The sequence below is a fragment of the Periophthalmus magnuspinnatus genome, chromosome 22 (genome assembly GCF_009829125.3).
Source record: "Periophthalmus magnuspinnatus isolate fPerMag1 chromosome 22, fPerMag1.2.pri, whole genome shotgun sequence".
NCBI classification, from domain to species: domain Eukaryota; kingdom Metazoa; phylum Chordata; class Actinopteri; order Gobiiformes; family Gobiidae; genus Periophthalmus; species Periophthalmus magnuspinnatus.
The window spans coordinates 28,264,831-28,409,009 of NC_047147.1; the positions used below are offsets into that span (position 1 = coordinate 28,264,831).

At 41.0% G+C, this 144,179-nt stretch overlaps 1 protein-coding gene across 1 annotated transcript; it reads right to left on the reverse strand.

Annotated features, from left to right (window-relative positions):
- Positions 1-19,493: 19,493 nt before the first annotated feature.
- Positions 19,494-111,024, reverse strand: rragd (ras-related GTP binding D). Its single transcript, XM_033988206.2, has 7 exons — positions 110,685-111,024; positions 108,439-108,734; positions 107,020-107,219; positions 105,525-105,639; positions 83,447-83,589; positions 63,128-63,276; positions 19,494-19,648 (listed from the first exon to the last, which is right to left on the reverse strand). The coding sequence occupies exons 1-7, from the start codon at positions 110,806-110,808 to the stop codon at positions 19,494-19,496; spliced, it is 1,182 nt and encodes a 393-aa protein (XP_033844097.1). The 5' UTR covers positions 110,809-111,024.
- Between the last annotated feature and the right edge of the window lie 33,155 nt (positions 111,025-144,179).

Below are 144,179 nucleotides of genomic sequence, written 5' to 3' on the forward strand. Positions count from 1 at the left end.
ACAGGACAGAAAGTATAAAACACAGACACACAGGGACTAAACCAGAACTAAACCAGGACTAAACCAGGACTAAATCAGGACTGAACCAGGACTAAACCAGGACTAAACCAGGACTAAACCAGGACTAAACCAGGACTAAATCAGGACTAAACCAGGACTAAACCAGGACTAAATCAGAACTAAACCAGGACTAAACCAGGACTAAATCAGGACTGAACCAGGACTAAACCAGGACTAAACCAGGACTAAACCAGGACTAAACCAGGACTAAACCAGGATTAAACCAGACCAAGATGAGTTTATTTGTTCTCCTCATCTCGCTCTTCCTCACATTGGTCACATGATGTCGCTGGGGCGTGTCCTGTTGCTCATTTAAACTGGTCTTGGTTCTGTTTTGTTACATCTGGAGTCAGGACGACAGCGCCACCTGCAGTTCCAGTTCTTCAGGACAGTTTTCCTCACAATCGTCACATCCTCATGACTCACCGCACAGATCTGTCATCAGGGAAATGCTAAAAACAACTAGCATGCTAACACTTTCTCGGTCCCATGAGGCTAAAGTGGACACAGCTGCTTAAGTCGGCACAGATCTGCGTCGTTTGTCTCACATCTCGACTGAAGTGTCCCTGATAAAGTGTTCTGTTTGTAATCGTCTCGGCGTCGTTACGTTTTGGCTCAGACTTTATCACAAACTCCACCGCTGCTTCTGTACTTTCTAATGAACTATCGATCGGATGCAAACGTACATTCTGTTTTTTAACGCGTAAAGTAAATAAAAGTGCAACGTGAGCTCAAAAAGTTCAAATATCCAACTTTGAAATTATGATTTTATTTTTGTTTTTGACCGTGGCTCTGGTTTTTTGTGGAAAATGTGTTTTATATTGTTCAAACTTCAAGCTCCGTTTGGTCTCGGTGTTGAACCGGGAAGCTTCTGGCTGTGATGCTAAAGCACTAACCACTACGCCACAGAAAGAGGATGAGTCAAACTGGAGGGCTGTGGTTCCTCTGTCTAGTTGCGTCTTATAAAAGGTCAGTTAAAGGTCAAGGTCGTTTTGTTGTTAATTAGCGGCGCCATCTGGAGTCAAGTCATTTAAAGGATCACGCTCCGTTATAACCACAAGGGGGCGACGGGAAAACGCAGTAAACGCAGTAAGAGGATGAGGGATTAGCGGCTGTGAGAGGTCAAAGGTCAAAGCGAGTCCAAGTTAAAGCTTCAGGACCAACAGCGAACAAAAGACTCAACGCACTCAAATATCTGCGTGTTTTTAAAATCTTAAAAACTTTATAACTTAAACAAATAAAATTCTACATCAAGTTTTCAGTCACAAAACAAAACGCGACGTGACGGTGAAAAGTTCTCATCATTTATCAAAGTCAGAACCGACAAAACTCCAACAAACAACAAACAACAAACGCCACGTCTGATATGATCCTCTGTGTGTTTCTGTCGTCTGTCCCATGATGCACTGCTTTATAACGACGGCGTGCGGCGCCAACATCACAAACACCTGAGGAGTCGAGGGAGCTGCTTTCTCATTACTCCCTGGATGAAACTCGCCAAATGTTTCAGCCTCTGCGTGAGCTTCAGTCTCTTTCCTCTCATCACCTCAGGTCCATCAGAGCCACAAGACTGGAGCTGCACGAGGGCACGAGGGCACGAGGGCGCGAGGGCACGAGGGCACGAGGGCGCGAGGGCATGAGGGCATGAGGGCGCAAGGAGACTGGAGCTGCATGAGGGCACGAGGGCACGAGGGCACGAGGGCACGAGGGAGCGAGGGCACGAGGGCGCGAGGGCACGAGGGCGCGAGGGCACGAGGGCACGAGGGCGCGAGGGCATGAGGGCATGAGGGCGCAAGGAGACTGGAGCTGCATGAGGGCACGAGGGCACGAGGGCACGAGGGCACGAGGGCGCGAGGGCGCGAGGGCGCGAGGGCACAAGGAGACTGGAGCTGCACGAGGGCGCGAGGGGCAGGAGACCGTGAGTCGCCCGCTGCTCTTTGAGGGTGAAAAGTTTTTTATTGTTTTCAAAATGTGAAAAGCAGAAGTCATTTTTAAAGTGTTGAGTTTAAGTCATCTCTGATGCAGCTCGATGATTATTCACTGTGACGAGTTTAAACTTTCAGAGGCCACAGCAAAGTTTTCCGTAGCGTGTTAGCTAGCGTGCTAACAGTGCACTTCCTGTGCTCACAGTGGTCTAATTATAACCAAACAGCTGCATAAAATAAAACTTTATTGGGGCAAAATCTGTTGCTCATACATGAAAAAAATGTGTTTAACGACTTTAATATTATGGAACTTTACCTTTTCATAAAAACGATCAGAGAAAGTCTGACACGACTCAGTTTATTATTTGATGCAGACGATCTGTTTCAAAGGTTTTCGTTGATAAAAGGAGAGTTTTGGTCATTTTAAAATACTCACTTTAAAATCAAAAGTGAACATATAAAATTACAGGAGGTGGAGTCTCAGGTGGAGCAGGTCAAGTGTCTCAGCGTCTTGTATCGACTGAGGGAGGATGGAGCGAGAGACTGAGGTGGATGTGATGTCGTCTCTGTGTCGTCTGTTGTGATGAAGAAGGAGCTGAGTCCAAAGACAAAGCTCTGGTTTTACCTCAGTCTGTCCTCACCTGTCGTCATGATCTCCAGGGAATGACCCACAAAAATACAGTTGAGTTTCCTCTGCAGAGCGACTGGGCGAGGAGCTCGGTCACACTGGAGGAGGTGAGGAGGTGAGGAGGTGAGGAGGTGTTCCACTGAGAGGAGGCCCAAGCACAGGACGCTCTGGAAGGACAATGTCTCTGGGGAAAGACTTTATAGAATCAAAATGACAAAGTGTGTGTCCCTCAGTCGTCCAGGTCTGAACAAAACACAAAGTTGAAATGTGTCGTTGAAGTGAAGACGTTTGTCTGAGCTCGACTTCAGTCCTACAGTCGTCTGTCCAGTTTACAGATTTAAACTACGTCTTTTGCTATAAAAATTACAGAACTTTTTCTTTTAAAACTGACTGAAACTAATGGCAACAAACGACTTTCTCTTATCGTCGTGTGTTTCAGTTCTGGCGTCTGTCCCATGATGCACTGCTTTATAACGACATCGTGCGGCGCCAACGTCACAAACACCTGAGGAGTCGAGGGAGCTGCTGGACGCCTGAAACTCCCCAAATGAAGCTCCTCCTCAGCTTCAGGCCGGAGCTTCAGTCTCTGTCTCCGTCTCTGTCTCACTCTCATTCCTCTGTCTCTGTCTCACTCTCATTCCTCTGTCTCTGTCTCACTCTCATTCCTCTGTCTCAGTCTCTGTCTCACTCTCATTCCTCTCGCTCCGTCTCTGTCTCACTCTCATTCCTCTCGCTCCGTCTCTCTCTCACTCTCATTCCCCTCGCTCCGTCTCTGTCTCACTCTCATTCCTCTGTCTCTGTCTCACTCTCATTCCTCTGTCTCTGTCTCACTCTCATTCCCCTCGCTCCGTCTCTGTCTCACTCTCATTCCTCTGTCTCAGTCTCTGTCTCACTCTCATTCCTCTGTCTCTGTCTCACTCTCATTCCTCTGTCTCTGTCTGTCTCACTCTCATTCCTCTGTCTCCGTCTCTGTCTCACTCTCATTCCTCTCGCTCCGTCTCTGTCTCACTCTCATTCCTCTGTCTCTGTCTCACTCTCATTCCTCTGTCTCTGTCTCACTCTCATTCCTCTGTCTCTGTCTCTGTCTCACTCTCATTCCTCTGTCTCTGTCTCTGTCTCACTCTCTTTCCTGTCTCTGTCTCACCTCTGAGTCGTCGGCCTGTGCGTCTCATAATCATAATAACAGTAAATTCGTGGGTAAATCAGGGCCCAGGGGTAAACGTAGATTTGATTCGTGTTTTCGTGAGAACAAACAGAAAAAGCCTCTGGATCAGACGCTGAGCAGTGCATTATGGGTCACAGTGATGTCAGCCGCGCCGCTTCCTCTCGCCCAATCAAATGTAAAATTGGTCTGAAAATGGAAATGAAAAATACGTTTGTGAAATTTCAAACCAATTTAACATTTTTGTATCTAATATGAGACACAGAGATAAACAGATCCTGACAGAGACGAGTTTAAAGTTTGTATTTTATAAAGAGCCGTCGGGTGTGTGTGTGTGTGTGTGTGTGTGTGTGTGTCTTGTTGTTGTGTTGTGTGTGTCTTGTTGTTGTGTTGTGTGTTTTGTTGTTGTGTTTGTGTCGTGTGGTTTGAAAAGATCAAATTTATGGCAGAAAGTGTCATTAGACTGACGCTTTGTTTCAGTTTATATTGTCAGAATTAATGAAAAACTCTGAAATACTGAGTGAAACTAAAATAAATAAAGTCATTTTTTGTGTGTCAGTGTGTCCCCACCAGGCCACCGTAGTGTGTGTATTTGTGTGTGATAACGACACACCTGGATGGACGTCAGGGCTGGACACATCAGACGATTGTTACACTTTATTAGGTTTTACATTTATAAAATAAATAATAAATAAATCCATTTGAAAAATTAAACAAGTGAATCTTTTATTCAAAAGTTACATGTGTGTGTGTATATATATGTGTGTATATGTGTGTGTGTGTGTGTAGTGTCCTCAACAACAACAACAAGTGTCACAAATAACAACAAAAACAACCTCCATGGAAAGAGAAACTTTATCTTTATCTTCTGTATCACATTTTATCAACGCAACAAAACAAGAGATGACACTTTATCATCAACAAAAAAAAATACGACGACTACTACTTCAAAATACGACTACTACTACTTCAAAATACAACTACTAGTACTTCTACTACTTGACAAATCCATATCTGTTTGTTTCTGGCTCAGTATGAAATGATCAGCCCTGATGTGCAGCTGTACAAATGTGATGATGTGATGATGTGATGATGTGATGATGTGATGATGTGATGATGTGATGATGTGATATGAACTGGAGTAAAGAGAGAAACACAAACAGAGTCAGAGTAAAGTCTCTGTAGAAACACGGGGCTGAGTTCTGGGCCTCGGGGTTTTGTTTTCAGATCCAGGTTCGACTCTGAATCTGAGTTTTGCCCCGTGTGTGTGTGTGTGTGTGTGTGTTGGGGTGTGTGTGTGTGTGTGTGTGTTTGTGTGTTTGTGTGTTTGAGTTTGTCTGGTCCCGGTGCAGATTTGTTGCATAAACAGAACTCGAGGCCAGAATAAGTCCATGTGCTCTCATCTATTTAGAGTTTTTATCAGCTGTATCCAGTGTGTGTTAGCATGCTAGTTGTTGCTAGCTGCTCCACTCTGGTCAGTGAAAGTGAAACGTGCTTATAAACTCATCAGGGTGAGTAATTAGGACGCTCAGAATGCATGAGGTAAGTGAGGAAGAACTTTGAACCACTGCAAACTGTTTAAACAGTTAAAATAATTCAGTTTTTCACATTTTTAAGACACGTACAGCACTTTTAAACTGTTAGGCTAGAAATACAAAGCTAATATTGAACTGTGCTAAATAAAAACATACAGTAAAGTGAAGTGTCCGCAGGAGAAGCAGAGTGAATTGTTTGGTTTTGTGCTCTAAATGTTGTTAGAAATAAGAAAAGTCCAGGCTTACCCCTACGGCCCCTAGTGGCTCCCTGCCCTGAGGCTCTGCTCCTGGGGTCCAGTGATTGCGGGGCCCCTCTGGCTCCTCCACTCACTTTGAAAACCACAGCGTCGTTAACCACAGGAGTCTGGGTTTGATCGAGTTTGTTACCGACACCTGGATTTGTCCTTCAGGGGATGAGGTAAGTCGTTATGTTTATATTTATATATCGACATAAATATATCTATATATCGACATATTTATACATCTATATATCGATATCCTCTGTGCTCATGTTATATTCCGTTATCTCCAGTGAGACGATCGTGTTCAGGCTCAACATAATGTGACAAACGATGGACAGAAGCTTCACTTTACTCTCATGTTTTGTCCTTCTGTTCATTTACATCGTCCTAGTGTCTAAAGTAAAATAAGATTTACAAACTAAAAAATATATTATCTTGAAGGAACGAGATATTTTGTGGGATGAGACAGAAAGACATAATTATCTTGAGGGAACATAATCATTTCTATATATTCATGAGCGCACAAGATATTTTACTTAAAAAATCTAATAATATCTTGTTCCCTCGTGATAATTAATTATCTTGAGGGAACGAGATAATTATCTTGATTATCTTATTTGTTTGGAATGCGGCGGCTAGCATGTTAGCTATGTCCATTTATATATAGTCTATGCTAGCAACAGTCTATGCTAGCATGTTAGCTATGTCCATTTATATATACAGTCTATGCTAGCATGTTAGCTATGTCCATTTATATATACAGTCTATGCTAGCATGTTAGCTATGTCCATTTATATATACAGTCTATGCTAGCAACAGTCTATGCTAGCATGTTAGCTATGTCCATTTATATATAGTCTATGCTAGCAACAGTCTATGCTAGCATGTTAGCTATGTCCATTTATATATACAGTCTATGCTAGCATGTTAGCTATGTCCATTTATATATACAGTCTATGCTAGCATGTTAGCTATGTCCATTTATATATACAGTCTATGCTAGCAACAGTCTATGCTAGCATGTTAGCTATGTCCATTTATATATAGTCTATGCTAGCAACAGTCTATGCTAGCATGTTAGCTATGTCCATTTATATATACAGTCTATGCTAGCATGTTAGCTATGTCCATTTATATATACAGTCTATGCTAGCATGTTAGCTATGTCCATTTATATATACAGTCTATGCTAGCAACAGTCTATGCTAGCATGTTAGCTATGTCCATTTATATATAGTCTATGCTAGCAACAGTCTATGCTAGCATGTTAGCTATGTCCATTTATATATACAGTCTATGCTAGCATGTTAGCTATGTCCATTTATATATACAGTCTATGCTAGCATGTTAGCTATGTCCATTTATATATACAGTCTATGCTAGCAACAGTCTATGCTAGCATGTTAGCTATGTCCATTTATATATAGTCTATGCTAGCAACAGTCTATGCTAGCATGTTAGCTATGTCCATTTATATATACAGTCTATGCTAGCATGTTAGCTATGTCCATTTATATATACAGTCTATGCTAGCATGTTAGCTATGTCCATTTATATATACAGTCTATGCTAGCAACAGTCTATGCTAGCATGTTAGCTATGTCCATTTATATATACAGTCTATGCTAGCAACAGTCTATGCTAGCATGTTAGCTATGTCCATTTATATATACAGTCTATGCTAGCATGTTAGCTATGGCCATTTATATATACAGTCTATGCTAGCATGTTAGCTATGTCCATTTATATATACAGTCTATGCTAGCATGTTAGCTATGTCCATTTATATATACAGTCTATGCTAGCAACAGTCTATGCTAGCATGTTAGCTATGTCCATTTATATATACAGTCTATGCTAGCATGTTAGCTATGTCCATTTATATATACAGTCTATGCTAGCATGTTAGCTATGTCCATTTATATATACAGTCTATGCTAGCATGTTAGCTATGTCCATTTATATATACAGTCTATGCTAGCAACAGTCTATGCTAGCATGTTAGCTATGTCCATTTATATATACAGTCTATGCTAGCCTGTTAGCTATGTCCATTTATATATACAGTCTATGCTAGCAACAGTCTATGCTAGCATGTTAGCTATGTCCATTTATATATACAGTCTATGCTAGCCTGTTAGCTATGTCCATTTATATATACAGTCTATGCTAGCAACAGTCTATGCTAGCATGTTAGCTATGTCCATTTATATATACAGTCTATGCTAGCAACAGTCTATGCTAGCATGTTAGCTATGTCCATTTATATATACAGTCTATGCTAGCAACAGTCTATGCTAGCATGTTAGCTATGTCCATTTATATATACAGTCTATGCTAGCATGTTAGCTATGTCCATTTATATATACAGTCTATGCTAGCATGTTAGCTATGTCCATTTATATATACAGTCTATGCTAGCATGTTAGCTATGTCCATTTATATATACAGTCTATGCTAGCATGTTAGCTATGTCCATTTATATATACAGTCTATGCTAGCAACAGTCTATGCTAGCATGTTAGCTATGTCCATTTATATATACAGTCTATGCTAGCATGTTAGCTATGTCCATTTATATATACAGTCTATGCTAGCATGTTAGCTATGTCCATTTATATATACAGTCTATGCTAGCATGTTAGCTATGTCCATTTATATATACAGTCTATGCTAGCATGTTAGCTATGTCCATTTATATATACAGTCTATGCTAGCAACAGTCTATGCTAGCATGTTAGCTATGTCCATTTATATATACAGTCTATGCTAGCCTGTTAGCTATGTCCATTTATATATACAGTCTATGCTAGCAACAGTCTATGCTAGCATGTTAGCTATGTCCATTTATATATACAGTCTATGCTAGCAACAGTCTATGCTAGCATGTTAGCTATGTCCATTTATATATACAGTCTATGCTAGCATGTTAGCTATGTCCATTTATATATACAGTCTATGCTAGCATGTTAGCTATGTCCATTTATATATACAGTCTATGCTAGCAACAGTCTATGCTAGCATGTTAGCTATGTCCATTTATATATACAGTCTATGCTAGCCTGTTAGCTATGTCCATTTATATATACAGTCTATGCTAGCAACAGTCTATGCTAGCATGTTAGCTATGTCCATTTATATATACAGTCTATGCTAGCAACAGTCTATGCTAGCATGTTAGCTATGTCCATTTATATATACAGTCTATGCTAGCAACAGTCTATGCTAGCATGTTAGCTATGTCCATTTATATATACAGTCTATGCTAGCATGTTAGCTATGTCCATTTATATATACAGTCTATGCTAGCATGTTAGCTATGTCCATTTATATATACAGTCTATGCTAGCATGTTAGCTATGTCCATTTATATATACAGTCTATGCTAGCATGTTAGCTATGTCCATTTATATATACAGTCTATGCTAGCAACAGTCTATGCTAGCATGTTAGCTATGTCCATTTATATATACAGTCTATGCTAGCCTGTTAGCTATGTCCATTTATATATACAGTCTATGCTAGCAACAGTCTATGCTAGCATGTTAGCTATGTGCATTTATATATACAGTCTATGCTAGCAACAGTCTATGCTAGCATGTTAGCTATGTCCATTTATATATACAGTCTATGCTAGCAACAGTCTATGCTAGCATGTTAGCTATGTCCATTTATATATACAGGCTATGCTAGCATGTTAGCTATGTCCATTTAGAGTCTGGACTGTTGCTAAAATCAGTCCGAGGCCAAAGCACAAAATCGTCTTTATTCCACGCCGCACGTTATCGTCCTCACATGAATGATTCCAACGCACAGAGACGTTGCCACGGCGACCACAAAACGTAAAAAGATTGACCTTGAATATAAAGAAATTAGCAAACTATTGTCAGTACAAAAACAGAACGACCACCTGCCAAAAGTCGTCAAATCTGTGAATGAAGTTTAACGACGGGAGGATACGACAAATCCAGATTTTATTAAAACATAGTTCATCATATTCAGCCTTTTACTTTATATATTTTTGAGAAACGGGTCGGTGACGTTTACAGATGTAATTCTATAACTGTTAAATTTAAGTCTAAATTAACAACAGCTACGATTAAACTAATACAAATAAACGACATCATCTTTATTTTGTGAAATTAATGTTAAAAGCTCCTACATTATGCACAATTGAGCTGGAGTTGTGTTTTGTTTCATTCACACGTTTGAGTCACTTTATTATTAGTCTGTCACATCTACAAAGATCAAAATGCGACGTTCCACCTTGTGATGTCATCAAGTGGTAGTTTTCACGTTAACTCCTCCTTTTATCTTTAGTTCAGTCGAGATAAGAGACAACTCCAGGACTGAAATGAAACAAATGATTCTATAAATGAAGGTGTGTGGAGTTTAAAAACACAGTGGAGCACTTCCTGTATCACCACATGATGACATCACAAGGTGGAACAGAGTGTTTTCAGTTTGAGAGAAGAACTCAGCCTAAATCTGCAGAAACAAAACACAACTCCAGGTCTGTGTGTGACGAGGAAACGACATTAGAACATGGATACAAAAAAAACATAATATTTGCCCTTTAAAATGTCGTCTTTTTGTGTAAATTGAGTTTCTTCTTGTTTTTTCGTACTTTTCTTCTTCTTGTTTGTCGCTCGGCTCATGTGAGACTGTGATAAGTGTCGAGCTCAGGTTTTATCCACCGAAACGACAAATGAGGCAGAATTACAAAAGTTTGTCTGGATCATGTTGTTCCCTCGTGTGGAGAGACATGGACGACTGCCCAGTCCCTCTGTGTGTGTGTGTGTTTGTGTGTCGGGGTGTGTCTGTGTGTGTGTGTGTGTCTCTGTGTGCGTCAGTGTGTATGTCCCAGTGTGTGTCCCAGTGTACGTCTCTGTGTGTGTCCCCATGTCCCTGCCTGTGTGTCCCTGTGTATGACCCTGTGTTTGTTTGCGTGTCTGTCTCTGTGTGTGTCCCTGTCCCCCTGTACCTCCCCCTGTACCTCCCCCTGTACCTCCTCGTGTACCTCCCCCTGTACCTCCCCCTGTACCTCCCCCTGTACCTCCCCCTGTACCTCCCCCTGTACCTCCTCGTGTACCTCCCCCTGTACCTCCTCATGTACCTGAGAGGAGCAGACGCCTCCTGTGGTGAAAACTCATTTCAGGTCATGACCAAATGTGAGGGACAAACTTCTATCAGAGAGACGCCCCAGGGACACGGACGAGACACGAGACACGAGACACGAGCGTCTCTCACACTTCAGCCTGGGCACAAGAACATGGGACTTCTACTACAACTGTTAAAACTACTACTACTACTACTACTAATACTGCTACTACAACTACTGTTAAAACTACTACTACTTCTACTTCTACTTGACCCATTTGCTCACTGAGCTTGAACCTGACACTTTTTCATTTACAAACCAAAATGAAACTTTAATCAGAATTAAATAATTAAAGTCGGACTCTTCCGTCTCTGTCCGTGAGACGATGATCAAATAATCAAACACATTTCACGACTGAAACATCTGAAACTTTAAACTGACCGTAAAACGCGGCGTGTGCGTCTGTGGATCGATGCTGCTCTGAAAACCCCGTGGCCTGAAGGACTGAACATCACCTTTTATGAAATATAATCATGGCGGTGCGTTCAGGGTCCTGCCTCTGGGATTTACCGTGAAATGGATGTGTCTGTAAACGCCGCGTGAAGCGTTTTCCAGGAGGTCACATGTAAAACTGTCACATACACAATAACAGAGACGAGGAGGACGTGGACATTTGGTCTGATCACACACACAGGTCTGAGGTGAGGACAGAGACTCCAGCTCCAGTTTTGCTCCCGTGAGTGAAAAGAGGAAAAGAAAATGAGACATGAAGCCGTGGTCCTCGGAAAAAGAAACGTCCTCGTTCATCTGAGACGTTCATCTGATGATGATGATGATGATGATGATGATGATGATGATGATGAGCTCCAGGGACAAACCTCACTCCACTTTAACAAAATAAAACGTCATTTATTTTATTAGTTTAATCATAATTATTGTGCAGTTAAAGAGGAGCAGTCTGTTCAAGAAACACAATGTGGCTCAGTGGTTGAGTGTTGGTCCCAACCCGAAGGTCGGAGGATCGAGTCCCGCTCGGACCAAGTTCTGTCGTTGTGTCCTTAGGCAAGACACTTCACCCACATTGCCTAGTATGAAAGTGGTGTGTGTGTGAATGATGGAGGTGGTGGGAGGGGCCAATGGCGCAGATTGGCAGCCTCGCTTCTGTCAGTCTGCCCCAGGGCAGCTGTGGCTACAGTAGTATCTGACCATCACCAAGTGAAATGAATGAATAATGAGTCTAGTGTAGAGGCTTTGACACGACTGTGAAGAGCAGAACAAGTGTAAGGCATTATTATTATTATTATTATTATTATTATTATTATCATTATTATTATTATTATTATTATTATTATTATCATTATTATTATTATTATTATTATCATTATTATTATTATTATCATTATTATTATTATTATTATTATCATTATTATTATTATTATTATTATCATTATTATTATTATTATTATTATTATTATCATTATTATTATTATTATTATTATTATTATTATTATCCTTTAAACAGGACTGGGGCCTTAAACACCACCTGTCCTCCATCTATAACCCCACCCTCAGACCCAAAGCAAACAAAGGACACAAGAGAGAACAATAGTAAGGCCATTAAAGGTTGAATAGGGCCATTAAAGCTGAAACTGGAGACAAAGCTGTTTCAGTTTCAGTGTCGTTAGCGCCTCCTGCAGGCAGATCTAAGACAGTGTCCAGTGTGATCCACAGCTGAAGTATCTGGACCGACCCAAACGTAAAGTGAACTCTACACTGACCCAATGAACTTAAATACAAAAAAGTCTGTAAATGTAAAGAATTTTTAATGAATTTAACCTTTTCCTCAGACGTCAACAGAACAAAGTTAAAACAGGAAAAAGACAATTATTTGAATTTTTGAAAAGGACAAAAGAAAAATGTTTAAAAAAGTGTTTCCTGGGTCCCTTGTGAACCACCTGCTCGTCTCTATGGATACTATCACTTTGTCTTTTATGCTCGTCTGTGTGGCATTAAACTTACCTGTCTCCATGGAGACGAGTTTCAGGTTCAGTTTGTCGACCTTGAACTCGCTCATATTAAGAACGGACACTTTTGTACAGTAACAATAAGAACATGTGTAATGGATAAATGCAGAATAAGTTTAATGTCACACTGTGGAACATTCCAGATAAAACAAAAACATCTCCATGGAGACGGGCGACAGAAAAGGTACAAAGTGCAGCTTTAAAGATCATGCTGTTTTCTGATCTGTGTTTTGTTTCATTCTCACACATTTAACTCAAACCTGCAGATTTAGGCTGAGCTCTCGACTCAAAACACTCTGTTCCACCTTGTGATGTCATCAGGAAGTGCTCCACTCTGTTTTTAAACTCCACACACCTTCATTTTTTTCTAGAATCATTTGGATCATTTCAGTCCTGGAGTTGCCATTTATCTCGACTGAACTAAAGGTAAAAGGAGGAGTTCACCTGATGACATCACAAGGTGGAACAGAGCGTTTTGTGCTTTGTAGATGTAACAGACTAATAATAAAATGTGACTCAAACGTGTGTAAATGAAACAAAACACAACTCCAGCTCTGTTTTTGACAACCCCTTTAGAACACGACTTAAAACTCATAAGAATCTAAGTTACTGTCACTTTAAAGGTCCAATATCACATAAAATAGACGACCAAATGTAACTTTTACTGCAAATTATTTACTGAACTTGAGTAAAACTTTGTCTTTGCTCAGGCTCAACAATTAAAAAAAGACTTGGAGATGTAAAGTTCAGGGTTGGTGTTTTTTTTTTTTTTACACAATACGACAGGAAAATGTGTTGTTTGCAAATGAAATGATAAATAAATAAGAGATAATTGTGGTCCTGGTGATGCGTCTTTTTGATTCAAACACAGGGCAGATCCTTCAGTCGAGACAAAGACGACACAAACACAAACCCACATATGGCACACGCCGACGACACGACGCACAGCTGGACACGAGCTATAACAAAAGCTGCAGCGAGCGGCCAGCTGCTGCGAGTCAGACGGAGTAATGACACATTCAGATCCGGCGGGGGAAATTTAATTCTACAATTGTATGTGAATAACCGTCTGAAAGCTCCCGCCAGATCTGAGCCCCGCTGAGACTCGAGACAATCCCACTGATCAGCAGCATCCACAGTCTCAGCAAATCTGTTTATTTCAAATGTGCTGTTAACAAATACATAAATAAACCAGAGACCATTTGTAATTCTTTGATCACACCACAGCAAACGAACGCACACAAACGCACACAAACGCACACAAACACACACAGAGCAGAAGAGAAGACGTGTTAAACAGAGACGATCATATGGACACAAAACAGAACATTTTAACACAAAGGCGCCGTATCTGAGTTTACTCTTGAAAAAACATGACAAAACATGACAATTTGTTCATTTTAGCTCATTTCAAAGTGTTTGCAAAGGTCCAAAGTAGAAATGGGACGATATTAAAGTTTAGACTCATGATTATCGTGACCAAAATAATCACGATCAACGATAATATCACGATAATTATTAAACCGAGGCAGTTTAATGTCAAATATGGAGGTTATAGGTTCAGATTAAGTCATAATTGTTGTAAAACCCTGCGCCGCTGTTAGCAAACGGTGCTAACCTAGCGATAGCAAAGTCGACACAAACACAGATTCACACAAATCCAAACACAAACTACATTCAATAGTTTATTTCTCATGGTGTGTTTCTTAAGATGGAGATTTTTGGCTCAACTTTGTCAAACGATGCAGATGTTTGTGTCGTAAATGTGCGTGTGAGTTTGTATCAGTCGCTCGCGTTTGTCGCTGGCGTTTGTCGCTCGCGTTTCCCCTCTGAGCCGTATCTTTTCTCCTTCAGACTCTGCAGATCGGTGGCTCATCTTGTTGCTCTTGTTTTTCAAATCCATAATTCCACACATCAGACTTCACCTTCTTCAGTGGAGGATATAAATGTGTGGAGTCACTGGGATCAGGATCCACTGCCCACGAGCCACAGAAGAAACAAGTGTCACTGCTACGACAGAGCGCCCCCTTGTGGACAAACACCAGAACTAACATCTAAACACTGTATGAAACTGAAACATGAGTCTGTCTGGTGCTGTAAAGAAGAGTATAAACGTGTGCGACGATCACGATTATTAAAAAAATGCCACAAACGATTAATTTTTTATCGTGATTATTGATATTATCGTCCCAGCCCTAGTCCAAAGTTATTCCAAACCTACTCTTTATTCACCCTGACGAGTTTATAAACACTTTTCACAAGTATCACAGACCAGAGTTTTGCCGTCACAGTAAAGCAAACACCAGTGAGCATGCTAACAGTGCACTTCCTGATTATCCATAATAATTCCATAGCAGACGTCACACAGCAGACTGATTTGGACCTCCAGATCTGTTTATACAGTAAATCTGCTCTGGGGCAAGACACATTTTGCTCAAACACATTGTAAAAATCAAGATTAGTGCATTTAAGAAGAAATATCTCCTCTCTCTCTCACTTTTATTTCTCTGTTATGGCGTTCGCTCGACTCTGTGTGAGCTGTTGCACCTTATGACTCGCCATTTTGTGTAATTAAAACTTGAAAATCAATAATCTAAATTGTAAGTGTTCTCAGACGGCCTTTCTGTCGACTGGGATGTGCAGGTTTACAGTGTGAACGTTACCCGTCGATAAACTAATAAACTAATAAACATTTAAAGTTTCAAACGGCTGAGTCAGAGCTGAGTTTGTTCGCGAAGAAAAGTAAAGTTGCGTAACAAGTTTAATAACATAAACACTTTATTAACAAATGAAGTAAAGGTGCACTGTGGAACTCGGTTTGCCTCGTTGTTGCCATGGAGATGTTATTGCAACGCGGGATTTGCTTCGTAACACGGCGACAGACTGTGTAAAAAAGTGAACAGAGCAGTTACAGCGGCGAGTATCATAGCAACCGGAGAGCCAATCAGGAGCGAGGCTGTTGAAGGTAACGCCCCTTAGCAACACTGTCAATCAAACTTGTTGCTAACGCTAACAGGAGCGACCTCGGGGAAAGAAGACGCCTGATTTGTCTGTTATTAATGTTCAAATCTAGATGAAAGTGTGATTTTTGTTTTATTTTCAGATGTTTACGCTGATGTTTATGTTGAAACCTGCAGCTTCGGTTAAAAGGACTCAGCTCTTCATCTTCAGGTTGAACAGAGGTCGTGTAAAACGTCTTTTCAGTGACTGCAGCACGTGTTTCACCTTCAGTTAAAAGTATATCCATTCATGACCTTGTACAGTTTGTAAAATGAGTTAAATCCTTCTATAGATGGTTCTGTATTTTCACACTATAAGTCGCTCTGGAGTATAAAAACATGCATAATAATGAAGAAAAAAAGGCAGTTGTCAGTGTGACCGTAACAAAGATGTGAAATTATTAAGTCACACCCCCGGACAAACTGTGAAAAGAAAAAAAAGTGCAACTTATACTCCAGAAAATGCAGTACCTTTCTCAGGCTATAAGTACTGGAAAAACTCCCTTGAAACGTAACGTGTGCTGCTGTTTGTAACGACATTCATCTGAGCAGATAAACTTCTTCTTTACGATTGCACTTGATTTACAGACACAAAAGTGAAATAAAAACCCCAGGATCATGTAGAGGGTTAATACGAACATTTAAGACCAAAAAACAGAAATAAAACTCAAAATAACCAAAAAAATACAACACAAAAAAACTAAAAAATAAAGAAAATAAACAAAATTTGTTTTTTTTAAATAACAAAAAAAAAAAAGAAATTACCCCAAGCCTCAAAATAATAATAATAGATAAATAAAATAAAAACCCTCAAAATTACAAAAAAAAAAAACAAACAAAAAAACCCAAAAACAAAAAACAAACAAAAAATTTTTTTTTTAAATTTAAAAATAAACTCAAAATAACTCATAAAAATGAACCCCAGGATCATGTAGAGGGTTAATATGAACATTTAACACCAAAAACGAGAAATAAAACTCAAAATAACCAAAAAAATACAATGCAAAAAAACAAAAAAATAAAGAAAATAAACAACAACAAAAAATTAAAATAGCAAAAAAAAAAAAAAAAAAAAAAAAAAAAATAAATAAAATAAAATAAAAACCCTCAAAATTACTCACCCCCCCCCCCAAAAAAAAAAAACAAAAAACAAAACAAAAACACAACTAAATAATAAAAAAATAAACTCAAAATAACTCATAAAAATTAACCCCAGGATCATGTAGAGGGTTAATACGAACATTTAAGACCAGAATGAGTCTGAAGCAGCAGAGACACAGAGAGGACACCTGGAGCCAAAGTTGATGGAGCAGGAAGTGCGCCCGTGATCACTTCCTGTTTGGAACACAGGAAGTGCGCCCGTGATCACTTCCTGTTTGGAACACAGCGGCGGAGGAAGTTTATCCATTTATATAAACAGTCTGTTCAGCTCATGTGTCTGCACCGGGCCAAGACACACGTCAGATCTGTGGAGAGTAAATAAATGCAACAACATTTCCATGGGGACAAGCAGGTGGCGGACCCTCATTTGAAAAAGTTACACAGTGCACTTTACGGCTTTACACGTATCTATCTCCCTGGAGACGCCACAAAGGTATTTCAGAGCAATAAGAACAGGTAAAATATGTAAGTTTAATGTTGTACTGTGGCACATTCTCACACTTCCCTGGAGACGAGCAGCTGTAGAGAATCAGTAAGTGCAGCATTGTTAAGTTTAATGCTGTGAAACTGTGAAAAAGTTGCACAGTGCACCTTTAAACTGACAAATAAAGCTATACTCAGCCACATTTCAGCTTGAGCCAGCAGTTTTCAGTGAAATGTACAGTACACAGACATAACACGTCTAACTGTATAAAATAAGTGTAAATCAGTGCTTCATTCCCGCGGTAACGTGTGTTTTACTTTAAGGCGTCGCCGGAGTCCTGGGCATCTGTTCGTCCGTATAAAGAGACCGCGCCGCTCCCGTACGTCCCATACACTCAACGACAATAACAGATGCTTGATGCGTTATATCCTCGGCCGCACATACGTCGTCATAAAGGACTCGTCTCGTTCCAAAATGGCTGCCGTCGTTCTTCACGCAGATGGATCCTTCTCTATGTGAAACAAATCGCTCACGTAAACGAGTCGACTTTAAGCAGACGTGTGGACGGTGTGAGCGCGGGGCTTTGGGTGTTTTATGAATGTCTCTCCACTCTCTGCACTCTCTAGTCTTATAAAGCCAATACGAGAAAACTAAAATAAATAAAATAAATTAGAATATCTGTTTGTGATGTGATGAAACTCACTTTTTTCACTGGAGTAATCATCAACTTTGCATAAATCTAAACCATTAAAATTAAAAATTACGTCTTTAAACTCGTCCATAACGTCTTTACTTGTTTGTTTGCACTGGCTGTTTTAATCTTCAGTGAAATTGGTTCTGATTGGCTGTTTAAAAGTGAAACTAAATGCACATTTGTCAGAGCTAAACTGCACACGGTGTTTTAAAACATTATCTACTGCTCCTAGTTTTTGTCAACTTTAGGGCAAATTAAGTTAATTTGCAGCTTTCTGGTCAAAAAAGCCTAAATATAAGTTTGTGCTTCCTTCAGTGGCCTCTGCAGTCTCCAGTAGTTGGTGACATCACACAGAACTACCTTTCTGGAGGCGCAGAGTTTGACCAGAAACAGAAGAAGCAACTATTTTGTTTTTACTCTGGATCAGACCTGGACGACTGACTGTGTGCGAAACGCGGTTGTGGGCGGAGTTTAGGAGTTCGCCGGGGGTTAAGTGTCTTGCCCAAGGACACAAAGGCACCGCCAACCTGTGGGTCAGGGGCTCAGACTGATGTTTCTCTGTTTTAACATCAAAAGTGGGATTCAAACTGACAAAACAATCCACCAACTGAGCTACTACTGCTGACTTTAAAATAAAAATAATAATAATAATTAAAATAATAATAATAATAGGAATAATAATAATAATAAATAAAATAATAATAATAATAATAATAATCACAATAATAATCACAATAATAATAATAATAATAATAATAATAATAATAATAATAATAATAATAATAATAATTCCTGTGAGTTTGGCGGATCATGACACAGACACATTTGTTGAGACACAGATTTTAAAGTAAAGCAAAAATCAAAGCTGGAGGTTTAAGTTCTTGATCCTCGTTCAGTTTCTAAAGTGAGAACAGAATCATATGAAACACTGTGGTTAAAAGTGTCAGGTTGAGTTTGTAATAATCACATCTTTACTGATTCTATTTATAAATGCAGAGTTTGTGGTTAAAAAAAATCGATGCTTCTCTTTGGACGAAATGAAACAGAAAAAAAATCCTCAGTCCAGAAACGAGACAAAAGAAGAAAAAGACACTTCCCTTTAAATCAGGATCAGAGCGGGGTCCTTATCTGTGCGGTCAGTTTGGGTCAGAGGGGGTCACAGGGGGTTAGTGGGGGGTCAGAGGGGGTCAGTTTGGGTCAGAGGGGGTCAGTGGGGGTCACAGGGGGTTAGTGGGGGGTCAGAGGGGGTCAGTTTGGGTCAGTGGGGGGTCAGTTCTGGTCAGTGGGGGGTCAGAGGGGGTCAGTTTGGGTCAGTGGGGGGTCAGTTCTGGTCAGTGGGGGTCAGTGGGGGGTCAGTTCTGGTCAGTGGGGGGTCAGAGGGGGTCAGTGGGGGTCACAGGGGGTCAGTGGGGGGTCAGTTCTGGTCAGAGGGGGTCAGTGGGGGGTCACAGGGGTCAGTGGGGGTCAGTTCTGGTCAGTGGGGGGTCAGTGGGGGTCAGTGGGGGGGTCAGTGGGGGTCAGTTCTGGTCAGTGGGGGGTCAGTGGGGGTTGCTCGCTGCTCCGTTGCTCATTGAAGTCAGTTTGCTCCACCTCCTTTGGCTGAGCAGCTTTCGGTTCTGTTGAACTTTGAGGCGCACGTCAAACACTTCCTGAATGGCCCTTTTGAAACAGTGGAAGTTGTAGTCGATCAAACCTGCGACGAAAAACAGAAAAACAGAAAAACATATTAACTCCACATGATTAGTCTTAATAAACCATCAACACTTTGCTTATAATAAACACATAGTTACTTAAAAATAATTCAGATTTAACGACAAACTCAAGGCCCAGGGGCCAAATGTCGCCCGCCACGTCGTTTTATGTGGCCCGTGAGAAGCTAAATTAAAAGGTATAAGTGTCATTTTAAAATAAGTCTCTGATTTTACAACAAGTGGAACTGAGAAATATTTACAAATAATGACCCAAAATGTTCAGGAAGAGGAAAATTGTCATCAGTTTCAAGAAAAGGTGAAGGTGAAAACAAGTCTGTGTTTTTGTGTTATGAGACGGGACAAACACAGAGCTAATTATTCACAAGTTACTCCTCAAGAAAAACAAGTTGTCCAATAATTAAAAGCTGTAAAAGGCTGTTTTTGAGGCAGAGCTGAAGGTCTGTGAGCAGCGAGCCCCGACACACTTTAAAAATATGACAATTTGCAACTTGGATAAATAATAAATACAGAAACAGTTATTTGACAAAGTTACACAGTAGTTATATTTATTTTACGCAACATTTGGTTCTGTTCAGTGACTTTTATCCGGCCGCACTGTCACATCTGGCTCATGACGGCGGCCATTTTGCTCATGTGGCTCAGTGAAAATGAGTTTCGTCTCTGACTTAAAGCTACAGTGTGTAACTTTCTGGAGGTGGTGCATCACTTTTATAATTCCACAGAAATCGAAAGTTAAAACCACACGTCAGAACATTCTCCATGCGTCACACTGTGGAATATTACAGCCGATAGAAACAACACTTCCATGGAAACGAGCAGAGTCAGAGTTTTCAGTGTTTCTGGCAATAATGTTACGTACTGTAGCTTTAATTAATGGTCTAACCCCCAACGCTCACATTTAACCCCGTCACAGGAGCTCATTTTGAGGCTTTATAAATATTTAAACACCACAAACTGAACTGTTCGCCACATAAAAATAATTGGGGAGTCTTTATTTTAAATCATTTGAATTTTAATAGTTTATTTTACGTTTTGTTGAGTCTGTGCTGCTGTTACTGAGTCAAACTGTTTGTTCATTAAGTCTTTTCATGTGTTTTTATTAAGGTTATCATAGAAAATTAACAGAGACGAAACTGAGACTTAAATACAGAAAAATAAAACCACACAGAGAAAAAAAACCCCATAAAAACAACAAAACGCTGCAATATATTTCATTTCCTGTGATACATTTACTGTGTTTGTGTTTAATACATTTAACACTTTTACACAACAACTGCCCATAAATATGAAGCGTCCTGAAACGAGTGAAGCACAGAATTCATAATGACCAGTTTTTCCTTGAGTTTTGGCCTATTGTTGCATTCATTTGCATTTGAAGGAGTTAGTGAAGGTTTTCTTGTACTTTCTGTCCTTAATTGACTTTTTGTTTTAAATTCTTACCGTACAAACACATAAACTTTCATTAATCAGGTTTTCTATGTTCTCTGCTCAAACCTTAAACCATCAAAGTGACGGGTTAAATTCTTATTTCAATAAAAACTTCAGTGTAAACAGCTTCTCTGGACTGAGACGTCTGATGTTTTTTCCTGGGATCTGCTGTGGTCACTCCTCCAGTTTGGGGGTCACTTCACCTTCCAGATCTTCTCCAGCTCTTCTTTGAGCCCCTGGTATTGCTCTAGTTTCTCTTGTTCCTTTTTCCTGATCACTTCTTTGTTCTGTTGTTTCTTCACCTCCACAGTGTCCAGTTGGTCCATTCTGTCAGTTTGTATCTGTCCCACAGGATCTTGGCTCATTCTCCACCTTGACCTCGGGGTCTCCAGTCCGTTCTCTGCTCAGATGTTTCTGTACACTATGGTCTTGGTGATGTCGCTCCATGTTTGTTTCGCTGCAGCGTCTCACACCTGCAGATCTGTGCTGGTCTCAGGGGCGTCTTTGCACCTCGGGTCTGGTGTGGTAGATCTGGGCCTCGCTCTGGTTTATTTATTTATTTATTTATTTAACCTTTATTTTACCAGGTAGGTCGGTTGAGAACCAATTCTCATTTTCAACGACGACCTGGACAAGAAGCAGAAATATCAACATACAACAGAACAACATCCACACAGGCAAAGACAAAACAAAACAACAACAAAACAACAACACTAAGACAGTTACTCTTTTCCACTATTTACACATGTACACATGGGTGAGCAGAGTTTAAAAACAGAGTTAAAAACGAGTACATTGGTCACGTACTATAGATTTTATAGAGTTGATGAATGAAGCTGTTGGTATCATAGTACTAAGTTTCAGAGTTTTTTGTAGATTGTTCCAGTCGTTGGTGCAGCAAACTGAAATGATGATTAACCAAAGGACGTACGGACTCGTGATCATGGTGATAATGTTACTGGAACATAGTGTGTGTTATTAGAGGTGCTCCAGGACGAGCCTCTGTCCTTCAGTCCAGTTCTTCTTGATATGAGCCTCTTCAGTTCTGTTCCTTGCAGGGGCTCGTCCTCCCATGATGCACCTCCAGCATCTCTTCCTACGTACTTTTCTTCTAGTTTTACATTTCTGATGACGTTTCCTTTCTGGTAAACTTCCACGAGCAGCAGATCTGACCCAGGAGGAGGTAATTCCATAACTGTTTCCAAGCAACCGTTTTGTTAACAAGGCACAAAATGTGTCTAAATCGCACAACAGTTATGATGAGACTAATAAAAACAAATGCCAACGACTTCATTTTGTTGAATTAAACTGCCAGAAAAATGTCTTTCTTGTGCGTAAATTGCATTTTGGATGGAAAATGTTCAGTGTTGATGACAGAGGCAGTGTCTGAATGTCTCCCCCAGCCCCTGACCCCTCGTTCGCTCCATGGCCCCTGACCCCTCGTTCGCTCCACGGCCCCTGACCCCTGGTTCGCTCCATGGCCCCTGACCCCTGACCCCTGGTTCACTCTGTAAAGCCTCACTCACAGATTCAAACAGTCTAAAGTCTAAAGTCTAAACTCTGATAAAACCTGATTTCTGTCATAAAAAACGCTCAGATTGGACTTGAACACGAGGATTTATGGACCTGTAATAACTGCACATGTTTTTGTCGAGCTGAATCTCATGGAAACTAGATTCTTAAAAGATTTTTTGCCTGAGATGTGGAAATTCTCCGTCTTTTAACAGCTCAAGCTAAAGTTAGCGGCTCATGCTAAAAACTTTACACAGCACCGGAGTTTTTTTTTTTTCATCCAGTCGTGTTGTGTCCAGTTAAAGTTAAAACCTGTCGTTGTACTGTTGTTTTTCTGACTTTTGCAATGCATCGTGGGATATACCGACGGCTCTAGTGACTCAGATGCCCACGACTTTTCCAGGTGCATTGTGGGAACTTTTGAGCGCACTTCTTTTTCACTCGTCGGTCGCACGGAGAGAAAAAGAAGTGCACTTATACAAGAAGAACTCGTCTGGCCTGGGAAAACGCCTCGGGGTCCCACTGGAGGAGCTGGAGGACGCGTCTGGGGCGAGGGAAGTCTGGGAGTCCCTGCTTAGACTGCTGCCCCCTGCTGGCTAAGAGGATAAGAGGCAGAAAATGGATGAATGAACAGTCATACGGACACCACTGAACGTCCTGCCCCCGAATTAGTGCGGAATACTGAGATTCTGATTTAAAACTCAACTCTACTTCTTGTATTTTTGTATTTTTCTCACGTTTTTCACACAAAATGACACTTAACCGAAGTAAAACTCTGATAAATATTTAGCGCAGGCCCGATCGCACCAAACCCAGTCAGGATTAGATCACCGTGAAAACCTGTCGTACGGATTTAAAGTAGAAATATTCAAATGAGTCTGACTCGGAGGTAAATCCTTGTGAATAAACCGTGGGAATCTGTGTCTGGACAGTGGCGCAGATCTAAGGCGTCCCGGAGAGAGCGGCTCGACGGGGGGGCGCCCAGTTTGACCGCTACGTTTGAATACTAACAACGTTTTTAATCTGTCACCTGAGGCCAGCACTATAATGTCAGTGAAAGTGTTTAAAGAAGAGGCTGAAGGAAAAATGACGCTTTATTTCTGAGCGGGAGAAAACGTTAAAGACCGAGATGGACGACTTATCGACTTTCTCTGCCAAAAGGGTCGTTCTGCGTCTGCATCGATTGGACGGTTGGCAGCGCGACTCGAAAAAGTTTCAGGAAGGTTTTTAGCTTCGAGGTGAGTGAAAGGGCGAAAGGCAAAGTGGATTGTTTTGGTAACGATCCCGATGAGCTCGCAGTGACCACACGTGTCACACAGAGGCGCTAATATGAATCAGCAAAGACATTTCAGGTTTATTTGAGCTTTATATTTTTGTAAACCATATTGATCTTTCGTGTATTTTTGATGTTTTGTTTTTCTATCGCTGTGCTTCTTTTACTTTGCTGTTACAAAATTGAAAAGTCCATATTGTGGGACAAAGGTTTTCTTAAAGCTCCAAACCTGCAGTCGTCTGATCCAGAGGAAAAGAAAAATGGAGTTGTTTGGCTGCTCATCCAGGACAGTTCTTCAGTTCTGGACAAATCACAGATGGACATAAAGCAGCGTCCAGCAGTGATCTGACCAGAACAGAAGAAGAGAAGAGAAGAGAAGAGAAGAAGAGAAGAGAACAGAAGAAGAGAAGAGAAGAAGAGAAGACGAACAGCCAAACGTCTTCACTCCTACAACCATTTGTCCATTTGACAGATTAGAATTTTTCTTTTACTTCTTTTTATTGCACTAAAAACATTTAAAAAACACGTGTTCTTACTGTGAGTGAGCTCGCATCTCCACAAACCTGACTCCTATTTGTCCTGGAGGAGAGTCTCTACCTGCTTGTCTCCATGGAAATATTTATTTTGGCAATAATCCTCAGTATGGCTTAAAATTTATACACACTGTTCCCTGGTTTATCGCGGAGTTTATGTTCTAAAAATAATCTGTGAAGTATCATCTTTATTTTTTACATTATTCTCTCTGTTTTTGTCTGTAAAACCCCTCACCACACACTTTATACACTTTTCTCACACACTCTTCCTTCATCTTCCTTCTTCTTCTTCCTTTTTCTCTTTCTTTCTTTCTTTCTGTTTTCTTTTTCTTTCTTTCATTTTCTTTCTTTTTTCTTTCTTTCTTATTCTTTCTTTTTCTGTCTTTCTTTCTTTCTTTCTTTTTTCTCTTTCTTTTTTTCTTTCTCCTCACCACACACTTTATACACTTTTCTCACACAGGCGTTAACATTTTCTCACATTTCTCTCTCGTTTAAACTCTCTCAAAGTTCAAACCTTCGTAGGCGTCTTTGTCGGTGCAGAACGTTTCATCGACATTGTGGGTTTTGTCGGGGAGAAAACAAATTGCAAACGTACAGCACTTCAGAGTCACACTGAGATCCAACGTTTATGTAAATTTGTCTGAACACATTCTGTACTGGACAGGAGACACGGCACGGAGGAGACTGATGGACAATGGTCTACAGTCCAACAGCCAATCAGGACGCACGACACAATGGTCTACAGTCCAACAGCCAATCAGGACGCACGACACAATGGTCTACAGTCCAACAGCCAATCAGGACGTAGAACACAATGCACGTTAATACTCTGTAAAAAAAAACATACAAAATAGCACAAAAAAATCCACAAAAGGTGAACCAGGATATAGCGACGCACAACTGTGTCACCGTGAATGTTCCAGACGATGGTTTTAATGTTGTGTTTTGTTGGAATCTTCTGATATAAAACATTTGGAGGAGTTTTCTCACATAAAGACGGGAGTATTTTGTTTTAAACGGCTGAAAACACACTACTAAATAAACAAAAATAGATGAATGAGCCTAAACTAATTTTGTGTTTCTGGAGCTGAATGAAACGACAACTCGCTCCTCCGTTTTTCCATTGAGACGTTTCTTTTTGACAAAACAGTCGGATCACTGGGGCATTTATGAAACAATAAAGAAAACAACAAAGCAACAAAAACAAAAACAGATTTGAGGAAAACAAGACTCCAGAAACAATATCTGCGGCGCGGCGTTCGCACGAGGAGCTTTTTGAATAATATATAACACGGAGGAAACACAGACGCCACGCTGAGCCCCGCCCCAGCGCCTGAACGCACCGCTAATGCCATATCTCCATGACACAAACACGACCGGAACACGCCCTGGGAATGGGATTTTGGAAGGAACGCGACTCCTCTACGGAATGTGTGTTTGCAGCAGCCGTGTTCACACCAAGTGATTCATAATAAGCCTGAAATCTCTAAACGAGCGTGCGACGGCTGCGGGCAGGACCACAAAACGGAGAAGAAACGGAAATTTAGTCTGAAAAAGGCCAAGTTTTTAAAGTTCTTTGTTTGTTATTAAAAGTGGATTGTTATTTCAAAGAGAAGAGACGTGTCAAAACTCAGGGGAAATGTATTTGCATAAGAGAAAAGATTCATTTTTCATTCACGTTATGATCGAATACTTGGGTCTGTTACCGAGGTGACCGGGTTTTTATGATGTTTACGTTTCAAAGTCCTCAGATTGAATTTATAGAAATAATAAAGACCTGAAAAAAGACAATGACAGAAAGAACGTGAGGAAGAGGATCAGGACAAATAGAACATGGACTAAACTAGGACTGAACCAGGTCTAAACCGTTAGTCGACCGTCAGTCTCATGAAGGACATGGAGACGGGGCTGATTTCTGTCGCTGCAGCTGAGCCTCTGCTTCAGTCTCGTCTCTTTCGTTTTACTTCACTCATGTCCTGTATCTTTGTTATTTCCGGCTCTTCCAATCCAACGATCTGGAAACGTTTGACTGAGGATCTCACAAACACAGACCCCAGTGAGATTAAACACTTTTATAAACAGTCCAACAAATCTAATTAATACATCTTATCACGTGTCTTTGTAATTGGGTCCGAGTCTGGGGACCCGACGTGTCAGTGAGTGATATCAAAAACTAGAACTCCACGAGCTCTAATTCTCACCGAAGACACCGACAAAACATAATGAAAGACGACTCGGTGCGCCCCTCAAATGGGAACGTGACCTGGAAAAAAGTAAACGTAAAAACCTGAAAATCACGTAAAAAAATAGAACACATGAGGACATGACAAAAATAATGTTTTAGGCCCCGCCCTAAAATGTACAGGAAGTCGGCCATATTGGATCAAACCCAGGAATGACAAAAGTGCACACCCTCACATTCAGGACATCTCCTCACACAGTTTTCATCAAAAACACTTCAAATTTGGCCAAATCCCACTAAACTCATGTGTGATTAAAGATTATCAATTACATTTTGATTTTGACTTTGGATGTGGTCATGGGGAATTTTCAACTAAATCATAATTTTTGGAACACACCAAAAAAAAAAAAATTCTCTTTCACACATTTGTTTGGAAAAAGCTGATACAGGTTCATGCAGATTTGTGATCTGAACATAATCATACACAAATCAAGGCGCTATCCAACAAACTGACTCTCTAGTGCCCTCTACAAAATACATTTTCAAAAATTCATAGAAGACAATCGATTTGTTGTGGACTTGTGAAAAAATCTGTGACAGGGCACAATGTGAGAAAGTCACATGACTGTCGCTGTTATGGTTTAGGAGAAAAATAATGTGTGGGAAAAAAAAAGTCCATTATTATTATTTATTATTTTTGCGGCCGGATTGAAGCCATGTTTGAACGTCAACGAAAAGTCAATTTTATTGGACCCAAATATAAGATTGGCAAAAATTTCTTCTTTTCCAGTTCATTTGTAAAATTATTGAACATTTACTGTATAGCGCCCCCTAACAACTCCAGTGCAATTTTTTGCAAAGTTTCTCATAGATAATTTAAATCCTCCGTGACAAACTGATCAACAGCCAATAAGGACGTACCTCTACTTTTAGTCGTGTTGCCATGGCAACGTCCAACATTTGTCATAATAAAACATGAGTTTTGGTAAAACTGGGATGAAAAATATAGTTTATATATTATAGTTTATCACAGACCAATAAAATCTGCACATGTTCCACAAATAAACAATGAAGACGCACGTCTGTTTCCAACCAGGCGTCACCACAAACCGTCTCATTGGGCTGAACGCAGTCGTGTCACACAGACGAGGATTTACTTACATTTTAAACTTGTAAAGAGACTTTCTGGACATGTTCCAGAGTATAACTTTAAATATGTATCAGTCTCCACAAAAGGCAAACAGGTGATGTAATGCAGCAACAGATAATGCCACACTGTGGAACATTTCGGTTAAAGCAAGAACATCATCAACCAATGACATAGACCCTCCTCCAGAAAAGTTCCATAGTGCAGCTTTAAATTGCACATATATTAAATAAAAAAGCCTTGAATCATAAATAAAATCAGACGGATGATGTTTCCAGTTCATTTGTATCGGTCTGTGTCGCCCAAACACAAAATCATCTTTGGACGCGGCGTGACGGCAGGATATGGGTGAAATAAAACATCTTTACACGCTCGGCCCGGCGCCGCCGTTACAGTTCTGCCTGTCCGCCTGATGAATGAGGCCGTGCACCTCCAGGACTTCAGGGATCTTTGTGCCAGAGTCCAGCCCGAGTCGTACGGAGCAGTGGTCAGCGTTTTTTATCAAGTTTGAAATGTGCTGACTGGGTTTGAGCGAAAGAAAAGGTTTGTCGACTGAAACGGAGCCAAGTGAGTCAAGGGCTGCATAAAACACGTTCCACCGGCGGCTGATAAGGACGAGGGAAAAACAGCAGAATTATACAAACGCAGTGTGTTCTCAGATACTGGGTCAGGGGCTGAGTAGAACCATGGAAATGTAATTACTTGGGTCTAGAATGTTCCGCAGTATGGCATTACACTTATCTGTCTCTGTGGAGTTGAGCTGGTGGAGTTACAGGTGAGAGCTGTGGAGAGGCGACCCGGCTTATCATAAGAAAGCAGGTTTTCTCAAGGTATTTTTGAGCGAAACAAAGACATTTAATTGAATAAATGCAAGAAAAACAAGTTTAAAGACATACTGTGGGACATTCCAGGAAAAGAAATGGCATCTGGGGTAAGCAGGTGGTCAGAAATGTTACGCAATGCACTTTTGTTGTGGAAAAATAGATGAAAAGATGTTGTTTTTTTCCATTTTGGTTGTGTCCTTTCTGCGGACAGGCGTCGCACAAACCGGATTCTTGTTTGGCTTGAAGCAGAGCCTCTTTCTGCTTGTTTCCATGGAAATGCTGTTCCTCCTGCTATATTTTTCCACACTACGTCGTACAATCTGTCTCTGTGGAGTGTGGTTTTAACTTTAGACTTCCACGGATTCACACAGATGACGTGACATTAGCAGAAAGTTACGTAATGAATCAAAAATGTCTTCACGTTTTTTCAAAGACAGAATCGCTCGACAGTAAATCCACATTCAGAGCAGCGTTGTGCTAAAACGCCGTGTTTATTTGCGCTGCCTGGGATGTTTGGCTGTATTTCCTTCGTGCATACATCAAATCCACAAGTGCTTTGCTCCCATAATGCTCTGCTTTGACATACGAAGCTCAGTGCAACTCGAGGGCTCTCTTTTGTGGAGCCAACAACACCCTCCGCCTGCAGCTGTCGAGAGCGGCTTTGTGCGGCTCAGTCTACACGAGCCTGTGGTGAAACTGAACCACGCTCCTGTGATCAGCGCGATCGGAGCCGAGGTTAGACCTGCCACCGCCGCTTTATGTGGCTGAAGGAGGCGGCGGGTGAAGGGAGAGCGCCGCACACAGATTTACAGACGCAGAAAAACGTTGGTGCTGTTGAACGATGTGGAATAATACCATAATGTCTCATTCTGGTTACTTTTAGACTTTCTTTTAGGACATAGATCACGATGTACGACTTTCTTGAACCGTCACTTCCTGCACAATCGAGCCAGTCAAAAGTTTGAGCGTTTCTTCGATTACTTTTCATCTATTTCTGTGATTATTTACATTGTAGATTCTCGCCGGAAGCATCTTTTGAAACAGCCACCTCCCGCTTTGATCGCCCGTTTGGACTTGACCCGGACGCGGCGCCGCAGTGAAGTGAAAACCATGAAGCTCATTGAGAGAAGGCCAAGGGTTTGTAGAGCCGTCGATAAAGTAAAGAAGCAAAAAGAAGCTGCTCCGAGAATCTGATTTAAAATAGAACAAAAAAGACGGAGTGTTTTTAAACTCCACACATCTTCACTAGAATCATGTCAATCATTTCACCTCCTGGAACTGTCAATTTCTACTGAACTAAAGGTAAAAGGAGCTTGAAAACTACCACTTGATGACATCACAAGGTGGAACAGAGCATTTTGAGCTTTGGAGATGTTACAGACTAATGATAAAGTGACTCAAACATGTGTGAATGAAACAAAACACAACTCCAGGTCTGTTTTTGAGGAGGAAACAACATTAGAACATGGATTAAAGCTACAAGAGTCACTTTTGTTTGATATAGGACCTTTCAAAACGCTATGTTCACTGGTCCTGGTTTATCTTGGGGGTCACGTTCTAAAAATTACCCGTGAAGTATCATCTTTATTTTTTACATTATTCTCTCTGTTTTTGTCTGTCAAACCCCTCACCACACACTTTATACACTTTTCTCACACAGGCGTTAACATTTTCTCACATTTCTCTCTCGTTTAAACTCTCTCAAAGTTCAAACCTTCGTAGGCGTCTTTGTCGGTGCAGAACGTTTCATCGACATTGTGGGTTTTGTCGGGGAGAAAACAAATTGCAAACGTACAGCACTTCAGAGTCACACTGAGATCCAACGTTTATGTAAATTTGTCTGAACACATTCTGTACTGGACAGGAGACACGGCACGGAGGAGACTGATGGACAATGGTCTACAGTCCAACAGCCAATCAGGACGCACGACACAATGGTCTACAGTCCAACAGCCAATCAGGACGCACGACACAATGCACGTTCATACAGTGTAAAAAAGCATGAAAAACTGGACTAAAAAAATTCACAAAACAGCGAGTGACACACAGCTGTACTCAATTTTTCCATGTATTTCCTTTTTCTAACTCCATCCTTGGACTTAAACCTTAACAAGAAAAACAATCGCTCTATTCACGATGCTCACAGATGTCAGAATGTGCATTAGCGATGACGCACAACATGATCCTCACACAATTCACACATAAAGTAGCTCCATAGATAGAACAAAAGGAGATATAAGACATAGATATAAGTCATTGTGTGAACAAAAACGCCACGATAAAGAGACACTTCACTTAAAGAGTTTACGATGTCTGTCCTTTTGGCTTCTATTTGTCTTAAACAGAGTCTTTCATTAAACATCTCATCGCTGCTTTGAGCCGTGGCGGCGGCGAGAGGAGACTGAGTTAATGGAAAATGCTCTGGTTTAGTTGTCGATGTGCATTCAAGCTGTAAAACTCTATTGATATTTTCCGGGACTTAATTTTGTAACACTGTTCGGTTCTTTTGAAAATGTGCAGTCTTGTTTGTGGCTCATTCAGAACGAAAATCAACAAAATGAGGAGATGGGAGTGAAAGATTCTGCTCTCCTCGTGTGAACTTTGTGTCGCTGAACAGGTCCATGGTCTGGAGTCTGTACAAAATAAAAATACTCGGTGGAAGTGTGTTTTTTGCGTGTGATCCCACTGGTCCCTGGACGCCCGGAGCAGACGGTCAGCAGACGGTCAGCAGCCCCACGTCCGACACAATCTCATGTTATTTTGTTCGTGGATGATCAGGAAATACTGGCCCTGGACCTGACGTTTTTTCCTTTTTGTGCTGAAACATGTTCAGAGCGTGTGGTTTATGAGTAAAACTTCAGTCAGGTCGTCGTAAAATCTCCTCAATCCTTCATCAAGAATAAAAATATGGATCGGTTGAAGATTATGCATGAAATAAGTGGCATATTGAGCTCACAAATTGTATAAAAGTGCATTTGTATATAAGTTTTACTGGTAGATGCACAATGGCTTTTCTAATTGAGGGTCTCCAGCTGCTTTGTCTCAATCATGTTCCTTAGTATGGCATTAAATTCTCCACAAAGACAAGCAGATGATGCCAGGAGCTTTGAAAAATCAGATCTATTCAGTCATAAGATGGTCATGTGACTATGGAAACGAAAAAGACCTGGGAGCGTGAGTCGGGACAAACACTGGTGCGACTCCACGTTACAGCTCAATCATTTGATCCAGTTTAAAGTTCTGTTCAGATGTTACTCAAAAACAAGACTTTCCCTCTGTTTGTGAAGGTGGATCACTTTATAAACTCACACACAAGTTCTTTTTCCTGCCCTTACGACCTTACGACCTTTTGGCGGGTTTATTGTGATGCCGTGTCCAGAGTGATGTTTCTCCGTACGTGCCATCTACAGCTGCAGGTTTGGGCGTTTACGTGTCTCGCTGCAAAACGCCATCTCCATCTTCCATCAGAAATCAACACATTTCCCGTCCAGCGCTCGACGGATTAATGAGGTTCTGTCCTTTTTAAAGAAGAGTATTGTAAACAAATGTTATAGAAAGTGGCAAACATTAACTTTTGTGAAACTGTCTAAGCCTGAGGAGCCCAAACTCTTTTCACCGAGGGCCAAAATATTTAACAGTGAGGGTCAGTGGTCGATACAGAGGATAATTCAGACGGTGCATTTAACATAGTTTTGACTTCATACTTTAAATAAGGCCTGAAATATTAATATTAGGTCTGTGTGACAATGAAATGTGATGTTTTTTAGGTTATAGTGGTGGATTAGTCAAATTTGCTGTAAAAAGCACTGATCAACTGGGCCAGTTCACTGAAGGACTGAGGGCCACATTTCGCCCCTGGGCCATAGTTTGGACACCCCTGGTATGAACCAATCCCTACCTCCCCTTTTCTCACTATTATCATTCATATTTTATTTATAATTTTATAATATTTGTATTATTTATTGTGTGATGTTCTTCATATTTGTCTGTTCACTTAAGATTCATGTGATTTATTTTTTTTAGTTTTAGTTTTTGTTACACAAAAATTAAAAGGTGTGTGTACATATTTGTCGTCTAAATGTCCGTCCTATATTTGTTCAAACATCAATAAAAACATGAAACCGAGACAAACAGATGATGCCAGATGCTATGTTAGAGTCAGGTCTGTGGAGAGGACGTCTCCGCTCACAGTAAGAACACAGGTGTTTTTGACCAATAAAAACAGCTGTTATTGAAGAAATGCAGCGGCGATAAGTATAATGCCACACTGAGGAACATTCCAAACAAATCTCACACAGAGCTGCTTTAAAAAAAAAAAAGTCTCAGTATAAAAAATCTAAAGGAAACTGTAAAATGTTCATGTAAATTCATAGTGATGGGGTTAAGGTTTGTGGAGAAAGATCATGACTCAGTTTAAATTCAACTTCCTCTCTCCTCTTCCTCCTCTCCTCTCCCTCCTCTCCTCTTCCTCTCTCTCCTCTTCCTCCTCTCTCCTCTCCCTCCTCTCTCTCCTCTTCCTCTCCTCTCTCTCCTCTCCCTCCTCTCCTCTTCCTCTCTCTCCTCTTCCTCTCCTCTCTCCTCTCCTCTCTCTCCTCTTCCTCTCCTCTCTCCTCTCCTCTCTCTCCTCTTCCTCTCTCCTCTCCTCTTCCTCTCTCCCCTCTTCCTCTCCTCTCTCTCCTCTTCCTCTCTCTCCTCTTCCTCCTCTCTCCTCTTCCTCTCCTCTCCTCTTCCTCCTCTCTCCCTCCTCCTCCTCGTTTCACTGTTTGAGACTTTACTAAACATGAGTCCTGCTTTTAGAGGATTCTGGGTCATTCTGGGTCATTCTGGGTCATTCTGGGTCATTCTGGGTCATTCTGGGTCACAGTTGTGTGAGTCTGATGTTTTTCTGGTTCGACCTTTTCCTTTGAGCAGGTTCGTCTCTTAAAGCTCCTGATGTTTCCTTCTACAAACTCGCTCCAGGTTAAAAGCTCCGCCCCAAACGCGGCGTCGTTCAGACTAAATCCCACCCAACGTTTAGCTCAGTGTCGTTTTTTTGGCCTCGATAAAATTAAACAAACATTTGGTCCTTGATCAAAAGTCGCGATTTGACCCAATGTCTGTTTGGAAAATGGAAACTTTTTATAGTATTTTTGGTTCCTATAAAATCATCATCTCACAGTTGTATCTGTTTTAAAGCTGCACTGAGTAACTTTTATGGCGGGGGGTTTGCCACTTGCTGGTCTCCATGGAGATGTCGTCGCTTTATTGGCGCTGGCAGAAGGTGAATCTGGACCAGTGGATTCACTGCATCAACAGATCAGTGTGTGGAGGAAAAACAACTTTGTCCAGATAAACTCAGACAAGACTCAAGTCAGAAACATAGAGAAAGTGTCAGTGTCACCTCCAGTGTCTCTCTCTAAAACCTTCAACTCAGGACAGAAATCTAGAGGTAATAATGGACTCAGACTAGAACTTTAACTGACACATCAAATCAGTAACATCTGCAGCTTTTTACATCTAAAACATGTCAAAAATCAAAGTTAAACTGTCAAACCCAGACTCAGACTTATCCTGAATTTGTGTCCAGTAGATTAGACGACTGTAACGTCCTGATCACTGGACTCTACAAACGAGCCACAGAACAGAACATCCAGAACATCCAGAACATCCAGAACATCCAGAACATCCAAAACACTGCTGCTCGGGTCAGACTAGAACCAGGAAGTACGTCTGCACTTTTCTGTTTTAATGTTGCTTTTATTATGATTATTATGATTATTTCCAGCATGAATTTAATTGCAGGCCTTGAAATACCTCAAAAACATTCTTATCAAAACATTCTTATTATGAGTGGTCTCGTCTTTTCACAGATCTGACACGTGACTCGACCCGGTGGCGGCGCCTGCTCATCTCCATGGAAACAGATCACACTGTGGAACATTCAAGGTTCAAGGTTCAAGGGACCAAAAGGTAAAGTTTGTGAGTCCGCTCATTCACACACACATACACACACACACTGTACATACACATCTCCATGGAAACGAGCAAGACGAGAAGCAGAAAAGCTCCTCAGTGCACCTTTAAATCCACATTCCCACTATCCTGCGCCGCGTTCGAATGTTTAATTGTCTGTTTGTGCGAGTGTGAGTAGAAAAGGAGAGAATTAATAATCGGATTGGCCGGGCTCACCAGGCACCTGTTTTTATTAATAGATAATTAGCGGCAGCAGCGAGCGCTTCACACGAGCTGTCCAACTCCAGAAAATCCATTACGCGCTCGTTAGGAAACAGTTGGCTGCACAGGAGGAATCTGCTACGACACAACTGGAAACCACGAAAGATCAAGAAGAACCACACCCCCCCCCCGTCCGAGAGTTGACACTTTTTACTAATTGGCAGTGACGGTTTCTGAATAAAACAATAATTAAAGAGCAGGATTTACTGTTTTCTGATCAGGTCTAATGTTTCCTCATCACAGACCTGGAGTTTTTGTTTCATTCTCACATGTTTAACACACAAACCTGCAGATTTACACTAAAAACACTCTGTTCCACCTTGTGATGTCATCGTGTGGTGATACAGGAAGTGCTCCGCTGTGTTTTTAAACTCCACACACCTTCATTTATAGAATCATTTGGATCATTTCAGCTTCTGGAATTGAACTAAAATCTGTACTGGACTAAAGGTAAAAGGAGCTGTTCACTTGAAAACGACCACTTCATGACATCACAAGGTGGAACAGAGAGTTAATAATAATAATAGACTAATAATAAAGTGTGACTCAAACACAAAACACGACTCCAGGTCTGTTTTTGAGGAGGAAACATCATTAGAACATGGATTAAAGCTGGAATTTTGTGTAATATAGAACCTTTAAAGTCTCTATATACCCAATTATTTTAAAGAATTTGAGGAAATAATCAGGAAGTGCACCATTAGCACGCAAAACTACACTGTGGCGTCTTAAATCTGTGACACGTGCTTATAAACTCATTGCAGTGAATAATCAGGATGCTCAGAATGCAGAAGATGAGCAAAGAATAAGATAAAATTAACTAGTTTTGTTTTTCATATTGAAAAAAATAAAATCTAAAACCTTTAACACAAAACATCTCAAAGTGTCGTCCACGCTGCCAGTGCGTTTTGGTTATTTTAATCACTACAATCACTGGAGTTTCAACACTTGCATTTGAACTCAAACTTTGTGAATCTTAAGTAAACAGCGTAGGCGAGAAGAGCCGGCGGCAAAGAGACACGCCTCGTCACTGCGATTTGGACTCAGGATTTTACTGTATCTTAACCACGAGTCGACTTTAAGAAATGATGACACGAGAGGATTCACTCATGTACATTTTATACGTTTATATGTCGGGACTGGAGCGGCGTGGAGGTTTATACACGAACTCTGAGGTTAGGTCAATACAAACAGCGGTGTGACTCTGAAGTGCTGTACGTTTGCGATTTGTTTTCTCCCCGACAAAACCCACAATGTCGATGAAACGTTCTGCACCGACAAAGACGCCGACGAAGGTTTGAACTTTGAGAGAGTTTAAACGAGAGAGAAATGTGAGAAAATGTTAACGCCTGTGTGAGAAAAGTGTATAAAGTGTGTGGTGAGGGGTTTTACAGACAAAAACAGAGAGAATAATGTAAAAAATAAAGATGATACTTCACAGATTTCACTTTTTGTGGGTTATTTTTAGGATGTGACCCCCGAGATAAACCAGTGTAATATAAATAGTTGGAATATTAACTCACTTTACCACATATGGAACATTATTTTTACACTTAATATCGATATGGCATTTACTGTGTAGTTGTAGTAGTAGTAGTAGTAGTACTAGTAGTAGTAGTAGTAGTAGTAGTAGTAGTAGTAGTGTTGCTGTAGTAGTAAAGACAGTGGCAGCATTAGACTTTTTTTCTTCAATATTTCACTCCCTTTCAGTTTTAACACATGTATTCCTTCACATTCCAGTTGAGTCAAAATATAAATACATAAAAATAAATATAAAGTGTGTGGTGAGGGGTTTTACAGACAAAAAACACACAGAATAAACGTAAAAAATAAAGCTGATACTTCGCCAGTTTTGCCTTTTGCACGTTATTTTTAGATTGTGATCCCGAGATAAACGAGGGACCACTGTACTTCAGCTTAAATGTAGTACTAGTACTCGGTCAGTATTAGTCGAGTCCTTGTACTTCTGTTTCCCTGACAAGCCTCTTAAAGCTCCACACTGCTCCTTCGCTCTTCTTCTATAGCCACAGTTGCCTTGGGGGCGGCTGACAGAAGCGAGGCTGCCAGTCTGTGCCGTCTGTCCCACATTCACACACAGACCAAGTGGGAGAAGTGTTTTGCCTCAGGACACAACAACAGAACGCACGATATTCAGTCGAGCTCGGGTTTGTGCAGCTGCGACAACTCCTGATATTTTATTAAAAAGAGCTGTGCACCTTTTTTTCCGGAGGGTTTGGTGCTGTATGTGCTCGTCTCCATGGAGATACTGCTCTGTCTGGAATGTCCCACAGTATTGAATTAAGTGCATCTATCTCCATGGAGACAAACAGTTACAGGCCAAGATACAGATCAGCCAGTTTTTACTAAGAACGCACGACTTTAAATGGATTTGAATCAAAGGCAAATGCCAAAATGTGGAATATTCTAGACCAGAGGCGTCAAACTCAAACTCACAGAGGCCGAAATTAAAAACTGTGACTAAGTCGTGGGTCAAAATAAATATTTATTGAGAAGAAAAGGTGGATTAAATCTGAGCAGACGCTAATGAGAGTCAACACAAGAGGTGGGGGCGGCAACAGCACATCTGCAAAGCATTCTGGGATTCGTAGTGTAGTTTAATTCGCACACAGCAGCAGAATATAAAAACAGAGAATATGTCAATCACAGAGTCTGGGTTTTCTCTGAGCCAAAGTGAGAAAAACCCTGAACAAAGAAACTGTATTTATTTATTTGACACACTCTTGGTTCTACATGTGTGTGATTTAATTACAGAGTGTTGCCCACATGACCCTGTGACCTTTGTCCTCTGTGTCTTGACCCTTAAAGAGGAGCAGGAGGAGCACATGGATCTGATCACACAGGACAGATACCACAGTAGTATTACCACAGTAGTATTACCATAGTAGTATTCCCACAGTAGTATTCCCACAGTAGTATTCCCACAGTAGTATTCCCACAGTAGTATTACCACAGTAGTATTACCACAGTAGTATTACCACAGTAGTATTACCACAGTAGTATTAGAGGTACATCTCGGGGGCCAAATATAATTATATCTGTTCGAGGCAAAGAGATCTATGACGACAAACAGGAGGTGGACCCTACGCCAGAAATGTCTAGTGCATCTTTATATTTGTAATCTGAAACACCTTCTGTCACTAATTACTGTCCACGTAAAGATCAGTTAGAATTTCTGAAACCGAAAGCCTTGAGTTATAGATAAAACTCTTAAATGAAATACAACTCCTCGATATCGCTCGTCTTTAATCCCAAATGTCTGACGCAGCAGGACGCCACTTCTGTAGCTGCCAGCTCTCTTCTTAAAAACACAAAGTTCTACAAAGTTTTAAGTAAACCAGAGGCCCCAGAGTGTGAGTGTTGTGTCCCAATTAGGCCTCCGTACCCCAGGGGGCAGAGGACAGGGCGTCGCTTCATGTCTGACGTGTCTGAGGGACGACGATGATCAAACACCCGGCCCTTGAAAGAAGACGCTCTTTGATTCACAAGACAAAAGTCTGGACTGTTTGTTGCTGATGGAGAAGTTTTTACTCAAAAGCCTAAAGCGCAGTGCAGTCAGTGTATATAAATATATATAAATATATATACAAATATATAAATATGTATAAATATACATATATTTATGTATTTATACTGTAGACGGACGTCTCTGGACCTGGTGAAACGCTTCAGTTAAAACCAGTCGTGTAGATTAAGGTCAACAGTTCTATTTAAAATGAAATATCTAACTTTTCTGCCACCTGCTTGTTTCCATGGAGACGCTATGGCTTTGTCTGAAATGTTCCAAATCATTCTCAAAATGATTTGGACAAAATTAAACTTGTCTATCTTCCGTTTATTTTGTTTTTACTCCCCAAAGAAATACCTAAAACTACAGGTGTTACTGCCTCTGTTGATTTGAGATGGGACGATATACGATAATATCGTTAATCATGATAATAAAGATCCACAATTAATCGTTGGCGACATTTTTTTAATAATCATGATCATCGCACATGATCATAATCACCTTTGCCTCATGTTTCAGTTTCATACAGTGTTTAGATGTTCGTTCTGGTGTTTGTCCACAAGGGGGCGCTCTGTCGTAGCAGTGACACTTGTTTCTTCTGTGGCTCGTGGGCAGTGGATCCTGATCCCAGTGACTCCACACATTTATATCCTCCACTGAAGAAGGTGAAGTCTGATGTGTGGAATTATTATGGATTTGAAAAACAAGAGCAACAAGACGAGCCACCGATCTGCAGAATCTGAAGGAGAAAAGATACGACTCAGAGGGGAAACACGAGCTATCGCTAGGTTAGCACAGTTTGCTAACAGCGGCGCAGGGTTTTACAACAATCATGAATTAATCTGAAAACATAAAACCTCCAAGGACCTGGTGTCACGTGTGAGGACATTAAACTGCCTCGGTTTAATAATTATCATAACATCTTTAATCGTGATTATTTTAGTCACAATAATTGTGAGTTTTAATTTTAAGACTGTCCCATTCCTATTTGTGACTTTGTCTGGCCACAACACCTGATAATTGTGTTTTAATGTCACATGGTGGAACATTCTAGGCAAAGTAATAACATCTCCATGGAGACGACATGTTACGCCAAAGTTACAGTAAAATGTGATCCATCGTCACACACTCACTCGCTCAGTGATCACACATCCACATCTGAGCCTTTTAGGAGAAGTGTCTTGCCCAAAAGCACAAACACAGAGCCAGAAGCGGGACTCAAACTACCAACCATCCAGTTACGGGTCAAACGTCTCAACAAACTGTTACATAAAACACAAGCCACATCTCTATGTAAATCACTGCACACGGAGGTTTATTTTTGTGATGCTCAAATAAAAAAAGACAAACACAAATATAAAGTTATTTCAGTACAATTCTGTGAAATTTCAATCGTCCTAAAAGCCACAGATGGAAAACGAAAAACATTCAAGCTTCAAAATAATCCCTGAAAAGTTTAACAGCTCGTTTCACTGTTATAAAAAACAACACTTAAATATACAGATATATAAATATATAAATATAAATATATAAATAAACAGTTTTATGCACAAAATCTGACAAAATTACAGAAAATTTGAAAATAAATCTAAAAAGTTGAAGAGAAAGATTAAAATGTTGCTGCTTCTCTTGAAAAAGCCAAAAGAAATTTGTAAAGTTATTTCAACAAACGGAATAATAATCCTACAATTTATAAATTACACAGTCACAGATAAAAAACAAAACCTCAGAATAATCTGACTGATCTAAATCAGGCTTGACTAATACAAAAAAGAGTAAAACCATTTGGTGCCTCAGTTCTGTTTAGTCAGACATTTTCGCTGGAAGGTTTCGAACTTTGTGGTTTGATAACGTCGATACTCTGCGGTTCATTAGCTCGTGTTGCGCGGCGGTCAGCGGCCCGAGCAGTAACAGCAGGACGCCAGCCGCTCGCTAACATGAGGCGCGTCGCCACATTACGCGCAGGAGATTGTTCATCTAGTTTTTATCTCCATTTTTCATGTTTGAATAAATAGAACTGGGTCTGGAGCAGCAGCCGACTCCAGAGAAGGCAAAGGTTCTGCTGACGGTTTATTGACACTTTATTCATCTCATTAACAGAGTGGACCGAGGTCAAAGGTCAACAGTGTTTTAGAATTAATTGGGTGGAAACATCGGCAAGTTAGAAACGTTTAACGAGCTGCTCATAGTGTTAATGTAATATTTATTTAAATTAGACAAAAAATACAAGGAGTTAATATGATTGACTGAGATTCAGGAGCAGCACGCCTCAGTCTGCTCCTCTACAGAGAACCACGGCTCACTCGAGAGGAGCAGGACCACGCCTCAGTCTGCTCCTGCTCCTCTCCAACCAACTACAGCTCACTCGAGAGGAGCAGGACCACGCCTCAGCCTCCTCCTGCTCCTCAGCTCACCACAGCTCACCTGAACCACGTCTCTAATCACCCAGAGGGCCCGTTTATACAAGTCTATCCCTGCGACATCACCTGTTTCCTCTCTCTCCATCACTCTTCTCATCCATTCGTCTTTCAACCTAAAGATCTCACCATTTATAGAGTTGGTGTCTCGACACAGCGCCCCCATCAGGAGTGTCCACCAGCCTCCACATCTGTCCATATCATCAGTAAATATCTTTATCGTGCACCATTGCAAAAATACTGAAATATCGATATCACGAGCTGCTGTATCGATATATTGTCAAGACTATTTTTATTTTATATTTGACCAAGTTATTCAGTCACAGCTCTACATTTGTGCGTCTCGTTTAGAGAAAAGAGACTCGTTTAAGCAGAACATTTGATTCACTGTTTTGTTGATTTAAACAGGTTTATTTCATATTATCTTTGGTTTAACACAGACTTTTCGTGTCACAGTTGTTTTAGTCGATATGTTTTGCTCCTTCAGTCGTTAAACTGCACATGTCTCTGTGTAAATGTAAATGTGGAGCTCGTATAAACTGTGAATGAATAAAACTGACACATGGAACACACAAAATGCACTTTATGTTTATTCATCTTCAATAAATGGAAGATAAATTTTAAAAAATCCTCACGTGTCCCGAAAGCCTTTATTTTTCACTGAGAATTGCATTGAATCAATTTAAAATACATCATATCATATTGTACTGAACTTTTCCAGTGCTTTACAAACGTGTGATCGTCTGGACACAAGTTCAGATACACATGATTGACAGGTGGATTAGCCAATCAGGGACGTGCACGGTCCGTCCGTATCAAAACAAATATGGCTCATTGTGTTTTTCAAGAGAATCGATGAGCGAAGCGAAGCCGTCTGCGAATCTGAAGTGACCGAAGTTTGATTTTGTTTTAAATGAGAGAAACGTCTTTAACCTTCGATCTATTCAACGTTTACTTTATCTGTGAGACATTTGTAAATTTTGGGGTTTGCCATCTTGAATTTAACAATACAAAACCTCAAGAAGAACTGCAGAAAGAAGAAAATATACTTTCTTTGTGCCAGCATTGGATTTTTTTTTTTCTCTGACATGGATTTTGTGTCTGGCCAAACCCACAGCAGCGATGGAGCCGTGGAACTTGTACTTTTCTAGTGTAACTTTGGACAGTGTTCATGAGTCTGCCCACACAGCCCCCTGATAACAGACGCTCTGTGGAGACGCTCTGTGGAGACGCTCTGCGGACGGCCCGGGCGAAAAACAACTACAACTTTTATGAGAAAATGTGAAATATCCATCTCTGGTGTTTTGGTCAAATTGTGTCCGTTGCATTTATGAGCACAGAGTTTATGAATAACTCTGAGGAAGTCACAGCAACTGAGCTTCACACACAGGTACAATTTGTGTCGGCGCCAAGTCTAAATCATTTGTTAAAGGTGTACAGTCTGTCGTTTATCGCAGGGGTCACCGTCTAAAAATCCACAAAGTATCAGCTTCATTTTGTACATTATTCTCTCTGTTTTTGTCTGTAAAACCCCTCACCACACACTTTATACACTTTTCTCACACAGGCGTTAACATTTTCTCACATTTCTCTCTCGTTTAAACTCTCTCAAAGTTCAAACCTTCGTAGGCGTCTTTGTCGGTGCAGAACGTTTCATCGACATTGTGGGTTTTGTCGGGGAGAAAACAAATTGCAAACGTACAGCACTTCAGAGTCACACTGAGATCCAACGTTTATGTAAATTTGTCTGAACACATTCTGTACTGGACAGGAGACACGGCACGGAGGAGACTGATGGACAACGGTCTACAGTCCAACAGCCAATCAGGACACACGACACAATGGTCTACAGTCCAACAGCCAATCAGGACGCACGACACAATGGTCTACAGTCCAACAGCCAATCAGGACGCACGACACAATGGTCTACAGTCCAACAGCCAATCAGGACGCACGACACCATACATGGTCATACAGCGTAAAAACAAAACATGTAAAATTACACACAAAAAATCTGCGAAACAGCAAAACCCTGAAAGGTGAACTGTGATGTATTTTTCTCCACAGAGACAAGTGATGCATGTTTTTCTCTATATTGTTTGGCAGAAAAACAGTTGGAATTGCATAATTATTATCGCGCCTTCAAGACACAAACACAATCACATCTGCCTGGATAAAAACTGTTGATCTTCTCCACTGCAGCAAAGTTACCAAATGCATCTTTAAATAGAGGTTTGTTTTTATATTTATATTTGTTGCTCTTGTTCTACACGTTGTATTTTAGTCGATTCTTTTTCCAGACCGAGGTTTAGTTTGTTTTTCATCCCTGACAGTTTGGACTTCCTCTGCAAAGACGTGAACACGAGCAACAAAACGCAAAGAGGAACAAATAAAATCAGCCATTTGTGACGACTGCAAAAGAGAGAAGCACATTATGGATTAAGGAGCCAAACGAAATATGGAAACATGTCCGTGAGACTTTAAACCGGGACGAGGGGCTTTTCTACTCTCACACACCTGGAGTACCGTCTTGAAGAAGTCGGACTGCAGGTGGCGCTGTCGTCCTGCCTCCATCGTTAGGAAAACAACACCCAAACTTTTTAAAAATAAATCAGCTGAACAAACATCAACAACATCACGTGACCACTGTGAGGCGCTAGTGAGCAGAACAAACTGTCAGGGATGAAAACAAACTCAACCTCGGTCTGGAAAAAGAGCCAGATGAGCCTGAGGATGTGTGTAACGATGTGTGTGAGCCGCGGTGGATAGTCTGACACGTTTTCTTTTATTCACACACTGGACTTACTGTGTATTCAGTCCAATACCTTTTTTATTACCTTTTTATCATCAGAATCCAACCAGAGTCACTGTTTAAATAAAGTTTTAGGTCCAGACAAATGAAGGCTGCATGAAATTATTTGTTCAATATTCCCATCAGATAAAATTGCATTTCAGAGTCTAATGGCTAAAAATGAACTTTCATACGAACATCTCATAAAGAATGTGCCTCATAATAAGAAATCTACACTCCTGACTTCTCTTTTTATTAAACCGCTGCCCGATACATTCCTGAAGTCATCCACGTCTCAGCAGAGAGTGTAACCAAGCACAGCGCAGATGGGAAATGTTTCTTGTGTAACTGCATCATCTGAAAGGCCAGAGCTGCACAGACTCAGAGGAAACAGACGTGGAGAAGATACTTTTATTTCAGCGCGTGGTTTTATAAAAGGAAGTGTCCGCAAAGCCCACAGCAACTGACCGAGCGACTCACCGAGCGACTCACTGAGCGACTCACCGAGCGACTGACCGAGCGACTCACCGAGCGACTCACTGAGCGACTCACCGAGCGACTCACCGAGCGACTCACCGAGCGACTCACCGAGCGACTCACTGAGCGTCAGAGCCCGAGGCCACTTCAGAAGACGAGGAGTAACTCGACGCCTCTGCACTTTCACACGTTTAATGACACTTTAAACGCTCCAATAAAACATGAACAAAGAATTAAACATCAACTAAGACTTTATTAAGAATCATCCAGGATCAGGACATAATAAATCCATGTCTGATCCTCACCCCGGAGAACGAGCCGGATTTATGAAGGAGAATTTAATGATGTGATGATTTTGACGACAATGAAGATAATAATTTTAATGATGATTTTAACAGTGATGATTTTGACGATGAAGAAAATTATTATAATGATGATTTTGATGGTGACGATCTTGATGATGATGAAGATGATAATTTTGATGATGATTTTACTGCTGCTGATTTTGATGATGATTATGGTGATGATGATTTTGCTGATGATGGTTTTCTGAGGCGTCCAGCAGCGCAACGTTTTTCAGTGCAACAAAAAACATGCAAAATGAAAACACCGGCTTTTATTTTAGTCTACGTTTTTGGTAAAGTGACACAGTGGGCCTTTAGTCTTGATCGTGTAGGTCGTCATGTCGCTTCTGTGGAGACCAAAATTATTATTCACAACAAAAGCACCACACACTCACGGGAATTAGCGGCAGATGCATTTATAATGAGCTCTGCAGTGGACTTGAGATAATTAGACTGAGCTGGACAGAATATTATCAGACAAATGAGCCGTCAAACGCATTAACATAAATACTTCCTACGGCTCATGAGGTGTTACTTTAGATATAACAATGTGAAAAGTCAGAGTGTGTCAACGAACAACTCATTTAAGAACATCACACACACACGAGCGACAAAATGAGTCGTTTTAAAGGGACGAGGAGCTGCGTCGACACAACAGAACACGCTCGTCACAAACACTAGATCATTTTTACGATTTTATAATAGTGAGTGGTGTGATGGAGTCATAACGACAACCACAATGACTTTTATTCACCCCCAAGGGCAAATTATTTTCACACAAACAGGCAGCCAACCAGCAGAAGAAACACAGCTGTCAAAAATAAAGGTAAGAAAACAAGAAATACATGTTTTTAATCAACTACTGAAAATAAAATAACTTAAACTGTAAGTACCTCACTGCAGATTTACACAGTGAGATCGTTAAGTGAACACTGAAGAGGAGCTGTGCTAAAATAAATCACTCAATCAACATTATGAGCATCTCCAACAAGACGAAGGATTAACGGCAATAAATCAAAACATCTGAAACCTCGTAACAAATCACACTGGAGTTATTCAAGTGCTTTGGAAACAACAAAATATCTTCGTCTTGTTATGAATAAAACCTGTGAGTGATGGGACTCGGCTCTTTTATGGGATCCGACTCTTTTGGATCCGTTCATGTCAAAGAGCCGTTTAAAAGATCGGCTCTTTTTATATTGATTTATACGACAGAAGCAGAAGTGAGACTCATCACAGAATCACAGAGAAACGACCAGGACTGAGAGTGTTTGAAATGATCATAATCGAAATAAAACATGGCACTAAAATAATAATAATAATAATAAAACTGTTATTTTCTTGTGTCCGTTCAGATTAATCAGGGTAAAAAGATTCGTTCTTTTAAAAAATGAGATCCGGTTCTAGCCGTTCACGTTCAGGACTCGTTCTAAAGAGCCGACACTTCACTAAAACTAAATCTACACAAACATGTTCTGAAACACGTGGGATTCTTGTGTTTAGCAGAGTTCAGTAAATGTCAATCCTCGAGGTTTACAATGTGACTTTGAACAGAATCTTAATATTAAACATCCTGTACGACACAAAACAGACTCACGAGTGTTTAGTTCTAATGTTTAGTTTCATTCACGTGTAACAGCCGTGACTTCTGCTCGTTCGTTCTGTCCTCGTGTGCTGCAAATATCAACTCAGACACTGTTTTAAATATCACATACAGAGATCGTTTTAGCCTCAATTGAACTGTTTTACTCTTCAGTAGAATAACCTCCAGGTGCTGCTTTTATTTTTACTTTTGTTCGGTTGTTGTCAGTAGCTCGTCTCTTTAAATGAGGCGAAAACAATAACTGTGACGTCAAAGTTTGGCAAATCCAGCTCTGAAATGATTAAACATGATTCTAGTGAAGGTGTGTGGAGTTTAAAAACACAGAGGAGCACTTCCTGTATCACCACACGATGACATCACAAGGTGGAACAGAGTGTTTTCAGTTTGAGAGAAGAACTTAAGTAATAAATCTGCAGGTTTGTGTTAAACATTTGAATGAAACAAAACACAACTCCAGGTCGGTTTAAGTTTTTGATGAAGAAACGACATCATAAAACAGATAATAGTTGAATCCTTTAAAACGTTAGAATATTTGTCCAAAATAAGAAGCCATTAAATAATTTTCCAGAACAGTTCAGCTCTGTGTTTAATCCAGAGGGCACAAAGGATCAAACTATAAAAACTATAAAACAACAGAACAGTTTTGACAGTAAACTCACTGTGTCTCAGAACTAACATCAGAAAACATGAAATAAACAACTTATTAAAACTCAAGTCCATTCAAATAAAGACGACACTAATATTTTAAAATGTAGAATACTTCAGTTTGTCTTTTAATGTTTATTATGTCTCAAAATTAGCATTAGCGTTAGCACTGACACACAAACATGTCTCTGTCTAAACACAGAAGTGTCTCTGCTGAACAATTTATTTTATTTGTGTTTAACATGTGACAGTGACGTTCACCTGCAGCTCCCTGTCTGACCCTGACCCCCTGACCCCTGACCTCTGACCCAGGGGTGTCAAACTTAAATGCTCAGACGGACAACATTAAAAACTAAGACATATTCACTTTAATTTTGCTTAAACACAAAATATCTCTAACAACTCAAGTGTGATATTACAAAAACATGACACATCAGTAGGATTGGTTTATTATCTAAGTAAATAAAATAAATTCCGTGTCTTTCTGCAGTGATTCATGTGGCTGAGGTTATAATGAACCGTAGCATCTCCTCCCTCAGATCAGCTGCAGGTTCTCGCCGTAGAACCCAATCATCTCACACGCCGTTTTGTTTCGTCGTCGTCATTTTCTCCAAACACGAGTCTGTGTGGCGTCCTAATCGCGACGGGAAATAGAGCGGGAAATTGTCCAGCGCAGAAGAAAACATCTAAAATCCTGCAGAACAGAGCGAGACCTTGGCATTTTCCCTCCGCACACGCTCCTCTTTCAATATCCACCTACGTCACTGTGAAATGAGAGCCAAAGTCGCGCTTTCTCTGCGACGCTTTTGATCATTTCTTTTTCAAATTGTGCTTGTAATATGTTTCTTTCATGTCAGTTTGAAAAGACATTTAGAAAGGTACGGCCTTCTGCATAAACGCAATCTGCCAATGAGAGAAAATCACAAAATCACAGTGTTAAAGCGGCAGGGAAAACAGAAATGTATTGTAACGGACTTCAGCGAATACAACGCTCCAGTTCAATAAGGTTTATGTAAATAAGACTTTTGTGCACATTTTAGTTTGAAAGTTAATGAAGGAAAGTAAGTATGACAAAGGTACATATTAGAGCTGCGCAAACCAGTTTTAAAATAGAGATTCAGTCATTTTTAATCATCAGGTCTGTGTGGGTCCGTCCTCAGTGGAGCAGAACTCGGACTTTGAAGGAAGAAATTTGACTTTTTTGTGTTAAAGCTACTGTACTTTAGACAAAAAAGCGCATGTTTTTCCTTTATTGCACTGAAAAACACGCATCAGTACAGTCAGCAGGCTTACATCTCCACAAACCCGACTTGTACGTGGAAAGGAGGGGGTGTTCTCTTGATTGTTTCTTTGGAAATGTCCCTTTGGCTGTTCACTTTCTTCCGGAAGTTGTCGTAGGCGTCGATATCGTCTTTTGGAATGTGTTATTTTGCATTGGAACTGCTGATCTTGACACTAAATCAGTTCTAGATGGACAAAGGCGTCGCTTTAAAGCCTCCAGAGAATCAACGCCGTCGTGCTGGCGATGAGGAAAAATCATATCACAATAACGATATACACTCACCTGAAGGATTATTATGAACACCAGACTAATACGGTGTTTGACCTTTCACCTTCAGAACTTCCTTAATTCTACGTGGCTTTGATTCAACAAGGTGCTGATTCTTTACAAATGTTGGTCCATATTGAGGAGCATCTTGCAGTTGGAGATTTGTGGGATGCACATCCAGGGCACGAAGCTCCTGCTCCACCACATCCCAAAGATGCTCTATGGGGTTGAGATCTGGTGACTGTGGGGCCAGTGTAGTTCAGTGAACTCAGTGTCATGTTCAAGAAAACAATTTGAAATGATTGGAGCTTTATGACATGGAGCATTATCCTGCTGGACGTAAAGGAGGAGGACGGGCACATGGTGGTCATGAAGGGATGGACATGGTCAGAAACAATGTTCAGGTAGCCCGTGGCATTTAAACGATGTCCAATTGGCACTAAGGGACCTAAAGTGTGCCAAGAAAACATCCCCCACACCATTACACCACCACCACCACCTGCACAGTGGGAACAAGGCCTGATGGATCCATGTTCTCATTCTGTTTACGACAAATTCTGACTCTACCATTTGAAAGTCTCAACAGAAATCAAGACTCATCAGACCAGGCAACATTTTTCCAGTCTTCAACTGTCCAGTTTTGTTGAGCTTGTGCAAATTGTAGCCTCTTTTTCCTATTTGTAGTGGAGATGAGTGGTACCCGGTGGGGTCTTCTGCTGTTGTAGCCCATCCGCCTCAAGGTTGTGTGTGTTGTGGTTTCACAAATGCTTTGCTGCATTCCTCGGTTGTAACGAGTGGTTATTTCAGTCAACGTTGCTCTTCTATCAGCTTGAATCACTCGGCCCATTCTCCTCTGACCTCTAGCATCAACAAGGCCTTTTCTCCCACAGGACTGACACATACTGGATGTTTTTCCCTTTTCACTCCATTCTTTGTAAACCGTAGAAATGGTTGTGTGTGAAAATCCCAGTAACTGAGCAGATTGTGAAATACTCAGACCGGCCCGTCTGGCACCAACAACCAGGCCACGCTCAAAATTGCTTAAATCACCTTTCTTTCCCATTCTGACATTCAGTTTGGAGTTCAGGAGATTGACCAGGACCACACCCCTAAATGCATTGAAGCAACTGCCATGCGATTGGTTGATTAGATAATTGCATTAAGCAGAAATTGACAGGTCCTAATAATTCTTTAGGTGAGTGTGTATCATGATATACCTGAATAAAGTGTGTTTTCAGTTATTCTCTGAAAAGTTTGAAAGTTAAGGAAAGGGCTAAGTATAAGAGCAAAGGGCTAAGGCTAAAGACTAAGGGCTAAGGCTACAATTGTACTTCTTGTATTGTATTTCTCTGTATTCCTGTTATTTCATTGTGATCATATCCTCTGTACTCCGCTGTTATGCCTGGGATCCCTCTGAGTGATTGGTAATACCTTCACCCACCACAGGGGGGAGTCACTGCATTAAACTCCTGCACGAGAGAAACAACTACAAATCGCTCCCGTGATTAATTCTCCATATTTTCTTAACCGAAAGTGACAACAAAAGCGCAATTTACTCATGAATAACCATAATCTTCTGTACGGTCTGAAACTTACTGATCTCTGTGGAGAATGTTCCGCAGTATGGTTTTACATTTTATCATCTGCCACCTCCACGATGTTTCATACTGTACCTGTAAACACCTGATTTCCCATAATGCCCCTGTAAAAATCATGAGTTCACCAGGACACAGGGACATTCTGTCGTTTTAAATTCTCGTAAAAACAGTCTGTCAAAAAACAACAAAACGCTTCCTTCAGGACTAAAAACTGTAATGGAGGAGTTTTCTGTCTCCACACACTCAGCATTAGACTGACAGCCGGTGTCTGTGTGATGGGAACTTGGAAAGCAACAGTCGACTTCAAAGCTTCTTCTGAACTAAACTTAACCACGGCAAAAATAAGAAGCAATGAGGGTAAACAGTTTGCATTTCATCAGTGAGCATCAAACAGAAGTGGCCCACACCTGCTGAGCTCCTCTGATCCACACTAAAGACGTCTGACTCCTGTCTGCACCACGCTCGAGCGGAGAGGAGGAGAGGGAGGAGGAGAGGAGAGAGGAGAGGAGAGAGGGGAGAGGAGAGGAGACGAGGAGAAGGAGAGGAGAGAGGAGAAGGAGAGGGGAGAGGAGAGGGGAGAGGAGGAGAGGGGAGAGGAGACGAGAGGAGAGGGGAGAGGAGAGGAGCCGAGGAGAGGGGAGAGGAGAGAGGAGAGGAGAGGAGAGGAGAGGAGAGAGAAGGAGAGGAGACGAGGAAGGAGAGAGGAGAAGAGACGAGAGAGGAGACGAGGAGAGGGGAGAGGAGAGGGGAGAGGAGAGGAGACGAGGAAGGAGAAGGACAAAAGAGACAAGAGGAGAGAGGAGGAAAGAGACGAGAGGAGACGAGAGAGGAGAGAGACGAGGAAGGAGAGAGGAGGAAAGAGACAAGGAAGGAGAAGGAGAAAAGAGACAAGGAGAGGAGAGATGAGAGACGAGGAAGGACAGAGGAGAGAGGAGAGAAGAGGGGAGAGGAGGAAAGAGGAGAAAAGAGACAAGGAAAGAGAGGAGAGTAGAGGAGGAAAGAGATGAGGAGACGAGAACTGGTCTTAGAGTGCAGAGTGAAGGAGGTGCTCCACACTGAAATAATGACTCTGCAACAAAATGAAAATTCAGCAGATTTATGTTTTTATACTGACTGAATTTGACCCAACAAGAACAGAACAGAACAGAACAGAACAGAACAGTTCAAATCCAAACTGTCAACATAAAGAGACAGAGTTCAATCCTCTGATCTACAGGTCGGTGCAAATCCAAATCAAAGGTAAACTGTCAAACCCAGACTTAGACTTATCCTGCGTTTGTGTCCAGTAGATTAGACGACTGTAACGTCCTGATCACTGGACTCTCCAAACGACAGAACAGAACATCCAGAACATCCAGAACATCCAGAACATCCAGAACATCCAGAACATCCAGAACACTGCTGCTCGGGTCAGGACTAGAACCAGGAAGAACTTCACACATGTGTCCTGTGGCTCCTGTGGCTCAGGTCTGTGGCTCCTGTGGCTCAGAGAAGAGACTTTTGATGTTAATTTTATGATGATTATGTTTTGATTTGTTTCTATTGTGATTTTATGTCTTTGTTGTTCTATAAAGCACTTTGAATGACTTTGTGTACAAACTGTAAACTTGCCGATGCATGTGTGTGTGAATGTGTGTGTGAATGTGTGTGTGAATGTGTGTGTGAATGTGTGTGTTTTTCCTTGATGTAAAGCTCTTTCAGAGTCTTAAAGGTGAAAACGCTCTACATAAATGTGCCCGTGTGTCTGTGCACAGTGGGCTGTTCAGCTCATGCTTCTTACAGGGGCAGTATTTCCCGGAGTATAAGTCGCACTGGAGCATAAGTCGTCCAAAAATGCATAATAATGAAGAAAAAAAACATATTTTCACATATAAATCTGTGTATCTGAGTATAAGTCACAGTCCGGGCCAAACTATGAAAAAAATGGCATTTATAGAGCAGAAAATATGGTATTTCAAAGCTGCTGAAGAACGGGTCAAATGCAGAGACACAATGTTCATCTGTACAATCTCGACATCGTACTTTTGTCATTGAACAACACCATTACAGTTTTAATACAAACACTGGTGGAAAAAAGCCATAATAAGTAAATAAACATCCACCACATCCAGATCAAGTACAACAGGACTAATCCCCGACTCATCTAAAAGTGGACGACATCATTTCCTCTGCAGCTCGACACAAGAAATTATCCAAACGGGCAACAAAAAGTGAATAAAATGAACTGTAAATTTGGCAAACACACAAAAACTGAACAGCCAGAGTCCGAGTACATTGTTGTTTTTTTATGTGTGCAGCAGAAACAGCAGCCGCTCGTCATCGCACTGAAGCAGGACCCCTGGGTGACGCCGAACCTCCCGCTGCTCAGGACACCTCTCTGCAGAACATAACTCACACACGACACACACAGACACAAACGCACACACACCCCCACACACACACACACACCCCCACACACACACGCACACACACGCACACACACACCCCCACACACACACGCACACACACGTCCTCGCTCCAGTCTTTGTTTTCAAGGTAACACACTTTACCATAAACCCAAGGCTGCAGCTGAGGCTCTTTCACCTGAGACTCGAGGGTTTTTCTTCGCCGTGTGGAATATCGAGATGGGAATGACGGGAATGACGGCGTAAATCGCATAAACGGCGTGGATGATTTAGACGCACAGAGCACATTCCCGAGGCCTTGGAGCTTAAAGATACAGTGTCATTTATCATCAGTGAGTTGTTGTGGCTCTTTTCCAGATCCTGCCCTGTGGCTCGTGCTCTGGCTCATATATTTTATCATTGATACATTTACACTTGGAGGAGAATTGGATGGAACTTTCTCCCTTCACTCGAGCTCGGAACAATGTGGTTTGTGTGAATGTTGTAGTTTTTTATGCAGATATTTGCACTTTTAATTTAGCATTGATTGAGCACTAGCTTTTAACAACAACAACAACACCAACAACAACACCAACAAAACAAAAACACCAACACCAACACCAACACAAACACAAACACCAACACCAACACCAACAACAACACCAACAACAACACCAACAACAACACCAACAACACCAACAACAACACCAACACAAACACAAACACCAACGACAACGACAACAACAACAACACCAACACCGACAACAACAACAACAACAACACCAACAACACCAACACCACCAACAACTACAACACCAACAACAACACCAACAACAACACCAACAACAACACCAACAACAACACCAACAACAACACCAACACCAACAACACCAACACCAACAACAACAAAAACAACACAAACACCAACACCAACAACAACAACAACACCAACAACAACACCAGTGCATTAAGTCTTGCATTTTTTTTTGCACATTCAGACGCTTTACGCTGCCTTATTCTTTCACTGGTGCTGAGTTGTTGTAGTCACAGCTGCCCTGGGGTAGACTGATGTGAGTGTGGCTGCCAGTTTGCACCATCAGCCCCTCTGACCCCACCACACACACCACGCTCACACACCCCACGCTCACACACACACACACACACACACACACACTTTTACACACACACGAGACAATGTGCAAAAGACAAAATATGGATCAGACCTGGACTGAGGGGGGACACAGACCAGGCCGTGTGGCTGAAGTGTCTTGCTGAAGGACACAACAACAGTTTTTTCCACTGGCGCCCCACAGCGCTCTCACGCCCCAGGACTCACCTGGCCCCGCCCCCACGCGGCTTCATGACTGAAATTTGATGAGATCAGGCATTTTGTCTTTTTTGAGACAAACTGTACTTTATTTATGCTCTTAGTCGTCAAGGGAAACAAAACAGTGCAATTTAATCATGTCACAAATAAACTTAATAAAATATAATCTTCATGTTTTTTGTTCTTATTTTCAGCTGCACAGAGTCAGGACAATAACCGAGTGTCTAATTAACTTTATTGTTTAAACGACGTCACTAAAACATCAGACAAATAAAGGGCCGTCTGTCTGAAATCAAACATCCGTCTGCGTCTGTGGAGGAAATGGACAGAGAGTGGACTCCACGCTCCGGGGGGACGAGGACGTGGACGAGGACGTGGACGTGGACGTGGACATGGACGAGGACGAGGAGGTGGACGAGGACGTGGACATGGACGTGGACGAGGACATGGACAAGGACGTGGACGAAGACATGGATGAGGACATGGACGAGGACGTGGACGAAGACGAGGACATGGACGTGGACGAGGACATGGATGAGGACATGGACGAGGACGTGGACGAGGACGTGGACGAAGACGAGGACATGGACGTGGACGAGGACGTGGACGAGGACGCTCCAGGGGAGGCTCTGGGGGGACACTCCGGGTGGACGAGGACGTGGACGTGGACACTGTTCTGTCAAATTTGTGTCTAAAAATGTCACTGAACTGCAGCTTTTTCAACAGGAAATGGACAGAAGAGTAAAAAGAAGAATGGATCCTGAGTCATAACAGAGACAAGAGGGAGGGAGAGAGGGATGGAGAGAGGGATGGAGAGAGGAGGAGAGAGAGAGAAGAGAGAGATAGAGAGGGATGGAGAGAGGAGGAGAGAGGGATAGAGAGGGAGGAAAGGGGGGCGAAAGAGATGGATGGATCCTCACTGAGTCATAACAGAAACAAAAGGGAGGGAGAGAAAGAGTGAGAATGAGAGAGGGATAGAGAGGAGAGAAGGGGGAGAGAGACGGATAGATCCTCACTGAGTCATAACAGAAGACAAAGGGAGGGACGGAGGGAGGATAGATAGAGAGGGAGATAAGAGGGAGAGAGAGAGAAAGAAAGAGTGAGAGGGATAGAGAGGGAGGGGAGAAAAAAGAAAGAAAGTGTGAGGAGGGGAGTAGAGAGAGAGGGGGAGAGAGGGAGGGAGAGGAGAGAGAAGGGGAGAGAGAGAAGAGAAAGAAAGCATGAGAGGGATAGAGAGGGAGAGAGAGAAAAGGGGAGAAATGGAGAAAGTGAGAGAGAGAAAGACAGAGAGAGGGGACAGAGAGGGTAATTACTGACAGAGATAGAGAACGAGAGAGGGAGTAAAAGAGAGAGTATAAGAAGAGCGAGAAGGGGAGGGAGAGAGAGAGAGAGAAAGGGGACAGGAGCGTCACCACTGGGAGAAAGATAAAAAAGAAAGATAATGAAGAAGTGAAAGAGAAACAGGAGACCAGGAGAAAGAGAGGGAGGAGAGAAAGAGGAGACAGAAGATATACAGGAAGAAAGACTGATGGGAGAGAGAAAGAGAGGGAGAGAGAATGAGAGATAGAGAGGAACGGCGAGGAAGAGGGGAGAAGTAGTTGGACAGAGAAAAAAGAGAGAGAGAAGAGAATAACAGAGAGAGCAAGGGAAAGAGAGAAAGATGGAGCTGTGGAGGAGCAGATACAGTGAAACAGATGAGAGTGAGAGATAAAGAGATAAATAAATAACAGAGGGATAGAGATGGAGAGACAGAGGAGAGAGTGAGATTAAATCAGACGCTCGTTTGGACAGAAGCTCACGGCTCTTTGATGCAGACGTGATGAGGCAGATCTGAAAAAGACGACTGAGGAGAGACGGAAAGAGCTCGAAAAACAAGAGAGACGCCTCAAAATACAGGATAAAAAGAGAATGAGGCAGTTTGGGTTTAACGGGCTCTTTATAGACACGTTTCTCCAGGTAACAACGAGAACGAGAACAAGAAGAACAAGAACGAGAACAAGAAGAACAAGAACAAGAACGAGAACAAGAATGAGAAGAAAACCTCCACGTTCACTGCTGCTCTGTTCACTTTTTATTTGAGTAAAATACAGAGTGTGACGCTTTTCTTAAACACTTTTTCAGATTGTATTTGTGCCATTTGACCTTTAGATTAACAACTGTGGTGATTATTTTATTTACACATCCTTTTCCTTGTTTTTCTATTGGACAACAGACATTTTGTAAGTACAGTTGTCCCTCGATATATCGTACTTCACCTTTCATGGTCTCGCTGTTTTGTGCATTGTGTCGTGCATCCTGATTGGCTGTTGGACTGTAGACCATTGTGTCGTGCGTCCTGATTGGCTGTTGGACTGTAGACCATTGTCCATCAGTCTCCTCTGTGCCGTGTCTCCTGTCCAGTACAGAATGTGTTCAGACAAATTTACATAAACGTTGGATCTCAGTGTGACTCTGAAGTGCTGTACGTTTGCAATTTGTTGTTTTCTCCCCGACAAAACCCACAATGTCGATGAAACGTTCTGCACCGACAAAGACGCCGACGAAGGTTTGAACTTTGAGAGAGTTTAAACGAGAGAGAAATGTGAGAAAATGTTAACGCCTGTGTGAGAAAAGTGTATAAAGTGTGTGGTGAGGGGTTTTACAGACAAAAACAGAGAGAATAATGTAAAAAATAAAGCTGATACTTCGCGGGTTTCACCTTTTTGTGGACTGTTAAATGAACCTGTGCACATGTAACTGCTTGAATGTTTCCACTTCCTGTTTCCACACTATATTAACCGTCTTTGCACATCGTTTTTACGACTGACAGTTACAAAAAAAACCTAATGTCGCTCATTATCTGCAACTATGTACACGGCGTATAACTTATATTTTTCATAATCTATATTGTGTAAAGATTATGTTTCTATTTGATCATATTTTTACACACTTCTGTTTATTATTTATCCATTTTATACCTATTTTTTATAAACTCTTGGCATCCAGTGTGTGTTTCTTTACTGTGCACATAAAAATAAAGCTTTGAATCTTGAATTTTCCTTTATTACGGGTTATTTTTAGAACATAACGACGCACCACTGTGACTTTTACACCTTTACAAATCAGCCTCAAAATGACTTCCTCTGAACACAATGAGAGTCAGAAGGTTATCTCCATCCACATGACGGGCTCATTCAAACTGGCGACGTGGGTGAAGCGCGCCGCCAAACGACATAACACGAGTTTTCCAAAGCCGACAAAAGCGATCAAACAATCGAGGCCGCGCTGGAAGTCGAATCTCCGACCGTGAACTAAACAACGAACTTTCAAAATGTCGTTGAAACAGAACTATTATGGAAAAATGGTCTTTTCAGAGCTTTTAACCTGCTGCAGTGGTTTGTCCTCGCCGTTTACCTTCTCCAAGTCGTATTTAGAGTGATTCTTGCATTTGATCGATCTGTAATCACTCATTTTCTGACGTCATTCTCCAGTTTTATTTCTTTAATCGCTGATACTCGCGGGATTCAGCAGCGTCGCGTGGTCATTTTGGTGCAAATGTGTCATGTTTTTGTAGATTTGTGGATAATTGTCGTGTCGTGTCATGAGTGATGTAGGTTTGCGGCCTGAGAGCTGGACAGAATCTTACGGCGAAACAGAAGTAACGCTCGAATAAGTAGAGAATAGAGCTCGGACGACATCTAAAAACAACTTTCTCCAGATAAACTCGGACAAGACTCAAGTCATCATCTTTGTCCCACAGAAACACAGAGAACGTGTCAAAAAAACTTCAAATCAGGCGAGAAATCTAGACTCAGACTTGAACTTTAACAGCCACATCAAATCAATGACATCTGCAGCTTTTTACATCTAAAATCATGTCAAAAATCAAAGGTAAATTGTCAAACCCAGGACTAAATCAGGACTAAACCAGGGCTAAACATGTTGAATCAGCGTTTGAGTTTTGTGCAGTTAAATCCTGAAAGAATCGTCCTGAAGATGTGAGGCTCAAACGGTTCTTTTTTATCTGTGCATGTGACTGACAGGGGTTTATTCTGCACTTTTCTCCTTTAATGTTGATCTTGATGATGATTATTTAAGTTTTGATTTGTTGTATTGTGATGTTAATGTCTTTTTTATTCAGTAAAACACTTTGAATTACCTACGATTTGTGCTGTACGAATAAACTCTCCTTGCCTAAAACCTCTTCAGACGTGTTTTTGATGACGGTACAAAGTTATAACACGGTATAAAGCTAAAAAAAAACATCTATTTTGCATAATACCCCTCTTTTCTCTTTAAGATTTGAGTTTCAGCTGCTTTTTCAAACAAAATACAACGTAATAATACAACACCAGGCAAATGTTTCTGCTTTGGTCCATCTAAAAAGCCTCGTTCTACACCTCACACTTTATTCACACACACCACAGTCTGGATGGTGAGAAGGAACAAGAAAACCTGTGGCTTTAGCTCTAATTTCCTTTGAGGCCACTACACGCCTGCACACGCCTGCTTTTTCTCCTCTAAAATTACCCGCGGAGCTCGATTCTGCAGAAAAACCACAGCTCGTACCATACACTTTTTAGGTGGTGAACATAATCAGTGGGGTTTGAGCTGTGGGGAGTCTCACAGTTGTGAATGAGAGAACGAAGTGTGACCCAAATGTCAAAGCAAAGCATACGAAAGGTCTGGTACGATTAGCCGCCAGAAATTGACATCGTGAAGTATTTTTAGCGTCTGGAGACACGTCGCGGAGTTCAAACGCCGCCTCACGCTGTCGCTCACGTCAGCTCATGTCGGTTTTGATTCAGTTTTTGGTGAAATGACAGAAACGGTTTGGATGCGCTGGGTTTTGGAGGTTATTCACTGCACCACCTCGTCCTTTAGAGGAGCGGGTTCCTCTGACTGACGTCCTTTCATAACTTATGTAATCACCAAAGAAAAAAAGGGCAGAAATTAAAGCCGCTGCACCTGATTTTTTGGGGCTGTGTCTGAAAGTCCAGCCTCACCTCTGACCCCTCGTCCACTCCACAGCCCGGCGCCAGTGAACTCGCTCAGAGAGATTCAGAAACGCTGAATCAGGTCACGTGACTCTGATAAACTCCGATAAAACTTGATTTCTGTCATAAATAATCATCAGTTTCCTCTGGCTCACAAGTTTTCATGGATTAATAATAACCGAACATGTTTTTGTCAATCGCACAATCTGGCGTGAGACTGACAGGTGGATCAGCGTCTGTTGTGATGTCGTCTCTGTGTCGTCTGTTGTGATGTCGTCTCTGTGTCGTCTGTTGTGATGTCGTCTCTGTGTCGTCTGTTGTGATGTCGTCTCTGTGTCGTCTGTTGTGATGTCGTCTCTGTGTCGTCTGTTGTGATGTCGTCTCTGTGTCGTCTGTTGTGATGTCGTCTCTGTGTCGTCTGTTGTGATGTCGTCTCTGTGTCGTCTGTTGTGATGTTGTCTCTGTGTCGTCTGTCGTGATGTCGTCTCTGTGTCGTCTGTCGTGATGTCGTCTCTGTGTCGTCTGTCGTGATGTCGTCTCTGTGTCGTCTGTTGTGATGTCGTCTCTGTGTCGTCTGTCGTGATGTCGTCTCTGTGTCGTCTGTTGTGATGTCGTCTCTGTGTCGTCTGTTGTGATGTCGTCTCTGTGTCGTCTGTTGTGATGTTGTCTCTGTGTCGTCTGTCGTGATGTCGTCTCTGTGTCGTCTGTTGTGATGTCGTCTCTGTGTCGTCTGTCGTGATGTCGTCTCTGTGTCGTCTGTTGTGATGTCGTCTCTGTGTCGTCTGTTGTGATGTCGTCTCTGTGTCGTCTGTCGTGATGTCGTCTCTGTGTCGTCTGTCGTGATGTCGTCTCTGTGTCGTCTGTTGTGATGTCGTCTCTGTGTCGTCTGTCGTGATGTCGTCTCTGTGTCGTCTGTCGTGATGTCGTCTCTGTGTCGTCTGTTGTGATGTCGTCTCTGTGTCGTCTGTTGTGATGTTGTCTCTGTGTCGTCTGTCGTGATGTCGTCTCTGTGTCGTCTGTCGTGATGTCGTCTCTGTGTCGTCTGTCGTGATGTCGTCTCTGTGTCGTCTGTCGTGATGTCGTCTCTGTGTCGTCTGTTGTGATGTCGTCTCTGTGTCGTCTGTTGTGATGTCGTCTCCGTGTCGTCTACGTCCTCCTCTCACCTCATGAGCTCTGGGTCGTGACCGAAAGGACGAGATCACAGACACAAAAAATGAGTTTCCTCCGCAGGGTTTCCGGACGCTCCCTTAGAGTTAGGGTGAGGAGCTCAGAGTAGAGTCGCTGCTCCTCCACATCGAGAGGAGCAGCTGAGGCTCCCTGGGGGGGTGTTCATGTCCCACCTGGAGGAGGCCCCGGGGAAGACCCAGGACATGTCTCTCTGGTTTGGGAACGCCTTGGGGTCCCACCGGAGGAGCTGGAGGAGGTGTCTGGGGTGAGGGAAGTCTGAGAGTCCCTGCTTAGACTGATGCCCCTGCGACCCGGCCCCGGAGAAGAGGAAGAAAATGGACGGATGTTTTTGTCGAGCTGAATCTCACTGAAACTGAGCACATTTTACATTTTTGGCCTGAGACGTGGAAATTGTGTCTCTTAACAGTGAGACTTTTCCAACTTTACACTGCCCCGGTTTATTTAAGAGTTTTTTTTATTCATAATCAAGACGAACAGTGAGATAAACCAGAGCTTCTGCTTCAGTCGTGTTGTGTCCAGTTAAACTCTGACTCTCCCAGTGCATTGTGGGACATAGTGACCGCTCTACTGACCACTCACACACACGACTTTTCACATTTTTGACTGCACTACTTTTTCACTCCTTGGTCACTCGCTAAAATGTGGTGATCCCTAAACAGCGCCCCCTGTAGGAGGAGTGTGGACATTCGGACACAGACTCACTGTTATAAAATAGTTCCGTGTGTAAAGTTTTGCAGAGATACAAAGTTGTGCGTTCTGAGCATCTTAATTATTCACTGTGATGAGTTTATAAAGACTTTTCACAATCGCACACACACTTCCTGAGTCTAACATAATAACACACTTCATAATTACACACACACACAGGAAACTGCAGACTTATTTTGACCTACGGTAAATCTGAGAGAAGACACAGAAAAAATCAGCCTTTAACTTAAAATGAGTCGCACTTTTACAAACCAGATCAATACAAAATGGACACAGCCTGAACTGATTTACATAAAAACACATTCAGCTTTTTATTAGTATTAAAAGACACTTAACATAGATCAAGACGTTTGATTTTGTTCATTTTAAAGAACACTGATCTAAAACGGATAATAAAATGGAAACGGGTCCATTGACTTGTACGACTGAGTCACGCCTTTTCACCGTCACACTCCACATTTGTGTTTTTATATTTTTTAATCACTAAGCAACATGTTTAAACGTTTAAATGTTTGAATGTTCAAATGTGTGAACTCGGGAGTCGCATGTTTTTAGAAAAATCACATGAAAGTTCAGGGATGTGGGTGAAGAAAAAGCAAAAAGGCTCAAGACTCATAATCACAGACTGTAGATGTGAGAAGTGTCCAAACAGGAAGTGATCATGGGCACGTTTCAACACGCTCGCTCCTGATTGGCTCTGTGGTTGCTATGATACTCGTGGTCAGAACTCCAGATTAGCCGCTCTAACCGCTCCAGCCTCGATGAGCCTCATTCGACCTGAGGCTGCGGTGACGTCACTTCTTTACAGTCTGTGCTCACGATGCAACGTTCCTCAAACACGCCTGGATGACCTCTGACCTCTGCGTGCGTTAATGATGAGGGACGGCCTTTGTGATACGGTTAGTGTAGCTCGTAGACTTTTTAAAATTCAAAATGTGAAGTGATGGAGATTAAATTATAGTTCTGAGCGAGTAAACAAACAGAAAAAAGCTCATTTTGAATTGATGGCCCCAGAATGTGTCATAAAAATGTGACTTTGGTTATAAATAGAAATGATAAAACGTCTATAAATAACTTCTTTACGTTTTGTTGAAGCGCACAGCAGACCGCGCTCAAACTGAACGCCGCGCGGTAAAGTCGTGATCATGAATGCGTAAAGAGAACATGGGGCTCCGGGGGCGGACTCCGGCGTCTCTTTAACGCTGCTTTTTGTCAACTTAACTTCCAAATAACAAAATGTTCCTTCATGTTTTTGGCCCCATTTCCATTACTCTTGAAAAAATATGATCTGAGACATGTGACTATTTATCCCAGAGTTATTATTATCATCAAATGGAAAATACTTTCAGCAACTTCATCTAATTCATCTCACTTGAAAAACGACTTTAAAATTTGATATTTTAAAGGGTCAAAGTCCAAATAACTTTTAGTTTACTCAGAAAACAAAAGCAGTTTCTGTCAAATTTAAAAAGTTTGATTTAACAAAGTGGCTCGTTAAAGGCGTCGTCATACGGTCGTTCTTTTATTCACGACTTGTGTATTTGTGGTATGTATTTTCCAGAGTATAAGTCGCACCAGCCAAAAAATGCAAAATAATGAAAAACAAAACAAACATACTCAGATGATTAATATACGAAATATGTAAGTTTCAGCCCGGACAAACTACGACTTATCGTCCAGAAAATAAGTTCATTTTAAACAAAATGCAGTGGTTCAAAGTTATTCCTCACTCACCTGCTGCATTCAGAGCATCCAAATTATTCACCATGATGAGTTTATAAGCACTTTTCACAACTTTAAGAGGCCAGAATAGAGTTTTGTCGTTACGGTAATGCTAACAACAACAATTAGCATGCTAACTGCACATTTCCTGATTCTTGTACAATAATATACAATGTAACTCGATGCAGAACAGCACACATCGATGAGTTTATAAGCGCTTTTCACAACTTTAAGAGGCAAGAATGGAGTTTTTTTTGTTTTTATGGTAATGCTAACAACAAATAGCATGCTAAACACACACTTCCTGATTCTTGGACAGTAAAATGCAGTGGTTCAAAGTTATTCCTCACTCACCTGCTGCATTCAGAGCATTCAAATTATTCACCATGATGTGTTTAGAAGCACTTTTCACAACTTTAAGACACAAACATGGAGTTTTGTCGTTTTGTCGGTAATGCTAACAACAAAGATTAGCATGCTAACCACGCATTTCCTGATTCTTGGACACTAAAATACATTCTAATTCGATGCAGAACAGCACACATCGATGAGTTTATAAGCACTTTTCACAACTTTAAAAGGCAAAAATTGAGTTTTTTTTTGTTTTTATGGTAATGCTAACAACAAATAGCATGCTAAACACACACTTCCTGATTCTTGGACAGTAAAATGCAGTGGTTCAAAGTTATTCCTCACTCACCTTCTGCATTTTGAGCATCCCAGCTTTACACCACGATGAGTTTAAAAGCACTTTTCACAACTTTAAGAGGCAGAAATGGAGTTTTGTCATTTTGTCGGTAATGCTAACAACAAAAATTAGCATGCTAACCGCGCATTTCCTGACTCTGACAATAAAATACATTCTGATTAGATGCAGAACAGCACACAGCAGACCTATCAGAGCTGTTTATACGATAGTTTTTCTCAGGTACATTGGGAGGAAATTGGGTCTGTCCATTTAATTTTGCAGATTTTACTCGTTTGATTTGATTTGACAAAACAAAACAACTGCAATGTTCTTTTTCAGGATAAAACTGGAGGAACATTTGGACGTTGCGACGCTTCGGGGAGGTGCGGATGTGGCCGGACTCACCTTTCCTCTCGAAACTCTCTTTGCGCAGGAAACAGACCATGGCCAGGAACTTGGTGACCTCCTTCAGGTACATGACGGTCGTGTTGTTCAGGTGGATAATCGCCATCGACTCTTTATCGTACGGCAAACCGGCCTCACTGTCCATCCACCTGTGAGAAGAAAACGCAAAGACAAACGTGTAAAGATACTGTGATTTTATATCAGACAGAAGGACGCACAGGGATCTGCCAACGTCTTTCATGAAAAATGCACAAAAGGCAAAGTAAAAGCTTCATTTGTGAGGCTCTTTCATCAGACGCTGCGGAATTATTTAAATCACACGGCGTCGACAATAACACGATTATCAACTAAAACACACACAGAAAATCAAAACGCAGCACTTTTTGGACACTTTTATATATTTTTGTAGAGGTTTGTTTTTTGTTTTTACTCTCCAGCTGCATTATCATAATTGGCAACGTTCCATCTTTTCAAAGCGCAATCAGGGATATTGTTGACTCACAGTTTTGTAATTTTACTTCGGAAAAAAAAGTCCTTGGAAACGCTTAACTTTTTGGTGCAAGAAAATTGGTTTTAAAAAGTCACTTGATTAGACACGAGGAAATCTACATCGCACCGGAAATATTCAAGTCGTTTTAAATGTAAATTCATCTCAATATTTGCAGAAGGATATTGATACCTGAATGAAAACTGAGTCAGAATTAAAATATAATTGTACTACAGTATCAGTACTATCATCACTAACGTACTATTACTTTGGGTGAGACTAAAAATAAGTTAAAGGACACGGGATATTAGGCAAAAATGTACTTTTTAAGCGTTTAATCATGTCATAACGTCGTTTCAAACCAACATGTTTCTGCTTAAATCATGTTTGCGGCTTCTGAGCACTTATATAACACTTGATTTGAATTTTTCCAGGATTGTTGCGTCACAGGTAAAATCCCTGAACAGTTTATAAGTCCATAAATAATCAGCAGACTTGTTTTAAGTCTTTCTACTGTCAAACCGTGTTCATTACTACAGACTGGCATAGTTTATTTGTACAGCACAATTCGTACACAAGGTAATTCAAAGTGTAAGAATAAAAAAATACATTAAAATCACAATACAACCAATCAAAACATAAATATTCACAAATAATCATCAGAAAAATTACATTAAAGGAGAAAAGTGCAGGATAAAACCCTTTCAGTCACATGCACAGATGAAAAGAACCATTTGAGCCTGGATTTAAAAATTATATTAACACTTTGGGGCATGTTTCTTAATTCGATTACATTTTTTTTTCCCACATGGTTGTTCCCTTCATCAGATTTCAGTTTCAGGGAACGCCTAAGCTGAAAAATAAAGACACTGAACGTATAATTATGATTCTAGTTTACAAAGCCGTTATGCTAACTGTGCTCAAGACCATATTTATACAACATAAACACAACAAATAATGTATAATATATAAAAAAAAGACACACTCAACAAGAGAAAATACGCAAATCGAGCCCAGCGTCTATTAATAAGGCCGCGTTTCTTTTCCCGAGGCATCGTTGGCGACAAACAAACAAACCAAACGCACACCGGAAGTTTCAGCACGAGCATCTCACAGCCACAGACGCAGGATTAAATGTAATTAATAAAATGAATAAAATGGTGCAAATGTATTTAATCCTTGTTTTTATGCCCATGGGCTCAGACGGAGTGACATACGCCGGCTAAAAATAGACGCGGCGTTCCAATAAGACGATGAAGACGTTCCAAAGCGAGTTACGTGAGCGGTGCATTCATCAGAGTTGTCAAAGAAGAAATGGGAATAATTGCGTTTTGTGACAAAGAGTTGGCTGAGCGTGCGGAGCCGTGTTCAGTCGCAGCGAGGACGAGCCAAAAGGCGGCGTGGGCCAGGTCCTAACTCCAAACAAGATCATTAATTAAACCAGGTGAAAAAAAAGAGAACGCATTCACTTAAACCTCTAATTAAGAATAACATCACCGCTGTTTTGTCATGACACTGATGCCTCCTGAACGACACACGGATTTATCAAACATTTTACATCCAAATGAAGTAACAGGTACAGCGCGAGTAGAACAAGCACAAGGTTTACAGCAGATACAGCCACGATGGTCACATGACACCAGTGACTCTTATTTTAGGTTATTATTCACAAATATAATAGTACAATTTGTCTATAAAATTGTTAAAAGTATTACATAACAACAAAACAAAAAAAGAAAGACATATAAGATCAACTTGCAACTTGGACCATTTGATACTGAAAAAATAAAATAAAATATTAATAAAACAAAATTAAATATTAATACAACAAAATTAAATAAATATAAAATTCATAAATTAAGATTTAATAAATATCAAAATAATAAAAATAAACAAATGTCAAATTAATTAATAAAATTAAATGTCAAAATAATGTTAAATATAATGTCAAATAAATTAAAAATAAATAAATGTCAAATTAATAAATTAAAATTAAATAAATATCAAAATAATAAATTAAAATTAAATAAGTATCAAATTAAAACATTCAAATCAAATAAAATCAATGAATAATAATAAATTCATTGATTGTCATTGAAGTATCATTCACAAAGTTGGATGATTGTTGTAAATATTCGTGGCGTTTTCTCTGTATAAACTCTTCTTCTCTTCTCGTCGTGATCGGGGGGTAATGTCCTTAAGTGACGTCTTCATTTATTTGTCTTCGTGCTTCTCCACAGACAACATTTTTAGACACAGACACACCGGTCTGTCCTCGTCTCGTGGTCACGGTGAAGTCGAGTGCTACACGCTCTTCGTCGCTCTTCCTCGTCTTTCTTTCGTGTGACGTTCGTTTCTCTCTTTACCTCCGTCCGTCTCCGTCTTTTCGTCCTGTTAAATATTTTTCCGTCGTGTCTCTTGAGGTTTGTTCTCTGTGTTCGATCTGTTCAGTCTCTCCTGCTCTTTGTACGAGCACAAACCCTACACCATAGAGCTAATCCTACACTCTGACAATGAGAGCGCCACTGCCACCTACTGTAGTGGAGGTGCAATTACACTTTATTCTAGTACGGCAAAAGAAAAACCTGTTCCCCGGGGTTATACATGACTGCCGGGGACCGCCCCGACCCCTCCTTTTTTTGTTCCAGGTTTATCATTTTCTTGTCTGTTTCTTTGTCTCCTGCATGTTTCCGTCTCTTAGTCCTGTTATGTTTTGTACTGTACTGTTTTTTTTCTTCTCATAAATAAAATAAAAAAATAAGTAAATAAAAAACAGGACGTAGCCCCTACAGGTCATGTGCGGTAGTGCAGCAGTAGAACAGAAACGTCTCCTCTGACACGTGTGAATTAAACTTAAACACTCAGTCTAAAAAGGTAAAGGTGTTCATGAATAAGATGCAGTTACAGAGTAGAAAAATGAACTATTTACAAGCTAATTTACATGCTAACTTATATTGCGTTGCTAGCATGCATTTGGGTTAGCGTTAGCATGTTGGTTGTGTATTTCTTGTAAGATCACTCAGGCACACCAGCCGTAAAATAAAAACAGTCTAAACCCATCAGTGCCTTATCGTGTGGAGGCGTTTCTCTCCTGGACGATAGAAACGAGGATCTACAAGGCCTGGACTTTATTTTTGAATAAGACCCAAAGAAGAGCAGCTGTCAGTTTGGTGAAAGAGAATGAGGGTCCAAATAAACAACAAACATTCATCACAGTGAGAGTGTTTTGGGTTCAACGCCCGGGCCTTTCAGTGCAGAGTTTGGATGTTCGTCCCGTGTCTGGGTCGGTTTCCTCCAGGTTTTCCAGTTTTGTTCGTCAACTCAAAACATGAATCATCGGCTAAATCCTGGAGCTGAAGTCGTCCTGATCAAACCACATCACGATCCGGAGACGAGTTCCTGGAGCGCAAAACGAAACAACAGCTAAAGCCGCGTTAAAGTGAGTTCTTTTTCACTTCCTGAATCAGTCGACATGATATTACAGCGGATACGTGCGCGGCCGGGACGTAGAGGTTAAAAAGTGAAAGTTGTGGGAGTTGTGCTCGCGCCCTCAGCCACGTTTCCCCCACGCAGATGTGACAGGTTAAATATTCACACTGACTCCGGGCGAAGTGCGGCCTAGTTTGGAAAAGCTCCCAGCTGCGGTCTCTTCAGTGACTCAGCCGCTCGCGTAAACAAACACACAAGGGTCAAGCTCCTGGCCAGAGGGGGGCGCCGTCACCATATGTTTTCAGTAATTTCATACAGTGATGTCTACAACCTCGTAATATTATTCAGGACAGAAAAAGGCACAAAGTCATATGAGCAAAAACATATTTAAAGTCAGGTGCAGGCGCCGCTTTGTACATTACTTTGTTTTAAATTATTCTCTTGGTCTGTTTTTTGTATTTTTTATTTATTTTCTTTTTCTTTATGATGATGAAACGAGCGTTCAAAGGACACATTTTACCAAAAAGTCTTCCGTCTTGCATCAGAATACTAAATTATGTGGAAATTACAGCCAGTGGCAATTTTTGTGCAGTAAAACATTGAATTCACTTATTTAAAATGGATCACAGACGTCCCATTTATTCTATACGTATTTATTTATTATCTTTTCATTTTATATTTATTTATTAATTTACAACTATTTTATTCAAGGGCGGCGGTAACTTTCTGAGAAGAAGTTGCATCAGCGCCGCAGCGTGTCGTTTAAGACGCAGAAATGGGTCCTGGATGATAAATTGGCGAACTCCAAATGGAAATCCCGCCTACGATGAGCAGCGGGTGTCTTGCCTAAGGACACAATGACAGTGTGCAGTAGATCCGCATCTGCGCCATCTGGTATTTCCAACAGCCTCCGCCCGAGAACAAACCAGACTCGGCCTTGCGTAGTCTCTGAGATCTGACTGTGGAGTTTTATGGGAGAAACTCTGAGACGTTTTGCATCGAGTGAACTTTAAGCTCGAGAGAACGACGGGAGAAAAACGTCTGAAATAGTTTCTGCTCAAAAGAGTGAGTCGCAAAACACCATTCGAGCAAAAGCCCATGAACGCACAGGTCAGTGGACGAGCTCCGTCCTAGGACAAACCTCCCATCCGTACTGTCCAACTCGCACTCGAAAGCGGCGTTATTATAGACACAAAGTCCGGCCCATGTGCGACAGAAAGACACTTATCCACGACTAAAGGTCCATTTAAAAAAACTGTCTCCATCTTTGCTCCGGTCACGAGTGAAAGAGCAAAATGTCTCTGCAGCGAATCACCGTCATCGAGATCACACACTGCACTCGTCCCGGAGTTTCACACAAATTTACATAAACGTTAGATCTCAGTGTGACTCTGAAGTGCTGTACGTTTGCAATTTGTTTTCTCCCCGACAAAACCCACAATGTCGATGAAACGTTCTGCACCGACAAAGACGCCTACGAAGGTTTGAACTTTGAGAGAGTTTAAACGAGAGAGAAATGTGAGAAAATGTTAACGCCTGTGTGAGAAAAGTGTATAAAGTGTGTGGTGAGGGGTTTTACAGACAAAAACAGAGAGAATAATGTAAAAAATAAAGATGACGACTATTGCGGGTTATTTTTAGAACGTGACCCCCGCACCCAGGATCTACTGTATATGGATTATTTCAGTAGAATAATCATCTATTACACTGTTGTTTTTTGTTGCGTATTTAAAAACCACAGCACTTATTGTGTCTGTAAAGCAGAGACAGAAAAACACACGTTGGTAAAAACTTCCTGGTTTTTGTTCTTCTCTGATCCTGAGGAGAAACAGACTCAGTGAATTATTATTATTGACTTTGAGTTTGTGTCGAGGTGAAACTTTCTGACCTGCGTTAAATCTTCAGACGAGAATCACGTCTTATTATTCACAACTTTACATTTTGATATTAAAGCTGCACTTGAACTGGACAAAGGCGGCGCCCTCTGCAGGCGGGAGGAGAGCGGGAGGAGAGGTCTGCCTCAAGTGGAGGAGGTCAAGACGATGGAGCGAGTGAAGGAAGGACGGAGTAAAAGAGGAAGGATGGAGCGAGTGAAGGAGCGACTGAGAGGAGGATGGAGTGAGTGATGGAAGGATGGAGTGAAAGAAGAAGGATGGAACGAGTGAGGGAAGGATGGAGCGACTGAGAGGAGGATGGAGCGAGTGAAGGAGCGACTGAGAGGAGGATGGAGCGAGTGATGGAAGGATGAAGCAAGTGAGGGAAGGATGGAGTGAAAGAAGAAGGATGGAACGAGTGAGGGAAGGATGGAGCGAAAGAAGGATGGAGCGAGTGAAGGAGCGACTGAGAGGAGGATGGAGTGGGTGATGGAAGGATGGAGTGAAAGAAGAAGGATGGAACAAGTGAGGGAAGGATGGAGCGACTGAGAGGAGGATGGAGCGAGTGAAGGAAGGATGGAGCGAAAGAAGGATGGAGCGAGTGAAGGAGCGACAGAGGAGGATGGAGCGAGTGATGGAAGGATGAAGCAAGTGAGGGAAGGATGGAGTGAAAGAAGAAGGATGGAACGAGTGAGGGAAGGATGGAGCGAAAGAAGGATGGAGCGAGTGAAGGAGCGACTGAGAGGAGGATGGAGCGAGTGATGGAAGGATGAAGCAAGTGAGGGAAGGATGGAGTGAAAGAGGAAGGATGGAGCGAGTGAAGGAGTGAGTGATGGAAGGATGGAGTGAAAGAGGAAGGATGGAGCGAGTGAAGGAGTGAGTGATGGAAGGATGGAGTGAAAGAGGAAAGATGGAGCGAGTGAAGGAGCGAGTGAAGGAACGAGTGAAGGAAAGATGAAGCAAGGAGAGGATGGAGCGAGTGATAGAAGGATGAAGTGAAAGAGGAAAGATGGAGTGAGTGAGGAAGGACGGAGCGAGTGATTGACAGGTGGAGCGGTGCGTGCGTCTGTTGAGGTGAAGCCGAGTTGAAAGGCAAAGCTTTTAATTTAACGATCAGTCTGTTTCTTCTCTCACCTTTAGACCCAGTTTAGAGGGATGGAGAGATAGAGAGAAGAGAAAAGAGGAAAGGGAAGAGAGATGAGGAGAGAAGAGAGCAGTAGAGTGAGGACAGAGGAGAAAGGAGAGGAAAGCAGGAGAGAGGGAGAGGAGAGGAGTAAGTGGAGAGAGAGGAAAGGAGTGAGGAGGGAAAGGGGTAAGGACCTAAAGGACACAAGGGGTTAAATGAGTTTCCTCTGCAGGGGGCGGGGCCTGCCTTAGAGAGGGGGAGGAGCTTAGTCACACTGGAGGAGCTTGGAGTAGAGCCGCTGCTCCTCCACGTGGAGAGGAGCAGCTGAGGACGCCCCAGAGAAAGGACATGCTCAGGGGACGGTCTCAGGAGTCCTGTTTAGAGAAAAGAAAACATTTGACCCTTTTTCAATCCCCTCGTTCTAAAAATCCCACAGTGAGGCTTTTTCCTCAGTTCTTTTCCTCACACAGCTGCTCTTTTTGCATCGAGCTCATGATGAGGTTTTATTAGTGTGGAGTTTGGAGTCTGCCCCCGAAAACAAACTCGCTTCTTTATGAGGCTGCCCAGAAACACGACTGAACCCGCGCCCGAACACACACACAGCACAAACACAACACACACACGCACAACATACACACAACACGCACAACACACACGCAAGACACACACACAACACACAAACACACACGCCCGAACACACACAGCACACACACAAACACACGCACGCACGACACACACACGCACAACATACACACACACATGCACAACACACACGCACGACACACACACGCACGACACACACACAACACACAAACACACACGCACGACATACACACAACACGCACGCACAACACACACACAACACACACACACAACACAAACGCACAACATACACAACACGCACATGCAACACACACACAACAACACGCACGCACGACATACACACACAAACACATGCACAACACGCACAACATACACAACACACACACGCCCGAACCCCAACACACGTGCCCCATCCCTAACACACACGCCAGGTCTGCGGCGTAACCTGAGGAGAGGAGGAGGGAAGAGGAGAGAGAGGAGGGGAGAGGAGAGAGAGGAGGACAGAGGAGAGAGGAGAGGAGGAGGGAAGAGGAGAGAGAGGAGAGAGAGGAGGGGAGAGGAGAGAGAGAGGAGGAGAGAAAGGAGAGAGGAGGGGAGAGGAGAGAGAGGAGGACAGAGGAGGGGAGAGGAGGGGAAGAAAGATCCACAACACAGATGCACCAGCCATGTCTGCTGAATAACCTGAGGAGAGGAGAGGAGGAGAGAGAGGAGGGGATGAAAGGATTAAAAGAAGAGTGAAGAGAAGAGTGGAGGAGAGGGGAAAGAGAGAGGAGAGGGAAGAGGAATGGAGGGGAACGAGTGGAGTGGAGCAGAGAGCAGGAGGAGAAGAGGAAGGAGGGGAGGAGAAGTGATGGGAGAGATGAGAGAGAGGAGGGAAGGGCAGAGAAGAGAGAGAGTAGAGGAAAGAAGGAAGAGAAGAGAAGAGAGGAGGAGGAGGAGGAGGAGGAGGAGAGAGAAGGAGAGAGGAGTGTGACCTTAGCAGAGTCTTGTTTTTAAAGAGTTTGTGGCTCCACTGGGTCCAGACCCCTGGGTTGGAGTAAATTGCAGCTACAGGGACGTCTCAGGCAGAATTTATATTTCTGTAAAAGCTCCAAACACTCGCCCTGTCAACACACGCCGCACTTAACCCGCCGTAATGACATCGAGGGACTTCACCCGCCGTAATGACATCGAGGGACTTCACCCGCCGTAATGACATCGAGGGAAAACGCCGCGCTCTGTTTCGACGCTGCTTTTGACGTTCAGAACTGTACAAATAATAAACGCAACAACATGTTTTCAAATGTTTTTACTTTGGTATGTGTAGACAGATGCGTCCTCTGCCGTCCCACAATGCCACAGGGCGAGGGGGAGGTGGGGGGGGGGGTGGCAACACTGAAGCCCCTCCTCCAGGCCAAGTCAGATCTATGGAGAGGCAAGCCCGCACACACTCAGACCTCATGTTTATCTGTGTTTTTCAGTGCGATTTAAAAAGAGGAGAAAACATGTCATATTTTGGTTTGAAAGTTACACAGTGGGGCTTTAAGACATGTTCACTTAATAGGCTCTGGGCACAGCGGCATGCTAGCTAGCTCACTGTGTCTCAAAGCTAAAGGTCACTTTTATTAAAATCAGAAAACTAAAATAAACAACCTATTCAAATTTAAATTAATTAAAATAAAGATGACCCAATTATTCTTACATGTAGAAAACTTCAGTTTGTTTTAATATTTATGTCTCAAAATTTGCATTAGCATTAGCATTGAGACACAAACATGTATTCATTTTATTTGTGTAGAGTTTAACATGTTGTCAGTGACTCCCCTGTCTGCCGTTTCATCTTTAAATATTTATGAATTTTATCCTGACTCTGCAAAACCCTCAGAGAAACCAAACTGGAGAAAGAAGTAGTGACGCTAACAGGAAGTAGTGACGCTAACAGGAAGTAGTGACGCTAACAGGAAGTAGTGACGCTCACAGGAAGTGGTGACGCTCACAGGAAGTAGTGACGCTCACAGGAAGTGGTGACGCTCACAGGAAGTAGTGACGCTCAGTGAGGTTGGGGGCGCTGTTGTGCACAGAGCTTATGTCCGGGGCCGGGTCGTGGGGGCAGCAGTCTAAACAGAGACTTCCCTCACCCCAGACATGTCCTCCAGCTCCTCCGGTGGGACCCCGAGGTGTTCCCAGACCAGAGACATGGTTCCCAGAGCGTCCCCCAAAGGACACCACAAGGGAGAGGAGAGGAGACAGAGGAGAAATGGGGAGAGGACGAGCAGAAGAGAAGAGGGGAGAAGAGAGGAGGAGAGGAAATTAGGAAAAAGAGAATGAGGAGAGGAGTGAAGAGAGGAGAGATGACAGGAGGGGTGGAGAGAAGGAGAGAAAATAGGAAAGAGGAGAGATGTAAGGAGATAGAAGAGGAGAGAAGATGAGTGAGGAGAGAGGAGGAGAAAGGAGATGAGGAGTGGAGGAAAAAGAGGAGAGATGAGAGAAGATAGGAAAAAAGGAGAGGAGTGTAGAGAGAGATAAAGAGAAGGGGGAGGAGAGAGAGGAGAAAAGGAGATGGGAGAGGAGTGGAGGAGAAAGAGAAGAGGAGAAGGGAGGAAGAGGAAAGAGGAGAAGAGAGCGGAGGAGGAACAACCAGACGACGCTGGCGGCAAAGACGAGCTGTTTGGGAGCGAGCCAGAATATCCCTAAATGGATTTTATTAATGTTGAAAATAAACTCTGCACCGAAGCAGCTGCTGGTTCCTAATTTATCAAACCATTTTTAGATGAATGTGTTAACAGCGACTGAGCAAAGAAATGAGGAAAAATCACTCACAAACTTCTGGAATCTTCGGGGGGGGACCATCAAAGCCCCTCACATAAACTTTCTGTGTTCAGACTCGACTTTGGGCTCGTTAGACAAACCTCGGCGAGATTTGAGTTTCTTCTAGAGTCAAGATTCAAGACGGAGCCCAGAATAAACAAAACCTTTCCCTGAGATGCGGAGGAGCCGGGATCGTCTGTGAGTCCGATTTGTCAGTGTTTTCAAACTGTTGTAATTAAAAGATCCACGACAGAATGGACTTTGTGAAGTGGATTTGGTTTATACACCTCAAAATGTCAAACCAAAGCTTGACATTTACACAAAACTCTGAGCTATTCTAGGCAAAAAGTTCTGCACGTGTGAAAGAATTAAATTAAACTGTAAATATTTCACCAAACAAACTAAATAAATGGATTACACTGATTTCTGATCTGTGCTAATGTTTCCTCATCACAAACAGACCTGGAGTTTTTGTTTCATTCTCACATGTTTAACACACAAACCTGCAGATTTAGGCTGAGTTTTTCTCTCAAACTGAAAACGCTCTGTTCCACCTTGTGATGTCATCATGTGGTGATACAGGAAGTGCTCCACTGTGTTTTTAAACTCCACACACCTTCACTAGAATCATTTGGATCATTTCAGTCCTGGAGTTGTCTCTTATCTCGACAGAACTAAAGGTAAAATGAGCTGTTAATTTGAAAACTACCACTTGACGACATCACAAGGTGGAACAGAGCCTTTTGATCTTTGTAGATGTGACAGACGAATAATAAAGTGTGACTCAAACATGTGAATGAAACAAAACACAACTCCTAACGCGGTTTCCTCCTCAAAAACAGACCTGAACATACAACAACATCTTCTAACAACTTAAAACACACCAGAGTCCAAATGGGATAAATAAACACATTTAAATTAGCACATGTTGGAGGATAAATTGCAACTATTTTTATACAAAAGTCGATAACGGAGGCTTCATACCTCTAGAGCAGGGGTCTCAAACTCAGTTTACCTGGGGGCCGCTGGAGGCAGAGTTTGGCTGAGGCTGGGCCATATTAGGTTTTCCACAGAAAATGCAGTAAAAAAAAAAAAGCACCGTTCGAACGGCACTTCGAACGGTGCATTTAAGTGCGTGCGTAACTTCACAACAGAAATAAACGGCTGCGACGGCGACACCTTGACTCTTCTTCTATTAAATAATAAATAGTTAAAAAATAAAAACAAATTATTTCAGCGACGTCACGTAAAATACGTTACGTAAGCACAGACAGAGGTCGAAGTTCGCTCGGTGTCCCATTTCAACACAAAGGCGGGTACACTGGGGAGTCCCCTTCATTGGCCGGGTACTTCGAACGGCACTTTGAACTGTGCAAGTGGTGACCACGGTCACACCGTGGGTTTGTGGGTCAAACCCACCCTATAATTGGTCCGGTTTACCGAGGACTGTTATTGCTGATGGACAGGTGTGTGTGTGACTGCAGACACGACACACTGAGCTCCTGACTTTTCTTTTATCCAATCACTTTGATTTATTTTGTCAGAGAGAGAGAGAGAGAGAGAGTGCCATTCATGTGTGTGTAAATATATGTACAGTTATACACATTTATACAGGTGTATTTATGTATAATGTCCCGCTTGGCAGTGTTAGGTTTGGGCACTTTTAGGCACTTTCCCCCCTGTGTTCCTCAATTTTCTAGTTTTTTTGTGTTTAACTCATAAGTTCTTCCTCATTCTTTTCCTGTATACTTGGCGAATCGGCCCACGGGCCCTGAGTCTGAGGCCCCTGCTCCTGAGGTATGTGAGTGCTCTCAACGCAGGGGCTAATATATCCACTCACAAACCTCTAGAGGCGCCCGACTCGAGGCGTCCAGTGCCTTTTCCACCATAAACAGGAACAGAATCAGTAAAAGAACTTTGTGTGACTGAAGTCAGAGCAGTTGTAAAGTGTAAACAAAGTGAAATACATCACTGTGACTTTTACGGTTGGACAAACAGACTTTGGGTGGACATCAATATTTATTCGATGACAATTTAATAACGCCACTATTTATACAAACAGCAAATTAGTATATTTATTTTTACTGACATTAAACGCATCATGAGCCGTTTGGAGTCAAATCAGAGAAGCTCAGACCTTTAGTTTATTCATATTAGTTTATTCTGGGCTGTGTTTGACCCTGTCTGGACAAACAGGTCAGTGCTTTTTGTTTGTTTATATCATTTCAGTTTGGATGTAGAAACCATGAGCGACACATGAAGCAGATGTACATTTTGTGTCTTAAGAGCATCACACAGACGTCAGGGGAAACGGGATTATTTAACTGCACCTTTGACACGTGATGATTTATATTTTATTGCATAAGCGCCACTTTGATTTCCCCGACCACACGCCCCCGATAACGATTCATAATTTCATTGTCATTTGAGATAAACAGATACAATAAGAGCTGGTCCTGGTTCAAACTCTTAAGTCTGTTGTTTTATTCTCCGTCATGTCCCTCCACACTGACTCCACGACTGACAGAAGTTTTATGTTGACATTTAAACATTTGCATTTCTTCTCCTTCAGATGATTTTGCTTTTCTCGTTTTGTTTATCCTTTGAAAACACCAGATTCTGAGGATTATTTAATGTTTGATCAGTTACATTAACTTCAAATTGTTTATGTCGAGTTATTTCTTAGTCTTGTTACTTCTATTTCAGTAAAACTATTTTTTGAGGTTGTGGTCAAAAAGGAGTCATCCCACTGAGTTTTTTTTATTTTTATTATTATTTCAAAAATATTTAAAAGAAAAGAAATCTACATATACACTGCCTGACCTAAAAAAAAAAAGAAGTCGAAACCTGGATTTAATGAAGAAAAAAGCCTATAGGTACGAGTCAGGTCTATGTTCAGCAACAGTCTGTGCTAATCAAAGCTAAAGGCGGAACAAGCAAATATTAGAGTGTGACCTTTTTTAATTTTTGGTGGCAACTTTTTTTTAGCCAGGCAGTGTTTATATACACTGGTCCTGCGTTTATCTCAGGGGTTATGTTCTAAAAATAACCCACAATAGATGAAATCCACGAAGTATCAGCTTTATTTTTTACATTATTCTCTCTGTTTTTGTCTGTAAAACCCCTCACCACACACTTTATACACTTTTCTCACACAGGCGTTAACATTTTCTCACATTTCTCTCTCGTTTAAACTCTCTCAAAGTTCAAACCTTCGTAGGCGTCTTTGTCGGTGCAGAACGTTTCATCGACATTGTGGGTTTTGTCGGGGAGAAAACAAATTGCAAACGTACAGCACTTCAGAGTCACACTGAGATCCAACGTTTATGTAAATTTGTCTGAACACATTCTGTACTGGACAGGAGACACGGCACGGAGGAGACTGATGGACAATGGTCTACAGTCCAACAGCCAATCAGGACGCACGACACAATGGTCTACAGTCCAACAGCCAATCAGGACGCACGACACAATGGTCTACAGTCCAACAGCCAATCAGGACGCACGACACAATGGTCTACAGTCCAACAGCCAATCAGGACGCACGACACAATGGTCTACAGTCCAACAGCCAATCAGGACGCACGACACAATGGTCTACAGTCCAACAGCCAATCAGGACGCACGACACAATGGTCTACAGTCCAACAGCCAATCAGGACGCACGACACAATGGTCTACAGTCCAACAGCCAATCAGGACGCACGACACAATGGTCTACAGTCCAACAGCCAATCAGGACGCACGACACAATGCACGTTCATACAGTGGAAGAAGAAGCATGAAAAATTGCATTAAAAAAATCTGCAAAACATCGAGATTGCAAAAGGAGAACTGCGATATAGTGAAGGACAACTGTATTTAACATAAAGGCATATCTTATCTCTTATCTTATTTCAAAAACACTGTCCAGATGATCACCTCTCAAACTATTTTTTTGACTCCTGGACAAATGTAAGATTACACTCACTCATTTTTGAATAGTTTTACTGTTGAAAATATTGGGTTACTCTTTTAAAGTGTGAGTTAAAAAGCCTGGTTCCACAGCAGAGACACGAGCACAGACTCTGATGTAAATTGGTGGAGATAGAGTGAGGAGCTCTCAGCAGATTTCACGTGATAATGGAGGTTAAACCCTGTGCCATTTTCACTTCGGGGCCTGTAATCTCAGACTTGCCCGTGCAGTGGTGTTCTGCCTCAGATTAGGAGCTCATTACGGTCCCAGCTGGAGCGATAATTGAAGTGAGAGCGGAGACAGTGCAGAAGGACTCACATCTGCGCAGGGATCAAAAGACAGGGGGCGCTCATGTTTACTTTACATTACCTACGTCCTCTGCCGCTCGTTTGTCGTTCGCTGAAATCCCGACCTTGAGAGTAGCTCGTCTTAATAAACACAGGATTAAGTCTGTACAGTACAATCATCTGACTTAAACCCAAACGACGAGAACTTAATCTACTTTAATAAGACTTACAAAGCTCGTTTTATACTCGGAGACTAAATGAAAGTCGCTCTGGGGATGTTAAAAGTACTGAGAATCTGATACTTATCGATACTAAAACTAGATACTCATTTGAGCAGGAATCGATACTAAAAAAGTCACATTTACAGGACAGAAATGAACCTTTACTGAATCAGTTTATGATGATCCTGATCAGAACAAGACACAGACCAGGACTGAACCAGGACTGAACCAGGACTGAACCAGGACTAAACCAGGACTGAACCAGGACGAAACCAGGACTAAAACAGGACGAAACCAGGACTAAACCAGGACTGAACCAGGACTAAACGGGACTAAAACAGGACGAAACCAGGACTAAACCAGGATGAAACCAGGACTAAACCAGGACTAAACCAGGACTAAACCAGGACCGAACCAGGACTGAACCAGGACAAAACCAGGACAAAACCAGGACAAAACCAGGACAAAACCAGGACGAAACCAGGACGAAACCAGGACTAAAACAGGACTAAACCAGGACTGAACCAGGACAAAACCAGGACAAAACCAGGACAAAACCAGGACAAAACCAGGAATAAAACAGGACTAAACCAGGACTAAACCAGGACGAAACCAGGACTAAACCAGGACTAAACCAGGACTAAACCAGGACTAAAACAGGACTAAAACAGGACTAAACCAGGACTAAACCAGGACTAAACCAGGACTAAAACAGGACTAAAACAGGACTAAACCAGGACTAAAACAGGACTAAACCAGGACTAAAACAGGACTAAACCAGGACCATGGACCACTATGAACGTACTGGACACTGATTACAAAGGTATAAATCAGAATCGAATGGGAATAAAAAAAGTCAAACCATTTAATGATCATAAATCACATTCTATTATCTCTGCTGGATCAGACTCAGTATCGAACGTCAAGTCTATTCCTTTTAAAATCTTAGTATCGTGACTGCACTAAGTCACACTATGAAACACTCCTGGTGAACGGCGCCACCTTCTGGGAAATGGGAAAGTTCCACAGCAAGGCATTATAAATACATCTTGCATTTATGGTATTCCAGGCATTTATAATAATGCTAAAAAAAAACCTGTAAATCCACACACTCTTACTGTGAGCGGGCACGCCTTTCCGCAGATCCGACCAGTAACTCGGGTGGGGTCGTCTGCAAATCTTCATATGACAGATAAGTTTAATACCACACAGCGGAACATTCCAGACAAACAGTGAAATCAGCTGCAGTAAAGTTTGAATCTCGTCTTAATTTGATCTATAGACCGTAGCCTGTTTCAGTGAGTTCTGATTTGGACACAGCTCATTTTACATTTTTTGTTGGTTTATTTGAGCGCGCTCGCCCACCGCTCTGTCAGGTGATCCTCCTGAGGCTCCGGTTGAAAGATGGAACACATTCAGAGGACACATTTCCCCAAAGGGACAGTAAAGTGCACAAATACAAGAGGATTTCAAAAAGTCAACAACAACTGAAAAACTATTCACCACTTTCTGAAACTTGGACGACTCTGGGATAACGGCGGGATAACGGCGGGATTACACTGACATATTGAAAAAGAAATGTTGTAATACTGAACAAACCGTTGAATATCACCTTTTATCTCGTATTGCACAGTTCTAATATCATGCACATCCTCTTGTTTTAAGTTGGCTCTCGTTAAACCCGTAGATTCTGTGCGTTTAAAACCTTGATCTTACATTAGCGTCACAGACCAATCCCACGCACGGTTTTAAAGTTTCGCCTGAAAAGCTTTTAATCCAACTTTATGATAGTTTAATCTGTTCAGCAATGAAAGTGGAGAAATGATTCAAGGACTCGTCTGCCCGTCCTGTACGTTTGTTTTTAACGGAGGCGTTAAAACAAAGTACGACTAAACTTACGGCTTTGGATTTTAAACTCGTGTATTCCAAGTATTTGAGCAAGATTTGTTTTCTCCCTTGAGGTCAAAATATGTCCACTCCATTATGTCTAATCATAAAACATTTAATCCTCCATTAATCAGGAAGTGCCAATCCGCATGCTAGTCGTTTGCTTTACCGTGACCACAGACTGTATGAAGAAGTGACTGAGCAGTTATAGCGGTGATTTTGGACCAAATTCCATATTTAGAATTCCGACCATGAGTATCATAGCAACCAAAGAGCCAATCAGGAGCGAGGATGTTTGAAGGTCACGCCCCTTTTAACAGGGAGTGGACGCTTAGCAACACTGTCAATCAAACCTGTTGTTAACGGTAACAGGAGCGACCTCGGGGAAAGAAGGACCTGATTTGTCTGTTATTAATGTTCATATTTTGATTTACAGACACAATAGTGAAATAAAAACCCCAGGATCATGTAGAGGGTTAATACGAACATTTAAGACCAGAATGAGTCTGAAGAAGCAGAGACAGAGAGAGGGGAATATTTGTTTGTTCCTTTATCTTTGATTACGTCACATTCGCTGTGTCGTTGTTTCGATTTCTCTTCTCCAACGTCACAGATTTATTTCCATCCATCCTGCATCGTCATCTTGGAATATGCCCAAAAATCCACTGACAGAATAACCTGGTCATTCAGTTTATTCAGGTGTCAGCTGACCTCATTCTGCTGAACCTAGACCTGACTCGTACTTATTTGCTTAGTTAAATCCAGGCGGCGACTTTGTTTGTTGCCAGGTAGTGTCGAAAGTGAATTGGAACCAGAGCAGGAAGTGTGCCCGTGATCACTTCCTGTTTGTAACACGCGGCTAGCAGGTTAGCAACATCGATTTATATTCACAGACTATGACCGTGACGGCAAAACTCTGATCTGAAATCGATCCTAGACTCCACGTTGTCAAAAATTATCACACTCGGAGAACATAAGGTGAACTAGATGAACTGTTTTTACATTTTTAACGCAGTGATCATCAGTGATAGCACCTGGAAATATCGATTTTCAGCCACAAAATCCCCAAACTTGAGTGTAATCCAGATGAGTTTTTGTGTCTTGTTGTGTCTTCCTCCTGCGCGGCTGCAGACAGGACCTCGTTAGTTTATACCTGCTGTGGACACATTGCTTATCTCTGCTTGAGGGAACTTGTGCATCATTTTTACAGCTCCCCGTTGTATACTGCGAGTCTGTGTTTTTACGATCTATGTTTGTTACTGCTGCTGTACAAAGGCGTCGGTTTAGTTCAGAGAAGCTACTTTCTTGTCTTGTTAATAATGATAAAAAAGATATAGGCGCTCGCTTCTTTTAAATCTGATGTAAATTTCACGGTGTAAACAGTTAGTGAACCAAAATACAGTTTAGGAACGAGGCCGAGGGGGAACCTTAACCACGGCTGGCAGCGCTCGGATCATTTTTAGCCGTTTTCTCTCAGTGGGGTGTTTTTAATTGGGATGCCCTGGGACTTAACGGGGATGTTCCATAGCAGGACGTTAGCAGAGGAGCGAGGAGCTAAATACATCAGCACTTTTCGTCAGTAGATAGAGCTGACTCACTCCAGCTGGGCTCTCCAAAGTCAATGCACCCTACAGAGACGGAGATGGCTTTCTGTGCTTAATGGCAGAGTAAATGGAAATTGGTTTCATCAGTGAAGACATTTGGATTCTCATGAACAAAGTCGCCGCCCAATAATAAATGTTTAATAAACTGGTGAGTGTCAGTTCGCAGCGTGCGCCCTCCGTCCACATGAGTGAGTTATAAATGTGGGGGTCAGGATTCAAAAGGCGTCCTGGAGAGACCGAATAAAGTGAAATCTGTTTCTAATTTGAAGTTTAAATATACAGTGAAAGGCAGAAGAAGATTCCATCATTAACATAACAGAATATAATTACAGCTAATGAAGCAGTCAGAGTCAAACACTTTCACTTCTGCTGTGTCCAGTGAACAAACTTCACTTTAGAAAAGATATTACTGCAATAAAAAAGTGCATAAAAAGAGTGATCGTGGTGGTTGGAGGAGCTGCAGTCCTGATGCCACAATGATAATGAAAAAAAACACACTTTTTTTAGACAGTAGAAAGTCATTTTCAACATTAAACTTCTTTTATATTACTATATTTATATTTATATTACCCGTCACATGGCCTTATATCTGTGTAATCCTCAGGCTCCAGTAGGTCTATAGTGGTCCATAGTCCTGTTCAGTCCTGGTTTAGTCCTGGTTCAGTCCTGGTTCAGTCCTGGTTCAGTCCTGGTTCGGTCCTGGTTCAGTCCTGGTTCGGTCCTGGTTCAGTCCTGGTTTAGTCCTGGTTTGGTCCATGTGTCTTATACTTGTTAAAGATGCACCTCCTGATGATTCTAAAGCTGTAGATTTGAAGCAGACGACTGTTACACATGAACAGACAAACCCAAAGTCCGGTCGGGGGTGCGGAGTTTGTTTGGTTTGACATATTTGTGTGAGAAAAAAATCTCAGTTATGAACTTTAACCATGTGTCATATTTGCATGACGTTTTGTGATGTTTTGTGCATCCACACCACTGTCTTTGAGAGAGACCTGGCCTGTTTACCACAGTCCAGATCTCAGTTTCACATTAATGCAGGTTATTTGTTTTATTTGTTTTATTTGTTTCCTTCTGAGGTGAATAAATTCTAAAATCTCAGTGAATTTATTTTATTGTGATTATCAAAATGTTAAATGTTCACTATTTCATATTTATAATCTGTGTATCATTCATTTAGTTTTGAAAAGGTGAAAACCATTTGCAATAAAAAGCACAAAATAATTAAACAGTTCATTTGCATTTAATATTAATGGTTTCAAGAATGATCAGGCCCCCGCACATTTTCACCTCTCCAAATCTGACCAACACCTCTGCACTGCAGGACAGTCCAGATATACACAGTACATGACCAATACATCCCCAGCACATACACACATACACACACTGGTCTATCTCGAGTTAAGACATAACAGAAATACTCATGAGAGAACAGAATAATCATGAGTGTTTTCAGGTCAAATCGTACACTGGTCAAACTAGAACATCAGTACAACGTCTAGATATTTCACATAATGACCTGATAAACGCACGTCTGTGTTTGGTCATGACACACTACAGGGTCATTTAAGGACAAACAAAAGTGTCCCTCATGTCTCTGTGAGCTCAAACTCCCACTGTCTCCTGCCTTTTCATCCATATTCTGTGGACGACTCGTAAACGTCGACTGATTTAATAAATGTTAAAGCTTAAAAAGGTAAGTAAATGTTTGTGTTTATAATGTAAGCAATAAAATACTTTTGTTGTGGTTGTAATAATACACTTTATAGACTTTGAATCTGTCTTTAAATGAAAGTTTTTCCATCTCAGGTGTGTCTTTGTTTATCAGTTTGGTTCATCTAACGGCACTAATTCTTGTGACATTTACCCAGTCAAATAAAGCTGCGTGAGACCGGACGCGGTGTGTGTACTGTGTGTGTAGTTTGTGTGTGTTTCATTGTGTGTTTGTGTACTGTGTGTGTTACTTTGTGTGTTTCTTTGTGTGTTTTGTGGCATTTGGGGGGCTCATGTCTAATTCCCGCCGCAGGAGCCCACAGACGGAGCGTTTTGGTGCCGTTCTCACCCGTAGATGCAGGAGATGTCGATGACCACGTCGATCATGTCGCAGCAGAGCTCGTAGGTCTGCATGTCCACGGGGCTGCTGTCCGTCGCAATGTAAATCTTACTGACCACGTCGAACAGGAACGCCTTTTCAATGCCCGAGTTCTGCAACGACAAATAAGGACAAAAGGTCAGAGATACAGCCGTGGTCAGTTAGTCCAGTTGATGGTGTTTTAGTCGACTCATTATTTTATTAGGATTTAGATGGGATTTGTTGAATCTGTTTTAACGTCAACTTTTAACTTTTCTGAGTTTTTTTGGAGAGATTCGCACACGTTTGACCGATGTTTCATCACTTATTTTCAGGGGGCGCCGTCAGCTCCCATTGGACAGTTTTCTAACGCAGACGTCAGTGGACTCGTTTCTTTTATCATGTCATTTTAAATCAGGGGAATCAAACTCAAATTCACAGGGGGTGAAAATTTAAAAAACTCTTGGGCCAAACTCAATATTTATTGAAAAATTGACTGCACCTGATGTGAGACGTTTAACCTTTTCACACAGAAACAAACTTTAGTTTTGCTTAAACACAAATTCAAAACTTGATATTACAAACAGGGAGAAATTAAATTTGAAATAAAAGATAAAAGGATAAAAGATAAAGAAAATAAATGATGTGCCTCTCTGGAGTAATGAATTTGGCCGAGTTGACCAGGAGCTCAGTCGCTAATGAGTCTCAACAGAAAATGAGGCACTCGCCGATCTCGACTACACGCCACCGTACGAGCAAAGCATTCTGGGATGTGTAGTATTAATGGTACATACGATATATACCAGCTCTAGTGCACGTTTTATATGATCTCACGGGCCAAATATAATTACACCACGGCCCAGATTTGGCCTGAGTTTTAGATGAATATGAAAGATGTGATTTAAAATGTGTAAATTCTAACAAAATGAGCCACGGATGTCAGAGATTATAACGACAGAGCAGACACGAGCACAACAGGTCTGTGTGAAGGTCTAAAGACGTGAGACCGTGTGACTTTTACTCACTTTTATGATTTTACACTTTCATTTATTGATATGTTTTGCTCTTGTTTGGTTTTACTCGTCTGATTGGCTTAATGAAGACTGGACTTAAATAGAGCTTTGTTTCATAATGTCATTGTATTTTATATTGTGCAGCACTTTGGAAACTCTTCTGTTTATTAAATGTGTCGTATAAATAAAGTGGATTGGATTTGCACAACAGCACAGAGTAAAGACCGAGCGCAAACACAACATTTGGGAGTCCATCATTAGTTTAATCTGACTTCTCCTGGTACTTAGTCGCAGTTGTTTTTGCCGTCGTGTGGAGATTTTTTAAATAAAGATAAACGTCTCTTATGGCCGTCTTTACCCTAAATCAACAGCTGTGATTGTGCACAACTGATTCAATAAACCAGATTTTTGATCCAAGACGACTTCTTTGTCATTTCATATTTCTAAGGTTTTTACAATTAGAAATTCCACAACAGTTTTTCTGTGTCACGAACAAGACCTAGTTATAAAAATAATTATCGCAAAGAATTTAAATTTCAAAAAGAAAACAATTATTAAAAACTTTGAGTTGTACAAATATAAGTGCATTAAAAACATAAACTGCTTGGAACAATGAAACTATCTCTGTTTAATGCCACACTAAGGAACATTTCAGGCAAAACAATAACATCTCCAGTTTAACATTAGACATTTATTTTGGACAATCATGAATATTTTGTGTATATATTTTTGTCTATATTGTTTGTATATTATATTTTCATGCCAACAGGTCAAAATGTGTCGTCTTTTCTACTCGATTAGCATGCTAGTTGTTGTTACTATGATGGAAAACTCCACTCTGGTCTGTGAAAATGGTGAAAAGTGCTTATAAAGTCATCACTGTGAATAATTAAGATGCTCTGAATGAATAAAGTCTGTTTAAAATGAACTAGGTCTGTTTTTTGTTTTTTTTTCCACATTTTTAAGACGTAAAAATCTGTTTGGCTTTTAAAATGGTCACCTGTTTGTTGGAATTACTTGAATAAACCTGATTTTAACTTTAACAACTTAATAAATGATGCAATATTAGTGAGGAAACTGTAATTACAAACAGCCAGAAAACATTAAGCTTTTATGTTTGAACAATGACATAAAAAAAACACTAATGCTGCCTGCTATTTATTTTTCAGTTTTCTTTTATGCGTTTTGTTCGAAACAAATTAAACAAAACAATTACATGTCACCTCAAATTGCCACAAACACAGGGTCTGTACAGAATAGGTGTGTAATTACATAAATGATGACTGCTGCTTTAAGGTGATTAACTTTGTTCAGACAAACTTGTTTAAAACGGGCTTTGGTTATCTGCATGCTAATTCCTCTATGAAGACGTGAGTAAAAAGGCAAACAAAATATACATAAAACAAGAACAAATGAAGCATATTTTGGAGGTAAAGTACTTTTTAGTGTTATCTGAGCCTCTGCAGCAGCTGCTCAAATCCACAGAGCTGTCAGGGAGCAGTGATGAGTGCGCTCCACAACGACGAGCCAAAACAACAAACACCAACACCTCAGCACAAGACATTCACAATCCTCTTTATAAAGGAGCGAAAGGAGCAATCGGACACGTTTTTCTTTTTAAGATTGTGGAAGAAATATCAAGGGTGTACACTGATTTTTAGTTTTTGTGTGTAGGCAACACTCATGCCTCACAGCAAGAGGGTTTGTTTGGATCCCCGGGTCACCAGGCCTTTCTGTGTGGAGTTTTTCATGTTTCTCTTCGTGTCTGGATGGGTTTCCTCCGGGTACTCCGGTTTCCCCCATCAACCAAAACATGAACGCCCTTCAGACAACTGTTGTTGTGATTTTGGGCGTTACAAAAATAAATGAATTGAATTGATTTGTACAGAGCCCTGCAGACGATGGAAAGGAGAAGAAAATAAATATATTATCTCAAGAGAACGACATAATTATCTCCAGGGAACATAATTTCTATCCCTCAAGATAATATAGTGTGGGGACGTGATATTATCCTGTGTCCATGCATTATTGTTATATTTTGCATTATTGTTATATTTTGCATTATTGTTATATTTTTGCATTATTGTTATATTTTGCATTATTATTATATTTTGCATATGTCATATGTAGACGTAGACAAGTACTGACAAAAAAGATAAATGTGGCAAAATCTGACATTTAAAATCTGTTTTTTTTTTCCAGCCAAAAATGTGTCTTTCCCCAGAACTGATCTATTGCATAATCAGATCTTCAGGTCAAAATAAGTCACTGTCTACATCAAATAATAAAGTGTTTGTTGTCTGATAATCAGGAATTGCACAGCTAGCATGCTAGTTGTTGTTAGCGTTACTGAAATGGCAAAACTCTTGGCCTCTGTTTGGAGAGGGCCACTGCAAACCTTTTAAAGTGAAAATAACATTAAAAATATATATATTCTGGTGCGGACAAAGCCTGTTTTATTACAACTGTGGACACAAAAGTATTGAGCTTTTACCTTAGAATGAAAATTGAGTTTGAAAGTTTAGTGACGTGATTACAATACTAAAATTCTCAAGGTTTTTTTTTTGTTTAGGACTGGTTAGACTGTATGAAATATCATTTACCTCATGTTTGGTCTAAGAAAGGTTTCAAATATAGAGCCCACATCGTCAAATCGTTCTAATGACTGAAAATGTACTGTTATGTATATGTACATTTTGAATATCAGGTTTATTGTTTGTACAAAACTCAAAAAGCTGCAAAAAGAACTGATTAAAAATAAATAAATAAAAATGTAGTAAACTCACACCAGCCCAGGGTACAGAGCGATCATGTCACACATTTAGTTCTAGCACATTTCTGTTTCACAAATAAACTTCTGTTAAATAGTTATTAAATTAAATACAGTTGCTTAAAAGTTTAGCTCTGAGACTTGGTACAGAGTCCAATAAAAATGTAGAGGCGATGTACAAACTTTACAGCCAATAAGAAGTTGTGGCTGCAGCCGGAGTAAATCCTGTTTTCTTGTCATCGCCGTAAGACCAATCACTCCTGGAACCAAATGTACTTTTCCTCATGATATTGACTATTGACAAATGTAGCACCGTGCGCTCGATTTAAATCCAAACATGGCCCCAAAATGTCAATCCAACACGACAGAGAAAATGCATAGAATGTGAATATGCATGATCACCGCCTTACACTGGCATTTTATATTATATTATATGAGCATCTTAAAATAACAAATACGAAATGAAAACACAAAATAAGACAAGATTGAAAGAGACTGAGAATACACACTACAAAGAAAAAACAATTACTCTGACTAACACCACAGTATCTGAAACAAGACAAATAAAGATATAGAATATAGAATCAGAATCAGATAATATACACAGAATATACTGTGTAAATTATCTCAAATTTCTTGCACCATTATGTATGAAATAGTCGACATTTCTTGTACAAAATGCAAACAAAATATTTCTCAGCTCAAGTTTTCAGTGTCGTCTCAACACTAAAATTTCAAACTCTGTTTTGACACTAAGGAATAAAATCAATACTCAAAGCTGATTCCAATAGAAGATGAAAAAAACACTTTTTATTTAGACAGAACGTCATTTTCAGCATTAAATGTTGTACTTTGTGTTTTATTCTCATGTGTCGAGTCTCTGTGTAATCAGTGTCCAACAGGCTCATAGTGGTCCATGGTCCAGTTTGGTCCTGGTTTAGTCCTGGTTTAGTCCCGGTCTAGTCCCGGTCTAGTCCCGGTCTAGTCCCGGTCTAGTCCCGGTCTAGTCCCGGTCTAGTCCCGGTCTAGTCCCGGTCTAGTCCCGGTCTAGTCCCGGTCTAGTCCCGCTTTAGTTCCGGTTTAGTCCATGTTTAGTCCTGGTCTAGTCCCGGTCTAGTCCCGGTCTAGTCCCGGTCTAGTCCCGGTCTAGTCCCGGTCTAGTCCCGGTCTAGTCCTGGTCTAGTCCCGGTCTAGTCCCGGTTTAGTCCCGGTTTGGTCCCTGCTTTAGTCCCAGTTTAGTCCCAGTTTAGTCCCAGTTTAGTCCCAGTTTAGTCCCGGTTCGATCAGGAAAAGTTCATTTCTGTAAATGTGATATTTTCAGTATCGATTCCTGCTCAAATGAGTATCTAGTTTTGATACTAGTTTTAGTATCGATTAGGATGTGATTTTTGATACTTTACATTTATAGGGTTGTCAAAAGTAAATTATTTATAAAATGCTTTTCACAGACATATAACTCAAAGTTCTTCACAGTAAAAACTTACATCAAAAAGAAGAGCTGAACAAAATACAGTCGATAATCAACATGACCAGAACGATTCTCTCAAAGAGCCGAGTCCAAAGAACAGAGATGGAGCGACAGCTTTAAACGAGCGAGGTCATGTTCAAGGTCTGACCTGAAGACCTTGTCAAAATTATACTTTGTCTGGAAGTTAATTTAAGAAAACTGCCTTTTACAGTCCCAACGGAGCCACACAAACACATTCTGGAGTTAAGTAAATACGCTTTTCAAAACTCACAGCTGCCATTATTAATCCATGTGGAATCCTAAAATTGAAGAACATTATAAAAGTCACGCAGAGAGGCAGAGTGTGTGGTTGTACTAATGTCATTCTAATTTATTCCACAGAGAGGCCAGGGACCCAAAATAATACAGAAAATCCCAGAGCTCTCAGGGGCTGTTCCCACGACAAACAAAGCCACAATCTGCAAAATGAGCTCATAATTACTCATTTAAATAAATACACAGTTTAATTATTATCTTGACCTACAACTAACTGAATTAAGTGATAAGGCGTAAAGCTCTTCAGCGTAAAATAAAGATGCAGATTTGCTTCAACAAAGGATGAGATTTTTGGAGGAACAGCTGGTCTGAAATGGATGAACTATGGTTATTTTCTACTGTGAAATTATTTAAAACTGTAACTTTTCTGTGGGAATCTCTGTTTTTGCTTTGCCCTAAATGTTCCACTGTGGCATTAAACTTATCTATCGCCACGAAGACAAAGAGATGACGCAGCACGGCCGAGGTTACAGGTCAGATCTGTGAAGAGGTGAGCCCGTCTACTGTAAGAAAGCACGTGTTCCAAGGTATATTTTGAATCAAGACAGCACAATATAGTACAATAAGCAGGGGGCGGAGCCAAACTGGAAAAGTTACCGTATTTCCCGGACTATACGACGCTCTGGAGTATAAGCTGCACCGGAGAAAAATGCATAATAATAAAGAAAAAATATATATAAGTTGCATTTTTGGAGGAAATTTATTTTACAAAATCCTAGACCAAGAACAGACATTTTATCTTTAAATGCGAGTTATAATGACGCCATAAGCACGTAACGCTAAAGTAACACAGACAACGAACTGTCCGGTGTGTTTACGTAAGATATTAATAGTTAATCAGACTCACTACGCTAACGTAACATATGCAGACACAGAGTTCTTTCCACTGATGTTCACTGTAGTCTTACTTCCTCACAGTTCACACCGTAGAACAAACACATCAAATATAACACAAAGTCTGGCTCATATCACATATACGCACAAAACTGCACATAAACGCACAGAAAATACACACAACACTTTGTCCTGTGAATAAACAAACCACTGAACACAAAACTTTATATTTTACTTTTCACTTGTTTCTTAAATAGTCTCTGTCAGGTCAGACGTCACATTAGTGGAAAAGACTGAACCGGAAACAGGAAGTAGTTTTCACGAACTTAAACTAAACTTATGATAAACTAAACATTTAAAATATTGTACCAAATGAAAAATTATCACCTTTATGGTTTTATAAATGAAGGGGAAATAAATAAGAGGGAAATTCTATATGAAACACAAAGAAAATGAGTCAGGTAAATGTTCTTATAGGTATTACAAACACAAAAACAAGCAACAAGTTTACTCTGGATCTCACTCCAAATAAATAAATCCACTGAATTCTTCATCCTCGGTGTCGATTCTGAACAAATCCACCAACTCCAGAGGAAGATGAAGCGTTCAGTGTTTGTCTTTGTCTTTTAAATGAGTGTAATGTTGATATTTTAAATGTTGAGTGGTTCAGGAGGAGTAGATACTGGTCCAAGTCTAGAGCCCCTCGCACGACTGTCACTGTGACAAGAACCAACATGTGACTTTATAGATTTGAATCATTTCACATAAAAGTCACATCTGAGTATAAGTCGCACCAACGACAAACTGTGAACAAAGTGACACTTATCGTCCAGAAAATACAGTACATAGTGAAGCTTTAACTGAATAATTACAAAACGGGGTTAAGGTCAAGTCAGTTTGACGTCTTGGATATTGATTCCAGTTCACTGCTACTTCGATATTTTTAGCATTCAAAAGAAACGCTATGTCAACTTTTTGGAAATACTATTTAGACACGTATAAATAAACATGGCAGTTTTATAAAAAAAGAAGTGTAGGAGATAGAAATAGATGGATTTATTTATTCATGCAGTCACTGAGGAGGAGAGACGACTGCGGATCCTGCCTCTGGAGAATTCACATTTTATTTTTTACAACACATTTTAGTTTATTTGGAGGATGTTTTCAGGTAAATGTTTGCAAATTCTACCCTCCAGAAGCAAAAGGATCCAATTAAGACGAGCGGCGTGCGGAGGAAGCTCGTGTTTACTCAAAACAAATAAACACGGCTTCAAAATACAGCACTTACCTGTGACAGAGAGGATTCAGATTACTGTAAAAACACATCGCCGGAGCATAAAGGTGCACTGTGGAACTTTTCAGGTGGGGGGTCTGCTGCACGCTGGTTTCCATAGAAGTGTAATTGTTTTGCGTGGAATCGTTCGCAGCGTGGCACACATTCCATCCATCTCACGTGAATTCAATTACAGGTGTTTTTATGGTAGAATGTGTCTGATGGGTTTAATGTCACACTGTGGAATATTATAAAAACCGTGGAACATGCTGCGACCCAGGAGAGCAGACGGCAAATTCAACAAGCAAAACGACATATTACGCCTTTAAGACAAAGCGCCAATAGTCAAGATGTTCCCAAGGACGTAAATAACTGGCGTGGCTTCTCTTTATATAAACGTCGTGTGGGAGGAGCTCGTTTACGCCGTCGTTCAGTCCAGAGGTCGAGAGGTCGTGTGTCATTACGTCTCATCAACTCAAAGTGTGAAGTTTCTCATAATTGACTTGTTCACACATGAAAGTAAAGAAACTAAAGGAGGAGTAAAGAAACTAAACATAGACCAGTGTTTTTCATCATCTAGAGCGAACAAACTGTTAAATGGTAAAACTGTGTGTTCTACTGTAAATCTGTGAAACCTCAGTGTGCAGGAGGTTATAGTGGACCAGTTTAGTCCTGGTTTAGACCTGGTTTGGTCCTGGTTCAGTCCTGGTTCAGTCCTGGTTCAGTCCCGGTTTAGTCCCGGTTTAGTCCCGGTTCAGTCCCGGTTCAGTCCCGGTTCAGTCCCGGTTTAATCCTGGTTTAGTCCTAGTTCAGTCCTAGTTCAGTCCTGGTTGAGTCCTGGTTGAGTCCTGGTTGAGTCCTGGTTGAGTCCTGGTTGAGTCCTGGTTTAGTCCTGGTTTAGTCCTGGTTCAGTCCTGGTTCAGTCCTGGTTGAGTCCTGGTTGAGTCCTGGTTCAGTCCTGGTTTAGTCCTGGTTTAGTCCTGGTTCAGTCCTGGTTCAGTCCTGGTTCAGTCCTGGTTCAGTCCTGGTTTAGTCCTGGTTTAGTCCTGGTTCAGTCCTGGTTCAGTCCTGGTTCAGTCCTGGTTTAGTCCTGGTCTCTGTGTCTTGTCCAGGTTCAGCTCAGCTTCATCATAAATAGATTGAGTAAAGGTTCATTTCTGTGAATGTGACTTTTTCAGTATCGATTCTTTCTTAAATGAGTATCTAGTCTTGATATTTTTTTAGTATTGATCAGTGTTTGTGTTTTTAGGAACAGAGAGTCCAGAGAAACTGATCTATGAAATTTTGTGGGCCAATATTTGATTATTTTCCAAAAAGGACATGATTTGAAATGAGGAAGACTAACACACAGAGGAAGACTAACACACACAGAGGAAGACTAACACACACAGAGGAAGACTAACACACACAGAGGAAGACTAACACACAGAGGAAGACTAACACACACAGAGGAAGACTAACACACAGAGGAAGACTAACACACAGAGGAAGACTAACGCACACAGAGGAAGACTAACGCACACAGAGGAAGACTAACACACAGAGGAAGACTAACACACAGAGGAAGACTAACGCACACAGAGGAAGACTAACGCACACAGAGGAAGACTAACGCACACAGAGGAAGACTAACACACACAGAGGAAGACTAACACACAGAGGAAGACTAACACACAGAGGAAGACTAACACACACAGAGGAAGACTAACGCACACAGAGGAAGACTAACACACAGAGGAAGACTAACGCACACAGAGGAAGACTAACGCACACAGAGGAAGACTAACACACACAGAGGAAGACTAACACACAGAGGAAGACTAACGCACGCAGAGGAAGACTAACACACGCAGAGGAAGACTAACACACAGAGGAAGACTAACACACAGAGGAAGACTAACGCACACAGAGGAAGACTAACGCACACAGAGGAAGACTAACACACAGAGGAAGACTAACACACAGAGGAAGACTAACACACAGAGGAAGACTAACACACAGAGGAAGACTAACACACACAGAGGAAGACTAACACACACAGAGGAAGACTAACACACACAGAGGAAGACTAACACACAGAGGAAGACTAACACACAGAGGAAGACTAACACACACAGAGGAAGACTAACACACACAGAGGAAGACTAACACACAGAGGAAGACTAACACACAGAGGAAGACTAACGCACACAGAGGAAGACTAACGCACACAGAGGAAGACTAACACACAGAGGAAGACTAACACACAGAGGAAGACTAACACACACAGAGGAAGACTAACACACACAGAGGAAGACTAACACACAGAGGAAGACTAACACACAGAGGAAGACTAACACACAGAGGAAGACTAACACACAGAGGAAGACTAACACACAGAGGAAGACTAACACACAGAGGAAGACTAACACACACAGAGGAAGACTAACACACAGAGGAAGACTAACACACACAGAGGAAGACTAACACACAGAGGAAGACTAACACACACAGAGGAAGACTAACACACACAGAGGAAGACTAACACACACAGAGGAAGACTAACACACAGAGGAAGACTAACACACACAGAGGAAGACTAACACACAGAGGAAGACTAACACACAGAGGAAGACTAACACACACAGAGGAAGACTAACGCACACAGAGGAAGACTAACACACAGAGGAAGACTAACACACAGAGGAAGACTAACACACAGAGGAAGACTAACACACAGAGGAAGACTAACACACACAGAGGAAGACTAACACACACAGAGGAAGACTAACACACAGAGGAAGACTAACACACAGAGGAAGACTAACACACACAGAGGAAGACTAACGCACACAGAGGAAGACTAACACACAGAGGAAGACTAACACACAGAGGAAGACTAACACACACAGAGGAAGACTAACACACACAGAGGAAGACTAACACACAGAGGAAGACTAACACACAGAGGAAGACTAACACACACAGAGGAAGACTAACACACACAGAGGAAGACTAACACACAGAGGAAGACTAACACACACAGAGGAAGACTAACACACAGAGGAAGACTAACACACAGAGGAAGACTAACACACAGAGGAAGACTAACACACAGAGGAAGACTAACACACACAGAGGAAGACTAACACACACAGAGGAAGACTAACACACAGAGGAAGACTAACACACAGAGGAAGACTAACACACAGAGGAAGACTAACACACACAGAGGAAGACTAACACACACAGAGGAAGACTAACACACAGAGGAAGACTAACACACAGAGGAAGACTAACCACACAGAGGAAGACTAACACACAGAGGAAGACTAACACACAGAGGAAGACTAACACACAGAGGAAGACTAACACACACAGAGGAAGACTAACACACACAGAGGAAGACTAACACACAGAGGAAGACTAACACACACAGAGGAAGACTAACACACACAGAGGAAGACTAACACACAGAGGAAGACTAACACACAGAGGAAGACTAACGCACACAGAGGAAGACTAACACACACAGAGGAAGACTAACGCACACAGAGGAAGACTAACACACACAGAGGAAGACTAACACACAGAGGAAGACTAACACACAGAGGAAGACTAACACACACAGAGGAAGACTAACGCACACAGAGGAAGACTAACACACAGAGGAAGACTAACGCACACAGAGGAAGACTAACGCACACAGAGGAAGACTAACACACACAGAGGAAGACTAACACACAGAGGAAGACTAACGCACACAGAGGAAGACTAACACACGCAGAGGAAGACTAACACACAGAGGAAGACTAACACACAGAGGAAGACTAACACACACAGAGGAAGACTAACACACAGAGGAAGACTAACACACAGAGGAAGACTAACACACAGAGGAAGACTAACACACAGAGGAAGACTAACACACACAGAGGAAGACTAACACACACAGAGGAAGACTAACACACACAGAGGAAGACTAACACACAGAGGAAGACTAACACACAGAGGAAGACTAACACACACAGAGGAAGACTAACACACACAGAGGAAGACTAACACACAGAGGAAGACTAACACACAGAGGAAGACTAACGCACACAGAGGAAGACTAACGCACACAGAGGAAGACTAACACACAGAGGAAGACTAACACACAGAGGAAGACTAACACACACAGAGGAAGACTAACACACACAGAGGAAGACTAACACACAGAGGAAGACTAACACACAGAGGAAGACTAACACACACAGAGGAAGACTAACACACAGAGGAAGACTAACACACAGAGGAAGACTAACGCACACAGAGGAAGACTAACACACACAGAGGAAGACTAACGCACACAGAGGAAGACTAACACACACAGAGGAAGACTAACACACAGAGGAAGACTAACACACAGAGGAAGACTAACACACACAGAGGAAGACTAACGCACACAGAGGAAGACTAACACACAGAGGAAGACTAACGCACACAGAGGAAGACTAACGCACACAGAGGAAGACTAACACACACAGAGGAAGACTAACACACAGAGGAAGACTAACGCACACAGAGGAAGACTAACACACGCAGAGGAAGACTAACACACAGAGGAAGACTAACACACAGAGGAAGACTAACACACACAGAGGAAGACTAACACACAGAGGAAGACTAACACACAGAGGAAGACTAACACACAGAGGAAGACTAACACACAGAGGAAGACTAACACACACAGAGGAAGACTAACACACACAGAGGAAGACTAACACACACAGAGGAAGACTAACACACAGAGGAAGACTAACACACAGAGGAAGACTAACACACACAGAGGAAGACTAACACACACAGAGGAAGACTAACACACAGAGGAAGACTAACACACAGAGGAAGACTAACGCACACAGAGGAAGACTAACGCACACAGAGGAAGACTAACACACAGAGGAAGACTAACACACAGAGGAAGACTAACACACACAGAGGAAGACTAACACACACAGAGGAAGACTAACACACAGAGGAAGACTAACACACAGAGGAAGACTAACACACAGAGGAAGACTAACACACAGAGGAAGACTAACACACAGAGGAAGACTAACACACAGAGGAAGACTAACACACAGAGGAAGACTAACACACAGAGGAAGACTAACACACACAGAGGAAGACTAACACACACAGAGGAAGACTAACACACAGAGGAAGACTAACACACAGAGGAAGACTAACACACACAGAGGAAGACTAACACACACAGAGGAAGACTAACACACACAGAGGAAGACTAACACACAGAGGAAGACTAACACACAGAGGAAGACTAACACACAGAGGAAGACTAACACACAGAGGAAGACTAACACACACAGAGGAAGACTAACACACACAGAGGAAGACTAACACACAGAGGAAGACTAACACACAGAGGAAGACTAACGCACACAGAGGAAGACTAACGCACACAGAGGAAGACTAACACACAGAGGAAGACTAACACACAGAGGAAGACTAACACACACAGAGGAAGACTAACACACAGAGGAAGACTAACACACAGAGGAAGACTAACACACACAGAGGAAGACTAACACACACAGAGGAAGACTAACACACAGAGGAAGACTAACACACACAGAGGAAGACTAACACACAGAGGAAGACTAACACACAGAGGAAGACTAACACACAGAGGAAGACTGTTCCTGATTTTTCTAATAGGACAAATTACATGATCTTTCTAAAACATTAACACACTGTAAATAAAACAAAACTTCATTAAAGTTCATTAAAGTTCATTAAGTGGTTCTTTAATTGTGAATAATTATAATAATAATAATAATAAAATTCTGTTTAAATGTTGGTGTTTTTCAGATTCTAGGAGGTGATGTCGTACTTTTTTCTTGAAATATTTAAAAAGCAAATTCACAAACATTGAACCTGATCATTTCTATTATTCAAACTGTATTAAAACAAGAAAATCCACATTTTAACAATATTAATTTGACTTTCCTCCATCTGTATTAAATATTATTGTTCTTTAGACTGATGATGTCTGAAACACAGATATTCTAACACTTTTCTCTCAGTTAAACTCCGTTTGTTCGTACCTGACAAAGTAAACTCTTTAATTAATAAACAAAGGGGAATTATGAATAAAACTGAACAAATTGTAATAAAATCAAAATCGAATCATTTCAAAACCACAACTTTTAAAATCAATGTTCTGTCAGTTATGTCCACAAAAAATTAAAAATAAATAAAAAAGTAAAAAAAAAAAAGACAAAAAAAAATGTATTTGTAAGTTGTTTTTTGGGGGTTTTTTTTGTATTTCATCCAACCATAACATAAATTATTACTTCAATAAATCTCAACGAACAGCATGTAGTAATTTAACGTATCTTGAGTACAATTGTGACTTTTTTTTAAATCTGGAGAGTCATTCTGAAGCGATGGGACAAACAAAAACCCAACTATAAACCAAAAACATGGCAATTATAAAACACAAATACACAAACTACAGCAGCTACACATCAACCTCCACAACGACTCTGTACAAAGTGTAAACTGCGTCTCATCACCAGAATTCATCTTTTTTGCGCAGAACGTTCATCGTGTCGACCTTGTGTAAGTGAAAGGTCGGATTAAGAACATGTCAGTGAGAATCAGCGTAAACGTGACCTCACATCCCCAACAGCAACTCCACCGGCACGAAACAAGAACAGAACGTCTTTTAAAGTTTTCTCAGGGGACATGACGTTATGATACAAACATGTGCAGTGAGTATAATGACCTCTGTGCGGCGTGAACCGTGCGGGCGCCTCCCTCCGACGCCACATGTGCTCGACTTTCATCCATCAATCCAAACAACTCGAGGGATCACAAAAGACACGAGACATGGCTCCGACTTTGAACAGTTCAGACGTGCCATGTTTTACGTTTGTGTTTGATGTGAAAAAGGAGAAGTTTATGACACGACACGGGCTCGAGTCTCCGCAGATATGACATGTAACGTGGCCTGGTGGTGTCACGCGATGGTCTCTATAAACGAGTTGAAAGAACCATACTGTGGAACATCGGAACGTGGAGATAAAAACACGTTAGAGCGGTGATAGCGACGATTAGGAGCCGAGTTCCATAGCAACCGAGTGTTATAGCAACCAAAGAGCCAATCAGGAGAGAGGCTGTTTGAAGGTAACGCCCCTTCCCGCCCACACCGCTGGTTTAGAACAGAGTGGGCGCTTAGCAACACTGTCAATCAAACCTGCTGCTAACGCTAACAGGAGCGACCTCGGGGAAAGAAGGACCTGATTTGTCTGTTATTAATGTTCAGATCTTGATTTACAGACACAATAGTGAAATAAAAACCCCAGGATCATGTAGAGGGTTAATACGAACATTTAAGACCAGAATGAGTCTGAAGCAGCAGAGACAGAGAGAGGGGACACAGTTTTTCAAAATAAAGTGAATTGGAGCCAGAGTTGATGGAGCAGGAAGTGCCCCCATGATCACTTCCTGTTTAGAACACGGCTGCTAGCGGCTTAGTCCATTTATATAAACAGTCTGTGGTTTTACGCCATAGAGTCTTTCCCAGAACTGAAGACGTGATTTGGACAAGCAGCTAAACGATTTGTCCATTTGACAGATTTAAGTTTCGTCTTTTGCGATGTGTTTATGCCGTACTGCGGAACATTACAGCTAAAACAACATTCCCACGTAGACAAGCAGGTAGAGACTCCCCTTGAGGCCAAAGACAATGTAAGGACACATCTTTTTTTCTATTTTCAGTACAATAAAAACATCAGAAATTCTTAAAATAAATAAATAAATAAATAAATCACAAAAAAACATGCCTTCAGTTTAGTATATTTTGGGCCAATGTTACACAGTGGGGCTTTAACGACATCATAAACTACAGTGAAATACTACACCGTCTGACGTTGATAATTACTGATAATTAACTTACTTTTCTCTCATTTTCACCGTCTAACTCATTCCGCCTCTAGTTTGTGACTCAGCTTCATGAAATCAAACTTTCTAAATTATAAAATTAAAAAAATGCAACAAAACTGCAAAAGTAAAAGAAAAAGCACTTTACGTCGAGGTCGTCTATTCCAAATGTAATGGGAGCAAAAAAATATACAAATTAATGGTCAACTTGTTTGTGAAGCTTATTGCACAGAAAGGTAAAATAAATCTGTATCTGTAAACACAGACGGTGCAGCGTCTGCAGTGATGCGGTCGCTGTATCGGTCCGTTGTGGTAAAGAAGGAGCTGAGCCGGAAGGCGAAGCTCTGGATTTACCTCAATCTACGTTCACCTCACCTATGGTCATGAGCTCTGGGTAATGACCGAAAGGACAAGGTCGCGGATACAAGCCGCTGCTCCTACACGTCGAGAGGAGCAGTTGAGGCTCGAGCATCTGCTCAGGATGCCTCCTGGACGCCTCCCTAGGGAGGTGTTCTGGGCATGTCCCACCGGGAGGAGGCCCCGGGGAAGACCCAGGACACGCTGGAGGGACTATGTCTCTCTGGCCTGGGAACGCCTTGGGGTCCCACCGGAGGAGCTGGAGGACGTGTCTGGGGTGAGGGAAGTCTGGGAGTCCCTGCTTAGACTGATGCCCCCGTGACCCGGCCCCGGAGAAGAGGAAGAAAATGGATGGATGGATATCTGTAAAATAAGTTCAAAAACAACAACAACACAGCTCCACAAAGACGAGGCTGTGCTCCTCCGTGCTGCAGAGGGCACGCAGAGCTCGGGTCAAGCAAACTTTGATGAGAAGGTTTGAAGTCGCTAACAAAAGCACAACTCCTCATTCAAAGGCATTGTTCAAAAGTGTGAGGATACTTTTCGCTTTCAAGTTTTGGAGTGGCTCTTTCTTTGTTGTGAGAAGATGAGGCCCATCTGATACAACAGAAACAGAATAGAGGATTAAAACATCGCAGTGCGTCGTAGAGCGTCGTGCGTTATTTATAAATGTTGTGTTTAGATCTGTAGATGATTAAGATGAAGGTTAAGGTTAAGAGAAATAGTGAAAAACCACAACGACGTCATTAGTTTATGTCCAGCTAAGGTTGCAATAAGGTTGAGGTCGAGTACAGACTTCCAAACATAAATTACAAAACATCAAGGTCCGATCCAGAGCGAAAGACGAGGTTTAAATCCATCAAATTGTCGTAGAAGTGAAGACGTTTGGCTGCCAAACGTCTTCACTTCTACAACGACGCACTTAAACTTCGTCTTTTGCGATCTAAACGGATTGCAGAAACGACTAAAACTGGGTTAAGAACTGTCCAACGGGTTATTAAAAACTGGAAGGACAGTGAGGACCCAGCGTCTTCGAGGAAAAAAAAAAAAAATCCTGAATGACGGAAACGTTTGGTGAAATCAAATCGATGAAAAACAACAGAGGAAAGAAGTTAGGGCTGTGTTTAAAAGTGAAAGTAAGAGCGTTTCCACACGTTAAATGCGACGGAAACGCAACGGACTGAACAGCTGTGGAGTCTAAAGAAAACGACTAATCAGTGAGTTTAACTGGGAAAAGAAAAAAGAAAAAAGGCTTCAATTTGCTGAGGAGCGTAAAGATTGGACTGTGGAGCAAAGGAAGAAGGTGTGACGGACGGATCAGGGTAAGAACATGTTATGATGTTTGTATATATCGACCTCTAAGTCACATGTGTCAAACTCAAGGCCCCGGGGCAAAATGCAGCCCGCCACGTCATTTTATCTGGCCCGCAAAAAGGTAAATCAAAAGGCATGAGTATCATTTTAAAGTCTATACTTGTTTAATGTGTGCACTGATATAATAATAAGATTTTCCCTGCAAGCGAGAGAAATGAAGTGAGAAATATTTGCAAATAATCATCATAAAATGTTCACGAAGAGGAAAATTGTCGGCGTGGAAGGAAGTTGGAAGGAAGAAAGGCGAAGGTGAACACGAGTTTGTGCTTTGAGGAGAAAAACCTGTCTGTTTTTTGTGTTCTGAGGCGCGGTCGGTACAGTCTACGTCGACATTCGGTGACATTTAGTGATTTTTACGCTGCCGCTCAGTCACATCGGGCCCTTCATAGCGGCCATTTTGCAGATGTGGCCCTCAATGAAAATGAGTTTGACGCCCCTGCCCCTCCAGTATTCTATTTTATTTTTAAACATATCTTTTTTAACTTTATGCATGCCCTTATTTGTGCTTATTCAGTGTTTTTATGTTGCACTTTATCACCAAAGAGAGTTCCTAGTTTGTGAGATGTGTTCACTGACGATGGCAATAAAAAGTCTCCTGATTCTGATTCTGATAAGAGACTTTGCCGACTGTACAAACCTGTGGGGGCAGTGCTATGATCTGGGTCAGCTGACACCTGAATAAACTGAATGACCAGGTTATTCCATCGATTGATCATTTTCACACACGTCCACCACAGAGTCCAGACCTTAACCCCAGTGAGAATCTTTGTGCTGGAGAAGCTTTGAGCAGCGTCAGACTCGACCGTCATCAATGAAACAGGTGAAACATTAAAGCAACAACTGGATGGAAATGAATCTGTGACGTTGCAGAAGTGAAATCAAAACGTCACAGCGAATGCATCATCAAAGCTAAAGGAACAACCAAATATTACAGCGTGGGACCTTTTTTTTTGTGTGTCACTATAGCAACTTTGTAAAATATGCTATTGTGAGAAAACCGTTAAGATATTACCCCAACCAGACAAAGATAAATCAAATTTGCACCGAAATGAGTTTATCTTTTGAATTAACACTATTCTGCTTCAAAAGCTCAAACAAAAAAGCTTTTGTTCAGCCCCTGTGGTATAATAGTCGATCAGGGACATGATCTCGCGTCTCTTACTGTTGGAAATATCTTTTATAGACAAACTAGGAAGTATAAAAATTGTTTTTTTTTAAAGGCTGAGTCATTGCATCAGCCATGTATAAAAATCAGATTACACTGCACAGAGTGAGCCTGAGCCACGCGGCGGGAGAACAGACGAGCTGTGTACGAATCAGAAAGACGATGAGAGACGTGGGAGATGTACAGACTAATGCAGAGTAATATTACAACGGAAAACACTGAGAAGAAGAAATGAGTCAGGAATATGGAGTTTATGTTACACAAAAGGACATAAAGAGCTCATCTTTAAAGGAAATAAAGAGCACTCCTCCACCAGACCCTCCTCCCACCACAGCATTGTGTCGTTGAGCAAGACACACTGAGAGGAGGCCCGAGGGAGAAGAGGCCCGGGGGAGAGGAGGCCCGGGGGAGAAGAGGCCCGGGGGAGAAGAACGACTGAACTCTAAAACTTTTTTGTCCAGTTTGCAGATTTTACTTTTGGCTTTTTCTGTGGATTAAACCTGAACGACTGAGGGATTAACCAGACATCGAGCAAGACACTTCACACAACCTGAGCGACTACGGTGTGTGTGTGAGTGCGTGTGTGCGTGTGTGAGTGTGAGCGTGTGTGTGTGTGTGTGTGTGTGTGTGTGTGTGTGTGTGTGTTAACGGCTGTAGAGGCCAGTGGCACAGATCTACCCTAGAACAACTGTGAATGGATTTAATTTAATTTAACTCATTTATTTGGCTTGGACATGTTTGTTTATGCACAGACCTGATTGAACATGAACACGCCGGATCATAGTCAAAGGATCATTTCCATCTCTTGTCCCATGGGCTGGGGTCACAGAGGGGTCATCACACTGAGAATACTGCGTACAACTGTGAAGTGTCTAAAAAGTACTATATAAAACTTGTTATGTTTATTATTATACAGACTACAGGATCTAGAATTGTTTACATTTTATCATTTAGCTAGAAGAGTAAAACATTCAGACACATTTTTGAGTTATTTTGGTTAAAGGGCCTGTCCTGGATTTTCTTTCAGTGCATTTGAGCGAACTCTGTCTCGCCCCTGGACAGAGACACTGAAGCGTTTTATTATCACATACTCCGGATGTGCGTGGTTAGCCTGCTAGTTGTTGTTAAAACGACTGTGAAAGTTGTGCTAAGGGCTTATAATCTCATCTCTGTGACAGTAAAAGAAAATTAAAATCTGTACTGGACAAAACGTTGTAGGAGTGAAGACGTTTAGCTGCTCGTCCAAGCCGCGGCTTGGACGAGCAGCTAAACGTCTTCACTCCTACAAGTCTCTTCTTCAGTTGTGGTCAGATTCCTGCTGGACACCGCCTTATATCTGTCTGTAGGAGGCGCTAACGACACTGAAACTGGAATAGAATTTAAATAAAACGGGCTCTTGGAGTGATCACACATCATCAGACAAACCTCACATACAGTAAATATCAAAAACTGTTGGTTTACTTTATAAAACCAAATGTGTATTGAATAAAAAAAGTTGCATATATTCATCTTGTTGTTCGGAAATTTGGGGAAATGCTGTAAAACAAACGTAGATCCTATAGTTAAACAACAGAAAAGGGCAATAAGAATAAAAGCAGGACTCTGTGATCCGACTAATTAACTATTTATAAAATCAAATATATAAAATTTACAGACATAGTTAAGTTAAAAATGTTGACAATTCTGTTTTGTGTCGTGAACGAGGATATTCCCGTCAGCATCAGTGCGTTAAATTAAAAAATAGCCGCTATAATTTAAGAGGTTTGCTTTGGTTTGAATCTAATAAATATGAACTAATGTTTGGCAAAGACGTGTCTGTTTGAGGAATAAGACTTTGGACTGAGCTAAAGGATGAATTTAAGTGATTTAAAACTCTGTCAAAATGCAAAAAAACTTTAAAACATGAATTCAGTCACACATATACATCGGTGTAGGTTTATATGAGCCAAGACTGTGTTTAAGACGCTGATTTAAGTAAATAAATTGTGTTTTGTGACTGTTTTGTGGAGTTATGTGATGATCAGGTCTCACATAAACACGCCGCTTCAGCCCAGTCCTTTTGTGGTTGTAATTAATAAAGAAAATATTTAGTTTTGTCTTTTTTGTTTACAGTCATCTCCGTGAATAATCAGGATGGTCATGAGGAATAACTCTGAAACACTGCAACCCGTTTAAAATGAAGTTCTGTTAAGTTTTAAGACAGGAAAAGGTACAGAGCCTTTAACAGAGCAGATCTAAAACAATCCTCATCCACCTCCGCAGCAGATAAGTGGCGTGATATATTTAATTCCGCCCGTAGAGCAGGCGGCGACCTTGACCATCAAACTGAACGCTCCCTGAAGCTGCCCCCCCTGATGCAGGTGGGACGGCACAGACAGGCGAGCGGCGTGGATTAATACCAATATGCTCCACCTCAGGGAGTCTTTGTTTTAATCAAAAAGTGTTTATGACTGTTTATCGGCGGTGGATTTCCCAGAAGGAGAGGCTGCACCGTCGTCCGCTGTCTTCAGGCCTGCGATTCAATTAGTGAGTGAATCTGCAATCTGTCAGTGTGATGGAAATGATAAGTGTTTTTAATTAGTAACGCGCTTGGGTAAAAGTGCGTGATGAATACAGGGCTGTCGAGAAAACTGATCGTCACTAATCGAGGCTAATCAATGCTCATTTGAACAAGCGTTTCAGCAGGTTTTTAGTGAAATCTGACCTGTTAAAAGCCTTTAGACTGGACTATAAACACTAAATATCTGCGTCTGATCACTTGTTAATCTATGTTGTGTCTGTCCTTATTCAAATAAACAATAAATAAACATCAACACTAACAAAATCATACATAAAAGTCTATTTATAGGACAAAGTTGGACATTTCCTGAATAGTAATGGTCTTTATTTACACAAGTACAAGTGTAAGTCGTAGTAATATTAAGAAAACTACTATTATTTCCTGTTAAAACGGTCGTACACTTGATACACGTTAATGTTGAAATGGTCGTTTGAGGGTTGAGAGTTTGATTTGATTTCCAAAATAAAAATAATCAAAACTATTGAGAACTTAATATATAAAGTTTTGAACATGTTTGCGTTTTATCAAAAGTTCCAATAATCTAAATATGTTGCAAAGGTGTTCAGAAAACTTGCATCTATAAAACTTGGTCCTTAGATTGAATTTGGTCTTTCACGGAGGCTTTGATTTTGTCGGTTCAATACGGCACAAGTTTTGCCGTAGTTGCATTCAAATTAGATCAATATGTCCCATCGTAATGAAGATTTACTGGCCATGTTTGCCATCTCTATAGGAGCAGAATAATCCATGTGAAAATGATCTGTTTGTGCAGCAGATCAGAACTTTTATGTGTGAATCTCTTGTGCAACAGCTCGCCCTAGTGGTTAAACTCAGAACTGCATGTGAGGATGAAAACAGAACAGGAATCATATAAAAAAGGGAAATTATGTTTGGTAATTATACAGGTGAACAATCTTATAAAATAAAACTCCACTCCAAAAAAGGCTTTACCCAAATAATATGAAGATAAATCTCATAATATCTTGAGCATATACATAAAAAACTCACCGAAATGAAGATGTTGAGCAGGTTTTCCAGCGTGGGCAGCTGAGGGATGAGTTTCTGCACCACTTTACTGAAGGCTTCAAATATGGAGTGGTCGTATATACTGGTCAAATAGAAACTGGAAGAACAAAACATACAGTATTTACAGTTATTTCAAAATGTTCATCTTTATTTGAACCATTTGTGACATTTATAATACGTAAATGTCGCCTTTGCATTAAACAAATCTATCTTCCTTTTATTGAATTTAAGTTTTACTGATTGAAAAACACACTGCGTTCTGTCTGTGAGCGGGTTCGCCTCTCCGCAGACCTGTAACTCGACCCGGTGGTGTTGCCGGCTTGTCTCCATGGAGATAGATGCAGTGCGATATACAAGACGAAGCGATATCATCTCCATGGAGACAAGCAGAAGGCAAACACTAAAAAGTTACGTAACACATCTTTAAATACACTTTGACAGCTGTGCATTTCGTTTTTCATTTTTTATAACAGTTTATGAATTGGAAAAAAAAGTTGTAGTACGAGGGTCATTCAATAAATAAGGTGAATTTTTCGGTATAAGGACTTTTATACACATAGAAACTTACTTTTTTTTTTTGTTTTACTTGTTTTCACATGGATTTAATTTCTTTTGCAGATTAAAAAAAAACGTTGAGAGTTTTGGCGATTAACAAAGATGGTCGACCAAGAAGCTCCAGGATTGAACAGCGGTCAGTTATCACGTTTTTGGTTGCTGAAGGTGCAAACCCGTTGAAATTCACAGGAGAATGTCACTGTGTCTGGTGCCACATGTTTCAGCCAAAAAAATGTCTACAAGTGGCTAAATAGTTTAAAGACGGAGCAGTGTTGAGGATGAAGGGAGGGAGGCTACAGAAGGGAGGTCTCCTGATGTGAACGAACCAGACAGAGTGACATGAATTTCAACGGGTTTGCACCTTAAACCAAAAACTGATGATAACTGACCGCTGTTCAATCCTGGAGCTTCTTGGTCGACCATCTTTGTTAATCGCCAAAACTCTCAAAGTTTTTTTAATCTGCAAAAGAAATTAAATCTATGTGAAAAACAAGTAAAACAAAAAAAAAGTAAGCTTCTATGTGTATAAAAGTCCTTATACCGAAAAATTCATCTTATTTATTGAATGACCCTCGTATATGCCATAGTTTTCCATGTGACAGAGAAAACATGGAATAAGTGTTACATAAATGAGTGAATTAAGCAAAATATTCTTAAAAGCAACTATGTTTTCATCAAGTTTTTAACATTTAACTTTTAATTTAGTTTTATACATCGACTGTATATATAATTGGACATAGCTAAACTGCTAGTTGCCGCGTTCCAAACAGGAAGTGAGTGTGGGAATTCCAAATACGTAGCTCCAAATTCACCGCCATAACTGCTCATTGGTGATGTCTCACTCAGTCCACTTCTCTACACAGTCTATGGTTTTATAACTTAAACATTTGGTTGTAAGCGTGTTAACTAATGAATCTTTAACCTCAGATGTATTTTTTCGAGCCCTGCGTCCGCCAGGTCGTCGTTGGCTCGTTTGTGGATGTCTCTTTGCTTCTCGATCTTGTGGTCGTCCGAGAGTCCGTCCACTTTGTGAATGAAAACCTCAAAGCTGATGTCCGGGTTCACTTTGTACGCTCTGGTCACAGTCAAGTGCAGCCGGCTCAGAGCCTCCACGTAATCGTCCTTCAAATACAAAACACATCTGAGAAAATGATACGGAATATACTGTGTACAATTTAAAACAGCACTGTGTAACTTTTTTGATAGGAGGCGTTCCTCCATCTTCCCCGGCCTTTTTTTTGGTCTGTTTTATTATGTATCTGTCCTGGGGGAACACATTTTGCTCAAATACACAGGAAAAAAAATTGGGTACAGGGCTCCACAGATCTTAACTTACCTCCAGGGTTGGTGGATTTGTTCAGAATCGACACCGAGGATGAAGAATTCAATGGATTTATTGATTTGGAGTGAGATCCAGAGTAAACTTGTTGTTGTTTTTTCTTATTTATTTATCTGATTAACTGTTAATATCTTACGTTAACAAACCAGACACGTGTTCAGGTCTGTCCTGTTTACATTTGTGTTATGTAATGGTTGATTATACATGTTACAGTTCACTGTTTGACCACTAGATGGCGCTGATGTGTTTGTAATACCTTCAAGAAAATTCACTTGACTCGTTTGTTTGTTTTTTTTATATACATTTCATCTTTAATTTCCTCTTCATTTTTAAGACCATAAAGGTGATAATTTTTCATTTAGAAAAATATTGTAAATGTTTAATTTATCACAAGTTCAGTTTAAGGTCGTGAAAACTACTTCCTGTTTCCGGTTCAGTCTTTTACTCTAATGTGACGTCTGACCTGACAGAGACTATTTAAGAAACAACTGAAAAGTAAAATGCTGTACTGATATTCAGCCTGTTGTTCTCTATTTTATTATTATTATTATAACTTGCCTTTAATGATACAATGTCTGTTCTTGGTCTCGGATTTTATAAAATTAGTTTCCACAAAAAATGCAACTTATACTCCAGTGCGACTTATATGTTTTTTTCTTCATTATTATGTATTTTTTGGCTGGTGCGACTTATAGTCCAGAAAATACGATATATGCATTATAAGAAAAATGTTGTAGAAAAAACTATAGATATTTTGGCAAAATAAGAAGCCAAAATTGATATATTTGAAATTTGATGGCAGTACAATTACACAGCAATAGTTCTGTTCAAAAGGGACACACACAATTAGGATATATTTTTCTTATTGGTGCTCAATTTAATGACTTTTTCAATAACTACACAAGGATTTTATTTTATTTTGCAGGAGTGCATTGTCTCTCTTGTCTGTGTATTGTTAGGTTACTCTAATTGTCCGTATAAATATAAAATAAAAGCTCAAACCTGTGAGTCAATGACAAAGATGAGAGCCCCCGTCCCTCTGAAAATCATCTCATAGTCGAAGGAGGGGTCAAAGAAGTCGATCTGTCCCGGGAAGTCCCAGATCTGGAAGCTGACGAAGGAGCTGCTGGACACGTCCTCTCTGCAGATCTTATTGGTGCTCTCCAGAAAAAGAGTCTCGTTTGGCGACATTTTGTGGAACACGACTTTTTGGATGGAGGACTTGCCGCTCCTCCTCAGCCCCATGAGCAAAATCCGGGGTTTGACTTCTCCACTTAAGGAATCGCTGAAGCCCAACTCTGCAAAAAGAGAATGCATAAGAAAAACTGATGGATATAAATGAAAATAAAATGACGTGAAAGCACTGATTAATGCAACACTGTCAATAAATAATGTGTCAAACTTCGAATTAACTGAAATTATATTTTAAACATAACAGTTTTGTGGGAAACGATAGTAACTTGTCCCATGATTCAAGTTTTTTTCCATGTTTAAATGGGCAAAAAAGTTATAAGGATGCACAAAACTATTAACTATTGAAAAGTATTAATCATGCTAGAATAGTAGATTATATTTTATGTAAAGCTGACTTAAGACATTAGTAATAAGTGAGTGTGTGATGGATACAACCCTGCGCTCCAGTAGATATTAGTTTACCCCTGCTGTTAAATATTTGTGATCCACTATCAAACATAAAAAGAAACCGACATTAATAAACAAAAATCTAATTGTTGTATTGTTCATTAATTCCTTCTATTCCATGTTGTGGGCAGATGCGCAGGCCTGTGACTGGACTGTGGTGGGCAGCAAAGGCATTTTCCATCTGAAGGAGCAGACACAAAGCTTGTTTTTGTCTCACATTTCAGCTGAGAACCTGATCAAACTATTGATTTCTACAGGCAAAAGCAGCTTACCCACAGGAAAGAAAATCTATTGATGCAGATTCAGAGACCACTGGGAGAATGGGTGTAGTTTGCTCTTCATTATTGTTTTAGTAAATTATGTTTCAATCTTTATTTTACATTTCATCCACCTATTTTCTTCCGGGGTCACGGGGTCAGCAGTCTGAGCACGGACTCTCAAACTTCCATGTATTATTATTACTTTATTTTATTATTATTTATTAACATTTCAATTATTTAATTTTTCACAATTACAGTTTAAAACAATTTTATTTCAATTAATTTAAACTTTTTAATAAGATTCACGTAGAATTTCATGAGACACGCCCCCTTTTAAAAGTTAGCGAAATGAGTTGTTTTTGCCGCTTTTAAAGGACAAAGACACTTTCTTGGAGAGTAGTTGGGGTAAACCCTCATTTCTTAAGGTCTTAAGATTCACAATGTGCACATATTTACGTAATATAAACTATAATTTCCCAGTTTTAGTTTGAGAGTGACACATGCTAGCTTAGCCCAAACCCGCCGTTAGCTTTCCCTGCTAAACTGCAGCTGCTACATGAGCTGAGGTGAGAAGCCAAAACTGATATATTTGAAATTTGAGTGGCAGTACAATTACTTAGCAATAGTTCTATTAAAAAGGGACATACACAATTTGGTTATATGTATGTTTTATTTTTATATTTTTCGATTTTCATTATTCCCTCAACAAATTATGTTTCAGTCTGTATTTACCAGTTCATTCATCCGTCTATTTTCTTCCTCTTATCCGGGGTCGCGGGGTCAGCAGTCTGAGCACGGACTCAGACTTTTTCTTTTATATTATTTTTAATTATATATATTTTTTAACATTTCAATTATTTTATTTTTCGCAATTACATAGTTTAAGCCAATTTTATTTCAATTAATTTAAACTTTGTAATGATAATATGCACGTAAAATATGAGACACGCCCCCTCATGACGCTCAGAGACACGCCCCCTCAGCACGCGCGTCTCTACATAATATAGTAAAAGTTAGCGAAATTAGTTGTTTTTGCTGTTTTTAAAGGAGAAAAACACTTTCTTGGAGATTAGTCGATGTGGTCCCTCATTTCTTAAGGTCTCAAGATTCATAACGTGCACATATTTACATATTTACATATTTATAAACTATAATATCCCACAGTTTTAGTTTGAGAGTGACATGCTAGCTTAGCCCAAACCGTTAGCTTTCCCTGCTCGTGCTAAACTCCAGCTGCTACATGTGCTGAGGTGAGTTAAAACTGTACGATCTCACATATCTTCATGAAACTCAGACTAATCCTCATGACCTTGTCCCGGGACAGAGCTCCACAGCCCGCCTCTTTACCTCCGTCCTCTCCGCCCAGCTGCGCCTCCACTAACGCCTCCATTTCGTCCTCTTCGTCGTAATAATCCAGGCCGGTGTCACTGTCCTCGTCCCCGGGCAGGGGGCTCCTGTCGCTGCCGGACATGTTGGTCTGTTTGTGGTGGGTTGGCTGTCAGCTTCGGGAGTGTTTGCGGTGCCTAAACTTTCCCTCCCGGTGTCATTTGAGTGGAGTGAGCCATGCTGCTTCTGCTGTTCACTCTCACCTCACTCCAGCTGAGAGTGAGGCTGGGGCACACAAGTGCTTTAAAGATTTCCTTTCTTTTTCTTCTTTTCTTTTCTTTTCTGTCTTTCTGTCTGTCTTTCTTTTTGCCTCCCTTCCTTCCTTCTTCCCTTCTTTCCTTCCTTCCTTTCTTCCTTCTTTCCTTCCTTTCTTCCTTCTTTCTTCCCTTCCTTCCTTCTTTCCTTCCTTCCTTATTTGTCAGGGACCATGTACAAATTCATGAATCTTACAAAAGAAAAGATGATTTGTACCAGATTTATCTGATGTTACTTTCCCTCTGCAGTCCTTGGACAGGTGCAGTCCCTGGACAGGTGCAGTCCCTGGACAGGTGCAGTCCCTGGACAGGTGCAGTCCCTGGACAGGTGCAGTCCTTGGACAGGTGCAGTCCCTGGTCAGGTGAACATTAAAATACACATTGCATTACAATGACATTATTAGACAGTTCATGATTAACATTAGCAGTAAACAATAAAATGTCCCATGTCCAGTGATGTTTCCTTCAGCCCAAACCAATATAAAAATCATTCTGTGCAGGTTTTTTACAGAGAAACAGCACATTAAAAATTAACTAGACTGATGTGGACACATTTACACAAATCATACCTAAATTCATTATAAAAATATGGGTTAAAATGTGGAAACAAAGTCATCAGAAGGTGGTTACTGGACGTGTTGGCATCCACACCAAAATCGGAGTCATACTCTGATTTCTGAACCTTTAAGATTCCTTAAATGCAAACTGCACAGTCTGATGTGAGTAATCGAAGGGAATATGATCAGAAATCAGACTGTAAAACCACTTTAGCCACTGTAGTTTATGTGGTGCAAAAATATTGTAAGTTTATGTGAATACAGATGTAAACTTTGAGTAATAAGTGGGGCTGCATACATGCATTTCTTCTTTTTCAAATGAACTCGTCCGTGGCTTTTTCACACGGTGCATGATTGAAGATAGGCCTGTTTTCCTCCAAATAGTTTAGTGTCGAACTGTGGAAAGCAATAACATCTCCCTGGAGACGAGCAGTTGGCAGAACCTCCTTCTTTATGTTTAATTTACTTTTGCATTATTTTTTTTTAGGTATATGACTTTTCTAGTGTTTCTAGTGGATTTGGTAATAATTTTTTTGTTGTGATGTTGTGAATGTTTCTGAAATAATAAATAAAAGTGAACAAAGTAGCAATTTAAAAAGTAAAAGTTGTAGTTCAAACTGTCAAAACTGAAAATCCTTGTAGTGTAATATGTCACTGATTTAACCAGATTGTTTTCATTGTGCACTTGGACTTCTCCTGAGTTTGACAAACTCACCTGGTCTGGTCACTGTTTCCATGAAGCTGATTTAAATGTGCCAGCACCACTAATGATTTTATAAAGATCAAAATGAGCCTGTACTTGGCCAAAGGCACACACAATGATGCCACAATCTGAAATGCTCCTGATTTTTGTAATCTGCTTTGTGTCATTAGCAGCAGTGCCTGGTAAATTGGCTTTTATTAAATTGTATTTACACATTTTAATTCTTGTATCAAGTATGTTTAGCAAAGGAGAATCACAGATATTCTGACACAGCTGTAGAGCTGTGCCTGTGCAGCTGAGAGTAACTTGGTTTAAACATTTTCTTTTTGTTTTATTTTGTCCCTTCAGATGCAGATTTATGCCATGTCCACATCAGTAAAGACGAGGCACAGCTGAAGTGTCATGTGACGTCCTCAGACCAGTCGGTGAGCTCTGATTGGAGACGGTGTACCCAAAGTGGGTGTCAGTGACGGCTCCTTTACCCGGCGGAGGTGGATCTGTGGTTCTGCTTCTCACGGCTGGAGTCTCCGTCAGAGCTTTTATCAGTACAGCTGCACAGAACAGAGAGTGGCAAAATCACAACATGTTGGAGTAAGTTGTATTTAAAATATCAATGGCCATAGTATAAGCATAGTATTTTGTGTACTTATTTATTTATTCAATAATTTACCAGGGAGTTTAATTCTTCTTCTCATTTACAATGACCTGGCCAACAGGGACATAGACATTACTTTCATTACTGTTCAGTTACAGGTGTTTTTATTGCTTAAAAACAATCAATCTAAAAACAGATCTGACCTGTAACTTGTCCTTGTTGTATTATCCACTTGATGTAGACACGTTTCTTATCGTTCCAGGCAATAACCTTTCAATAGAGACAAGCAGGTTTTTGTTTTCTACACACGGAAAATCTCTTGGAGTTCACATCTGTTGCAGGATCCTGCTTGATATAGCGTGGTAATTTCACTGAGCATTAACTCCATTTTAAGGTTGAATAATTTACTAATGAGAAGCGGCTCCTCCACCTCCCCCACCTCCACCTCCCCCACGACCAGAGCTGAGAGAACAGTTTGAGAGTTTCATCCACAGCTCCACGTTGTAGTTATGCAATGATCCTGAACTCTGCTCTTCATTAACGAGGAGGTATTTTACTTCTGTGGAACATTAACTGCTAACAGTCGTGGAACACTGGACCAGCTCTATACTCTCCATCGGGTCCTCGAGGGCTCATGGGAGTATGCCCAACCAGGCCTGGTTTGGGAACCACAGTATTTCATCTCTGCTGTTTGCAGATGATGTTGTCCTGATGCTTCTTCGAGCCAGGACCTGCAGCACTGGGGCGGTTTGAGCCGAGTGTGAAGTGGCTGGGATGAGAATCAGCTCCTCCAAATCCGAGGCCATTGTTCTCGACCGGAAAAAGGTGGTTTGCTCTCTCCGGGTGGAGAGTCTCTGCCCCAAGTGGAGGAGTTCAAGTATCTCGGGGTCTTGTTCACGAGTGAGGGAAGGATGGAGCGGGAGATTGACAGGCGGATCGGTGCAGCGTCTGCAGTGATGCGGTCGCTGTATCGGTCCGTTGTGGTGAAGAAGGAGCTGAGCCGGAAGGCGAAGCTCTCGATTTACCTCAATCTACGTTCACCTCACCTATGGTCATGAGCTCTGGGTAATGACCGAAAGGACAAGATCGCGGATACAAGCGGCTGAAATGGGTTTCCTCCGCAGAGTGGCCGGGCGCACCCTTAGGGATAGGGTGAGGAGCTCGGTCACACGGGAGGAGCTCGGAGTAGAGCCGCTGCTCCTACACGTTGAGAGGAACCAGCTGAGGTGGCTCGGGCATCTGCTCAGGATGCCTCCTGGACGCCTCCCTAGGGAGGTGGTCTGGGCATGGCCCACTGGGAGGAGGCCCCGGGGAAGACCCAGGACACGCTGGAGGGACTATGTCTCTCTGGCCTGGGAACGCCTTGGGGTCCCACCGGAGGAGCTGGAGGACGTGTCCGGGGTGAGGGAAGTCTGGGAGTCCCTGCTTAGACTGCTGCCCCCACGACCCGGCCCCGGATAAAGCGGAAGAAGATGGATGAATGGATTAACTGCTAACACACAACAGATTTAGATCACCATGTTCACTTTTATTTTGAAAACAACGTATTATTGTGTTTCACTTTCATTTTTGGCCCCTCCCCCTTGAGAGCGCGATCACAACCAAAGTGTGCGTGCTGCTACTGCGCGTCAGGTTTGTCAAGTTATTGTGTGCAGTTTTGTTTGTTTTTGTAAATTTAGGGAGAATTATCGTGGGGGAATGTGGTGATGTAGGCCTGTGGGCGGAGCTTTGCACAGAATCGTACAGTTTAACCATGAGGAGGGTTTGAATACAGCCTAAAATACTCAAACATGAGGTCTAAAAATAAATCTAATTTGCATAATACTACGTTAAATCAACCAGAATTGTATTTCCAGGACTTTTCCCACGCTTTTCCCACAACTTTTTCCAGGACTTTTTCCAAAACTTTCCAGTACTTTTCCCAAGACTTTTTCCAGGATTTTTCTTTCCAGGACTTTATCAAAACTTTCCAGGACTTTTGCTAAACTTTCCAGGACTTTTTTTTTCAGGCCTTTATCAAAACTTTCCAGGACTTCTTTTTTCCAGGCCTTTATCAAAACTTTCCAGGCCTTTTGCAAAACTTTCCAGGACTTTATCAAAACTTTCCAGGCCTTTTGCAAAACTTTCCAGGACTTCTTTTTTCCAGGCCTTTATCAAAACTTTCCAGGCCTTTTGCAAAACTTTCCAGGACTTTATCAAAACTTTCCAGGCCTTTTGCAAAACTTTCCAGGACTTCTTTTTTCCAGGCCTTTATCAAAACTTTCCAGGCCTTTGTCAAAACTTTCCAGGCCTTTTGCAAAACTTTCCAGGACTTCTTTTTTCCAGGCCTTTATCAAAACTTTCCAGGACTTTTGCAAAACTTTCCAGGACTTCTTTTTTCCAGGCCTTTATCAAAACTTTCCAGGACTTCTTTTTTCCATGATTTTATGAAAACTTTCCAGGACTTTTGCAAAACTTTCCGGGGCTAAACCTGGACTAAACCAGGAATGTCAGGTGAGGTCTCCATTTCGGCACCATTTGGCACCATTTGGCACCATTTGGCACCATTTGGCACACATAGTGCCATTTGCATTTCTGTCATGTAAAACTTACATATTTTCATTTTTATATCACTAATGGTGTTCAGTAGAAAACACTTTTTGGCATTTTGGATTTTTTTTATTTTTTTTAAATTTTTTTATATTTTAAAATAATTATTAATTAATAATTATAATAAATATATGTGTATATGAATGTTTCCCCTACAAATAAAATGACCACATAAAGCATTTGAATGATTTTTTAGAGATGAATTTAGTGAAAGAAGCAAATCTAAGTTTGTCCGGTGCGCTCTGTGTCCTGTGCGTCAAGGCGCTGTTACGCACACAAGCGTGCTTACTGTACGCACGGACTTTACTCCCCAGCGGATTGGTCAATATGCATGAGTGACACCTCTCTGGAATCGTGAAAGCCAATAGAAAAAGGCGATAACTTGCAATACAAGATTGACAACACAGTCAGCCAACCAGAAGGGGAAAAACAAAGCCATGTGAAAGTGCCATGCTCCTCCATTGGTTTACTGTAAACGCTCGGTAGGAACCATATATCACTATTGGACCACTCGGACTGTTTTAAGTGACGGACAACAGTCGGGGCTAACAGGAAATAGCTTTTATTTACAAACGGAATAAACTTTTCACGGCAAGACGACAAAGGAAAGACAATTAGACTTCATCAGAATAGTATTCGCTGCGAATTAAAAGACATTTTACAAGGATTTAAACAAGATTGTGTACTCAGAGCAATAACAAAGTATCTTATCTCCACAAAACTGATAAAGAGGGTATAGAAAGGCTATTGGGGTCGTCCCGGCCCACACTCCATACCGGATGGTGGCGGTAATGCACCATTTCTAGTTGCGTGCCAACCGCCATAAAACACTATGGGGCTTATAATTAATTCATGATTGTTGTAAAACCCTGCGCCGCTGTTAGCAAACTGTGCTAACCTAGCGATAGCAAAGTCGACACAAACACAGATTCACACAAATCCAAACACAAACTACATTCAATAGTTTATTTCTCATGGTGTGTTTCTTAAGATGGAGATTTTTGGCTCAACTTTGTCAAACGATGCAGATGTTTGTGTCGTAAATGTGCGTCTGTTTGTCGCTCGCGTTTGTCGCTGGCGTTTCTCCTCTGAGTCGTATCTTTTCTCCTTCAGACTCTGCAGATCGGTGGCTCATCTTGTTGCTCTTGTTTTTCAAATCCATAATAATTCCACACATCAGACTTCACCTTCTTCAGTGGAGGATATAAATGTGTGGAGTCACTGGGATCAGGATATTAGTATTAGATTAGATATTAGTATTATTATTATTTATTAATTAGTTGCAGATTTCATATTAATGCCTGAGAAGTTTTTCCTTTGTCTGAAAAGTTCCGTAGTGTGGATTTAAACATTTAAACTGTGGAGTCATAAGAAGAATGTTTTGAATAAATGTTTTGAATAAATGTTTAATGCCAAACTGCGGAACCACGTGCAGCTTTAAACAAAAACTTCATTTACACTGAGGTCATTTTACTGTCTGTTTATGAAGTGACCTCTTTTTTTTTTTTTTTTTTCAGGTCAAGATTCGGGTTGAGAAAAATGTGAAGAATCGTGACAGAAAACATCATTTGTTTGACGACGCTGATGATGCACATCTCCAGTTTGGAAAGTCGTACCAACTTTACACCTTATACAGAGACAAGGACGGCAACGTGAGACAGGTCTGGAGACGGGTGAATGTGAACTGTAAATATATATATATATATATATATATATATATATATATATGCACAGATGGAACAGTTAAACGTGTGAAAATGCAACGAAAAGTTGAACCAAAGTTACATCAACAACGTACAGAATGTTTATCTCCTGGTGTTCTGTTTGTTGCAGAAACTTTGAACTTTTCTTTTACTTATAGAACAAAAGCTTTAGCAGAGAATGGCAAAAAGACCACACCATAACACAGGAGCTACACAGAATTATACACATGTACAGCTAAATAAAATAAGTTAAAATATATCAAGAAGTAGTGAAGAAATAAAGCAACAAAATGGAAACAGTAGCTTAGACATGACATTAGGTTGTACAGCTGTGTGCAGTGATACTCAAATACATTCACATTTTTAATATTTTATCTGATATTTATTTATTTATTTAGTTGCCTGCTAATGGCTGTCACTGTAAGCCGCTGTTTAAGAAGCCGCTGTTCAAAAAGTCAATGGAACCCATGTCATATCTTTCACTGTGTTGCCATGGCGATGTGCCAAAGAGCCTATGTTATCCTAATGGGAAAATGTGCACATTTTCGTACATTTCAAAGTCTCATAAGAACTTAGTGGCTTCATTAAGGAACGTGAAATTTGGTGCAGTGACTCTTCAGGTCGTCCCCATCAAAAAAGTCCAGGGGCCAACTTTGTATTTAGTATGGTGTTGCCATGGCGATGCCTCAAAAACCCATGTTTTTGCATTTTGTGCATCAGTCCTTTCAGTGTGTGTAGACTTTGTACAGCCCAAACCCACAATATTGCAGACAAAACTGGCACTTTAGCGCCTCCAGGAGGGAGAGCCGGGCCGGCCGAGTGCGAAGCACGGCCCGCGAGGGCCGTTCGATGCCGCTTGTGGCTTTAATTTTTACTTCCCCTAGTTTAAGTCGTGATAAGTTCAAGTGTAAGTGAACAATTATAACCGTATGCATTGCCCAAAATCTTGGAAGGTACATCTGCCTCCGTCACCGTAGCAACAGGTAAACAAACGTTTTGACTCTGGGATGTCGGGACGAGCTTCATTTAAAACTGAAATGCCTCATATTTGAGACATTTCCAGACAGAACAGGCGTTTCTCAGGTGTTTGATGCTTAGGCTCCGCCCTCACACAGGTTAAAGTGCAGAATCTGTGTCAGTCAAGCTCATCGTTGGAAAGACTTTATTTTCACGATATGACTCAGACAGTTGTGTGTTCTGTCAGTTAAACCTGAGTTCTGCTTCATTTAAGTGAAATCGAGACTGTAAATAGTTTTAAAATGTTTATTTTGATAAAGACTCAAATTCAAATCTGGTTTAGTCCTGGTTTAGTCCTGGTTTAGACCTGGTTTAGTTCTGTCTTTTGGGACCTTCTATGTTAAACGCTAACATAGCTCTAGGTCTGTGGACAGATGTTACGGCTCTAGGTCTTAACATCCCTGTTCACCAAATCACTTAATTCAATGATCAGGGATCAGGGAATTACTCACTTAATTTACCATTTTTCCAAAATGGAAAAATGGTAAATCAAGTAAGTAATTCCTTTTGTTACTTCACTGCCCCCAACGAGCTGCGACGTGACAACAGGTCAAACCTTATTTAGGACCAACAAAAAGGAAGTCCCGGTTTAGTCCTGGTCCTTAGTCCTGGTCCTTAGTCCTGGTCCTTAGTCTTGGTTTAGTCCAATCGTCCCTTCTCTTCTTGTGAGACGTCGTTCAAAAACATCTCCACTTCTTTGCTGTACAGTTGGAAATACAGCTCTGTGTAGACTTCATGTTTGAACTCAAACCCTCGTCGCAGAATTTCGTTTTCCTGCTCCTGATTTAGATTTTTGAGCAGTAACTTGTCCTGTTCTTTCTTCAAGTTCCTCAATCTTGAAACCTCCTTCTTTAAGTCGTCATTTCTTTCCTCCATCCATTTTTTCAGCTTCAAATCGACTTCTATGGGGCGAGCCTTTTCGATATCTCGCTCCAGTTCATAAATGTCTCTGTACAAGCTGCAGAGCTTTTCGCGGTTTTCTATGTCAAATTTAAATTCCGGCAGCCTTTCCGCAGACTCTCTGAGCGTGAGCCGTTGGCGATGAGTGTCTGCCTGTTTCTCCAGCAGCTCCTCGTGTTTCTCTCTCTCAGCTGATAATTCCTGCTCAATTCTCTTCTGAGTATCAGATATGACGACGCTGTTTATAATTCTGCTCTGGGTTTTGTCAATGTCTTGCTGGATTTTGTGATTTAATTTCTTTAGTCGCTCTATATTCTGGAGAGTTTGTTTGTAGTTGAAAGCTCGTACTTTTTCTTCATATTCTCGAGTTATTTTACAGAGATGCTCCTTCCACTCTTCGTTTTTGTTTTTCAGGACGCTGTTCGTCATCTCTAAGTCTGCGCATTTCTTTTTGCAGATCTCATCTTCAGCCAGTTCCTGAGTCATCATCGATATTTGTTTGTGGAAATGTTCGATATCTTCTAAGGTGCATTTTTTCTCTGTTTCTAATTCAAGGTGGCGCTGTTTCCACTCTCCTGCTTGAGGCAGTTTTGATTCGAAGCTTTCAGACTCCTCATGCAAACGATCTCCAACTGCATGATCCAAAACCATCACCTCCACAGAGCCGTTCTGTGATTCTTCATTCTCTTGTGGCACATTTAGATGTTTGTGTTGGACCACGGACCGTTTCTGCTTACGCTGAAGCTTCAGTACTTTCAAGAGCCCTCTTTTTGCGATGTCATTTCTTTGCGTCAGCAACTTCTTCTCACTTTGTGCCGTTTTCAGGTGAGTTCTTATCGAGCTTGTGTCTTTAATCTCCAGAGTCAATGCGTGGATTTGGTTATACAAGCTCAAGGCCTCATTCTTCAAGTTCTTCAAAACATCTGTATCTGTCTGAGACTTGACGATCTTTTTCAGTTCGTCGTGAAGTTGCTGTTGTTTCTCAACCAGCCTCTTGTTTTTAATGTTCATCACTGCTGTGTCCGTGTTAAACTCCTTAGAACCAACAGTCAAGGCTTTCAGGTGGAAGATCTCGTTCTCCATATCTTCAATGTCTCGCAGAATGTTATAATTTTGACGTTGAAGTTCCTGTATTTCCGAGCGTTTTGGTCTAAATCCAGACACTGCTGTCATGGTCTCGTCGTGATGTTTCATTATTTTCTCGAGATGTTGCGTTAACTGCTCATTTTCTCTTATTAAGGCGTCTTCCAGCTTTGCCACCGTTCCACTTCTCAGATTCGTCTCTGCAGCCAATTTCAGGTTCATGCTCGACAGTTTGTCATTTATATGTTTGGCATCGTCTAGAATACGACTCTGTTCAGCTACGAGCTCAAGGTGGCGCTGTTTCCAGTTTTCACTTTGAGATGATTTAGATTTCAAAGTGTCAAACTGGCTTTTCAAACTGTGTCTCTGGCTTTTTAACACAGCGATCTCATCTTCCAGTTGTTTTTCTTCTTTCTTAAATGTCTCTCGTTCAGTTGTTGAATCGTCTGATTCTGGGACCTCCTGAATTGTCTCGTTTTCAACTCGGATTTCACCATTTTCCAACTTTACTTGAGCTTCGTCGTCTTTTGAAATGTCCTCTTCATCTCCGTGTGATGTCAGACTTGGACATTCTTCGTGCAAAAGTTCTTGGTGTCTTTTCACTTTTGCCGTCGTGTTTTCGAGCTGTATCGTGGGGTCATTTCTTTTGTTGAGCTGCTCATTCTCCTCTTTAAGGGCGTTGTTTTCTGCTAACGCCGCTTCCACTGCGAGTTTGAGAAAAATAAATTTCTCTCTCCCGCTGCAAGCCTCCATTTTGGCCTGGTGGATCTCTCGTCTCAGATCGACGTTCTTTTTCTGGAGAGAGTCCAGTGCAGATTTAAAGACGTCACAGGCGCCGTTTAAGTCGCTCTGATGTCGCTCCACGGCTTGACTGATGAAATGGTTCATTTTCTCGTCTCCCATTTCTAAATGATCGAGTTCAAGTGATGTTTTTAAGTTTGTTGATATTTGATAAATTCAAACGCTGAATTAAAAGCTGAACTGATGCTGAGTGAACTGTCCTCTAGAATTGTGCTTTCTCTACAACTGAAATAAACTCATGCAGTGACACTTACAGACTTTGAGGCTTTACAGGCTTTGGCTCTTTGTAATGTCACAAAGTGACACATCAAAGACGTGACTGTTGCCATGGCAACACCGTGCAAAATACAACATTGGCCAATTTAGAGCAGAGTTCCATCTGAAGAATTCTGACCTGAGTATCATAGCAACCAAAGAGCCAATCAGGAGCAAGGATGTTGAAGGTAACGCCCCTTTGTGCCTGTTTCACTGGTTTAACAGGGAGAGGGCCCTTAGCAACGCTGTCAATCAAACCTGTTGCTAACGCTAACAGGAGCGTGAATAGTGAAATAAAAACCCCAGGATCATGTAGAGGGTTAATACGAACATTTAAGACCAGAATGAGTCTGAAGCAGCAGTGACAGAGAGAGGAGACACAGTAAAAAAAAAAAAAAAAAAAAACAACCTCAAAATAACAAAAACACACACAAAAAAAACCCCAAAAAACTAAAAAAATAACTCGAAACAACTAAAAGAAATTATAATAAAAATTAAAAAAACTCAAAATAAAAAAAGACACAACTCAAAATAACATTAAATAAACCCCCTTCTCTCTCTCAAACTTTCACACATTTGAATATACTGCTTTCAAACTGTCCGGTCCATCTCCACTTGTAACTGCTGTTATTTACCGCCCCCCGAAGCCCAACCCCTCATTCCTTCCAGACCTCATTGACTTTCTGACTCAGTTAAGTGCCATATCATCCTCCATCCTTCTGCTTGGTGACTTTAATTTCCACATAGATAATGTCAACTCCAAACCCGCTAAAACCGTCTCCTTCACCCATACTGCCCCCTGGTACACCCCTGAGCTCCATCAAATGAAGTCCCGTAAGCGCCAGCTTGAGAGACTGTACAAGAAATCTGGTTTAACTGTTTGATGGATTCAAAATATATATTCAAGTTATATTATGTTATCTCACTGTCATTTTAAAGGTACTGTAATGTAATGTTCACTCTTTATTTAGTCATTACTATTAGTTATAGTCAGTTCACTACTTTATTTAGTCATTATATTCAATTATGTAAACTATGTAATCTGCACTAATGTTTGTTCTTGAGTCTTGCAGAAAATGTCTTTTGAAAGTGCAGGATCCCACGGGAAGAAGGTCACTGTGAAACTGAAACAGAAACATTTTGGCAGGATGTTTGTGCGAAGGGGAAGAGTGACCTTCTAGAAATGCAAAAACAGAATCTATTTCTCTGTGAATTTCGTCATATGTTTTTACACTGCTTGCAAAGTGTATGTCCCCATCCCTTGAGAGTAAGCAGTGCATTTGTAACTAGGGTTCCTAAGTTAATAAAGGGAGGAGAAAAACGGTGGGGCCTTCAGAAGGAGGGTGAGGTGATTTGTAACTGAAGGTTTTTGCCTCTCCGCTCTTTCTCCTCAATATTGAGACAAAATAATCTCTCTTGTCTTCTCTTCTCTTTTGAACTGTAATATACCGTAAATTTCGGACTATAAGCCGCTACTTTTTTTTCCACGCTTTGAGCCCTGCGGTCTATACAACAGTGCGGCTTATTTATGGAATTTTACTGGATAACGGCCCCTGGGGGGCGCTCTCTGGCTGTGAACGTAAAAGTGAGACAGACGTGGGGAAAGATTCTGCTCTGAAGAATTCACTAGTTTTGATTTTGAACGATCATTTTGCGCATCATGAAATGGATATGATGCAGTTTTTAAGATAAAGAAGGAAATAGAGCAGGGGTCGTGACCTTTAACACGCAAAGAGCCATTTGGACCCACTTTCCACATAAAATAAAACACTGGGAGCCGCAAATACTTTTTGACATCTAAAATGAAGATAACACTGTGTATTATAATAATAATAATAATAATGTAGGTTTTATTTTCACAGACCGGCCTTCTACACGTGGCAGATAAATATGGCAAAAATAACTTAAGTGAAGAAAAAATACAACTCACCAAACGCTGCATCAGTGTGACCCTGCGCTGATTATGTGATTATGTCTACTCCGCTCCGCAGTTTCTTTAAAAAAAAAACCCAAAACTCTAAAGGCGTATCGTTTAATCCCAGGTGCTTATTCTCCATGTGCCAAAGCAGTTTTGAAGGTTTCATTGCCTCCTTTGCTTTTCCCGCATTGTCTGTTAAATTTATCTTTTTCTTGGAGATCGTAGTCTCCTCTTCTGGCTCCTCAGTTGTCCTTTTCCCCTTTGTTAAAAGCTCTCCAAAGACTTTTGTTTTGGCTCATTTTCACTCTTGTGGCTCTACTTTTGTGCGTCGTGTCTGATGTGTTATACGTGAAACGTCATCGCAGAGACAAGAGCAGATAATAAACATGCTACTACATCAAATAGATTTCTGTGGCGATTTCCAGCAGGATTTTCATGATACATCTACGGACGAGCTTATTAGTGCGTCATTAGGGACGGGCCAAAGTTGCTCCTGACCCCTGTGCGCACAACGTCTGAAAATCAGGGCTCTTTACACAGGACTGTGTCTGTGTGTGTGTCTGTGTGTGTCTGTGTCTGTGTCTGTGTCTGTGTCTGTGTCAGTGTGTGTGTGTGTCTGTGTCTGTGTCTGTGTCTGTGTCTGTCTGTGTCTGTGTGTGTGTGTCTGTGTTTATGAGACGTGAGCAGTGTTTGTTTTGAACATTGTTCCGCGAGTGTGACGCTTATTTTGAGCAACGAAAAATAAGAAAATATAATTTTATTTTAAGATCATAATAATCTTCCAATTTAAACTACAACAAAAAAGAGCTAACACAAATAAAATACACTTCAATTAAATACTTAAAATTTATTTTCCCAAGCCACGCAGAGCCGCAGTATAAGGCTGAAAGAGGCGCATGCGGCTCCGGAGCCTCGGGGCCGACCCCTGAAATAGAGCCACTGCACGTGAGCTCGGCATCAATTAATCCAACTTGGTCAATGTAAAAAGACGACAAAAGTTTTCAGAGGAAATAAAACCAGATTTTCCGTGTTGGTGCAGCTTTATTTTCTAAACCTGCAGATGTGTTCATCCCGTGTTGTTGTCGTGTTGGTGCCAATTTTCAGGCACAGTTTTTTTAAAAAGCGTGTCGGTGCACCGTCTTTCTGTGTAAATATCTCATGTTACAATATGAAAACCTGCGGCTTATATTCAGGTGCGGCTTATATATGTATAAAATAAATTTTCTCTTCAAATTTAGCTGGTGCGGCTTATATTCAGGTGCGCTCTGTAGTCCCAAATTTATGGTAGTTTACCCCCTGCTGTTAAATATTTGTGATCCACTATCAAACATAAAAAGAAACCGACATTAATAAACAAAAATCTAATTGTTGTATTGTTCATTAATTCCTTCTATTCCATGTTGTGGGCAGATGCGCAGGCCTGTGACTGGACTGTGGTGGGCAGCAAAGGCATTTTCCATCTGAAGGAGCAGACACAAAGCTTGTTTTTGTCTCACATTTCAGCTGAGAACCTGATCAAACTATTGATTTCTACAGGCAAAAGCAGCTTACCCACAGGAAAGAAAATCTATTGATGCAGATTCAGAGACCACTGGGAGAATGGGTGTAGTTTGCTCTTCATTATTGTTTTAGTAAATTATGTTTCAATCTTTATTTTACGTTTCATCCACCTATTTTCTTCCGGGGTCACGGGGTCAGCAATCTGAGCACGGACTCTCAAACTTCCATGTAGTATTATTATTATTATTACTTTATTTTATTATTATTTATTAACATTTCAATTATTTAATTTTTCACAATTACAGTTTAAAACAATTTTATTTCAATTAATTTAAACTTTTTAATAAGATTCACGTAGTATTTCATGAGACACGCCCCCTTTTAAAAGTTAGCGAAATGAGTTGTTTTTGCCGCTTTTAAAGGACAAAGACACTTTCTTGGAGAGTAGTTGGGGTAAACCCTCATTTCTTAAGGTCTTAAGATTCACAATGTGCACATATTTACGTAATATAAACTATAATTTCCCAGTTTTAGTTTGAGAGTGACACATGCTAGCTTAGCCCAAACCCGCCGTTAGCTTTCCCTGCTCATGCTAAACTGCAGCTGCTACATGAGCTGAGGTGAGAATCCAAAACTGATATATTTGAAATTTGAGTGGCAGTACAATTACTTAGCAATAGTTCTATTAAAAAGGGACATACACAATTTGGTTATATGTATGTTTTATTTTTATATTTTTCGATTTTCATTATTCCCTCAACAAATTATGTTTCAGTCTGTATTTACCAGTTCATTCATCCGTCTATTTTCTTCCTCTTATCCGGGGTCGCGGGGTCAGCAGTCTGAGCACGGACTCATTTTTTTTTTTTATTATTATTTTTAATTATTTTTTTAACATTTCAATTATTTTATTTTTCGCAATTACATAGTTTAAGCCAATTTTATTTCAATTAATTTAAACTTTGTAATGATAATATGCACGTAAAATATGAGACACGCCCCCTCATGACGCTCAGAGACACGCCCCCTCAGCACGCGCGTCTCTACATAATATAGTAAAAGTTAGCGAAATTAGTTGTTTTTGCTGTTTTTAAAGGAGAAAAACACTTTCTTGGAGATTAGTCGATGTGGTCCCTCATTTCTTAAGGTCTCAAGATTCATAACGTGCACATATTTACATATTTACAAACTATAATATCCCACAGTTTTAGTTTGAGAGTGACATGCTAGCTTAGCCCAAACCGTTAGCTTTCCCTGCTCGTGCTAAACTCCAGCTGCTACATGTGCTGAGGTGAGTTAAAACTGTACGATCTCACATATCTTCATGAAACTCAGACTAATCCTCATGACCTTGTCCCGGGACAGAGCTCCACAGCCCGCCTCTTTACCTCCGTCCTCTCCGCCCAGCTGCGCCTCCACTAACGCCTCCATTTCGTCCTCTTCGTCGTAATAATCCAGGCCGGTGTCACTGTCCTCGTCCCCGGGCAGGGGGCTCCTGTCGCTGCCGGACATGTTGGTCTGTTTGTGGTGGGTTGGCTGTCAGCTTCGGGAGTGTTTGCGGTGCCTAAACTTTCCCTCCCGGTGTCATTTGAGTGGAGTGAGCCATGCTGCTTCTGCTGTTCACTCTCACCTCACTCCAGCTGAGAGTGAGGCTGGGGCACACAAGTGCTTTAAAGCTTTCCTTTTTTTTCTTCTTTTATTTCTTTTCTGTCTGTCTTTCTTTTTGCCTCCCTTCCTTCCTTCCTTCTTCCCTTCCTTTCTTCCTTCTTTCTTTCCTTCCTTTCTTCTTTCCTTCCTTCCTTATTTGTCAGGGACCATGTACAAATTCATGAATCTTACAAAAGAAAAGATGATTTGTACCAGATTTATCTGATGTTACTTTCCCTCTGCAGTCCCTGGACAGGTGCAGTCCCTGGGCAGGTGCAGTCCCTGGACAGGTGCAGTCCCTGGGCAGGTGCAGTCCCTGGACAGGTGCAGTCCCTGGACAGGTGAACATTAAAATACACATTTCATTACAATGACATTATTAGACAGTTCATGATTAACATTAGCAGTAAACAATAAAATGTCCCATGTCCAGTGATGTTTCCTTCAGCCCAAACCAATATAAAAATCATTCTGTGCAGGTTTTTTACAGAGAAACAGAACATTAAAAATTAACTAGACTGATGTGGACACATTTACACAAATCATACCTAAATTCATTATAAAAATATGGGTTAAAATGTGGAAACAAAGTCATCAGAATGTGGTTACTGGACGTGTTGGCATCCACACCAAAATCGGAGTCATACTCTGATTTCTGAACCTTTAAGATTCCTTAAATGCAAACTGCACAGTCTGATGTGAGTAATCGAAGGGAATATGATCAGAAATCAGACTGTGAAACCACTTTAGCCACTGTAGTTTATGTGGTGCAAAAATATTGTAAGTTTATGTGAATACAGATGTAAACTTTGAGTAATAAGTGGGGCTGCATACATGCATTTCTTCTTTTTCAAATGAACTCGTCCGTGGCTTTTTCACACGGTGCATGATTGAAGATAGGCCTGTTTTCCTCCAAATAGTTTAGTGTCGAACTGTGGAAAGCAATAACATCTCCCTGGAGACGAGCAGTTGGCAGAACCTCCTTCTTTATGTTTAATTTACTTTTGCATTATTTTTTTTTAGGTATATGACTTTTCTAGTGTTTCTAGTGGATTTGGTAATAATTTTTTTGTTGTGATGTTGTGAATGTTTCTGAAATAATAAATAAAAGTGAACAAAGTAGCAATTTAAAAAGTAAAAGTTGTAGTTCAAACTGTCAAAACTGAAAATCCTTGTAGTGTAATATGTCACTGATTTAACCAGATTGTTTTCATTGTGCACTTGGACTTCTCCTGAGTTTGACAAACTCACCTGGTCTGGTCACTGTTTCCATGAAGCTGATTTAAATGTGCCAGCACCACTAATGATTTTATAAAGATCAAAATGAGCCTGTACTTGGCCAAAGGCACACACAATGATGCCACAATCTGAAATGCTCCTGATTTTTGTAATCTGCTTTGTGTCATTAGCAGCAGTGCCTGGTAAATTGGCTTTTATTAAATTGTATTTACACATTTTAATTCTTGTATCAAGTATGTTTAGCAAAGGAGAATCACAGATATTCTGACACAGCTGTAGAGCTGTGCCTGTGCAGCTGAGAGTAACTTGGTTTAAACATTTTCTTTTTGTTTTATTTTGTCCCTTCAGATGCAGATTTATGCCATGTCCACATCAGTAAAGACGAGGCACAGCTGAAGTGTCATGTGACGTCCTCAGACCAGTCGGTGAGCTCTGATTGGAGACTGTGTACCCAAAGTGGGTGTCAGTGACGGCTCCTTTACCCGGCGGAGGTGGATCTGTGGTTCTGCTTCTCACGGCTGGAGTCTCCGTCAGAGCTTTTATCAGTACAGCTGCACAGAACAGAGAGTGGCAAAATCACAACATGTTGGAGTAAGTTGTATTTAAAATATCAATGGCCATAGTATAAGCATAGTATTTTGTGTACTTATTTATTTATTCAATAATTTACCAGGGAGTTTAATTCTTCTTCTCATTTACAATGACCTGGCCAACAGGGACATAGACATTACTTTCATTACTGTTCAGTTACAGGTGTTTTTATTGCTTAAAAACAATCAATCTAAAAACAGATCTGACCTGTAACTTGTCCTTGTTGTATTATCCACTTGATGTAGACACGTTTCTTATCGTTCCAGGCAATAACCTTTCAATAGAGACAAGCAGGTGGTGAATCCTCCACCAGTAAAGTTACAATGCACCTTTAATAAAGATTAGATTTTTGTTTTCTACACACGGAAAATCTCTTGGAGTTCACATCTGTTGCAGGATCCTGCTTGATATAGCGTGGCAATTTCACTGAGCATTAACTCCATTTTAAGGTTGAATAATTTACTAATGAGAAGCGGCTCCTCCACCTCCCCCACCTCCACCTCCCCCACGACCAGAGCTGAGAGAACAGTTTGAGAGTTTCATCCACAGCTCCACGTTGTAGTTATGCAATGATCCTGAACTCTGCTCTTCATTAACGAGGAGGTATTTTACTTCTGTGGAACATTAACTGCTAACAGTCGTGGAACACTGGACCAGCTCTATACTCTCCATCGGGTCCTCGAGGGCTCATGGGAGTATGCCCAACCAGGCCTGGTTTGGGAACCACAGTATTTCATCTCTGCTGTTTGCAGATGATGTTGTCCTGATGCTTCTTCGAGCCAGGACCTGCAGCACTGGGGCGGTTTGAGCCGAGTGTGAAGTGGCTGGGATGAGAATCAGCTCCTCCAAATCCGAGGCCATTGTTCTCGACCGGAAAAAGGTGGTTTGCTCTCTCCGGGTGGAGAGTCTCTGCCCCAAGTGGAGGAGTTCAAGTATCTCGGGGTCTTGTTCACGAGTGAGGGAAGGATGGAGCGGGAGATTGACAGGCGGATCGGTGCAGCGTCTGCAGTGATGCGGTCGCTGTATCGGTCCGTTGTGGTGAAGAAGGAGCTGAGCCGGAAGGCGAAGCTCTCGATTTACCTCAATCTACGTTCACCTCACCTATGGTCATGAGCTCTGGGTAATGACCGAAAGGACAAGATCGTGGATACAAGCGGCTGAAATGGGTTTCCTCCGCAGAGTGGCCGGGCGCACCCTTAGGGATAGGGTGAGGAGCTCGGTCACACGGGAGGAGCTCGGAGTAGAGCCGCTGCTCCTACACGTTGAGAGGAACCAGCTGAGGTGGCTCGGGCATCTGCTCAGGATGCCTCCTGGACGCCTCCCTAGGGAGGTGGTCTGGGCATGGCCCACTGGGAGGAGGCCCCGGGGAAGACCCAGGACACGCTGGAGGGACTATGTCTCTCTGGCCTGGGAACGCCTTGGGGTCCCACCGGAGGAGCTGGAGGACGTGTCCGGGGTGAGGGAAGTCTGGGAGTCCCTGCTTAGACTGATGCCCCCGCGACCCGGCCCCGGATAAAGCGGAAGAAGATGGATGAATGGATTAACTGCTAACACACAACAGATTTAGATCACCATGTTCACTTTTATTTTGAAAACAACGTATTATCGTGTTTCACTTTCATTTTTGGCCCCTCCCCCTTGAGAGCGCGATCACAACCAAAGTGTGCGTGCTGCTACTGCGCGTCAGGTTTGTCAAGTTATTGTGTGCAGTTTTGTTTGTTTTTGTAAATTTAGGGAGAATTATCGTGGGGGAATGTGGTGATGTAGGCCTGTGGGCGGAGCTTTGCACAGAATCGTACAGTTTAACCATGAGGAGGGTTTGAATACAGCCTAAAATACTCAAACATGAGGTCTAAAAATAAATCTAATTTGCATAATACTACGTTAAATCAACCAGAATTGTATTTCCAGGACTTTTCCCACGCTTTTCCCACAACTTTTTCCAGGACTTTTTCCAAAACTTTCCAGTACTTTTCCCAAGACTTTTTCCAGGATTTTTCTTTCCAGGACTTTATCAAAACTTTCCAGGACTTTTGCTAAACTTTCCAGGACTTTTTTTTTCAGGCCTTTATCAAAACTTTCCAGGACTTCTTTTTTCCAGGCCTTTATCAAAACTTTCCAGGCCTTTTGCAAAACTTTCCAGGACTTTATCAAAACTTTCCAGGCCTTTTGCAAAACTTTCCAGGACTTCTTTTTTCCAGGCCTTTATCAAAACTTTCCAGGCCTTTTGCAAAACTTTCCAGGACTTTATCAAAACTTTCCAGGCCTTTTGCAAAACTTTCCAGGACTTCTTTTTTCCAGGCCTTTATCAAAACTTTCCAGGCCTTTGTCAAAACTTTCCAGGCCTTTTGCAAAACTTTCCAGGACTTCTTTTTTCCAGGCCTTTATCAAAACTTTCCAGGACTTTTGCAAAACTTTCCAGGACTTCTTTTTTCCAGGCCTTTATCAAAACTTTCCAGGACTTCTTTTTTCCATGATTTTATGAAAACTTTCCAGGACTTTTGCAAAACTTTCCGGGGCTAAACCTGGACTAAACCAGGAATGTCAGGTGAGGTCTCCATTTCGGCACCATTTGGCACCATTTGGCACCATTTGGCACCATTTGGCACACATAGTGCCATTTGCATTTCTGTCATGTAAAACTTACATATTTTCATTTTTATATCACTAATGGTGTTCAGTAGAAAACACTTTTTGGCATTTTGGATTTTTTTTATTTTTTTTAAATTTTTTTATATTTTAAAATAATTATTAATTAATAATTATAATAAATATATGTGTATATGAATGTTTCCCCTACAAATAAAATGACCACATAAAGCATTTGAATGATTTTTTAGAGATGAATTTAGTGAAAGAAGCAAATCTAAGTTTGTCCGGTGCGCTCTGTGTCCTGTGCGTCAAGGCGCTGTTACGCACACAAGCGTGCTTACTGTACGCACGGACTTTACTCCCCAGCGGATTGGTCAATATGCATGAGTGACACCTCTCTGGAATCGTGAAAGCCAATAGAAAAAGGCGATAACTTGCAATACAAGATTGACAACACAGTCAGCCAACCAGAAGGGGAAAAACAAAGCCATGTGAAAGTGCCATGCTCCTCCATTGGTTTACTGTAAACGCTCGGTAGGAACCATATATCACTATTGGACCACTCGGACTGTTTTAAGTGACGGACAACAGTCGGGGCTAACAGGAAATAGCTTTTATTTACAAACGGAATAAACTTTTCACGGCAAGACGACAAAGGAAAGACAATTAGACTTCATCAGAATAGTATTCGCTGCGAATTAAAAGACATTTTACAAGGATTTAAACAAGATTGTGTACTCAGAGCAATAACAAAGTATCTTATCTCCACAAAACTGATAAAGAGGGTATAGAAAGGCTATTGGGGTCGTCCCGGCCCACACTCCATACCGGATGGTGGCGGTAATGCACCATTTCTAGTTGCGTGCCAACCGCCATAAAACACTATGGGGCTTATAATTAATTCATGATTGTTGTAAAACCCTGCGCCGCTGTTAGCAAACTGTGCTAACCTAGCGATAGCAAAGTCGACACAAACACAGATTCACACAAATCCAAACACAAACTACATTCAATAGTTTATTTCTCATGGTGTGTTTCTTAAGATGGAGATTTTTGGCTCAACTTTGTCAAACGATGCAGATGTTTGTGTCGTAAATGTGCGTCTGTTTGTCGCTCGCGTTTGTCGCTGGCGTTTCTCCTCTGAGTCGTATCTTTTCTCCTTCAGACTCTGCAGATCGGTGGCTCATCTTGTTGCTCTTGTTTTTCAAATCCATAATAATTCCACACATCAGACTTCACCTTCTTCAGTGGAGGATATAAATGTGTGGAGTCACTGGGATCAGGATATTAGTATTAGATTAGATATTAGTATTATTATTATTTATTAATTAGTTGCAGATTTCATATTAATGCCTGAGAAGTTTTTCCTTTGTCTGAAAAGTTCCGTAGTGTGGATTTAAACATTTAAACTGTGGAGTCATAAGAAGAATGTTTTGAATAAATGTTTTGAATAAATGTTTAATGCCAAACTGCGGAACCACGTGCAGCTTTAAACAAAAACTTCATTTACACTGAGGTCATTTTACTGTCTGTTTATGAAGTGACCTCTTTTTTTTTTTTTTTTCAGGTCAAGATTCGGGTTGAGAAAAATGTGAAGAATCGTGACAGAAAACATCATTTGTTTGATGACGCTGATGATGCACATCTCCAGTTTGTAAAGTCGTACCAACTTTACACCTTATACAGAGACAAGGACGGCAACGTGAGACAGGTCTGGAGACGGGTGAATGTGAACTGTAAATATATATATATATATATATATATATGCACAGATGGAACAGTTAAACGTGTGAAAATGCAACGAAAAGTTGAACCAAAGTTACATCAACAACGTACAGAATGTTTATCTCCTGGTGTTCTGTTTGTTGCAGAAACTTTGAACTTTTCTTTTACTTATAGAACAAAAGCTTTAGCAGAGAATGGCAAAAAGACCACACCATAACACAGGAGCTACACAGAATTATACACATGTACAGCTAAATAAAATAAGTTAAAATATATCAAGAAGTAGTGAAGAAATAAAGCAACAAAATGGAAACAGTAGCTTAGACATGACATTAGGTTGTACAGCTGTGTGCAGTGATACTCAAATACATTCACATTTTTAATATTTTATCTGATATTTATTTATTTATTTAGTTGCCTGCTAATGGCTGTCACTGTAAGCCGCTGTTTAAGAAGCCGCTGTTCAAAAAGTCAATGGAACCCATGTCATATCTTTCACTGTGTTGCCATGGCGATGTGCCAAAGAGCCTATGTTATCCTAATGGGAAAATGTGCACATTTTCGTACATTTCAAAGTCTCATAAGAACTTAGTGGCTTCATTAAGGAACGTGAAATTTGGTGCAGTGACTCTTCAGGTCGTCCCCATCAAAAAAGTCCAGGGGCCAACTTTGTATTTAGTATGGTGTTGCCATGGCGATGCCTCAAAAACCCATGTTTTTGCATTTTGTGCATCAGTCCTTTCAGTGTGTGTAGACTTTGTACAGCCCAAACCCACAATATTGCAGACAAAACTGGCACTTTAGCGCCTCCAGGAGGGAGAGCCGGGCCGGCCGAGTGCGAAGCACGGCCCGCGAGGGCCGTTCGATGCCGCTTGTGGCTTTAATTTTTACTTCCCCTAGTTTAAGTCGTGATAAGTTCAAGTGTAAGTGAACAATTATAACCGTATGCATTGCCCAAAATCTTGGAAGGTACATCTGCCTCCGTCACCGTAGCAACAGGTAAACAAACGTTTTGACTCTGGGATGTCGGGACGAGCTTCATTTAAAACTGAAATGCCTCATATTTGAGACATTTCCAGACAGAACAGGCGTTTCTCAGGTGTTTGATGCTTAGGCTCCGCCCTCACACAGGTTAAAGTGCAGAATCTGTGTCAGTCAAGCTCATCGTTAGAAAGACTTTATTTTCACGATATGACTCAGACAGTTGTGTGTTCTGTCAGTTAAACCTGAGTTCTGCTTCATTTAAGTGAAATCGAGACTGTAAATAGTTTTAAAATGTTTATTTTGATAAAGACTCAAATTCAAATCTGGTTTAGTCCTGGTTTAGTCCTGGTTTAGACCTGGTTTAGTTCTGTCTTTTGGGACCTTCTATGTTAAACGCTAACATAGCTCTAGGTCTGTGGACAGATGTTACGGCTCTAGGTCTTAACATCCCTGTTCACCAAATCACTTAATTCAATGATCAGGGATCAGGGAATTACTCACTTAATTTACCATTTTTCCAAAATGGAAAAATGGTAAATTAAGTGAGTAATTCCTTTTGTTACTTCACTGCCCCCAACGAGCTGCGACGTGACAACAGGTCAAACCTTATTTAGGACCAACAAAAAGGAAGTCCCGGTTTAGTCCTGGTCCTTAGTCCTGGTCCTTAGTCCTGGTCCTTAGTCTTGGTTTAGTCCAATCGTCCCTTCTCTTCTTGTGAGACGTCGTTCAAAAACATCTCCACTTCTTTGCTGTACAGTTGGAAATACAGCTCTGTGTAGACTTCATGTTTGAACTCAAACCCTCGTCGCAGAATTTCGTTTTCCTGCTCCTGATTTAGATTTTTGAGCAGTAACTTGTCCTGTTCTTTCTTCAAGTTCCTCAATCTTGAAACCTCCTTCTTTAAGTCGTCATTTCTTTCCTCCATCCATTTTTTCAGCTTCAAATCGACTTCTATGGGGCGAGCCTTTTCGATATCTCGCTCCAGTTCATAAATGTCTCTGTACAAGCTGCAGAGCTTTTCGCGGTTTTCTATGTCAAATTTAAATTCCGGCAGCCTTTCCGCAGACTCTCTGAGCGTGAGCCGTTGGCGATGAGTGTCTGCCTGTTTCTCCAGCAGCTCCTCGTGTTTCTCTCTCTCAGCTGATAATTCCTGCTCAATTCTCTTCTGAGTATCAGATATGACGACGCTGTTTATAATTCTGCTCTGGGTTTTGTCAATGTCTTGCTGGATTTTGTGATTTAATTTCTTTAGTCGCTCTATATTCTGGAGAGTTTGTTTGTAGTTGAAAGCTCGTACTTTTTCTTCATATTCTCGAGTTATTTTACAGAGATGCTCCTTCCACTCTTCGTTTTTGTTTTTCAGGACGCTGTTCGTCATCTCTAAGTCTGCGCATTTCTTTTTGCAGATCTCATCTTCAGCCAGTTCCTGAGTCATCATCGATATTTGTTTGTGGAAATGTTCGATATCTTCTAAGGTGCATTTTTTCTCTGTTTCTAATTCAAGGTGGCGCTGTTTCCACTCTCCTGCTTGAGGCAGTTTTGATTCGAAGCTTTCAGACTCCTCATGCAAACGATCTCCAACTGCATGATCCAAAACCATCACCTCCACAGAGCCGTTCTGTGATTCTTCATTCTCTTGTGGCACATTTAGATGTTTGTGTTGGACCACGGACCGTTTCTGCTTACGCTGAAGCTTCAGTACTTTCAAGAGCCCTCTTTTTGCGATGTCATTTCTTTGCGTCAGCAACTTCTTCTCACTTTGTGCCGTTTTCAGGTGAGTTCTTATCGAGCTTGTGTCTTTAATCTCCAGAGTCAATGCGTGGATTTGGTTATACAAGCTCAAGGCCTCATTCTTCAAGTTCTTCAAAACATCTGTATCTGTCTGAGACTTGACGATCTTTTTCAGTTCGTCGTGAAGTTGCTGTTGTTTCTCAACCAGCCTCTTGTTTTTAATGTTCATCACTGCTGTGTCCGTGTTAAACTCCTTAGAACCAACAGTCAAGGCTTTCAGGTGGAAGATCTCGTTCTCCATATCTTCAATGTCTCGCAGAATGTTATAATTTTGACGTTGAAGTTCCTGTATTTCCGAGCGTTTTGGTCTAAATCCAGACACTGCTGTCATGGTCTCGTCGTGATGTTTCATTATTTTCTCGAGATGTTGCGTTAACTGCTCATTTTCTCTTATTAAGGCGTCTTCCAGCTTTGCCACCGTTCCACTTCTCAGATTCGTCTCTGCAGCCAATTTCAGGTTCATGCTCGACAGTTTGTCATTTATATGTTTGGCATCGTCTAGAATACGACTCTGTTCAGCTACGAGCTCAAGGTGGCGCTGTTTCCAGTTTTCACTTTGAGATGATTTAGATTTCAAAGTGTCAAACTGGCTTTTCAAACTGTGTCTCTGGCTTTTTAACACAGCGATCTCATCTTCCAGTTGTTTTTCTTCTTTCTTAAATGTCTCTCGTTCAGTTGTTGAATCGTCTGATTCTGGGACCTCCTGAATTGTCTCGTTTTCAACTCGGATTTCACCATTTTCCAACTTTACTTGAGCTTCGTCGTCTTTTGAAATGTCCTCTTCATCTCCGTGTGATGTCAGACTTGGACATTCTTCGTGCAAAAGTTCTTGGTGTCTTTTCACTTTTGCCGTCGTGTTTTCGAGCTGTATCGTGGGGTCATTTCTTTTGTTGAGCTGCTCATTCTCCTCTTTAAGGGCGTTGTTTTCTGCTAACGCCGCTTCCACTGCGAGTTTGAGAAAAATAAATTTCTCTCTCCCGCTGCAAGCCTCCATTTTGGCCTGGTGGATCTCTCGTCTCAGATCGACGTTCTTTTTCTGGAGAGAGTCCAGTGCAGATTTAAAGACGTCACAGGCGCCGTTTAAGTCGCTCTGATGTCGCTCCACGGCTTGACTGATGAAATGGTTCATTTTCTCGTCTCCCATTTCTAAATGATCGAGTTCAAGTGATGTTTTTAAGTTTGTTGATATTTGATAAATTCAAACGCTGAATTAAAAGCTGAACTGATGCTGAGTGAACTGTCCTCTAGAATTGTGCTTTCTCTACAACTGAAATAAACTCATGCAGTGACACTTACAGACTTTGAGGCTTTACAGGCTTTGGCTCTTTGTAATGTCACAAAGTGACACATCAAAGACGTGACTGTTGCCATGGCAACACCGTGCAAAATACAACATTGGCCAATTTAGAGCAGAGTTCCATCTGAAGAATTCTGACCTGAGTATCATAGCAACCAAAGAGCCAATCAGGAGCAAGGATGTTGAAGGTAACGCCCCTTTGTGCCTGTTTCACTGGTTTAACAGGGAGAGGGCCCTTAGCAACGCTGTCAATCAAACCTGTTGCTAACGCTAACAGGAGCGTGAATAGTGAAATAAAAACCCCAGGATCATGTAGAGGGTTAATACGAACATTTAAGACCAGAATGAGTCTGAAGCAGCAGTGACAGAGAGAGGAGACACAGTAAAAAAAAAAAAAAAAAAAAACAACCTCAAAATAACAAAAACACACACAAAAAAAAACCCCAAAAAACTAAAAAAATAACTCGAAACAACTAAAAGAAATTATAATAAAAATTAAAAAAACTCAAAATAAAAAAAGACACAACTCAAAATAACATTAAATAAACCCCCTTCTCTCTCTCAAACTTTCACACATTTGAATATACTGCTTTCAAACTGTCCGGTCCATCTCCACTTGTAACTGCTGTTATTTACCGCCCCCCGAAGCCCAACCCCTCATTCCTTCCAGACCTCATTGACTTTCTGACTCAGTTAAGTGCCATATCATCCTCCATCCTTCTGCTTGGTGACTTTAATTTCCACATAGATAATGTCAACTCCAAACCCGCTAAAACCGTCTCCTTCACCCATACTGCCCCCTGGTACACCCCTGAGCTCCATCAAATGAAGTCCCGTAAGCGCCAGCTTGAGAGACTGTACAAGAAATCTGGTTTAACTGTTTGATGGATTCAAAATATATATTCAAGTTATATTATGTTATCTCACTGTCATTTTAAAGGTACTGTAATGTAATGTTCACTCTTTATTTAGTCATTACTATTAGTTATAGTCAGTTCACTACTTTATTTAGTCATTATATTCAATTATGTAAACTATGTAATCTGCACTAATGTTTGTTCTTGAGTCTTGCAGAAAATGTCTTTTGAAAGTGCAGGATCCCACGGGAAGAAGGTCACTGTGAAACTGAAACAGAAACATTTTGGCAGGATGTTTGTGCGAAGGGGAAGAGTGACCTTCTAGAAATGCAAAAACAGAATCTATTTCTCTGTGAATTTCGTCATATGTTTTTACACTGCTTGCAAAGTGTATGTCCCCATCCCTTGAGAGTAAGCAGTGCATTTGTAACTAGGGTTCCTAAGTTAATAAAGGGAGGAGAAAAACGGTGGGGCCTTCAGAAGGAGGGTGAGGTGATTTGTAACTGAAGGTTTTTGCCTCTCCGCTCTTTCTCCTCAATATTGAGACAAAATAATCTCTCTTGTCTTCTCTTCTCTTTTGAACTGTAATATACCGTAAATTTCGGACTATAAGCCGCTACTTTTTTTTCCACGCTTTGAGCCCTGCGGTCTATACAACAGTGCGGCTTATTTATGGAATTTTACTGGATAACGGCCCCTGGGGGGCGCTCTCTGGCTGTGAACGTAAAAGTGAGACAGACGTGGGGAAAGATTCTGCTCTGAAGAATTCACTAGTTTTGATTTTGAACGATCATTTTGCGCATCATGAAATGGATATGATGCAGTTTTTAAGATAAAGAAGGAAATAGAGCAGGGGTCGTGACCTTTAACACGCAAAGAGCCATTTGGACCCACTTTCCACATAAAATAAAACACTGGGAGCCGCAAATACTTTTTGACATCTAAAATGAAGATAACACTGTGTATTATAATAATAATAATAATAATGTAGGTTTTATTTTCACAGACCGGCCTTCTACACGTGGCAGATAAATATGGCAAAAATAACTTAAGTGAAGAAAAAATACAACTCACCAAACGCTGCATCAGTGTGACCCTGCGCTGATTATGTGATTATGTCTACTCCGCTCCGCAGTTTCTTTAAAAAAAAAACCCAAAACTCTAAAGGCGTATCGTTTAATCCCAGGTGCTTATTCTCCATGTGCCAAAGCAGTTTTGAAGGTTTCATTGCCTCCTTTGCTTTTCCCGCATTGTCTGTTAAATTTATCTTTTTCTTGGAGATCGTAGTCTCCTCTTCTGGCTCCTCAGTTGTCCTTTTCCCCTTTGTTAAAAGCTCTCCAAAGACTTTTGTTTTGGCTCATTTTCACTCTTGTGGCTCTACTTTTGTGCGTCGTGTCTGATGTGTTATACGTGAAACGTCATCGCAGAGACAAGAGCAGATAATAAACATGCTACTACATCAAATAGATTTCTGTGGCGATTTCCAGCAGGATTTTCATGATACATCTACGGACGAGCTTATTAGTGCGTCATTAGGGACGGGCCAAAGTTGCTCCTGACCCCTGTGCGCACAACGTCTGAAAATCAGGGCTCTTTACACAGGACTGTGTCTGTGTGTGTGTCTGTGTGTGTCTGTGTCTGTGTCTGTGTCTGTGTCTGTGTCAGTGTGTGTGTGTGTCTGTGTCTGTGTCTGTGTCTGTGTCTGTCTGTGTCTGTGTGTGTGTGTCTGTGTTTATGAGACGTGAGCAGTGTTTGTTTTGAACATTGTTCCGCGAGTGTGACGCTTATTTTGAGCAACGAAAAATAAGAAAATATAATTTTATTTTAAGATCATAATAATCTTCCAATTTAAACTACAACAAAAAGAGCTAACACAAATAAAATACACTTCAATTAAATACTTAAAATTTATTTTCCCAAGCCACGCAGAGCCGCAGTATAAGGCTGAAAGAGGCGCATGCGGCTCCGGAGCCTCGGGGCCGACCCCTGAAATAGAGCCACTGCACGTGAGCTCGGCATCAATTAATCCAACTTGGTCAATGTAAAAAGACGACAAAAGTTTTCAGAGGAAATAAAACCAGATTTTCCGTGTTGGTGCAGCTTTATTTTCTAAACCTGCAGATGTGTTCATCCCGTGTTGTTGTCGTGTTGGTGCCAATTTTCAGGCACAGTTTTTTTAAAAAGCGTGTCGGTGCACCGTCTTTCTGTGTAAATATCTCATGTTACAATATGAAAACCTGCGGCTTATATTCAGGTGCGGCTTATATATGTATAAAATAAATTTTCTCTTCAAATTTAGCTGGTGCGGCTTATATTCAGGTGCGCTCTGTAGTCCCAAATTTATGGTAGTTTACCCCCTGCTGTTAAATATTTGTGATCCACTATCAAACATAAAAAGAAACCGACATTAATAAACAAAAATCTAATTGTTGTATTGTTCATTAATTCCTTCTATTCCATGTTGTGGGCAGATGCGCAGGCCTGTGACTGGACTGTGGTGGGCAGCAAAGGCATTTTCCATCTGAAGGAGCAGACACAAAGCTTGTTTTTGTCTCACATTTCAGCTGAGAACCTGATCAAACTATTGATTTCTACAGGCAAAAGCAGCTTACCCACAGGAAAGAAAATCTATTGATGCAGATTCAGAGACCACTGGGAGAATGGGTGTAGTTTGCTCTTCATTATTGTTTTAGTAAATTATGTTTCAATCTTTATTTTACGTTTCATCCACCTATTTTCTTCCGGGGTCACGGGGTCAGCAATCTGAGCACGGACTCTCAAACTTCCATGTAGTATTATTATTATTATTACTTTATTTTATTATTATTTATTAACATTTCAATTATTTAATTTTTCACAATTACAGTTTAAAACAATTTTATTTCAATTAATTTAAACTTTTTAATAAGATTCACGTAGTATTTCATGAGACACGCCCCCTTTTAAAAGTTAGCGAAATGAGTTGTTTTTGCCGCTTTTAAAGGACAAAGACACTTTCTTGGAGAGTAGTTGGGGTAAACCCTCATTTCTTAAGGTCTTAAGATTCACAATGTGCACATATTTACGTAATATAAACTATAATTTCCCAGTTTTAGTTTGAGAGTGACACATGCTAGCTTAGCCCAAACCCGCCGTTAGCTTTCCCTGCTCATGCTAAACTGCAGCTGCTACATGAGCTGAGGTGAGAATCCAAAACTGATATATTTGAAATTTGAGTGGCAGTACAATTACTTAGCAATAGTTCTATTAAAAAGGGACATACACAATTTGGTTATATGTATGTTTTATTTTTATATTTTTCGATTTTCATTATTCCCTCAACAAATTATGTTTCAGTCTGTATTTACCAGTTCATTCATCCGTCTATTTTCTTCCTCTTATCCGGGGTCGCGGGGTCAGCAGTCTGAGCACGGACTCATTTTTTTTTTTTATTATTATTTTTAATTATTTTTTTAACATTTCAATTATTTTATTTTTCGCAATTACATAGTTTAAGCCAATTTTATTTCAATTAATTTAAACTTTGTAATGATAATATGCACGTAAAATATGAGACACGCCCCCTCATGACGCTCAGAGACACGCCCCCTCAGCACGCGCGTCTCTACATAATATAGTAAAAGTTAGCGAAATTAGTAGTTTTTGCTGTTTTTAAAGGAGAAAAACACTTTCTTGGAGATTAGTGGATGTGGTCCCTCATTTCTTAAGGTCTCAAGATTCATAACGTGCACATATTTACATATTTACAAACTATAATATCCCACAGTTTTAGTTTGAGAGTGACATGCTAGCTTAGCCCAAACCGTTAGCTTTCCCTGCTCGTGCTAAACTCCAGCTGCTACATGTGCTGAGGTGAGTTAAAACTGTACGATCTCACATATCTTCATGAAACTCAGACTAATCCTCATGACCTTGTCCCGGGACAGAGCTCCACAGCCCGCCTCTTTACCTCCGTCCTCTCCGCCCAGCTGCGCCTCCACTAACGCCTCCATTTCGTCCTCTTCGTCGTAATAATCCAGGCCGGTGTCACTGTCCTCGTCCCCGGGCAGGGGGCTCCTGTCGCTGCCGGACATGTTGGTCTGTTTGTGGTGGGTTGGCTGTCAGCTTCGGGAGTGTTTGCGGTGCCTAAACTTTCCCTCCCGGTGTCATTTGAGTGGAGTGAGCCATGCTGCTTCTGCTGTTCACTCTCACCTCACTCCAGCTGAGAGTGAGGCTGGGGCACACAAGTGCTTTAAAGCTTTCCTTTTTTTTCTTCTTTTATTTCTTTTCTGTCTGTCTTTCTTTTTGCCTCCCTTCCTTCCCTTCCTTTCTTCCTTCTTTCTTCCCTTCCTTCCTTCTTTCCTTCCTTCCTTATTTGTCAGGGACCATGTACAAATTTATGAATCTTACAAAAGAAAAGATGATTTGTACCAGATTTATCTGACGTTACTTTCCCTCTGCAGTCCCTGGACAGGTGCAGTCCCTGGACAGGTGCAGTCCCTGGACAGGTGCAGTCCCTGGACAGGTGCAGTCCCTGGTCAGGTGAACATTAAAATACACATTTCATTACAATGACATTATTAGACAGTTCATGATTAACATTAGCAGTAAACAATAAAATGTCCCATGTCCAGTGATGTTTCCTTCAGCCCAAACCAATATAAAAATCATTCTGTGCAGGTTTTTTACAGAGAAACAGAACATTAAAAATTAACTAGACTGATGTGGACACATTTACACAAATCATACCTAAATTCATTATAAAAATATGGGTTAAAATGTGGAAACAAAGTCATCAGAAGGTGGTTACTGGACGTGTTGGCATCCACACCAAAATCGGAGTCATACTCTGATTTCTGAACCTTTAAGATTCCTTAAATGCAAACTGCACAGTCTGATGTGAGTAATCGAAGGGAATATGATCAGAAATCAGACTGTAAAACCACTTTAGCCACTGTAGTTTATGTGGTGCAAAAATATTGTAAGTTTATGTGAATACAGATGTAAACTTTGAGTAATAAGTGGGGCTGCATACATGCATTTCTTCTTTTTCAAATGAACTCGTCCGTGGCTTTTTCACACGGTGCATGATTGAAGATAGGCCTGTTTTCCTCCAAATAGTTTAGTGTCGAACTGTGGAAAGCAATAACATCTCCCTGGAGACGAGCAGTTGGCAGAACCTCCTTCTTTATGTTTAATTTACTTTTGCATTATTTTTTTTTAGGTATATGACTTTTCTAGTGTTTCTAGTGGATTTGGTAATAATTTTTTTGTTGTGAATGTTTCTGAAATAATAAATAAAAGTGAACAAAGTAGCAATTTAAAAAGTAAAAGTTGTAGTTCAAACTGTCAAAACTGAAAATCCTTGTAGTGTAATATGTCACTGATTTAACCAGATTGTTTTCATTGTGCACTTGGACTTCTCCTGAGTTTGACAAACTCACCTGGTCTGGTCACTGTTTCCATGAAGCTGATTTAAATGTGCCAGCACCACTAATGATTTTATAAAGATCAAAATGAGCCTGTACTTGGCCAAAGGCACACACAATGATGCCACAATCTGAAATGCTCCTGATTTTTGTAATCTGCTTTGTGTCATTAGCAGCAGTGCCTGGTAAATTGGCTTTTATTAAATTGTATTTACACATTTTAATTCTTGTATCAAGTATGTTTAGCAAAGGAGAATCACAGATATTCTGACACAGCTGTAGAGCTGTGCCTGTGCAGCTGAGAGTAACTTGGTTTAAACATTTTCTTTTTGTTTTATTTTGTCCCTTCAGATGCAGATTTATGCCATGTCCACATCAGTAAAGACGAGGCACAGCTGAAGTGTCATGTGACGTCCTCAGACCAGTCGGTGAGCTCTGATTGGAGACTGTGTACCCAAAGTGGGTGTCAGTGACGGCTCCTTTACCCGGCGGAGGTGGATCTGTGGTTCTGCTTCTCACGGCTGGAGTCTCCGTCAGAGCTTTTATCAGTACAGCTGCACAGAACAGAGAGTGGCAAAATCACAACATGTTGGAGTAAGTTGTATTTAAAATATCAATGGCCATAGTATAAGCATAGTATTTTGTGTACTTATTTATTTATTCAATAATTTACCAGGGAGTTTAATTCTTCTTCTCATTTACAATGACCTGGCCAACAGGGACATAGACATTACTTTCATTACTGTTCAGTTACAGGTGTTTTTATTGCAGATCTGACCTGTAACCTGTCCTTGTTGTATTATCCACTTGATGTAGACACGTTTCTTATCGTTCCAGGCAATAACCTTTCAATAGAGACAAGCAGGTGGTGAATCCTCCACCAGTAAAGTTACAATGCACCTTTAATAAAGATTAGATTTTTGTTTTCTACACACGGAAAATCTCTTGGAGTTCACATCTGTTGCAGGATCCTGCTTGATATAGCGTGGCAATTTCACTGAGCATTAACTCCATTTTAAGGTTGAATAATTTACTAATGAGAAGCGGCTCCTCCACCTCCCCCTCCTCCACCTCCCCCACCTCCACCTCCCCCACCTCCACCTCCCCCACGACCAGAGCTGAGAGAACAGTTTGAGAGTTTCATCCACAGCTCCACGTTGTAGTTATGCAATGATCCTGAACTCTGCTCTTCATTAACGAGGAGGTATTTTAATACCTTAACAGAAAACATCATTTGTTTGACGACGCTGATGATGCACATCTCCAGTTTGGAAAGTCGTACCAACTTTACACCTTATACAGAGACAAGGACGGCAACGTGAGACAGGTCTGGAGACGGGTGAATGTGAACTGTAAATATATATATATATATATATATATATATATATATATATATATATATATATATATATATATATATATAATCTGCACAGATGGAACAGTTAAACGT

Excerpts from the sequence above, each read along its gene's own strand:
- rragd (XM_033988206.2), bottom strand. The coding sequence starts at position 110,808 with ATGTCCGGCAGCGACAGGAGCCCCCTGCCCGGGGACGAGGACAGTGAC. Across the intron at positions 108,735-110,684 it reads GCTGGGCGGAGAGGACGGAG|AGTTGGGCTTCAGCGATTCC; the intron begins GTAAAGAGGCGG and ends CTCTTTTTGCAG. Across the intron at positions 105,640-107,019 it reads CTCGAAAAAATACATCTGAG|TTTCTATTTGACCAGTATAT; the intron begins GTTAAAGATTCA and ends TTGTTCTTCCAG.